The 135,559-nt window shown below is 39.0% G+C and overlaps 1 protein-coding gene and 1 pseudogene across 1 annotated transcript; both read left to right on the forward strand.

The window, feature by feature from the left end:
• Positions 1 to 20,660: 20,660 nt before the first annotated feature.
• On the forward strand, positions 20,661 to 120,008 carry LOC116470648 (AFG1-like ATPase). The gene is made up of 10 exons (XM_032156071.2): positions 20,661 to 20,734; positions 21,169 to 21,197; positions 42,821 to 42,903; positions 74,250 to 74,320; positions 74,577 to 74,677; positions 108,768 to 108,908; positions 112,677 to 112,790; positions 115,264 to 115,388; positions 119,065 to 119,203; positions 119,880 to 120,008. The coding sequence occupies exons 1-10, from the start codon at positions 20,731 to 20,733 to the stop codon at positions 119,928 to 119,930; spliced, it is 858 nt and encodes a 285-aa protein (XP_032011962.2). The 5' UTR covers positions 20,661 to 20,730; the 3' UTR covers positions 119,931 to 120,008.
• On the forward strand, positions 52,669 to 52,792 carry LOC116477942 (U2 spliceosomal RNA; annotated as a pseudogene).
• Positions 120,009 to 135,559: the final 15,551 nt, after the last annotated feature.

Consider the following 135,559-nt stretch of genomic DNA (forward strand, 5'->3'; position numbering starts at 1 on the left):
ACTAGCCAGGGCAACATGGCAAAACCTCTTCTCTAGATAGTAATAGTCAAAGACACTAAAGGAGAAAAGCATCTTTTGATATAGTATTCATCCATGTGTACACTGAAAAAATTACAAAATATAGTCTAAATTATTCTCTAACTGAAACATTGAGTAGTTTGCATTTTATAAATTTTAAATTGAGGTATGCTCATAAATATTATAGTGGAAGATTTAAACTTATACATTTATTTCTGAAAAAAATGTTTAATGTTCCCTGTTTCCTTCAGGTTAATGGCCATTATTAACATGTTTTCCCAGCTATTAAAGTTGCTATTCTAGAATAGCATTATTACAAAAATATTCTAATATATTTAAATGTGATTGCCATCAAGTTATGAAATTATGTCAAGTTGAGGCACATAAATAGTTTAAATATTTGTGTGTATCATCACTGCATAGAGTTTAAAATAGTCTTCATTACAATATGATTAAGAATAAAACAGCCTCCTTTTTTACTATTAATTTTAAGTAATATTTTACATGATTATTTAATGATTTCACATTCTGCCAATATTTATTGAGAACCTACTATGTACAATGTGTTGCATTAGGCATAATGGATAATAGAATTATGAACTAAGCTGTTTTTCTGGCACATTATTTATAATCTAGCTGAGGGTGTAAAATATATAAAAAATCCCTATAAGAGAAAGCAAAATTTGCCAAAATATAATTCCCACAATTTTAGATAAATACTTTCTTCCCATGCACATCAATGAATCTGAAGAAAGGATAAAGTATTTTTTAAAAATTGAAACCTTAAAAATTCTTACCCAAGAAGTGTTAAAATATTTTACCTTCAGACATTCTAAAGGCATAATCAGACAATCTTTTTGACGTGTACTTTGGTTGGAATTATTGTTGGTGCCAAACTTTATTCCCTATGCTATACTTAGGAGAATTCAAACATCTGTTTCCTTGACCAATTTTAGGTTCCCAAGGATTTTAATTTCTCGGAGATATTTATAGATGTAGGAAAAGTACTTTTGGAAGATTTATGCTGTTAGTAATTTTTTTCCCTTTATATTCACGCTTTGCATTTAGGGAGAACATAGACTTGCAACGTTTTCTCCATGCTAGGAATCCAAAGTAATATGGTATACACAGATACCAAAATATAAAGAGGAAGCTAGGAAAAATAGGTGCTAAAAATAGTGTCTTCATATAGCATAAAATACACAAAATATAAAAAGAGAAGTCTCAGAAAGAAACAAGTTAAGGGGTTCTGAGGGAGAAACTTTGTAGCTGTACTTTTTTTTTTTCCTCCAAATATTTTGTTGTTGTTTTCTTTGGCCAGTAATTTGTCATACTTCAATATATAATAGCAGTATTAATAGGCAAAATGAATAGTAACAATTTGAAAGTGAACATGAACTGAGAGGTATAATATACAATTTAAAGTTGAACATGGACTGAACTTCCCAGGAAACTAAATATCAGATTAGATGAGAAAAGGTCTAAAATGTCTAATTTATTCAAGAGACTTTTCATATATGACAAAACATCACTGAAATGAAAACTAGAGCTGGTTTCTCTGAAGCTTTTCTGTTTGGGCATATAAAGTTTCTTTTGTAAGGAAAGATAGTTTAATATTAACTTAAGTGACATTTTGCCTCTTCACAGATGCTAGTGTTACTTCTTCATTCTGGCCTAGCTGAGAGAAAGGTATAGCAAAAGTCAATCTTAAAACAAATTGAGAATCTTAGTTTAATAAAAAGAAATTATTATAAACAAGATAGAAATTTGTTGAGGAAAAAGTACATTGCAAAATTCATTTTAAAAAATGTTCTCTATAAACCAAATAGTTACAAGTTTGTAATTCACCACAGAAGCTTGTGGTTTGTTGCTTGGGATATTGAAAAATAAAAAAACTTGTATAAGCTCTTAGTAAAGCCTGCTTTATGGCCCAACATGTGGATAATTTTTGTAAATATTTTCTTTAAAATATTTCTTCAAAATAGTGAGTACTCTTCAGTTATTTTGTATTATTGTGTAGGTTTGTTAATTATGCTGTTCAAATCTTTATTCTCATATTTTTTTCCTGTCAATTACTGAGAGACTTATTGGAAACATCTCTCACTATAATTGTGAATTTGTCTTTTTTTCTTGTAATTCTGTCATTTGCCTTACATATTTGGAGGCTATGTTATAAGTTGCATACAGATTTATAATAATTATTTTATTTATTTTTTTATTTTGAGACAGAGTCTTGCTCTGTCACCCAGGCTAGAGTGCAGTGGTACAATATTGGCTCACTGCAACCTCTGCCTCCCAGGTTCAAGCGTTTTTCCTGCCTTAGCCTCCTGAGTAGCTGGGACTACAAGTGCACACCACCACACCAGGCTAATTTTTGTGTTTTTTGTAGAGATGGGGTTTCACTATGTTGGCCAGGCTGGTCCCAAACTCCTGACCTCAAGTGATCTGCCTGCCTTGGCCTCCCAAAGTGCTGGGAGTACAGGTATTAGCCACCATACCTGGCCAGATTTACAGTAGTTAAATACTGCTTGTGAATGGAACTTTTAAATATTATTGAGTAGTATTGCTCTTTCTTTTCAAGTGTATTTGTAACCATCTCTTGAAACATTGTTATCATGACTGCTTTAAAATCTTTATCAGATAATTCTAACGTCTCTGCCATCTTGATGTTGCCATTTCTTTACATTCAGTTTGAGATCTTCCTGATTTTTCGTATAAGTGATTTACAATGGAAACTGACATTTTCATAATTTGTCATGCGACTTTGAATCTTAATGTTTTAACCAAATTTTTTATTGTGGCAAAATATACATAACAAAAATTACTTTTTTAATGATTTAGTTATTTACATTTTGAGACAGGGTCTCACTCTGTTGCCCAGGCTGGAGTGCAGTGGCACAATCATAGCTTACTGCAGCCTCAACCTCCCCAGGCTCAGGTGATCCTCCTGCCCCAGCCTCCTGAGTAGCTGGGACTATAGGCATATGCCACCATGCCCAGCTAATTTTTGTATTTTTTGTAGAGACAGAGTTTCACTATGTTTCCCAGGCTGGTCTCAAACTCCTGGGCTCAAGTGATTTGCCTGCCTCCACCTCCCAAAGTGTTGGGATTACAGGCAAGAGTCACCACACCTGGCCTATTTGAATGATTTTTAAGTGTACAGTTCAGTGGCATTAAGTGCATTCACATTGTTGTACAAGCACCACCATGATTCATCTCCAGAATTTTTCATCTTATCAAACCGAAACTTTGTACTCACTAAATGATAACCACCCATTGTCCCCCTTTCCCAACCCTGCTTACCACCATTCTGCTGTCTGCCTCTGTGAATTTGTCTTTTCTAGATACTTCATGTAAGTGGAATTACCTAATATTTGTCTTTTTCTTTCTAGCTTATTTCACTTAGCACAGTGTCTCCAAGGTTTATGCATGTTGTAACGTGTCAGAATTCTAATCCTTTTTATGTCATAATAATATTCCATTGTAAGGATATGCCACATTTTGTTTATCCATTCACCTGTCAATAGAATTTGGGTTGTTTCTACCTTTTAGCTATTATGAATATTGCTGCTTCGAACATTTGTGTACAAATATCTATTTGAGTCCCTGCTTTCAATTCTTTTGTGTACATACCCAGAACTGAAATTGCTACATCTTATGGTGATGATATATTTAATTTCTTGAGGAACTGCCATACTGTTTTCCATAGCGGCTGTACCATGTTATGTTACCATCAGCAATACATAAGCATTCCAATTTCTCTGCATTTTCCCCAACACTTATTTTCTTTTTCCTTTTTTTTTTTTTTGATAATAACCATCCCAGTGGGTGTGAAGTGATGTCTCATTATGGTTTTGATTTGCATTTCCCAAATGATTAATGATATTGAGTATCTTTTCATGTGTTTATTTTATTGATTGACTGATTGATTGATTGAGATGGAGTCTTGCTCTGTCACCCAGACTGGAGTGCAGTGGCACGATCTTGGCTCACTGCAACATCTGCCTCCTGGGTTCAAGTGATTCTCATTCCTCAGCCTCCCGAGTAGCTGGGATTACAGGCATGTGCTACCACGCCAGCTAATTTTTGTATTTTTGGTAGAGATGGGGTTTCACCATGTTTCCCAGGCTGGTCTCAAACTCCTGACCTCAGGTGATCCGCCCACCTCAGCCTCCCAAAATGTGGAGATTACAGGTGTTAGCCACTGCGCCTGGCCTTATCTTCTCTTTTTTCAAATTGGGCAACATCTCATTCTACAAAATAGATTGTTATTCTGTTTGTGGATCTTATTTGAACTTTCTGTTTTAGTTAGCTCTTTTTAGACATTCTGTCAAGAGAAGGGGAGGCACTGCTTGCTTCCTTTACTACCAGATACAGCTAGAAATCCAGGTTCACTATTCAGCCTCCATTGATACCTGAGCTGTGGTTTGGGGTGTGCTCCTTGTTACCTGTTACTGCTGGAAAGAGGGTTCTGACTCCCATGTGATCTCCACTGATATCATTGTGGGAGGAGGATGCTCATTACTGGTTGGCTGGGATGAAAGTCCCAGTTCCTACTTGGCCTTCTGTGACATCACCCTGGCAGTGGTGTTGGGATTCCTCGTGACAGCCTTATGAGGGTGGAATTCTAGGCTTCCCTTAGCCTTTGCCTGCATATTTGGGGAGGTGGAGCTACAGTTTTTCTCTGTGGTATTTGCTTTAGTTAGAACAGTTATTGTCTAAAAGTTTTATGTTTTGTTAAGTTGCCCTTTTCCTGCTCCTTTGGCTAAAGAGAACAGACTTTTATGGGGGCCTCATTTGTATGTTTCCATCAGCATTTCTGGGTTGCTGGCTTCTTTAGCTCTAAGTCTGGGATATATAAGTCAAAGATAAACCCTGTGGCTCACACTTGTAATCCCAGTGCTTTGGCAGGCCAACATGGGAGAATTGCTTGAGGCCAAGAGTTTGAGACCAGCCTGAGCGACATAGTGAGCCCATCTTTACAAAAAAAATTTTTTTTTTTTTTAGCATAGCAGCCCATCTTTACAAAAAAAAATTTTTTTTAAAATTAGCCAGGCATTGTGGTGTGTACCTGTCCTCCAAGCTACTTGGGAAGCTGAGGCAGGAGGCTCACACAAGGCCAGGAGGTAGAGGCTGCAGTGAGCCATGATTGTGTCACTGTACTCCAGCCTGGGCAACAAAGCAATACCCTGTCTCTGAAAATTAAAAAAAAAAAAAAAATCAATCCCACAGGAGGGAACCTCACCATCCTGTTGTTCTTCAGGTCTTGAACAGGTCTAGCTGTTTTTCCTTCTTTCTACTTTTCAGGATCTCCTGATGTTTGTTTTATATATAATTTCCAGAGGTTTTAAATTGTACATATGAGGAGGGATAGGGAAAAGTACATCTCCATCTTCCCAGAAGCAGAAGTCAGCTTATTTAAGGTCCTTGTCTGCTAATTCCATCATTTCTGGTTTTATTTCTATGGTTTGATTTTTTTCCCCTGGTTGTGAGTCCTATTTTCCTGCTTCTTTGCAAGTCAAGTAAGTTATGATTGGATGCTGCACGTAGTGATTATTACATTGAGTCTCTGTTACTTCCTTTAAGGGTGTCAAATTTTATTTTGGCAAGTGGTTAAGTTTCTTGCAGATCGGGTTGATCTTTTTGAGGCTTTTTTTTTTTTTTCCTGTGCTGGAGTCTCACTCTGTTGCCCAGGCTGGAGTGCAGTGGCATGAGGCTTATTTTTAAGCTTTGATAGGGTGAATGTAGATTAGCCATTATTCAAGGTCTGTTTTAGCCCTTCTAGATGTTACGTTTTAGGACCTTTCTAAGCTCTTTACTGAATCCCCATGGTGTTCATTGAGATATTTCAGTTTTGACTATATCAGAATGCTTATATCTCCCAGATTATGTGTATTGTTCTTTGCCCAACTCTGCATATGCAATTTGTTATTCAGCCAAAGATTACATTCCCTATGCAGATATCTGGAGCTTTTCTTCTGCATAGCATTTTCCTGTGCTGAACTCTGCTATGCAAATTCCAACTGTTTCAGCATCCCAAAACTCTGAGGACTGTCTCTTCAACTCATTTAGATTGTTCTATTGCAGTCTAGAAATTGCCTCTAGATAGAAAGCCAGGGAATATGGCCAGTTTGCTTGCCTGATGTTTTTCCCTCATATCTCAGGGATTGCTGTCTTTTGCTACCTATTATGTAATGTCTGATATCAGCTGTTTCACATGTTTTGTCCAGTGTTTTAGTTATTTATTGCAGAAGGGCAAAATCCAGTTCCAATTACTCTGCCTTGGCTGAAGGCATAAATCTCTTTCTTAGTTTTTAGTTATAAAGGAAAAGAAGATCAGGTTTTTTTTCTTTTTTCTTTTTTTTTAGTAATTTAGGAACTTAGAGCCATGTTTTATCATAGAAACAAAAAAATAAATAGGATAACAATAAAGAGACAGTTGTGGGCACACGAATTTTGTTTCAGCTTTCTCTCACACATTTAGAGGAACAGTTAAGTAAATGATGATGCAGTCACATGAGGGGATATAACAGTTTCACGGAATATTTTTCAAAAACTTTTGATAATGTAGAATAATGCTTACAGATAACGTGAGTGGAAAAGTATGATGCAAGGGTACACCTATTCCTGTCTCAACTGTGGAAATAATACACATGCATGAAAAAATACTGGAAAGAAATATCCCAAAATGTTAATAGAACCTATTTCTGGATCTTAAGATTACGAGTGATTAAAATTTTCTCTTTTAGACTTTTCTAAGATTTCTGGAATGATCTTGTATTATTTTTATAATGAAAACCATTTTTGAAGAGGTGAATTTTGCTCACTCCTCTTTGGAAATCAGCAGACCTGACTAGGCGAACTTATAGTCAAAGTTGAGAAATCAGCAAATAGCAAAATGGATTGAACATGGGTCCTATCTGTAGAGATCATTATTACAAAAATAAATGGGAAGGCAGACACAGGGAGGAAGAATTTTCAACCCAGAATTTCATATCCAGCCAAACTAAGCTTCATAAGTGAAGGATAAATAAAATCCTTTACAGAAAAGCAAATGCTGACAGATTTTGTCACCATCAGGCCTACCTTACAAGAGCTCCTGAAGGAAGCACTAAACATGGAAAGGAACACCTGGTACCAGCCACTGCAAAAACATGCCAAATTATAAAGACCATTAATGCTAGGAAGAAACTGCATCAACTAACGAGCAAAATAACCAGCTAACATCATAATGACAGGATCAAATTCACACATAACAATATCAACCTTAAATGTAAATGGGCTAAATGCTCCAATTAAAAGACACAGACTGGCAAATTGGATAAAGAGTCAAGACCCATCAGTGTGCTGTATTCAGGAGAACCATCTCACGTGCAGAGACACACATAGGCTCAAAATAAAGGGATGGAGGAAGATCTACCAAGCAAATGGAAAACAAAAAAAGGCAGGGGTTGCAATCCTAGTCTCTGATAAAACAGACTTTAAACCAACAAAGATCAAAAGAGACGAAGAAGGCCATTTCACAGTGGTAAAGGGATCAATTCAACAAGAAGAGCTAACTATCTTAAATATATATGCACCCAATACAGGAGCACCCAGATTCATAAAGCAAGTCCTTAGAGACCCACAAAAAGACTTAGACTCCCACACAATAATAATGGGAGACTTTTACACCACACTATCAACATTAGACAGATCAATGACAGAGAAAGTTAACAAGGATATCCAGGAATTGAACTCAGCTCTGTGCCAAGCAGACCTGATAGACATCTACAGAACTCTCTACCCCCAATCAACAGAATATACATTCTTCTCAGCACCACATCACACTTATTCCAAAATTGACCACGTAGTTGGAAGTAAAGCACTCCTCAGCAAATGTAAAAGAACAGAAATTATAACAAACTGTCTGTCAGACCACAGTGCAATCAAACTAGAACTCAGGATTAAGAAACTCACTCAAAACCGCTCAACTACATGGAAACTGAACAACCTGCTCCTGAATGAACTACTGGGTACATAACGAAGTGAAGGCAGAAATAAAGATGTTCTTTGAAACCAATGGGAACAAAGACACCACATACCAGAATCTCTGGGGCACATTTAAAACAGTGTGTAGAGGGAAATTTATAGCACTAAATGCCCACAAGAGAAACCAGGAAAAATCTAAAATTGACACCCTAACATCACAATTAAAAGAACTAGAGAAGCAAGAGCAAACACATTCAAAAGCTAGCAGAAGGCAAGAAGTAACTAAGAACAGAGCAGAGCTGAAGGAGATAGAGACACAAAAAACCCTTCAAAAAAATCAATGAATCCAGGAGCTTATTTTTTGAAAAGATCAACAAAATTGATAGACCACTAGCAAGACTAATAAAGAAGAAAAGAGAGAAGAATCAAATAGACACAATAAAAAATGATAAAGGGGATATCACCACCGATCCCACAGAAATACAAACTACCATCAGAGAATACTATACACACCTCTATGCAAATAAACTAGAAAATCTAGAAGAAGTGGATAAATTCCTGGACACATACACCCTCCCAAGACTAAACTGGGAAGAAATTGAATCCCTGTATAGACCAATAACAGGTTCTGAAATTGAGGCAAAAATTAATAGCCTACCAACCAAAAGAAGTCCAGGACCAGATGGATTCATAGCCAAATTCTACCAGAGGTACAAAGAGGAGCTGGTACCATTCCTTCTGAAATTATTCCAATTAATAGAAAAAGAGGAAATCCTCCCTAATTTACTTTATGAGGCCAGCATCATCCTGATACCAAAGCCTGGCAGAGACACAACAAAAAAAGAGAATTTTAGACCAATATCCCTGATGAACATCGATGCAAAAATCCTCAATAAAATACTGGCAAACTGAATCCAGCAGCACATCAAAAAGCTTATCCACCATGATGAAGTTGGTTTCTTCCCTGGGATGCAAGGCTGGTTCAACATATGCAAATCAATAAAAGTAATCCATCATGTAAACAGAACCAAAGACAAAAACCACATGATTATCTCAATAGATGCAGAAAAGGCCTTTGACCAAATTCAACAGCCCTTCATGCCAAAAACTCTCAATAAACTAGGTATTGATGGGATGTATCTCAAAATAATAAGAGCTGTTTATGACAAACCCACAGCCAATATTGTACTGAATGAGCAAAACTGGAAGCATTCCCTTTGAAAACTGGCACAAGACAGGGATGCCTTCTCTCACCACTCCTATTCAACATAGTGTTGGAAGTTCTGGCCAGGGCAATCAGGCAAGAGAAAGAAATAAAGGGTATTCAGTTAGGAAAAGAGGAAGTCAAATTGTCCCTGTTTGCAGATGACATGATTGTATATTTAGAAAACCCCATCATCTCAGCCCAAAATCTCCTTAAGCTGATAAGCAACTTCAGCAAAGTCTCAGGATACAAAATCAATGTGCAAAAATCACAAGCATCACTTTGGGAGGCCGAGGCGGGCGGATCACGAGGTCAGGAGATCGAGACCATCCTGGCTAACATGGTGAAACCCCGTCTCTACTAAAAATACAAAAAAAAAAATTAGCCGGGCGTGGTGGCAGGCGCCTGTAGTCCCAGCTACTCGGAGAGGCTGAGGCAGGAGAATGGCGTGAACCCGGGAGACGGAGCTTGCAGTGAGCCGAGATTGCGCCACTGCACTCTAGCCTGGGTGACAGAGCGAGATTCCGTCTCACAAAAAAAAAAGAAAAAAAAAAAATCACAAGCATTCCTCTAACCAATAACAAACAGAGAGCCAAATCATGAGTGAACTCCCATTCACAATTGCTTCAAAGAGAATAAAATACCTAGGAATCCAGCTTACAAGGGATGTGAAGGACCTCTTCAAGGAGAACTACAAACCACTGCTCAATGAAATAAAAGAGGATACAACAAATGAAAGAACATTCCATGCTCATGGATAGGAAGAATCAATATTGTGAAAATGGCCATACTGCCCAAGGTAATTTATAGATTCAATGCTATCCCCATCAAGCTACCAGTGACTTTCTTCACAGAATTGGAAAAAACTACTTTAAAGTTCATATGGAATCTAAAACGAGCCCACATTGCCAAGACAATCCTAAACCAAAAGAATAAAGCTGGAAGCATCACACTACCTGACTTCAAACTGTACTACAAGGCTACAGTAACAAAAACAGCAGTATGGTACTGGTACCAAAACAGAGATAATAGACCGACAGAACAGAATAGAGCCCCCGGAAATAATACCACACATCTGCGACCATCTGATCTTTGAGAAACCTGACAAAAACAAGAAATGGGGAAAGGATTCCCTATTTAATAAATGGTGCTGGGAAAACTGGCTAGCCATAGGTAGAAAGCTGAAACTGGATCCCTTCCTTACACCTTATACAAAAATTAATTCAAGATGGATTAAAGACTTAAATGTTAGACCTAAAACCATTAAAACCCTAGAAGAAAACCTAGGCAATACCATTCAGGCTATAGGCATGGGCAAGGACTTCATGTCTAAAACACCAAAAGCAAGGGCAACAAAAGCCAAAATTGACAAATGGGATCTAATTAAACTAAAGAGCTTCTGCACAGCAAAAGAAACGACCATCAGAGTGAACAGGCAACCTACAGAGTGGGAGAAATTTTTTGCAATCTACCCATCTGACAAAGGGCTAATATCCAGCATCTACAGAGAACTCAAATTTACAAGAAAAAGTCAAACATCCCCATCAAAAAGTGGGTGAAGGATATGAACAGACACTTCTCAAAAGAAGACATTTATGCAGCCAACAGACACATGAAAAAATGCTCATCATCACTGGCCATGAGAGAAATGCAAATCCAAACCACAATGAGATACCATCTCACACCAGTTTTAGAATGGCCATCATTAAAAAGTCAGGAAACAACAGGTGCTGGAGAGGATGTGGAGACATAGGAATGCTTTTATAGTTGGTGGGACTGTAAACTAGTTCAACCATTGTGGAAGACAGTGTGGTGATTTCTCAAGGATCTAGAACTAGAAATACCATTTGACCCAGCCATCCCATTACTGGGCATATACCCAAAGGATTATAAATCATGCTGCTATAAAGACACGTGCACACATATGTTTATTGCAGCATTATTCACAATAGCAAAGACTTGGAACCAACCCAGATGTCCATCGATGATAGACTGGATTAAGAAAATGTGGCACATATACACCATGGAATACTATGCAGCCATAAAAAAGGATGAGTTCATGTCCTTTGTAGGGACATGGATGAAGCTGGTAACCATCATTCTCAGCAAACTATCGTAAGGACAGAAAACCAAACACCGCATGTTCTCACTCATAGGTGGGAACTGAACAATGCAAACACTCGGACACAGGGTAGGGAACATCACACACCGGGGCCTGTCATGCAGTTGCGGGAGGTGGGAGGGATAGCATTAGGAGATATACCTAATGTTAAATGACGAGTTAACGGGTGCAGCACACCAACTTGGCACATGTATAGATATGGTATTGATATGTAACAAACCTGCGTGTTGTGCACGTGTACCCTAGAATTTAAAGTATAATAATAATAAAAAATAAATAAATAAAGGGGCCTGGGCTGGGTGTGGTAGCTCAGGCCTATAATCCCCATGCTTTGGGAGACTGAGGTTGGAGGATTGCTTGAGGAGTTTGAGATCAGCCTGGGAAACATGGCAAGACCTCATCTCTACAAAAAAATTAAAAAATTAGTCAGGCATGGTGGTGCATGCCTGTGGTCCCAGGTACTCGGGGAGCTGAGGTGGGAGGATTGCTTGAGCCCAGGAGTTCCAGGCTGCAGTGAGCCACGATTGCACCACTGAATTCCAGCGTGGGCGACAGAGCAAGACATTGTCTTAAACACACACACACACACACACACACACACACACACACACACACACACACACACACACGAAAACGGGGAAAAAAAGAAAAAGAAAAGGGGCCCTGACCCACACTGGCAGTTTGAGTGGAGGAGGTAGCACATGTCAGGAGTATTTTTCCAAAGAGCCGATGATGCTTAAACTGAGACTTAAAAGACAAGTAAGTTACCAAGAAAAGTGGGAAAGGATGTTTACCATGCAGGGAAAAGACATTGAAGTATGAGAACTGTAATTAAAAATTTTATTTTCAGTAATCAGTTCATTGAGAAAAATAATTTTCATAAAATAACTGTCACTAGTCTGGTTACTTGAGGTTTGCAGATTTATGTAAAACTCAGATTTTTCTCCAAATAAAAGCAAGATATGTTTTGTATTGTATTTAAATAGAAAAATTTAGGTAATTCTTATTCTCTTGGTTGTAATTATAATAATTGTCCCTCCTTCAATGAGTCTGTACTTTAACTTGAAATTTCTTTCTGATCATATGACATAGTATCTTGATTTTACCAATATTAATAAAACTTAGGTAATTCTCCTAAAGTATAAGAACAAATATAATTGTTTTATTTTATTTATTTATTTTTGAGACGGAGTCTCACTCTGTCTCCCAGGCTGGAGTGCAGTGGTGCAATCTCGGCTCACTGCAAGCTCCACCTCCCAGGTTCACACCATTCTCCTGCCTCAGCCTCCCGAGTAGCTGGGACTACAGGTGCCTGCCACCACGCCCAGCTAATTTTTTGTATTTTTAGTAGAGACAGGGTTTCACCACGTTAGCCAGGATGGTCTCAATTTCCTGGACCTCATGATCCACCTGCCTCGGCCTCCCAAAGACAAATATAATTGTTAAAGCATTTGTTGGTATCTATATAGCATCATTTTATAAAGTTAAATGCATTCATTTTACCCTCTGCACTGAAAGTATTTTAAAGTAGCCTGTGATAGTTTATACCAGGGTGGACAAACTATAGCCAGTGGCCAAATCTGGCCTGCTGCCTGTTTTTATAAATCAAGTTTTATTGAAAAATTTTATGCTCATTTATTTCTGTATTACCTATGGCTCTTTTTGGAGTACAGTTGCAGAGTTGAGTAGCTGCAGTGGAGACTTACGGCTTTCAAAGCCTAACATATTTACTATCTGACCCTTTACAGGAAGTTTGCTGGCCCTGATCTATATAATATACAAAGGGCAAACAATTACTTAAAATCACATATGTCAATAGCACGGTTTTTTTTTTCTATGAAGTACGACTTGTTTTATGTGATGAAAATCCTGTGTCAGCATAGGTTTATTAGTAGGTCTTGGAGAAAGGGGCATTCCAAGAGCTTGCTGGATAAATGGTTGATCGAAGGGAGGAAGCTTGGTGAGTGAACCAAAAGCAAAGATAGTGGTTCAGTATCAATTTCAGATAATTTAGTAACTTGAGAAATATCAGCTTTGTTAGGATCGACTTTCTTAGAAATATCTTCAATTTTATACATTTAAAAGGAGTAATGTATCTTAAATGTACATTCATTGAATAATATTTATGGAGTATAATCTCACTGTATTTGTAAACATTATTTAAAATTAGTGTGGTTAAAAGGAAAAGAGAACCAGTTGATATTTTGAACAGAAGAATAGTTTATTAGGTTACTTTCAATTTACTATTACTAGCCTTCTTGAAGATTAGATTGCCTGGCAAGCATTGCTATTCTCATCTGATCAAGGTCTAGCAATTCATGATATTTTACACAAACTTTTCCATTTGGGTAAAAATCTGTCTGTTTACTCCATCACTTACACTTTCATAAACCATTTAGTTTGTTTCATTCCATAATGAACCCTAAAAGAGATAAATGCTTTTCATAAGTTTTAAGGTTAAAAAAATTCTCAATGTGAATTTCGTTAGCTTTCTTTTTATGATTTTCTTAATCAGTTTAACAGTGTGAAATAATCTAAAATAATCTCCCCAGGGGAAATGTTCCTGTGCAAGATTGTATGTAGTGTTTTTGCACACAATGATAGATTTTAATATCAGTAATTTAGCACTTTGATTCTCATTCACAATGACACGTTAGCATGCTATCTTTTTTCTTAACTTTTAAATTTCTTCTTAAAATTAAATGTTTGATGATTAGATTACTGAATGATAACTAAACTGGTGAAAAATAACCAACAAGGCATTCTACAATAGAATTTTCTCTTTGATGAATTTCAGATGATTCGGTTAGAGAAAAATAATTCCAGCATTAACTCTTATAAATATGAATTTTCCTTTTCCTAATAAAGAGTTGCCCACTTGGAAAGCATCACTATCTGATTTATTTGTTTGGTTTAAATATGTAACATAAAGAAGTGATACTTTATAATCTGAGGTAGTAACAATTTTGTTCTTATTATTACTACTTTTGTAATTTGTTTAATGTTCAGGTAATGACATCATATCTTCTACTTGGTTGTTAGTGTTTCTTCACTGTTGTGCATCCTTTATATAAAACTTAAAAAAATTAAGTGATATATTAGTTTTTATGTTTTTATTTCCTGAGAAAATTTTTCCGACGATAAGAAAATTTTTCCTGATAGTAAACTAGAATATTCCCATGGTGTGATTTCCAGTTACAAACTTTAGAAAACTTGTTTGATTATAACCCTTAGATAAAATGCTTCAGTGTTCAGCCTTTGTCCAGCCACCTGCATTAGGATTTATAGACTTGCTAAATAAATGTATATTTGCCATTTTTCCTGCCACAGTTTTCATTTCATTGGTGAAATTGATTTGTCAGTTTGTTCATTATAACTTTCAATACCAGAGCTTTCAGAGTGCTAAATAATCAGAATCAGCCTTTGAGGTCAGTGTCAGTCAGCCTCTATGACCTCTACTGTGTTGTCACCTGAGTCAGCCTTGCAGGGATTAACCCTTTGTTAGTGTAATAATGTCTTTACTTATGAGTTGGCTTTTTAATACTTAAGATTGAAAGAAACAAAAGACAGAACAAAAGTAGCAGACAACTCCTGAATTGGAAAGAGTTGTTGCTTTTCCCCACAAACTGTTTTAAGTGTGAAATTTGAATTCTAGTATTCAATATTTTACCATATAAAATGGTCATTTTATATGGTAAAATATTTCTAAAATTATCAAGTTTTAGTCTAACTAAGTCTAGGAGATCTACCCAAGATATTTTCTTAAATTAACCTATTCCATATATGTTTGAGAAAATTTGTTAAAGAAAATTGGCTGTAGTAACAGGCACTAAAGTTTTATTTGTAATCGTGTTTTTGTGCTGTGTCCTTGCAATTAATAAATATCTAGGACGAAATGGTTGTGATGTGGATTTAAAATACAATCCTTTTCTATCTTCATAACAGAATGTAGACTTTGTATTAGTCAGGTCCTATCTATAGAAAAGTAATTTTAGGTGTATGCCTTTTAAAATATTTTCTCTATCTCATATAAAATAAAAATAAAGATTTTTCATGAAATATATAAATTATATATTTGTAGTTATCTGGAAAAAAACAAGCTATTGCTTACATGTAAAATATATACTGTTTAGGACTTGAATTCTCTTCTCTTAGAATAATAAATAGTTATTTTTGGTTAAATCACAAGATATCAATTATTTGATGACAAAAATGGCTTAAAGGAAGTGTGTCTTAAATATGGATTAACTAGTTCTTTGAATGATGAGATAAATTAGTTTAATTACACGTGGCAATTTTCTTGGCTGGTGATGTAATGTGAAATAAAATTCTCCCTTTCCCCTCCCTGAAAACTCAAGCCAATTAATAGAACTTTTAAGCTCTTTGTCATAGGCCACCATGGAGGTCTGCAGAGAAGAACTTTAATCCAATAAACATTTCATTTAGATCATGAAAAGAAAACCTGAGGAGAAGCTCCTGTAAGAGAGGGTGTTACTATGATTCCAACCATGAAGAGATGTGAGGAATTTGCCAAATTAACCAAGAGGTCCTCATATTGAACGCATAAATGTGTCAAAACTAACAGAATCATTATTTAATTTGCTTGAACTCTATATTGAGGAAACTCTAAAAAGCCACAACTGTTTTCTTCAAAGCCTTCACTGTTGGACTGGATGGACAGGGCAAAGGGAGGTTGTGAGAAATCCAGATACCAAATAACACTGGCCGAAGCTGGTCAGAAAAGGGAATAGATAATTAGGCGTAATTAGCGTGTATGAATCGTTGTCTCTCTGCCCTTAGCTTGAATAAATTTTGAAGAAAAAACCCTAGTGGTGAAAATCCTTTGATGTAGGAAGAGTCATTGTGGCTTGGCAGCATAAAGGCAGTGTTTTATACTTTTTACATAATGGTTGTGATACAGACAGAGTGAATGGACCCTGCACCCCCCCGTCTGCTTTAGACCAAGGACTTTTGGATTCTCTTGAAACAAAATGCATCACAAGTTTTCAGTTGTTCGTAATGAGGTAGCGGACCTCATCAGGGCTCAGAGGAAGCCATCTTTAGCTTTTGTTTAAACCTTAATCACAGTTTTTTTTCTTTCTGGGAAATCTGTTTTCTTAAATCAACACTTCTTTTTTCTTCTTTGCTTGCACCTCCAATAGGAGATGGGAATCATGCTTAAGAAAGCTAAATAGAAAAGTTAAACAAAAATTATCACATAAAAGATGTATACATTTTTTAATCCCACATGAAAAAGATGCTTGCTATATTCCCTTTTGCCTTTAAATCAGTAACATTCTAGTAAAGTTGTTTTATAATAGAAAATATAAGAAAACATATAGGGAATAATTTTAGATTGTTTTTGGAAAGAACTTATTTTCAAATTGAAATTACACAAAGTAAAATGGTAAGTAGGTTACTGTTTCACAGAATTTAAGTTTTTAAGTGGAAATCAGTTTGGTTAAAAATATTAGTAGATTTACTGCAAACTTCGTTTATTCAAAAGTCATAGTTAAAACGTAGGTTTGAGAACCTGTGTCCAGAATAGTGAATTTGTCTGATGTCCACTACTGGGAAGTGAAGAAATTATTCTTGAGAAAGCATTGCATTTATTCTGAGGCAGGTGGATTACATGAGCTCAGGAGCTTGAAAAAGCATTGCATTTATTTTGAAATTTTCTGAAGCACTGAAACAATAAATCACCTAAAATGCAGTTATCAACTTTTCCAGGCAGTTGAATTGTGTTCACTTTGTCTATCCAAAATATTTTTTTAAAATTAGTCCTCAGCAAAAAAAAAAAAAAAAAGAAGAAGAAGAAATGGGCTATTTCAGAACTCTAGAGTAAATCAGGTATTTTGTTGGGGGAAGGAGGTGCTGAAATAATTTGTATATTATCCTCAGTATCAGAATTGCATCTCTAAGTAAGTTTTATAATTCTGATAAGTGTTCAATCTCTTTATTAGCTACTTTGAAACTACATTTAAAAAAATCTACCCTTCAAATACTTCAGTGCTCAGGTTTCCTTCTAATTAATATTATTCTTTTAATGTATTTTAATTACAGGACTTTCTGCAGTAGTCATCAGTGATCCATTTCTTAATGTGTAATCTGTGAAGCTATTTTTATAAGCATTGCTCTGCTTTAGAGTAGTTTTACTATGACGTTTTGATTCTAGATAGACTTCTTTCAAGCCACAATGCTCTGAGATGCTTTTGGCTACTTAACCCATTTTGCATATTGTACCATTTGTAGAATAAAGTAGCCTTTTATACTTGAAGTTGATTTGAACTCTGAAAGGCAACACCTGAACATCTCACAAAACTGGATAATTATGGCTGATTGTGTTTTTCAGGTATAGGTCACAGGAAATTCATTTGGGGTAAAGTATGCACAAAGCTAAGAAATATGCAGATTTTCTGTTGTAGGACTGTGTAAAAATTATTTACAGTTAATACTTGCATAAAGGTTAGAAAGGTTGATGAAGTGATATTTAGTTTTGCTTTACTATTCACTGCATGTCAGAATGTAATTATGACTGATTCATGAAACTGTCTTAGAAACGAACCATCTTTATTAAAATGCTGATCAAGATAAGAGCTGACAGTAATAAAGAATAGAACATTTTAGTCTTGTTGCTTTTGAATGATTGCTAATTACCCCAGAGGTCATGTATAGTGCTTGGTAGGATTCATTGACATTATTTCTTTTAAGTCTGCTGTTTCAACAACATCTGAGCATGAAGACACAAACTGTGTGCAGATTGAACAATAGTTTGGCTAAGTTTTCAGGGCTTCAAGATATCTAAGAAATCTTCTGCCACAGTGAATTTAGTTTTTCTCTATCAAAATTATAGTATATTAGGGGTGCTTGGTACAAAATACATTGTATATTTATTTACTATTGACTGTATGTACACCTCCCATTTTTAAGTTGCATTAAATAGTATATATAGGTTATTGGGACAGTGTCACCTCTAAATATACACACAAGCATATACAAGTAATAAGAACAAAATGAGTACTAACATTTAAGTTAGAATACATAAAAGGACTTTCTAATGTGTAATCAGAATATACTCTATCAGAATATACAATTTGAACACTAACTACTGATAGTTTGGTTTTTATTAAATGTGAACTTTGTAATTTGTCTCTCAATATATGTGGAAATCTTTATCATGTATTCCTTAGCCAATTATGATTGATAGGATTCATATATTATAAATACATAGTTGATTACATAGTTGATTAACTGAATAAACTCTGACATACTGTCTAAAATAACTTAAATCTTTATAATTATTAACTAAAAGTAGAAGAATGTGGAATATATATATGTAATATGCATGCATGTGTGTGTGTCAGTATATATATATATATACAAACTACACAATCACATCACACTTTTCTGTTTTTCTGGTTTCCATGATGTAACAGAAAAATCAATGGGATGAGAAGGCAATCTTTGTGGACCTGGCTCTGTCACTGGCTTTGCTCGTCACTGGCAATCCTCTTAAACCTGTTTGAGCTCATTTCCTCTGTAAATGATGGGATTGGACTACAGGGTTGCTAAGGCTGTCATGAAGCTATGGATTTTCAAAAAGATTAAGTTTCAGAAGTTTACTTATAAATTATTTCTTTTAAACTATGATAGATTTCTCCCTCAAATAGTGTTCTAAATGTGATAATAAAGTCTTAGGCTACCTAGTCTACAAAAGCCTAATTGCCCCAAATAGCTCATATTATTATACCCTTGTAAAATGAAGTAGAAGAAAGCAATAGATTTCAACATGCATTTTTGAAGGGCTTAGTCACTGGGGATACAATAATAAATGTGTTACTGAGTTGAACCCTGCCATCAGGGAAATTAGGATGTTCTAGTAGGGGAAGTAGACAAAAAATGATTATTAGATAGCATATAAAAATATTATAATGTTAGAGATATATTGTCATATATGTAATAGAGAATGAGTTAGAAGTGGTTAGCTGTGTGGTGGGAGGTTATAATACTAGCAGTTATGTAAATTGCAATATATTAAATTAAAAGCACAACTTTTAAATAAGTTTTCTACCTCTGTGATGCTGGTAATTGTGGAGGAGGAATGGATGAGATGGTAATGTTTGTGAATTCTGAAAGGACTCCTGTATGTGTTTACAAATTTCAGAGGTTGATGAAACTGGAGTTTTGTTTTGCCTTTTGTTTTCTTTATATAAATGTATCACTGCCATCACTCTTGGTTTAATAGTCATGCTTATGATACTGGAATGAGATGGAGATTTCCTAAGAAAACTGGACAAAGCTTAGAAGGGAGACAGAAAGAGCGGAGGAAGAAAGCTAAAAATGTTTCAGTGTATACAGAAGAAGTTACCTGACATAGAACTAAATAAGTTATGCATAGTGAGAGCTGAGAAATACAGAGCAAGGCATATGTAGAAACTCTTTTTGAGGGGGGCAGTGGGAAAGGGATGGCACTCTAGGTTGTAACCAGAGGTTAAGAGAGCCTTTTTAACTCCTGGAATGTCACTGTGTGTAGAAGGCAGAATACAAACAGAGGGTTACACATGGTAGACATTTTATAATTTAAGAATGCTTGTAAATAAGGATGATTGTTCATACTTTTGAAAAACTGGTATAGCATTGACAGACCAAACATAGCAGATGCTGGGTTGTAATCAGTTGCCCCATACTGGTGTATGCTAGTGAGTACCAGCCTTACCTGTAAATAGAAGTGTGTGTATGTGTGTGTGTGTGTATGTGTATACTCACAGAATTTGAAGGCACTTTAGAAACACTTATCCCACCACCTTATTATACAGTGGAGGCAACTGAAGCTCATGCCTGAGATCATCTTACCTAAGATTGCCCGGATAGCAGCAAAGCCAGGTCTACAATCCAGATTTCCTAGTTTTTATTGAGAGCTCTTTCCTCCAAACCATGTTGCACAATATGTGTGTGTGTGTGTGTGTGTGTGTGTATGTATGAAGACATATATACATACACATATACACATATATTCACTATATTTACATATTGCATACCTTATTGTCTTTAGGTGGAATTAATTATATTCCCAATTGCTCTTATTGATAAGGAACTCTTTATCTTTCTTTTATATAACTATCTTATTAATCTAGCTTTAGTCATACACAATGGTAAGTTAAATATAGTGATATCCAAATTTATTTTAGATAATAGCTTAAAATTTACTCTTCAGATCTTTTTTCAGCGATAACAATTGACTATTGTTAAGAGTGACTAAATTTGTCTCTTTTCATCTTCAGATAAAGGTGCTAATAAGCAGTGAAATGACAAAAAGTTGAGCAAATACAATGAAGAAAGAACAGAACCAAAGTTTAGAATATTTATAAATGCTATCCTGGATACTAAAACTCTAAATAATGAAGCCTCTCTGTAAATGGGTAGGGGTCATTTTTTAAGCTACATATTTTATTGAGATATTCTTTTTCTTGATTATTCCAGAGTGGTAATTGCAGTGTAAATGAATCATATGCCTTATGGGCTTTGTGTAATTATAGTGCACTTTTTTTTTTTAGTTAGAAAAGTTATTGCTTACCTATGATTATTTGTACAGAAGAAGAAAAAATCTTGTGGGTAAATTTACTGAATGTTGAAAAACTAATTTTGCAAAGCTGCATGTATAGTGGGAACTTCCTATTAGCTTAAAGCTGTATTGCATAGTTCCTTTCTGTGAGAGAAAATTAAAGCTTACAGGAGCTGCAGTTGTGTGTTTGGTAGCATAGTTATAAAAAAGATTCTCAAAAGGTGCACATTTCAACTTCTTTGCAGCGTGTGGTATGCCACTCTTCTACTTTTCTTTTCTTTTTCCCCCTAGGAATGAGGACTCTGGTTTTCTTGGATAAGGTAAACAGTGGGAGAAGAATGGAATATTAATTAAAATTCTGTTTGTTATGACAGAGTTGGAAATGTATAATGGTTGTGATTTCCATAAGACAGCTATCAGCTTTTTCCCAGCACCAGTCTTTGGGGACGATACTCAAAGATATTTCCTTTTGTAAATTTTCGTAAGAGATAAATGAATGCATGATAGGCTAACAAATGCCAACATCACATAAATATATAAACTAAATATTAAAACCCCCCCCTTCACCACTCTTCCCTCTTCCCATCCCTCCTCCACCTTCTACTCCACCTCATTCCTACTTCCCTCCCCAGGAGTAGCCACTATTAAAAATTTAGTTTGTATCTTTTCAAGCATTTTTCTTTACATTTATATGCATACATGTCTATATATATGTCCAAACCTATAGTTTTGTTTTGTTATAAGTTAATGAGGGTAATATATATACCTTAGTCTGAGTTATACTTTTATCCCTCAGAGATATCCTAAAGATCTTTTGATATTAGATATAACTCACTCATTTTTAGTTTTTTAATTTTTAATTTTTATTTATTTATCTTTTTGGAGACTTTGTCTTTCCCTATTGCCCAGACTAGAGTGCAGTGGTGTGATCATAGCTCACTGCAGACTCGATCTCCTGGGCTCAAGTGATCCTTCTGCCTCAGCCTTCTGAGTAGCTAGGACTACACACTTGGATAACTTTTTTATTTTCTGTAGAGATGGTATCTTGCTGTGTTGCCCAGGCTGGTCTCAAACCCGTGGCCTTATATAATTCTCTTACCTCCCACTCTCAGTTTTAAAAGGCTGCATTATTATTTTAAAACTAATTGCTATTTTTGTATACTTAGGTTTATTCTAGTTTAGTTTACCCTACTTTTAAAGTAATGCCTTAAAAATATGTTTGCAAATGTATTTTTGGTGCATACGAGCCAATATTTCTGTAGGTTAGATTTCTCAAAATGGATTTTTTTTTTTTTTTTTTGAGCTGGAGTCTTGCTCTGTCACCCAGGTTGGAGTGCAGTGGCATAATCTTGGCTCACTGCAAACTCTGCCTCCCAGACTCAAGCAATCCCTTGCCTCAGCCTCCTGAGTAGCTGGGACTACAGGCGAACGCCACCACACCCGGCTAATTTTTATACTTTTAGTAGAGACAAGGTTTCACCATGTTGGTAAGGCTGATCTTGAACTCTTGACCTCAAGTGATTCACCATGTTGGTAAGGCTGATCTTGAACTCTTGACCTCAAGTGATCCGCCTACCTTGGCCTCCCAAAATGCTGGGATTATAGGCGTGAGCCACCACCCCTGGCCTCAGAATGGAATTTCTAGGTCAAAGGCTCTTGTAATTAAAACTTTGCTGGATTTTGTCATATTGCTCTTTACTTGTGTATTAGCTAACATTAAAAATTAAATTATAAAATTAAATTTCTAAAAAGTTACTATATATTTGTATTTCAATAGCTTCTGGGGTACAAGTGATTTTTGGTTACATGAATGAATTGTATAGCGGTGAAGTTTGAGGTTTTAGCATACCCATCATCTGAGTAGTGTACATTGTACCCAATATGTAGTTTTTTATACTCACCCCTCTATAACCACTCCATCTTCTGAGTCTCTGATGTCCATTATATCACTGTCTATGCTTTGCATACTGATAGCTTAGCTCCCACTTGTAAGTGGGAACATGTGGTATTTGGTTTTCTATTCCTGAGTTACTTCACTTGGAATAATGGCCTTTACCTCCATCCAAGTTGCTGCAAAAGACATTATTTAATTCTTTTTAATGGCTGAGTAGCATTCCATGGTGTATATATACCATGGTGTATATATACCACATTTTCTTTATCCACTCAGTGGGATTAGTTCTCCATGTTTGCAATTGTGAATTGTGCTGCGATAAACATATGCATGGAGGCGTCTTTTCGATGTAATGGTTTCTTTTCCTTTGGCTAGATACCCAATAGTGGGATTGCTGGATAGAACGGTAGATCTACTTTTAGTTCTCTGAAATTTGTATGTTATTTTCCATAGATGTTGTAGTAATTTACATTCCCACCAACAGTGTATAAGAGTTTCCTTTTTACCACATTTACACTGACATCTATTGTTTTTTGACTTTTTAGTAATGGCCATTCTGGCTGGGGTAAGGTGGTACCTCATTGTGGTTTTAATTTGCATATCCTTGGCAGTTAGTGATATTGAGCATTTTTCCATATGTTTGTTGTCCATTTGTGTATCTTCTTTTGAGAAGTATCTATTCATGTTATTTTTCAACTTTTGATGAGATTATTTGTTTTTTTCTTTCTGATTTGCTTGTCTTCCTTGTATATTCTGGATATCAGTCTTTGTCAGACACAATAGTTTATGGGTTGTCTGTTTACTCTGATGATTATTTCCTTTGCGGTGTTTCGAAGCTTTTTAGTTTAGGTCCCATTTATTTATTTTTGTTTTTGCTGTACTTGCTTTTGGGGTCTTAGTCATAAATTCTCTACCTACACCAATGTCCAGAAGAGTTTTTTCTAGGCTTTCTTCTAGAATGTTTGTGGTTTAAGTTTTCAAGCCATCTTGAGTTGACTTTTGTATAAGATAAGAGATAGGGATCCAGTTTTATTCTTCCACCTGTAGCTATCCAGTTTTCCCAGCACCATTTATTCAATAGTGTGTCCTTTCCCTAACTTACATTTTTGTATGTGTATTAGTCTGTTCTCATGCTGCTAATAAAGACACACCTGAGACTGGGTAATTTATAAAGGAAAGAGGTTTGACTCACAGTTCCACATGACTGGGGAGGCTTCACAATCATGGCTGAAGGCAAATGATGAGCAAAGTCATATTTTACATGGTGCCAGGCAAGAAGAACTTGTGTAGGGGAACTCCCCTTTATAAAACCATCAGATCTTGTGGAGACTTATTCACTACCACAAGAAGAACACGGGAAAGACCCATCCCCATGATTCAGTTTCCTCCCACCAGGTCCTTTCCACACGTGGGAATTACGGGAGCTACAATTCAAGATGAGATTTGGGTGGGGACACAGCCAAACCATATCAGTATACTTTGTCAAAGATCAGCCAGATGTAAGTATTTGGCTTTATTTTTGGGTTCTCTGTTCTGTTCCATTGGTCTGTGTATCTACTTTTATACCAGTACCTTGCTGTTTTGGTTACTATAGCCTTGCAGTATAATTTGAATCTGAGTAATGTAATACCCCCAGATTTGTTCTTTTTGGCTAGGATTGCTTTGGCTATTAGGGCTCTTTCTTTTTTTTTTTCTTTTTTTCTTTTTATTATTATACTTTAAGTTTTAGGGTACATGTGCACAATGTGCAGGTTTGTTACGTATGTATACATGTGCCATGTTGGTGTGCTGTACCCATTAACTCATCATTTAACATTAGATATATCTCCTAATGCTATCCCTCCCCACTCCCGCAACTGCTTGACAGGCCCTGGTGTGTGATGTTCCCCACCCTGTGTCTGAGTGTTTGCATTGTTCAGTTCCCACCTATGAGTGAGAACATGCGGTGTTTGGTTTTTTGTCCTTACGATAGTTTGCTGAGAATGATGGTTACCAGTTTCATCCATGTCCCTGCAAAGGACATGAACTCATCCTTTTTTATGGCTGCATAGTATTCCATGGTGTATATGTGCCACATTTTCTTAATCCAGTCTATCGTTGTTGGACATTTGGGTTGGTTCCAAGTCTTTGCTATCGTGAATAGTGCCGCAACAAACATACGTGTGCCTGTGTCTTTATAGCAGCATGATTTATAGTCCTTTGGGTATATACCCAGTAATGGGATGGCTGGGTCAAATGGTATTTCTAGTTCTAGATCCCTGAGGAATTGCCACACTGTCTTCCACAATGGTTGAACTAGTTTACAGTCCCACCAACAGTGTAAAAGTGTTCCTGTTTCTCCACATCCTCTCCAGCACCTGTTGTTTCCTGACTTTTTAATGATGGCCATTCTAACTGGTGTGAGATGGTATCTCATTGTAGTTTTGATTTGCATTTCTCTGATGGCCAGTGATGATGAGCATTTTTTCATGTGTTTTTTGGCTGCATAATTGATTCTATATGAATTTAGGATTTTTTTTTCTAATTCTGTGGAAAATTGCTTTGCTGCCCAAAGCAATTCCTATCAAAATACTGTAGTTTTTTTGGGCAGTATGGACATTTTCACAATATAGATTCTTCCAATCAGTGAGCATGGGAGGTAGTTTCATTTGTTTGCATCATGTTATTTTTTCTTTATTTTATTTTTTTTTTTGAGATGGAGTCTTGCTGTGTTGCCCAGGCTGGAATGCAGTGGCACGATCTCAGCTCACTGCAACCTCCACCTCCTGGGTTCAAGCAATTCTCCTGCCTCAGCCTCCCGAGTAGCTGAGATTACAGGTACCTGCCACAACGCCTGGCTAATTTTTGTGGTTTTAGTAGAGATGGGGTTTCACCATGTTGGCCAGGCTGATCTCAAACTCCTGACCTCAAGTGTTCCGCCCGCCTCGGCCTCCTAAAGTGCTAAATACAGGTGTGAGCCACTGTGCCCAGTCATAAGATGGTATTTTTTAAGAAGCCACATTAACCTTTCTAGAATACAGTAGGGCATATAAATAAATGACAAGAAATCATCTAAGTTGAGGTATCATACTCTGGAAATTTTATTGGGTATTGCTTACACATATTGAATTAACAACAAGGTATTGCAAAATCATCATTACCAAAATATTTAAGGGTGGTGGAAGTTTTGAACTTTTATTCTGCGCCTTGTTCTGGACATGGGAGGTGTGTGTAGTGGTTAAGAGCACATAGTCTGCAAACACGATTTCAGCTACTGCTTCCCACACCCATGAAGAGGCTTAATAACTCTAGACAGATAGAGATCAAAATACTTGATCCTTTTGAACCTCAGGTAATGCATTGATAAATTGGAGCCAATGAGCCTGTCTTTAAAGAATCTTACCTTTAAAGCTGTAAAATTAACTGCACAATAAATGATTGCTCTTGTTTTTTTTTATTTTTCTGTAACAGTGTTATAAAGATAACTATGACTTAACATTTATCCTCTGGTTTAAAAGGCAGTGGGGCAGTTTCTGTCTAACAGATAAAAACACATAAGCACTATATAGTGCCCCTTACCTCAAATTTTACCATTTTGTAAATTGTTTGGATGAACAGAAGTAACTCTTCATATTAACATTAGGATTTTTTGTTTCGTTTTCCACTCCCATGCCAAATAATTTGAATAGTATAAGGACAAGACTTCATCAATTCTTACTTGCTTGGCATCCTGGCACATAGCTATTAGAATGCAAACTAGTACCTTAGATCATTCACATCAGTTTCCTGATATGCTAATAGACCCAAGGTCTTGACCAAGTTGACAAAGTTGGTACAGATTTTTATTCTTTATAATTTCTTTTTTTTTTTTTTTTTTTTTGAGACGAAGTCTTGCTCTTGTCACCCAGGCTGGAGTGCAGTGGCGTGATCTTGGCTCACTGCAACCTCCGCCCCCCAGGTTCAAGCGCTTCTCCTGCCTCAGCCTCCTGAGTAGCTGGGATTAGAGGCGCCTGCCACCATGCCCGGCTAATTTTTGTATTTTTAGTAGAGACAGAGTTTCACCATGCTGGCCATGCTGGTCTCTAACTGCTGACCTCAGGCGATTCACCTGCCTCAGCCTCCCAAAGTTCTGGGATTACAGATGTGAGCCACCGTGCCTGGCTATTCTTTATAATTTATTACTGATATTCTAAAGATGACAAATACTATATTTTATAAGATTCTGAATGATTTGTAGAAATTATTATGTCTAAGATAGAGAGTATGGAAGAAAAAGTAAGTCACTGGCATTCTGAACAAGACCTCTGGTTACACAGTAGCAGTTGCCACAGTCAGATGTTTCACCTTTCTTTGTTGCTTTTTTTTGAGACTGAGTTTTGCTGTTGTAACCCAGGCTGGAGTGCAATAGCACAATCTCAACTAACTGCAACCTCCTCTTCCCAGGTTCAAGTGATTCTCCTGCCTCAGCCTCCTGAGTAGCTGGGATTATAGGTGCTTGCCACCACGCCTGGCTAATTTTTTGTATTTTTAGTAGAGATGGGGTTTCACCATGTTGTCCAGGCTGGTCTCGAACTCCTGACCTCAAGTGATCCACCCGCCTTGGCCTCCCAAAAGTGCTGAGATTACAGGCATGAGCCATTGCGCTCGGCCAGCCCTCACCTTTCTTTTTATAATTAGAGTGATGGTGTCTTTGAAGCACCATGGTCCTCCGCAGAGTTCCAGACACTGACAGAGAGACCCTACAACTCTCTGTGCTGGTCTTCAGTGATATACTTGTAGTTCGATCTGGTATGCCATCAAGTGCCGGTGCTTTGCCTGGTTATTATTATTTTTGGTTCTAAGTACTTTGAAAATATTTTTAGTGACATATCCAGAAAGTCTTTGTTTCAGAGGGAGATTGGTGTGTTCCAAATCACAGTGGTCCTCAAAAAGATAAAAATATCACCTTATTTACAATATGAGTTGGAAACCCAACTGTATAACTTAGGGTCATCTGGTTTGAGATGTTGAAATGTCTAACTGAATAATCTGTAGTATCTCACCACCCAGGACTTCTTCTACCCCTTCTGTACATTCTTATGTGTTTTCTCAAGCCCTCTTTAAACTACTTCAGCTTTGGAACACTTCCTTAGCTTTACCAGTCCTTTGTTTCCACAGTACCCTATTCTTCTCAGTTTATTCAAGTAGTTCTGGACTACTCATATACTTTTATATCCTTTACCCCCATTGCGGAGTAATGGTGGTTTTCTTTTCATTTTATTTTATCCAAATATAAACCAGAAGGAAGTTATTACCACCAATCTCTGTCTCTGTTGTTCTAAGATCACAAACACCAGCCCTTGATGATCCTATGGCTTTAGTTGCCACCCATGGTGGACACTGTGGTTGTCTCCCCAAAATTCATTTCACTCTCTGCTACTGTGTAGTAACCATGTAGTTTGGATGGAACTGACCAGAGATGGGGCCTGATTAGGCTAAGCCAGTGGTTCTCAACCCTGGCCCATTGGGATTACCTAAGGAGCTTAAAACAAAACAGAAAAAATCAGCCAACCAAGTCCTCCTCCCTGAAATTTCTGGGAGTGGGGCCTGGAGGTTGGCACTTTCTAGATACTTCCCAGGTGAGGCTAATGGGCAGCCAGTGTTGAGAACCACTGGTCTGCCATCTTCCCTGCCACTGGCATTGGTTCAGGAGATTCACACCTATGCCAGTTAGCTTTTGCCATTCCCTAAGCTACAGGAACTGGTTGTCATGGTTATAGTCAACATAATCAGGGTAGCTCAGGACTTTCGTTTTATAGACATAGAAAAGTTCTCAGTCTCCTCTTTTTGTTATGAGGAAATCCTGCCGTGGGATGAAATTGTTACTTGGAAGACGGCAGAAATGACAGATGTGAAGAGAATAGAACCAGGGCCCTGATTAAACTGTTTTATACTCCTGGACTTTTCAGTTATGTGAACCAATAAATCTGCTTTATTATTTAATTGGTCTTCTGATACATGTGACTAAGTTAACCACAAACGTTAACTTTATCATTGTTATTATTATTATTTTTTTGAGAGACAGAGTCTTGCTGTGTCGCCCAGGCTGGAGTGCAGTGGCGCGACCTCAGCTCATTGCAACCTCCGCCTCCCGGGTTCAGCTGATTCTCCTGCCTCAGCTTCCCAAGTAGCTGGTACTACAGGCATGCACCACCACACCCAGCTAATTTTTGTATTTTTTTTTTGGTAGAGACAGGGTCTCACTATGTGTTGGCCAGGCTGGTCTCGAACTCCTGACCTTAGGTAATCCACCTACCTCGGCCTCCCAAAGTGCTGGGATTACATATGTAAGCCACAACGCCTGTCCTTATTATTTTATTATTTTATTTTTTGAGTGGATCTCACTCTGTTGCCCAGGCTGGAGTGCAGTGGTGCAATCTCAGCTCACTGCAACCTCTGCCTCCCTGGTTCAAGCGATTCTCCTGTCTCGGCTTTCTGAGTAGCTGGGATTACAGGCACAAGGCGCCATGTCCGGCTAATTTTTGTATTTTTAGTAGAGATGGGGTGTCACCATGTTGGCCAGGCTGGTCTTGAACTCCTGACCTCAGGTGATCTGCCTGCCTCGGCCTCCCAAAGTGCTGAGATTACAGGCGTGAGCTACCGTGCCCAGCTACATACATTAACTTTAAAAATCACAGAATTATAACTTTAGAAAAAGACTATTTCTTTAAAGTGTTACAGCCTGCAACATGGCCATCCCGCAGGCTGGGAAGCATAGCCTTTGACAAAGACCAAGACAGGCACTTCAAGGGAACAGGAATTGGAATAGGAGCTTTATGCTGAATGGGTTGGCTAAATATACATATTGAACAGGTTATGGGAGGAGCTATGAATATTTAGGAATGTGGTTCTGACACATGTGTATTGAACAAACATGCATGTAACATAGTACCCGTGTTCAGCTTGGGGTGGAGACTTAACATTTAAATTTATTACAGCTCTGTGCTGATGGCTCCTAACTCAGAATTTTTGTCTTGGCTCCATCTCCTAGAGTGCCCAGCCTAGTATCTAGGCTGGACATCTGCACCTAGAGAAGTCCCAAGATCCTCAAATTCACCATGCCACCGAACTGAATGATCCTTTTCCCCACTTGCTGTTACTCCAGTTCTTTGTTGAATGGCATAGCTATGTGGTTACCTAAGCCAGAGACCCAACAGTCTTCTTGACTCTTTCTTCCTCATTCTTTACCTTTAAAGCAATCAAGCTCTGTTGATCTATCCACTTCTCTCTTTCCTTACTCTATTGCTTTTCTAGGCCACTTTCGCATCTTTCCTAGATTTTTCTGACACCTGCTAACTCAGCAACGTTGATGCAGTTTTTTCCCCCCTCCATTGTTTTCCCAACTCTGGAGCAGTGATCTGAGCCTGTCACCCCCCTTCCTAAATCTTTACATTACTTCCATTTTATGGACTTAGGATATTTAACTTGCAAAGCCCTTTATGACATGAGCTCTTGCCAGCTTCTATAGCTCCATTTTGGGCCACTCTTAGAATACATGCAACTGAAAGCATCCTAATGGTTGAACTCTGCATTCTTGCTATGCCAAACTAATTTTAGATCCCCAATTCGCTAAGCTGTCTTTTGCATCTATATATGTATAGGTGTTATTTCTTGAGTTTGAAACATTCTTTCCTACATCTTCTCCCTCAACTGCTAAATGAGGCTACTTGCCACTTTTTTGGAGTTAGTTGTTACTGTTCAGTGTTCCAGAGCACCCTGTTCTGATTCTTAACCATCCGTCTTCCTTGCTAGACAGATGTTCTGATCACCTCCTATTTACCCTGTCAGTAAAGGAGGGATCCCCAACCAAATAGTGATTAAGATGGTCAAGCACAAGATGCCCGACATTGGGCAGACGAGATTGGCAGCAGTGTATTAGTCACATGAACTCACAGCCTGAGGGATAGGGACACTATACACATAACAATTATAAACCAGAAGGGGCTGTGGGAGGCAGGCTTTGTAGTAAGATGAAGGTGGGATACAGCTGGTCTGGCTGATAGGGATACCGACCAGGTAGGGACACTTTACCTCTGGGCATGGGAACCACTGGGTGTATCTGACAAGAGCAAGGAATGGCTCTGTGAGGCTCAAAAATGTCAAGGTAGCACTTGAGTGTTTAGGTCTTACAATAGGGCTGGGCACAGTGGCTCACGCCTGTAATCCAGCACTTTGGGAGGCTGAGATGGAAGGATCGCTTGAGGCCAGGAGTTTGAGACCAACCTGGGCAGCAAAGCCACACTCTGTCTCAACAAAAATTATAAAAATTAGCTGGGCATGATGACACATGCCTGTAGTCCCAGCTACTCAGGAGGCTGAGGTGGAAGAATCGCTTGAGCCCAGGAGAGAAGATATTTCCTCATATAGACTCGAGTGTGTAGCACTCAGGGTGTGGGTAGTGAGACCTGATGATGACTAGGTAGAGATGGGCTGTGAGCTCCAGGGTGCAGTCTTTTCGAAATCCTGCCATTTTCTCAGTTGCTGACCTTATAACTGGCAGAACGTAGCTGGAAGAATGCTTCATTTTGTCATAAGAGCTCCTTGAGAAAGGAACTGCACTGGTTGGCTTCTTCCTGTAGTTCCTAACATACTAACTTGCAGTAGAGCTTTACACATACGTGTCTGTTAATGGTTTGTTCAGTTGATAAATATTTACTGAGCATTTACTGTGTACTATGTGCTAGATAGTAACTGCTGAAGAGACAATGATGACAAAACAGACATGATCCTGGTCACATAGAACTTACAGGCTTGAAACCCAAATCTGTCTCTACAATCTCATTCAGTATAGAAAAATGACCCATTTTGTTATGTTGCAATGTAATATGTAGCAGCTACACAAAGTTTCTTGAAAGCTGCCCCATATCATTTTTGTATGAGTAGGTTTTTTTTTTAGACAGAGTCTCGCTGTGTTGCCAGGCTGGAGTGCAGTGTCACGATCTCGGCTCACTGCAACCTCTGCCTGCCAGGTTCAAGTGGTTCTTCTGTCTCAGCCTCCTGAGTAGCTGGGACTACAGGTGCACACCACCACGGTCAGCTAATTTTTGTATTTTTAGTAGAGACGGGGTTTCACTATATTGGCCAGGATGATCTCGATCTCTTGGCCTTGTGATCTGCCTGCCTTGGCCTCTCAAAGTGCTGGGATTACAGGCATGAGCCACTGCACCCGGCCGAGATTAGGTTTTAAACAAATAAACCAATCTGTTTATTGCAACATGCTATTTCTTAGGAAAGCAAGCAAGTTTGGGCCTTACTCAGTGAGCACAGGAGCAGAGGGCAACAGATGTAGGATTTTGCGAGGCAAGCTGACAGTACTGTGAAAACCTCCCAACAAGCCCTTGTGACTTTACCATTGCCTTGTGTATCCAAGCAAGAACCATAGTTGCCTGAGCATATCATGGGCTATGATGAAACACCAGAGCCAAAATGCCTGCACTTGAATCCTGGTTCTGTCACTTTTGGGCTGTTTGACAATAGATAAGTTACTTAGCCTCTCTGTGCTTTAGTTTCTTTATCCATTTGTAAAATAGAATAATAATAATTTCTACCTCATAGAGTGGTTGAAAGAATTAAATGAATACATTTAAGGATCTTAGAATAGTCCCTGGCCCATGGTAAGCCCTTATACCTGTGTTTGCTATTGCCATGGCATCTTAGTCCAGGCTGAGAAGTCTAAGATGAGGGCACCAGCAGATTTGGTATTGGATGAGGACTCCCTTTCTGATTCCAAGATGTTACCTTCTAGCTGTGTCCTCACATCATGGAAGGAAGGGACAAACAAGCTCCCTCAGCCCTTTTTTTATAAAGGCAGTAATCCCATTCATGAGGGATCTGCCCTCAGGACTTAATCACCTCCGAAAGGCCCTACCTCCTAATATCACTCTGGAGATTAGGTTTCAACATATGAATTCTGGGGGGACACAAATATTTAGACCATAGCAGATGATGCTGATGATAATGATGGACTCATTTATTTACACCTCAAATTCCTTACCAAGTTTATGCCAGGTCTTATTACGGGACCTATTAAAATGTGAGAGGAATTATCATGTGTATTTTGTGGAAGACAGTAATTGTCCAAGATTACTTTGTACTTTTCATTTTGGCATCTCTGAGAGAGAGAGGGGAAATCATCATCCTGTTAGACTCTCTTCTGCTTTGAAGGGTCTTTGAGTATATGGTGCTGTGTAGGATTAAGAGGCAGTCCCGCTGTCTTGGAGTTTCCTTTCCAAGACTGACGTCCTTGGTTTACATGATCAACTGAAAGCCATAGGAACAGTGGACTATGAGTTGAGCAGACATTTTAGATAAACATAGAAAATGTCCTATGTAACTGAAATTTACTGTAATATAACCCATTATAGTATAGAATTTAGTCTGGGGTAAATTTATTTCATACATGATTTTGGACTAAATACCTAAAGGAAATCATATAGAATCATATTGTATGGCCCCCAGAAGAGTAATTAGCATATTTACACTGTGCAGAGGTAATTAATTTGAGATGGGAGGGAGAGGTGGAGGAGCAAAAATGAATTATGTAAGTTGTGTAAGACTAAAGAAAAATGATCCTGTGGTCACTGTTGAATAAATCAGTGTGACATGGTGGGAGGACCATGGATTTGGTGGAGGCAAGATTGTCCTGGTCAAATCACAGCTCAGCCACCTACAAACTATGTGGCCTCTTTTTGGATGCACTGTGAATTGTGAATGTACTGTGATGTTTTCTTCTGGCTGTGGCTGCAGAAAGAGTCAGATTGTGACTCACCTCACAAGCAAGTGTATGGAGATGTGTTTTTAGCTTCTGTCCTGGCTTGCTTGCTTGCTTTTTTGAATCTTGCAATTATTCTTTCTTTTTTTACTCTTTTATAAAATGCCTTTCTGTATGCTTATTACTGGAGCAAGGTAGCATATTGGTGATTGTACTGGTTTATTAGGACTGCTAAAACAAAATTCAACAGACTGGATGACTTAAACCATGGAAATTCATTTTCTCACGGTTCTGGTGGTTAGAAGGACAAAGGCGTCAGCAGGTTTGGTCTCTCCTGAGGCCTCTCTCCGTGACTTGCAGGTGGCCACCTTCTTGCTGTGTTTTCACACGGCCTTTCTATGGGGTACACACATAACTGTATCCACATGTCCACATTTCCTCTTCTCATAAGGATACCAGTCAGACTTCATTTTAACTGAATTAAAGGCTCTGTCTCCAAATACAGTCACATTATGAGGTATTGAGAGTTAAGAGTTTCAACATGAATTTTGGGAAGATGCAGTTAAGTCCATAATATTACTTTTTTTTTAAGTTACCTCTCTGATCCTATGTTTCCTCAACTGTAAAATGGGGATTTAAAAAAGTATTGCCTTGCCCTGGGGATGGATATTATGAGGAAGATAAGAGATAAAGCCAAGTCAGTTGCCTAGCACATCTGAAGCACATAATAAGCACTTTATGATGCTTAAATATCCCCCTTCCTGCTTTTTGGAAGGAGAAAGAAATTCTGAAATTGCTTGATAAAAAGAAGGGATACAGACCTTACCTAATAAGTTAATCAGGTATGGGTATTTGAAGTGTGAGACAAGTAGGGTAGCTAGGGAAAGAGGAGTGGGGAGATATGGAAAAAGATGTTTTTGATTTACTTTGGTATATGAGATGATCAACAAAGCAAAGGAGGCTGATATAGCTTGAGGTAGACTCAGGCCGTGCGGTCTGCTCTAAAGTGAGGTAAGCCCAAGGAAGAACTCAGCCCTGAAGAGCCCTGAAGTGACAGAACTTCACAATAATGTTGAGAATTTAGAGCTTAAAGGGATCATAATCAATTCCTTTATTTTGTAGAGGAGAAAACTGACATCTGGAGAGGTTACATAAGAGGCTAAAACCACACAGCGTGACAATTGGCAGAGGACTTCTCAATTTATCAACTTGAAAAATTACGTCTATGATTGAGAGAAGAAAATGATAACTTGAACAAATATCTGATTACTACCAGACTGTCAGAGCAAAAGCTATATCTTATTCATCATTATATTTCTAGTAACCAGGGAAGTGCCCAACCTGTAGTATTCAATTATGTTTGTTAGGTTGATCCAAAATAAATATTAAATTTGGAGGGGACTTGTTAAACCATAAGTGCACATTTTTATGATTTAAAACAGTGTGGCATATTTTATTAAATATATGAAACACCTTTAGTATCATCCTGATCTTCCATGTAGATGGAAGAATCTCACAGACATAAAAGAGCCCTATCACGAAAGAATACATACTGTATGATTTCACTTATAAAAAGCTCCAGAAACAGGCAAAATTCTATGGTGCTAGAATCAGAATAGTAGTTACCTCTGGGGAGTAGAAGGTGATATTAGTGGGGCTTCAGAGATGCTGGTGATATTCTGTTTCATGACTGAGCTGGACACTTATAATTTGTATACTTTCCTGTATTAAGTTATACTTAAATTATAAAAACCTTAAAATATGGAGCAGCTTATGTATTGAATTTTCTTATATATCATTGTTTAAGCTTAGAAGTAGTAGTACATGATTACTTTAAATATGACTCAAACAGCTGTCTTAGAGTGTATAACTGCCTCAAAATAAAATAAGATACCCTCCACTCAGTCTCCCACCCTTAATTGTATTCTTAGCAAAAAAATTAGTACAGTATGCAATTAAGCTTTTCTGTATTTAAGTGTTTATTTTCTCTCATAGAACTTTTAAGATATCAAAAGAATTAAGCATAGAACTATGTATATAATCTGATAGATGTCTACCTCTGTAAGCTCCATATGTATAGGAAAAACTTAAATCATATAAGCTATAAACAAACTTTTTTCTGAGAAAGGGATATTCATTTCTGTTATGCTTTTAATATCATTTGAATGTTTTATAATAAGCATGGATCACTTTTTCAGTTCAAAAAAGATACATTTTTATTTTATTTTTTGAGACGGAGTCTCATTCTGTTGCCCAGGCTGGAGCAGTCTTGGTTCATTGCAACCTCCACCTCCCAGGTTCAAGCAATTCTCCTGCCTCAGCCTCCTGAGTAGCTGGGATTACAGGTGTATGCCACCACACCCAGCTACTTTTTGTATTTTTAGTAGAGATGAGGTTTCGCCATGTTGGGCAGGCTGGTCTCAAACTCCTGACCTCAGGTAATCTGCCTGCCTCAGCCTCCCAAAGTGCTGGGATTACAGGCGTGAGCCACTGCACCCGGCCTAAAAAGGATACGTTTCTTAAATAATCAAGTAAAATGATATATCTTAGTTATTTAAAATTTTATTTCCTGGAATAAGAAAAAGTCTCGACTGGGTGCAGTGGCTCACACCTGTAATCCCAGCAATTTGGGAGGCTGAGGCAGGCATTCAAGACCATCCTGGCCAACACGGTGAAACCCTATCTCTACTAAAAAATACAAAAATTAGCCGGGCATGGTGGCATGCACCTGTAATCCCAGCTACTTGGGAGGCTGAGGCAGGGAGAATTGCTTGAACCCAGGAGGCAGAGGTTGCAGTGAGCTGAGATCATGCCACTGCACTCCAGCCTGCACAACAGAGTGAGACTCCATCTCAAAAAAAAAAAAAAAAGAAAAAAGAAAAAGTCTCAACCATTTTTTCTTTTTATTGATTACTCATTAAAAATTTATAAAATAAATTAGTTGACTGTTATCAAGAAAAACACTGATAATTTTGATTCTTTAAATGCCTATTTAATATAGTCACTTAGATAAGGGATAGACGTTTGATTTATGTAGTTGGGATTTTTTCCTCATATTCCAAATTTCTATGATAAGTGAAATTGCTTTTATAATAAAAAATGCTAAGGTGGGCAAATCTGTGTTTATTATTTCAATCTTTGCTTAAGAGGTTAGTGTGTTATAGTTTTAAAAGATTTTCTCCACAATGTCTTTATTCTTTCTTCCAACTGGGATGGAGTAGAAGCTATATAAAGTTATTTTGTGCGATGGCTGTTTTTCTAATGGTATTATTCAGGATTGCTAAAAATACACACAATAGATTTTGAGGACAATATAAACTGCTTTAATACAGTTCTTTTAGTCATACATTTTTCTTTCCAAACTCAAAGGCCTTTGACATGAGTATGCTCAGAAGGCTGTGTTAACCTCCCTCCTTTTCCTCCCCAAATTTTCTAATTGCATTTTTTTAGATTGTGTAATTGTATTTGTCCTTTGTATATATAAATATGCAAACTATTTTAAAATAAATTTTGCTTGCTGGCTGATTAGTGTTATGTATTAGAATCGGATGGTGGTAAGAGGTCACAGGCCTTGTAAATATCACTGGAAATTAGGAAATTACTTAGAGATCATGCTCTTTTGACTAGATTCACTGTCAACTTCTCCCCCTCCTCCACCCTTCTGCAAAGAGCTTTGAAGAATCTAGTGTAAGTGAATGAAATCTGAAAAGTTGAGGTTTATTTAAAAAAAAAAAAAATATATATATATATATATATAGACTGAGTGTTAGTATTTTTCAGACAATTAAGTGCTAACATCTAAGGGCTTTGGTAGTAGTTCTTTTGCTGCTGATTAGGTATTCCTCAGTGGTGATTAGTGAATGTACAAATGCAATCATTTGGTAGGTCTTAATCACTCATATGATCGAGAAGTTAGTTACCCGGAAAGAGAAACTGAAGCTGTATAACTTTCATTAGCCTTATTTTTTAATAGCAAAAAATAAGAAAACTTTTTGACTAAATTAGGAATACTGAGTCATAAAAGATAAATTGTAGTTTAAAAGAAATAGAGAACCTGGCAAATATATTTATATGACTATATTGTGACACTGTATTTTATGTCTGTAGTAAAGATAGCTTATGAAAAATTGACCATTGCTTACCATAGTAGGGCAGGTTTTTCTCAGGGAGATTGAGTAAGATATGTTCCCTACATAAGGACATTTTTCCTTCTTTTTTTTTTTTTTTTACTGGGTGACTGAGCTCTCACAATTATAGCAGGAACAAGGGAAAGAAAGTATTTTTTCACATTTATGACATCAAGAAAAACACAGAACATCTTGAGGCAAGGGGAGAGATATATATTCATATATCTCTCTTCTTCTCAAGAAGTAATGTAGTATATATATAAAACACAGGACATCTTGAGGCAAGGAGAGAGTGGAATGCATGTATTTGGGCAATGCTGTATTCTCCTCTGGTGGGACTGGTTATAGGGCCCAGGTCCTGAAGGAGAGGCCTGGGGAGTTGGGTTTGGACAACTTGGAATGATGAGCTAGGGATATCTGTATGGAGACGCCAACAGGTTGCTCATGCCAGCATTGCAGGGAGCCATGACTTTTGCTAGTTTTTCAGAGCTGTTCTTCAAATGTTAGTTCAAAAGCCTAGGTTTGTAGGCCTCCCTAGAGGACCAGCTTCTTGGGTGTTATTTTATGCTAATCAAATTCAGAATTGCTGATATATAATCAAAATGCTATACCTACACTAGCCACAACCCAGTCTTCTGGGTCTTCACTCAGGGTAACCAACCATCCCAGATTGTCTAGGATTGTCCTAGTGTTAGCACTGAAAGTTCTATATCCAAAAACCACCCATAGTCTTGGGGAAACCCCTCATTTCCAGGGGATTGTTGGTCACCTATTTTACTCTCCTGAGCCCCTTAGCAGCTGCAGCATGGGAGGAGGGGAAATGCAATCTATTCCCTGGATGCAGATGATAAACAGCCCTCAGCCCTTGCGTAACAGTACAACCCAGGATGCACTTTCAGGGAGCAAGAACATTGCTACTTCTCAAGTGTGCCCAGATATTGCTGTTCTGATTATCTCTTGCTGCATAATAAATTACTGTAAAATGACTGTAAAAGAGGCTTAAAAAACATTACTTTATTCTCTCCTGGTTTCTGTGGGTCAGGGATTTGGTAAAGGCTCAGCTGGCAATTCTGGCTCCCTCAGTAAGATAGTGGCTACAGCTAGAACAGCTGGGGACTGTCAACACCTCTGTCTTCGTGTCATCTCAGTGCCTCTCCAGGGCCTCCTCTCTCTGTATGGGGTAGTTTAAGCTTTCTCACAGCATAGTAGCCTCCAGGCAATTAAATGCCCAGTTGGCACTTCAGAGTTCCGGAGCAAGCATTCCAACCGATAAGAAGCTGCCTCAAGTGTCACCTAGGATATTATTGCATAGACCATCTCCATCATAGTCACAACATTCAAGGAGTGGGACATAGACTTCACTTCTTGATAACTGGAATATCAACATCACCTTGTAAGAAGAACATGTTGGGATGGAGAGATTATTTTGCAATGTACAAGTCTTAAAACCCACCACAATTACGTTGGTTCCAAAGGTTTGAAAAATGCAGTTTTTGGGCATGGTAGCTCATGCCTGTAATCCCAGTACTTTGGGAGGCTGAGGGGAGCAGATCACTTGAGGCCAAGAGTTTGAGACCAGCTTGGCCAACAGGGAGAAACCCCATCTCCACTAAAAATACAAAAATTACCCGGGCATGGTGACACATGCCTGTAGTCCCAGCTACTTGGGAGGCTGAGGCACGAAAATTGTTTGAACCTAAGAGGAGAAGGTTGCAGTGAGCCAAGATCATGCCACTGCCCTCCACCCTGGGCAACAGAGTAAGATTCTGTCTAAAAAAAAAATAATAATAAATAAATAAATTGCATTTTTTTCATTAATGAAAGTAGTGATGTTAAAATATATTTTTCCCATGAATTGTCATTAAGACAATTTTCATTTTGAATGCAAACAAAATGTGTCAGGCTATAATTGTTTCTTGACTTGTCCTGAAATCCCTTGGTCGCCATTCTTCTTCTGAAGTGAATATCTCCCCTGTCTGTCTGTCTGTCTATCTATCTATCTATCTATCTATCTATCTATCTATCTATCTATCTATCTATCTATCTATCTATCTATCTATCTATCTATCTATCTATCTATCTATCTATCTATATCTGCATAGGCATACCTTAGAGATATCGAGGGTTTGGTTCTAGGCTACTGCAATACAACAGTATTGCAATAAAATGAGTTGCAGGAAGCTTTTGTTTTCCCAGTGCATATAAAGGTTATATTTATACAATACTATAGTCTATTAAGTGTGCAGTAGTATTATGTCTAAAAAAATACCTTAATTTAAAAAATACTTTATTGCTAAAAATGCCAATAATCATCTGAACCTTCAGTGAGTGGTCATCTTTTTGCTGGTCTTGCCTCAATGTTGATGGCTGCTGACTAATCAGGATGGTGACTGCTAAAGGTTGGGGTGGCTGTGGCAGTTTCTTAAGATAATGTTGAAGGTTGCTATATAGATTGACTCTTCCTTTCACAAAAGATATTTGTGGCAGATATAGCCTTACAAAATGTACTTCTTAAATAATAAAACTTATAAGTTGAAATTACTTCTTGATTCATGGGCTGCAGAATGGATGCTATGTTAGCAGGCAGGGAAACAACATTTATCTCCTTGTGCACTGCCATCAGAGCTCTTTGATGACCAAGTGGATTGTCATGAGCAGTCATCTTTTGAAAACAATCTTTCTTCTAAGCAGTAGCTCTGAATAGTAGGCTTAAAATATTTAGTAAACCGTACTGTAAACAGATGTGCTGCCATCCAAGGGCTTTGTTATTTCATTTATAAAGCACAGGCAGAGTAGATGTAGCATAATTGTTAAGGGCCCTGGGATTTTCAGATTGGTAAATGAACATTTGCTTCAACATCAAGTCACCAGTTGCATTAGCCTCTAACAAGAGAGTCAGCCTGTCCTTTGAAGCTTTGAAGCCAGGCATTGACTTCTCCTCTCTAACTATGAAAGTCCTAGTTGGTATCTTCTTCCAGTAGAAGGCTGTTTCACCTCCAAAGAAAATCTGTTGTTTAGTGTAGTCACCTTCATCAATGATCTTAACCAAGTCTTCTGGATAACTTGTTGCACCTTCTGCATCAGCACTTGCTGCTTTACCTTGTACTTTGATGTTTTAGAGATGGCTTATTTATTGAAACCTCATGAACCAACCTCTGCTAGCTTCCAGCTTTTCTTCTGTAGCTTCCTCACCTCTCTCAACCATCATAGAATTGAAGGGGGTTAGGGCCTTTCTCTGGATTAGGCTTTGGCTTACGAGAATGCTGTGGCTGTTTTGATCTTCTATCCAGATCACTCAAACTTTTATCCATATCAATGATAAGGCTGTTTCGCTTTCTTATGGTTCATGTGTTCACTGGAGTATCATTTTTCATTTCCTTCAAGAACTTTTCCTTTGCAATCACAACTTAGCTAACTTTTTGGTGCAAGAGGCCTAGGTTTTTTTCTGTTGTGGCTTTTGTCATACCTTCCTCAATGAGCTTAATCATTTCTAGCTTTTGATTGAGAGTGAGAGATGTGTGACTCTTCCTTTGACCTGAACACTTAGAGGTCATTGTAGGGCTATTAATCGACATAATTTCAATATTCTTGTGTTTCAGAGAATAGGGACACCTAAGGAGAGAGAGAGAGAGAGAGAGAGAGAAACAGCCAGTTGGTATGGCAGTCAGAATACAAACAGCATGTATAAATTAAGTTCACCCTCTTCTATGGGTGCAGTTTGTGGTGCCCTAAAACAATTACAATAATAGCATCAAAGATCACTGATCACATAATTAATATGTGATCACTGATCATATAATTAATGACAGATATAATTTTTAAAAGTTTGAAATATTGCAAGAATTACCAAAATGTGATACGGAGACACAAAGTGAGCACATGCTGTTGGAAAATTGAGGCCAGTAGACTTGCTTCATGCAGGGTTGCCACAAACCTTCACTTTGTAAAAAATGCAATATTTGAGAAGCACAATAAAAGGAAACACAATAAAATGAAGTATGCCTCTATCTATGTAGAGATACACACACACACACACACACACACACACACACACACACACACACACACCCCTACATATATATTCCTCTCATGGCCCCCAAAATCCAGCTGACCAAGAAGATAGGTGTTGCAAAAGTACATTTGCCCTCAAAGTTAGAATTTGGGATGTGTGTGTGTGTGTGTGTGTGTATGTGTGTGGTGTATGTGCTTGTGTGCACATATGCACCCTGGGGGAATGGAAAGAAAGGAGCACTTGGGAGAAGAGAAGGACATTAGTGGCACAGGGTGACTCGGGTTGAAAGGAAGCATCCACAGCAGGAAAGTGCACTGAAATGTTGGTGGCCAGAGAGGAAACTAAAAGGGAGACAAGGGCAGTGGCGGCCATTTAGAAGCGAAGGATGGGCATACCTACAACATCATTCTAGTTTGGTCATTTGGTTTAAAATGTGGACACTAATGTTCTGGCCCAACTCTCTCTCTCTCTCGTTTTTTTTTTTTTGTTTGTGAGACAAGGTCTTGCTCTGTTGCCCAGGCTGGAGTGCAGTGGCACAGTCATAGCTCATTGCAACCTCCACCTCCCAGGCTCAAGCAATCCTCGCACCTCAGCAGGCCAAGTAGCTGAGACCACAGGCGTGTGCCACCACGCCCAGCTAATTTTTGTATTTTTTGTAGAGATGGGTTTTGCTATGTTGCCCAGGCTGGTCTCAAACTCCTGGACAAACACAATCTGCCCATCTCAGCCTCTCAAAGTGCTGGAATTACAGGCGTGAGCCACCATGTCCAGTCCCAGCTGTCTTATGCTGCCTCTCCCCTCCTGTGGTGCTTAAGACCCATGAGTTTTTCTTTCTGGTAGCCTCTGGTTTCTCACTCCAGGGTATTAGAAATTGGGCTATTAAAAAAAAACCCAAATGAAGTTATTTGGGGAATTTGCTGACAGCACTTTTTGGGCAATGTTTCAGAAAACATGATGCAAATTTTAATTTTTTTAAACTGTTATTTCAGTGGCTTGATATATTTAATATTGCAACTTTAGTTTTATGAATCTTGCATGAGTTCTATTGTTTTCTTGTCATCTTATTATATTATTTTTTGAGCAAACATTTGAAAAATTTTTAAAATGTATAGTATAAGGGAAGGATTGTAATTCTGAGCCACTACTTGTTTAAAAAGACACTTTATTTGTTTGGATTGTAGGAATATTGTAATACAGTCCAGCTAGATTCTGGGATAGATTACCGGAAAAGGGAACTTCCTGCTGCAGGAAAACTCTACTACCTGTAAGTGTTTTTAATTTTTAAAGTTTAATATCTAATCGTTAATCAGAAAAAGAAGATAAAAATAAGCAGTGTAATTATTGGAACGTGAAAGGCTGGTTCTGAAGCCCATGATTTTTAAATTGCAAATGTTCTCATGTAAACTTCTTCAACCCGTGTCTTTACCATCCATATTTGCATCATTTATAATGTGTGATTGGACAAAATCCTAATTAGTTTTTTGGGGTCGAATGATGACAGATGGTTAGGATGTAATGAATATCCTTTTATAAGAGACTCTACTATTACGAGAATATCTTTAATGTGTGAAGTAATTAATTATTTGTGGATATCATCTGACAAGTGTGCCATTTCCATTCCCCCAAAAATTGTTGTTTTATTTGTCAATCTGTTTGTATTTATCATTGTTGATTGACTTCCATATATAACTGATATACAATATATATACACAAATACAACTGGATATATTTTTGTCTTTTAAAAGCTAAGATGCTCCTGAGTGGGAGCAATTTATAATAATAGATGTATTCAGCACGTGCAGCTAATACTGAAAAACAAATATAGTTTGTTTTAAAATGTCCTTTGTGAGAACCTGAAAAGGAAAAAGTGCTTTATAAAAGCAAACTTGTTTAGTATATGCCAACAGTGTTGGTCACATAGCAAATTCTCAGTAAATAGATCTGTCTAAGGACTAATTGTAATTTAACTAAAAGGCATGTTTCTGGTAATTTAAATTTTGATGACAACGTGCATTTGAGAGGTTGAGAAAAGTTCTTGTCTCTGCCACCTTGTAAGCAGAAGTACTTTACTGTTTTTGAAGCAGAAATTAGCTAGAAAAATCACATAATTAAAATTGCATACTTTACAGTGTACCAAGGGGACTATCTTAGTTTATTATTCAGATCCTGATGATTATTATAGGAGATTCTTCATTTATCCTCAAGTACTTTGTCTTTAAAGTACTTTATAATTTAAAAAAATTCATATAGCACATTTTTCTGCTTTAACTTGGACTTTTTCTTCCCACTTTCTTTTATGTTGGTGTTTACTGGATATTTTATTTTTCTGATATTCACAGCCTTTCCCTGATTTTTTGCCAACTGTGTCTTGATATTCCAGATATATGGTACCAATGCATTAATTAATTATTATTCTCTTTATTCTTTTTTTAAGGGAGGTAATTCTTGTTCTCTGTTTTTTTTCAAAAAGTGTATCCTCAAGTGGAAAAATAAAAATATTTTCCTGATGGGAAGTTCCTTAAATAAAGATGGTAGTCTGAGTCTAAATTATGAAATTTGTTTCATAGTGCCGACGAGGTTTTGGAAGTTACTGGAGATGAAAAGGCTACTTTTGCTTGGAGCATAGCCATTTTTTGTCTCTGACTTAACCTGTGTTACCCCTTCCTTTTCCTGATAAAAGTAATAACATTCTAACCCAGTGAAGTTCAGTTTTGATCTTTAAAAATATGCTAGAGGAAAACCAACACTAATAATGTCCAGAGTCCAGAAAAGCAGACCTACAAAGGACACCAGGAAACTCTGGACCAGCTTTCCTGAGAAGTATATAAATTCAAAGGCCAGGCACAATGGCTCATGCCTATAATCCAAGCACTTTGGGAGGCCGAGGTTGGGGGATCACTTGAGCCCAGGAGTTTAAAACCAGCCTGGGCAACACAGGGAGACCCTGTCTCTACAAAAAATTTAAAAAATAGAGGGTGTGGTGGCACCTGCCTGTAGTCCCAGCTACTTGGGAGGCTGAGATGGGAGGATCGCTTGAGCCTGGGAGGTGGAGGCTGCAGTGAGCTGTGATCACACCACTGTACTTCAGCCTGGGCGAAAGAGCAAGATGCTGTTTCAAAAAATATATATATATATACACTTATATAGATACATATAGATAGATAGATGTCTATTATCTATCATCTATCTATCTATCTATCTATCTATCTATCTATCTATCTATCTATCTATCATCTATCTATAAATTCATTTAATCCTCAAGGAAGATAAATTTGTTCGTGAATTTAACATCCAAAGGGCTTGACCATAGTCAAGAATAGAAAGCCTGGGGGTACCCCTCAGTCAGAGGAGAAGGCAGATATGTAAGTATCCCTGAGGAGAATTAGCAATTAAAATCATCTCAGAAGTGGGAAACTAATATGAGTTACTAAGACAGGATGCTAGAGATGTGTATTGTATTGTTTCACATGAGGACTTGGGTAGAACTTCTTTCATGAAGATTTTCTGAGGTTATGTTAACATTTGATTTAATTAGGTTTCTTTTTATATTGTTCTTGTAGAAAAACTTTTTTTTTATTATTATACTTTAACTTTTAGGGTACATGTGCACAACGTGCAGGTTTGTTACATATGTATACATGTGTCATGTTGGTGACCCATTAACTCGTCATTTAACATTAGGTATATCTCCTAATGCTATCCCCCCCACTCCACCCCACAACAGGCCCTGGTGTGTGATGTTCCCCTTCCTCTGTCCATGTGTTCTCATTGTTCAGTTCCCACCTATGAGTGAGAACATGCGGTGTTTGGTTTTTTGTCCTTGTGATAGTTTGCTGAGAATGATGGTTTCCAGCTTCATCCATGTCCCTATAAAGGACATGAACTCATCATTTTTTGTGGCTGCATAGTATTCCATGGTGTATATGTGCCACATTTTCTTAATCCAGTCTATCGTTGGACATTTGGGTTGGTTCCAAGTCTTTGTTATTGTGAATAGTGCCGCAATAAACATATGTGTGCATGTGTCTTTATAGCAGCATGATTTATAATCCTGTGGGTATATACCCAGTAATGGGATGGCTGGGTCAAATGGTATTTCTAGTTCTAGATCCCTGAGGAGTCGCCACACTGACTTCCACAATGGTTGAACTAGTTTACAGTCCCACCAACAGTGTAAAAGTGTTCCTATTTCTCCACATCCTCTCCAGCACCTGTTGTTTCCTAACTTTTTAATGATGGCCATTCTAACTGGTGTGAGATGGTATCTCATTGTGGTTTTGATTTGCATTTCTCTGATGGCCAGTGATGATGAGCATTTTTTCACGTGTCTGTTGGCTGCATAAATGTCTTCTTTTGAGAAGTGTCTGTTCATATACTTTGCCCACTTTTTGATGGGGTTGTTTGTTTTTTTCTTGTAAATTTGTTTGAGTTCATTGTAGATTCTGGGTATTAGCCCTTTGTCAGATGTGTAGATTGCAAAAATTTTCTCCCATTCTGTAGGTTGCCTGTTCACTCTGATGGTAGTTTCCTTTGCTGTGCAGAAGCTCTTTAGTTTAATGAGATCCCATTTGTCAATTTTGGCTTTTGTTGCCATTGCTTTTGGTGTTTTAGACATGAAGTCCTTGTCCACGCCTATAGCCTGAATGGTATTGCCTAGGTTTTCTTCTAGGGTTTTTATGGTTTTAGGTCTAACATTTAAGTCTTTAATCCATCTTGAATTAATTTTTGTGTAAGGTGTAAGGAAGGGATCCAGTTTCAGCTTTCTACATATGGCTAGCCAGTTTTCCCAGCACCATTTATTAAATAGGGAATCCTTTCCCCATTTCTTGTTTTTGTCAGGTTTGTCAAAGATCAGATAGTTGTAGATATGTGGCATTATTTCTGAGGGCTCTGTTCTGTTCCATTGGTTAAAAAAAAAAAAAAAGAAAAACTTATTAACTTTACCCTGTAACAGACTTTAATGTGCTATGCTATATATTGCCCTATTAAAGCATGTGTTTCTCTTTATTACCATCTGGCCAGACATCTGGCCCCAACTGCCTGAAAACAAACAAACAAACAAACAAACAAACAAAAACATAAAAAACCAAATTTTAGCTTCCTTCTAGGGGAACAACAAGCGCTATCTCAGAATTTCATATGAGTAGAATCCCACATAAGATCTTTAATGAAATAGAAGTATTAATATTCATCAACTCAGTATTTTATTAGTCTAATTTCCCAAAGCCAATTAAAAATATCCAAAATACAATCCAAATAATATCAAGAATTACCACAGATTTCTAAAACTACCCAAAAAGTTGGCATGGAGCAATTTCTGTAGTTCATAATATTGCCTGAGTCCCACAAGAACTAATTCACATAAGACATTGCATGTTTGTATGTAGTCTATATCACATTAAATTTAGGAATCCTAGAGTACCTTCGTAAGTAAGTTTCAGATGTTTTTGGCCCTGTAACAACCTCATATACAGCAAACTCAGAGAATTTAAATTTAGCAAGCTACAAAACAGAGACCTTGATTGCAAATATCCAAACTTCTGCGTAGATTAAAACACCCCATGCTTGTCCAGTTTTTTATTCTGTACTAAATGCATGATCACTCCAGAGATGAGCACAGTTTGTTTCTTTTCTTTTCTTTTTTTTTTCATTTTTTTTTTTTGTGGGGGACACGGAGTCTTGCTCTGTCACTGGAGGGCTGGAGTGCAGTGGCGTGATCTTGGCTCACTGCAACCTCTGCCTCCCAGATTCAAGCAATTCTCCTGCCTCAGCCTCCTGAGTAGCTGGAATTACAGGCACACGCCACCACACCTGGCTAATTTTTGTATTTTTAGTAGAAATGGAGTTTTGCCATGTTTGCCCAGCTGGTCTTGAACTCCTGACCTTAGGTGATCCACCCGCCTCGGCCTCTCCAAGTGCTGGGATTACAGGCGTGAGCCACCATGCCCGGCCAGTTTGTTTCTTTTCTAGTTGCTTGGTGAATAGCACTCAATAAGGTCCCCATGCTGAAGTCCAAACAGATCAGTCAAGCACTGGGCTTCTATTTGCATCTGGATGGAGGCTTGGACAGTAATCTATTTTGAATCATCTGGTACTGATCAAGGGTGACCCCATCTCATGCTTACAGAGAATTTAACTGCTTCAGATTAGCTCTCTGGGGGCTGGTAATACTAGAGATTATTACTTTATATATGTATATCTTTTTAAACAAGAAGCACCGTTGCTGAAGGATCCATGGTATGCTGCTCCAGGCCATTTTGCTGTCCCTATTGTGAAGCGTTACTGGTTTCCTGGGGAGAGGAATTCACATCACCTTGGACTCACCCTTGCTGTCTCTTTTTTATTCCAAGGCTGAGTCCTATAGGTTCTTTTCTCTACTAAGTCTGTTGAAGGGGGGATTCTGTTCAAGCACCATATCTTTCCATACTCACATACAAACACTCTGCCCTCCACACAGATGCCATAACCTCAAGAGAAGTTTTAAACTGAACCAAAAGGGGTGGGGGCAGGCATTGGTCCTGGGATTTTATTTTACCCCACTTACAAGCCTAAACTTAAAATAGGTTTGCCTTTTATTATTTCGTATGTGCTGGCAGAAGACAACAGAGACCTGGGTTAGAGACACAGGATCTTATTAGCCTTGGCACAGACAGCAGCATGAGCATTAGCATGTTGTGTCAGTTCCCTCTTTGCTCCTTAGTCCCATGGAGTGGAGGGGAGGGTGTTTTGCTGAGGGCCTAGATAATTCCTGCAACAGGCAGTGAATTGTGTTACAGTAAAAGAGCTCTGAGCTTGTGGAATCTGCCATTTTATAGCCAGACATAAGCAAGTCTGCTTTTTGTCTCGAGGGAGACATTGTCTCATCTTTCAAGGTTGCTCACTACACACACAACCTTGAGAAATGGTTAGGTCCTCGCATTCTTGGCATACTCAGCAAGATGTGAAGCAGAGACCCATGGAGGGGCTTGTCTCTCCCAACAGGGGGCATTTAGCAGACATTAGACCTTAAAGAACTGGGCTTCCTCCCTTTGTTTCAGTTGGCTTCTGTCCACTGAAGTCATCTACCACTTCAACAAAACTACATCTGAAGCATATTGTTCAGTTGCTTAAAACTTAAATTGTCTCAAGACCATTTCAATTTCATGTATATGGGGATTTTGGATCATCCTGAAAAATCTAATTTATGGCTTTTTAGATACAGCCCAAATATTCACATATTTATACTTGGCTAATATAATGTATTTACCCATCTTTTTAACAGATTTCAAAAAAAAAAGTTTTTTCTTAAATACTTTTACTAGTGGAAGTTTTATGTCTCAAGCACTCTTGGTTTTCCACTTGGGAAATATCTATTCCAAATAGAAAATAATTTTGGAGAATATAACTTTGAACACCATTTTTAAAAAGAATAACAATTAGCTGACAAAAAGACACACAGCTTCAAGGTTATAGCTCTGTTTCAGAAGAAAGGTCTGTGAAAACTAAGACTGAAGCTTGTATGTGTTAAAACATACTTCCCTATAATTAAAAACTTCATGTTTCTTGCCTGTGATATTACTTACAAACACTCCTCTGCTCTCAACTGTGAGAATCAGATTAATGAAACTTAAAAACATTTCTTAGCTTGATTGTTGCATCTTCCCATACCTAAACTTTGGCTGAGACCCAGCTTCTGCCTCTAAGGTTGCCACCTTCTGGTTTAGTGGAGTGTCTAGGACAGCTTGGTACCTTCTCTCCATCACCCATCATTACCATTACAATTCTGTCCCAGACATTGGAATCTGCAGTTTCAGTCTCAGTTTTTCTTACCAGTTAGACAGCTAGCCCAGTCATTTCCCATTTCAGTTCCCACGGAAGAACCTCTGAAACATTCACCAGTGCAAGCAACTTGCAAATGGTTAAGTCCGGCCCCCTTCCTTTTAGGCTGTCATTTGTTGTGCTAGACTGCCCAGAGTCCTGTAGCAGGCAATATGCACATCCCATTGAAATATTTATCTCATCCTCTACAACAAAATTTTTATGGTCTTATGCCAAATATGAGCCGGCTATACTCCTCCTCCAGTTCCTTAAATTCTCTCATGTGTCTTTTAGACTCCATTATATTCACATCATTTCTACTTCTCACACTAGTTTGCATGGTGTCACAATGGAATAGTGATGGTATCAATGGAAAAATACCACACAGTTTAAGACTATAAAATTTATTTAGCAGTCAGGGTTGCAGAAATGTATTCACATGGAGACACTTGCACAAAACAGAAGATAATAGAGCATATTCCCAGTTGAAGCTGTAAGTTTTTATGGCCTTTGAGGGCCCATTAGGTGACAAAGATAGCACCTGATCAAGATAAGGGTCCCATTAGATCACCTTTGTCATTCTTAGGTGAGTAGGTTTATACCCTCCTGGTAAGTCTTGATTGCTGTGGAGACTCTGACTGTATGCCTGCCTGCTTGCCGGGTACAATTACCAGGTGCAAACCCTAAGCCATGACTGAATGTTTATTGTCAGTGTAAATCAAAGGTCAGTTTCCCATCCTTCAGCAGCACCAGTCACTAGGCCTTCCTGAAGTCTGTTCTTTTATTATTATTATTATTGAGACAGAATCTCACTCTCTTGTGCAGACTGGAGTGCAGTAGTGCGATCTCAGCTCACTGTAACCTCCGCCTCCTAGGTTCGAACAATTCTCGTGCCTCAGCCTCCCAAGTAGCTGGGATTACAGGCGCATGCCACCACGCCCAGCTAATTTTTGTATTTTTAGTAAAGCTGGGGTTTCACCATGTTGGCCAGGCTGGTTTCAAGCAGTCCGCCTGCCTCAGCCTCCCAAAGTGCTGGGATTACAGGAATGAGCCACCGCGCCTGGCCCTGAAGTCTGTTCCTCAGAGAACAAGAGATAGAATTTCTGTCTCTGGCAATCAAAGAAACTGTCTGCTTTCTTGAGGTTCTGACTGTTGTCTGGCTAATTCCTCAGTCTGGGGAAGGGATGAAGATATTTGGGATATTTTTGATGTTTACAGATTATGTTTTACTTCTTCTTAGCGTCATGGCACAGAAGAACATTTAAGTTTTTCTATGTAAGAAATAATCAGAAATGAAAATATTTACAGATGATATAATACAGTGTCTAGGATTTGCTTCAAAATAATCCAGTGTAGGGGAATTGAGGGGAGGTATAGAGGAAACAAGATTGACCATGCCATGTATTGAGTGGGTGATTATTACACTGGGGTTTTAATAGTACTATTCTTGTCACATGTGTTTATGTGTAATATTTTTCATAATCAAAAGATTTTTAAAAAGATAGCCTTCTCTGTTTTTTTCTGATCATGCTTACTGCAGTTTTAAGTCTATTGATCTTCCCAACGAAACTGCTTTTGTTGTGTTGATTTTCTCTATTATTACTTTCTGTTTTCTATATCCTTAATTTCTGAACTTTCATTATTTCCTTTCTTCTGCTTAGTTTGGATTTAATTTGTTCTTCTTTTTCTAGTTTTTTAAGGTAGAAGGTTAAGTCCTTGATTTTAAACCTTTCTGCTCTTATATAAGCATTTTAAAACTATAAATTTTTCTTTACTACTTTAGCTGCATCTCACACGTTTTATTATGTCATGTTTTCTCTCGTGATTTATTTTTTGGCCCATGGGTTATTAAAAGTGTGTTATTTACTTTCCAAACGTTTGTTGATTTTTTTATACATCTTTCTGTTAATGATTCCCAGATTTAACTAATTATGGTTACAGAATCTATGTTGTATGATTTGAATCCTTTTGAATTTATTGAGGCTTGCTTTATGGCCCAGAATATGATGCATCTTGGAACAGGTTTCTCATGCACTTGATTATGTATTCTGCTATTGTTAGTAGTGTGTACTTTAAATGCCACTGGGTCAAGTTGGTTGACAGGGTTGTTCAAGTCTCCTATATTCTTACTGATTTTTTGTCTACTTTTTCTATTAAGTATTGAGAAAGAGGTGCTGAAATTTCCAAGTATAATTATGGATTTTTCTGTTTCCTCTTACAGTTCTGTCTGGTTTTGCTTCATGTATTTTGAAGCTCTATTATTAGGTATATAAATGTTTAGGATTGATGTGTTCTCTTGATGAATTGACCTCTTCATCATTATGAAATGAACCTCATTATTCCTGGTAATATTCCTTCTACTATGCTTAATATTAATGTAGCCACTTCAGCTTTTTTAAAATTAGTGTTTGCATGATATATCTTTTCTCATCTTTTTACTTTCAGCCTATCTGTGTCTTTATATTAAAATGGGTTTCTTGTTGGCAACATGTATTTGAGTATTTATTTTTTGTGCAATCTTACAATCTTTTTCTTTTAATTGGGGATATTTAAACCATTTACACTTGATCTGATTGTTGATATGGCTGGGTTTAAATATACTATCTTGCTACTTTTTTTTGTACTTTTTAGAAAAAAATTATTGAGATACAATTCACCCTTTTAAAGTCTATAACTCAGTGGTTTGTTAGTATATTTAGAGTTGTACTACCATCACCACTATCTAATTTCAGAACATTTTTATCACCCCAGAAAGAAACCCATAACCATTAGCAGTCATACCTCTCACCCCTCTACCCTCTGCCAATCTACCTTCTCTCTCTATGGAATTTGCCTATTTTATATATTTCATATAAATGGAATCACATAAGATGTAATATAGTCATACACTGCATAGTAATATTTTAGCCAATGATGGACCATAGCATAGATATGATGGTGGTCCCATAAGATTATAATACTGTATTTTTATTGTATCTTTTCTATGTTTAGATACACAAATACTTGCCATTATATTACAGTTGCTTACAATATTCAGTACAGTAAAATGCTGTATAGGTTTATAGCCTAGGAGCATTAGGCTATACTGTACAGCACAAGTGTGTAGCAGGCTATGCCATCACGGTTTGTGTCAGTATACTCTATCATGTCTGCATGATGACAAAATCACCTAACAACACTCTTAAAACGTATCACCATTGTTAAGTAATGTACCACTGTATGTATGATGTATATTACTTCTCAGTCTTTTGGTTAAGATCAAGTGTAGTATCTGTTCTTACCAGTTTAATACAATAAGATGTGGTCTTTGTGCCTGGCTTCTTTCACTTAGCGTAATGTTTTCAAAGTTAATCCATGTTGTTTGCTGTTTGTTTTCTATTGTCCCATCTGTTCTTTTTTCCAATTTCCCTCTTTTTCTGACTTCATATTAGTTATTTTTTTAAGATTCCCTTTTACCTCTTATTAGCTGTACCTCCTTGATTTTTTTCTTTTAATAGTCACTTTAGGGCTTAGCATAAGCACCTTTAACTTATCATAGTTTGCCTTCAAGTAAGAGTATAACACTTGATGTATAACATAAAAACCTATAGTATACTTCCATTTTTACTATCCTCGGCTTTGTGCTTTTATTGTCTTTTTTGTTATTTTATTATGTAATTGTGTATTTTATTATATAATATTATTATATACAGTACTTATTATCTTTTTAGGTTATAAACTCCATAATACATTGTCATTACTTTTGCTTAAACAGTCAATAATCCTTTAAAGAGATTTTTATTTTTTTTTTTGTTTTTATTTTTATTATTATACTTTAGGTTTTAGGGTACATGTGTACAATGTGCAGGTTTGTTACATATGTATCCACGTGCTGTGTTGGTTTGCTGCACCCATTAACTCGTCATTTAGCGTTAGGTATATCTCCTAATGCTGTCCCTTCCCCCTCCCCCCAACCCACAACAGTCCCAGAGTATGATGTTCCCCTTCCTGTGTCCATGAGTTCTCATTGTTCAATTCCCACCGATGAGTGAGAACATGCGGTGTTTGGTTTTTTGTCCTTGCGATAGTTTGCTGAGAATGATGGTTTCCAGCTTCATCCATGTCCCTACAAAGGACATGAACTCATCATTTTTTATGGCTGCATAGTATTCCATGGTGTATATGTGCCACATTTTCTTAATCCAGTCTATCATTGTTGGACATTTGGGTTGGTTTCAAGTCTTTGCTATAACTTTTTAATGATGGCCATTCTAACTGGTGTGAGATGGTATCTCATTGTGGTTTTGATTTGCATTTCTGTGATGGCCAGTGATGATGAGCATTTTTTCATGTGTTTTTTGGCTGCATAAATGTCTTCTTTTGAGAAGTGTCTGTTCATGTCCTTCGCCCACTTTTTGATGGGGTTGTTTGTTTTTTTCTTGTAAATTTGTTTGAGTTCATTGTAGCTTCTGGATATTAGCCCTTTGTCAGATGAGTAGGTTGCAAAAATTTTCTCCCATTCTGTAGGTTGCCTGTTCACTCTGATGGTAGTTTCTTTTGCTGTGCAGAAGCTCTTTAGTTTAATGAGATCCCATTTGTCAATTTTGGCTTTTGTTGCCATTGCTTTTGGTGTTTTAGACATGAAGTCCTTGCCCACGCCTATGTCCTGAATGGTATTGCCTAGGTTTTCTTCTAGGGTTTTTATGGTTTTAGGTCTAACATGTAAGTCTTTAATCCATCTTGAATTAATTTTTGTGTAAGGTGTAAGGAAGGGATCCAGTTTCAGCTTTCTACATATGGCTAGCCAGTTTTCCCAGCACCATTTATTAAATAGGGAATCCTTTCCCCATTTCTTGTTTTTGTCAGGTTTGTCAAAGATCAGATAGTTGTAGATATGTGGCATTATTTCTGAGGGCTCTGTTCTGTTCCATTGATCTATGTCTCTGTTGTGGTATCAGTACCATGCTGTTTTGGTTACTGTAGCCTTGTAGTATAGTTTGAAGTCAGGTAGTGTGATGCCTCCAGCTTTGTTCTTTTGACTTAGGATTGACTTGGCAATGCGGGCTCTTTTTTGGTTCCATATGAACTTTACAGTAGTTTTTTCCAATTCTGTGAAGAAAGTCATTGGTAGCTTGATGGGGATGGCATTGAATCTATAAATTACCTTGGGCAGTATGGCCATTTTCACGATATTGATTCTTCCAACCCATGAGCATGGAATATTCTTCCATTTGTTTGTATCCTCTTTTATTTCATAGTGCAGTGGTTTGTAGTTCTCCTTGAAGAGGTCCTTCATATCCCTTGTAAGTTGGATTCCTAGGTATTTTATTCTCTTTGAAGCAATTGTGAATGGGAGTTCACTCATGATTTGGCTCTCTGTTTGTCTGTGATTGGTGTACAAGAATGCTTGTGATTTTTGTACATTGATTTTGTATCCTGAGACTTTGCTGAAGTTGCTAATCAGCTTAAGGAGATTTTGGGCTGAGACGATGGGGTTTTCTAGATATACAGTCATGTCATCTGCAAACAGGGACAATTTGACTTCCTCTTTTCCTAATTGAATACCCTTTATTTCCTTCTCCTGCCTGATTGCCCTGGCCAGAACTTCCAGCACTATGTTGAATAGGAGTGGTGAGAGAGTTAAGAAAAAAGTCTATTAATTTACCTGTGTATTTACTATTTCTTGTACTCTTCATTCTGTTATATAGATTGAAATTTCCCCCTGATATAATTTCTCTTTTTCCTAAAGGACTCTGTTTAACATTTCTTACAGTAGTGGTCTGCTGGTGATGAATTTTCTCATATTAAAGTTTTTGTTTTGCTTTTATTTTTGAAAGATTTTTGCTGGCTAGAGAATTCTAGGCTGACAGGCTGGCTGGCCTTCCTTTCTTCCTTCCCCCTTTCCTTCCTTCCTTCCTCTCGCTTTCTTCCTTCCTTCACTTTTTCTCTTATAGTACTTTAGTGATGTTGCTTTCTCCTCTTCTGGCTTGCATTGTTTCTCATGAAAAATCTACTGGCATTCTTTGTCCTTCTCTACATAAGGACATAAGTCTTATCACTGGCTGCTTCTACAATTTTATTTTTATCTTGGTTTCAAACAGTTTTATTATGATATGCATTGGTGTGGTTTTTAGCATGTTTCTTTTGCCTGGATTTGGTTGTGCTTCTTGGATGTGTGGGTTTATAGTTTTCAGTTAATTTGGAGAATTTTCTCTTATTTCTTTACAATTTCTCCCCATCCCTTCCCCTCCTCTTCAATTTCTGGGACTCCAGTTACACTTATATTAGGCCTCTTTATATTATCCCACAGCTCACTGATGCTCTGTTCACTTTTTTCATTCTTTTTTTCTTCCTGTGTTTGTGTTTCATTTTGGGTAGTTTCTTTTGCAATGTCTAATATGCTATTAATTATAATCTAGTGTATTTGTCCATGTTAGAGGTGGTGTTTTTCCTTTTTAAAAGCTAAACTTGGGTTTCTTTCCCTTTTTTTTTCTTTTCTTTTTTAAAAGGCAAGGTCTTGCTATGTTGCCCAGGCTGGTCTTGAACTCATGGACTCAAGACATTCTCTCACCTTAGCCTCTCAATAGTTGGGACTACAGACACACACCACCATGCCGGGGAGGTTTCTTTTTTTATATCTTCTTTGTTTGTTCTTATACTCATGCCTTCCTCTACCTTATTGAGCATATGCAGCATATTTATAATTGCAGTTTTAATGTCTTTGTCTACTAATACTATCATCTGTGTCATTTCTGGGTCTGTTTCTATTGATCAATTTTTGTCCTTTTTATGAGTTGATTTTCCTGCTTTTCATGCTTTTTTTATTGGGTTTCAGATATTGTGAATTTTATATTGTTGGGTACTAGAGTTTTTTGTATTCCTTTTAGTATTTTAAGACTTTGTTCTGGGACACCGTTAAGTTACTTGGAAACAATTTTATCCTCTTGAGGCTAGGCTTTGTAAAGTAGAACCAGAGTGCCTTTATTCTAGGGCTAATTATTCCTGAAGCAATACCCTTCTGAGAATTCCACCTGATACCCTATGCTTTAGTAGGACTTTCCTCTGACCAGAGGGAACATGAACTATTCCTGGCCATTTATGAGCTCCAGGGGTAATGCTTTGTGATTCCAGTGGGTCCCCTCCAACCTGCCCATTTGAAGTAGTTGCTTCTTATGCATACACAGTTTAGTACTCAGCTAAAGACTCAGGGAAGCCCTCTGCAGATCACTGGACTTCTGTTTCTATATCTTTTTTTCCAGTATTATACCTTGCAAATTCTAGCTGCCCTAGCCTCCCCAAATGCTGAATTCCATTTTCTCAACCTCCCAAATGCTGAGCTGTGTTTGTGTCCCTATTCCTGAAGTCTGGAAACTCACCAGGCAGTAAGTTGAGGCTAAACTGATTTGTTTCCCTTCCCTGGGGATCGCTGTACTGTGCTTTTTGTTATCCAGTGTCTGCAAACCATTGTTTCATATATTTTAGATTGTTTCTAGTTGTTTAAGGCAGATAGGTAACTCTGGGCCCTGTTATTCCCATCATAGCCAGAAGTGGAAGTGTCTAGACCATTATTCTGAAAAATTGGTAAATAAAAGGAAATAATCAAGTATTTTTTCCTGCCTGTTTTAAAATAACTGATCCATAGTATAACAAAATAGTTGATGAGGGAGGGGAAGCTTCTCTTTATAAAAGTTTTCTAGGTAGCAATTGAAAAAATGTTGAGAGAATTAGAATAGAATTAGAATATCACCATTTTGTAAAACATTCATAATTTAATGGATCTAGTTAATGATCACAAATTCTATAATAATTGCTACAAAATGAAACCTGAATTTTATCCATTTACAGGAAATATAGGGGCAATGGAGTATGTTCAATAACATCACAGGAATACATCCAACAAAATGTAGACTGTAGATTTTTTAAATGACATAAATCAATTGCTTCTTCAACAAATAAATAAGAAAAAGAGAGAGAGATGGATAGGGAACCTTTAGTTTAAAGGAGATGTAGAAATATATCAACCAATTATAGTACATGGGCCTTATGTGGATCCTGAAACACACAAACTGTAAGAATGAAAACAAAGACAAAACAAACAAAAAAAGCTACAGCACAATAAAAAATGCAAATACTACAGGATGTTTCATGACATTGAGGATTATTGTTAACTTTGTTAGGTGTGATAGGGTATTATACTTATTTAAAAAAAATTTTTTATAGCTTTATCAAGATGCAATTTTAAATGACATAAATCAATTGCTTCTTCGATAAATAAATAAGAAAAAGAGAGAGAGATGGATAGGGAACCCTTAGTTTAAAGGAGACGTAGATAATACAGATTAGTAGAAATGAATGAAATAGAGAATAGAAAAACATCAGGAACCTATTTGTATCTCTGACTCTAAAACCTGTCTCCTATAGACAGCATATACTTGGGTCTTTTTTTATCCAGTATGACAATCTCTGCTTTTTGATTGAATTGTTTAATACATTTGCAAATTATGTTATTATAGATGGAATTAAATTTACATTTGCTTTTTACTTTTTGTTTTCTTTATGTTTCCTGTTCATTTCCACTCGTCTATTCTTCCTTTACTGCTTTCTTTTACATTAAGTGTTTTCTGTTTTTTGATTTTTTGAGACAAGGTCTCACTCTGTTGCCAAGGCTAGTCTCAAACTCCTGGGCTCAAGAAGTCCTGGCCAGGCGCGGTGGCTCACACCTGTAATCCCAGCACTTTGGGAGGTCAAGGCAGGAGGATCATGAGGTCAGGAGATCGAGACCATCCTGGCTAACATGGTGAAACCCCATCTCTACTAAAAATACAAAAAAAAAAAAAAAATTAGCCAGTCATAGTGGTGGGCGCCTGTAGTCCCAGCTGCTTGGGAGGATGAGGCAGGAGAATTGCGTGAACCCGGGAGGTGGAGCTTGCAGTGAGCTGAGATCGCGCCACTGCACTCCAGCCTGGGCGACAGAGCGAGACTCCGTCTCAACAATGACAACAACAACAACAACAACAACAACAACAACAACAACAGAAGTCCTCCTGTCTCAGCCCCTCTCATGTGGCTGGGGCTAAATCTGACTTTTTAATAACATTTTAATTTTTTCAATAATTTTTTTCGTTGTATTTTTGTTACTTTCTTAGTGAAGAACTATTTATTTCTATGAGAAATGCAAAGTATTCAAACCGAAATGTCTCAGATTCAAATCAAAGCATTGTGTGTTGCTATATGTTTTTGATAAGTAGCTGATCAGTAATGGTAATGAATCTGTGCTCAAAGAACACCTGGGAGGGGAAAGGGCTCTGTGGTGGGGAAATATAGTTGGTTCTCAAAAGTAGATGCACAGTAGTATCTTTGTCATAAGAACTCCTGTTGATATTTTATGAATGAGTAAAGCCCTGTTGTACACTTATAGCTGTATATTATAAACAACAACAAAACAACAACTTTTTGTTTTGTATTTTATAGGACATGATCCAGTAGGCTGTTTCTTGTTTGTTTGTTTGTTTGTTTGTTTGTTTTTGAGACCAGGTCTGGCTCAGTAGTAGCCCAGGCTGGAGTGCAGTGGTGCCATCTCAGCTCACTTCAGCCTCCTTCTCCTAGACTGAAGCCATTTTCCCACCTCAGCCTACTGAGTATCTGGGACTACAGGCACGTGCCACCATGCCTGGCTAATTTTTGTATTTATTTTGGCCGAGATTGGTTTTTACTGTGTTGCCCAGGCTGGTCTCAAATTCTTGGCCTCAAGCAATCCACCTGCCTCAGCCTCCCAAATTGCTGGGATTACAGGCATGAGTCACTGTGCCCAGCCCAAGTAGACTGTTTAAAAAAATTTTTTTATGTCTATTGAAAATCACGGAAGTCTGGCAGTGCACAGTGGCTCACACCTGTAATCCCAGCACTTTGGGAGGCCAAGGTGGGCGGATCACAAGGGCAGGAGATCAAGACCATCCTGGCTAACATGGTGAAATTCTGTCTCTACTAAAAGTACAGAAAAATTAGCCGGGCATGGTGGCAGGCGCCTGTAATCCCAGCTACTCGGGAGGCTGAGGCAGGAGAATGATGTGAACCTGGGAGGTGGAGCTTCCTGTGAGCCGAGATTGTGTCACTGCACTCTAGCCTGGGCAACAGAGCGAGACTCTGTCTCAAAAAAAGGGAAAAAAAAAAATCATAAAAGGCTGGGTGCAGTGGTTCATGCCTATAATTCCAGCACTTTGAGAGGCTGAGATGGGTGGATTGCTTGAGCCCAGGAATTTGAGACCAACCTGGGCAACATGTAGAGACCTCATGTCTACAAAGGTTAAAAAAAACTAACTGGGCTTGGTGTTGTGTGTCTGTGGTCCCAGCTACTTGAGAGGCTGAGGTGGGAGAATTGCTTGAACCCAGGAGGTCGAGGATGCTGTGAGCCATGATTGTGCCACTGCACTCCAGCCTGGTTGACAGAGTGAGACCTTGTCTCAAAAAACAAACAAACAAACAAACAAACAAACAAACCAACCAACCACCCCCATATCACAAAATTGTACATTTGATATAATTTAGATGTCCTTCTAAATCTTTATTAATTAATCTTGCATTAACTCAAAAACTACTGAATTAGAAATTAATTTCACTATTTGAAACAGCACCTATAAAGTGGTACAGCAACAAAAGAAGTCCATCTAATATAGACTTCAGTATCAGGTTCTACCAGTCAGTTTAGTATGCCTTTTATCTCCTATTCCTTTATTGAATAATGTTTGTTTTCCAGCAGGAGAACCTGAATAGAGCTGGCCCACTATATCCAGCTAAACACATTGACAAAATATTCAATTGTATGGCCACAGTCATCTAGTAGAGTGTAAATAATAATTGTGTATATATATAATGTGTATATTAGTAGATAATATGTATTCTTATACACATAAAAATACAGAAGAGGGTTTTTAGATTTCCTTAGAATTTTCATTGCATTATTTCATCTCCAAATAGATCACAGTTATAACTGAAGATCACTCTGCTGCATAAGAAAAGCTGATCTGGCAAAAACCCTAGGTCTTTAGTTATTTGCTATGTTCATTTTTAGCTATTAAAACTCCCTGGCCTCAGCCGGGTGCGGTGACTCATGCCTGTAATCCCAGCACTGTGGGAGGCTGAGACTGGTGGATCACTTGAGGTCAGGAGTTCAAGATAGCTTGGCCAACATGGTGAAACCCCATCTCTACTAAAAATACAAAAATTAGCCAGGTATGGTGGTGCATGCCTGTAATCTCAGCTACTCAGGAGGCTGAGGCAGGGGAATTGCCTGAACCTGCGAGGCAGAGGTTACAGTGAACTGAGATCATGCCACTGCACTCCAGCCTGGGTGACAGAATGAGACTCTGTCAGAAAAAAAAAAAAAAAAAAAATTCCCTGGCCTCTGGCCTCTCTTTCCCAAGTGGATGTGACCATCTTTTTCTCCTGAAGAGGAGTTAGAGCTTTTTACTCTCCAACTTCTTCTCCCTCTTTTTTTTTTTTTTTTTAAATCTTCAGTCATTATAGCCTTCCTGAAATTCCATTTTAAAAAGAAGTATTTTTATATCTACCAAGTTGCAATTCTAGATGTTATGGCACTGATTTATTTGAGGAAAAATACAATATATAGATTTGATAGAAATGTTATATGGGAGTTTGTGGCTGAGAAGAGGAGGTGAAGGTCCGGAATTTGAGAGCTAAAGGTGCTAGATACCACTTTCTGCATAATGTACAGGTCAAGATTAATGGAACCAGGTAAGTTACTCTCCAGGTGATTGAGAAGGGTGGGAAATTTAGAGACTGAAATGGATCTCTGAACAGTCAGTTAAGCCTTTGAGTGATTGAGAAGATAAATACTCAGACAAAATCCATTCTAACAACTGATTTCGTTATGTAAAACAAACCTACAGGATTTGAAATGCAACCAAGTCTGTTTTATATTAAGGCGAGTATAAACCAACTTAATTTTAGACCTGCCTCCAGCCCCAGATTATGTTTGGTATGAGGACAAAGAGCTGTACAGCATGAATGCGCAGGCAATCAGTAGAGTGAGAAGGCTCACTGCCAGGGAAGTTTGGCAAAGAACTCTAAGAGGAAGGGGAAATTTCTGCGTCGAATCAACTTTGGCTCTCTGGAATAGAGAACATGGAGAGAGAGGGACTAAGGAAAGCCAACCCTATTCTACTTGTTGATACCTTAACAAGCTGTTGATTTTTGAAAAGGGATAAAGAAGCAAAGTGTGGGTAGCATTCTGTTCCCTTGAGTCAATCCTAATGAAGTAGGAGGTTCTTGAAGAAATTAATTTCCATTTAAATTCATGCGTGACCCTCTTCCAGAAACCCCTAAGTGTTTTGGAATTTTTGTTGAGAATTTCAAATGATCCAGCAATAATAAGGTCTTTTTTGACATGTTCTGTTTCTTTGAGTCTAAGTTTTATGTTGAATGCCTGATTTTAGCTGTAGAAATTTTCTCAAAATGGAAATGACTTGATTACTTTCCTCTCTGTTCACTAATTTAATATGGAAAAATAAATCATGATTCTCATACTCCCAAAGCACTCAGGCTTTTCATCCAGGGTACTGTACTCACAGGATTCCTGTAGGAGTTGATGCCAAATTTCCTGGCAACTGAACAGTGGTCGATTCCAGGGTTTTTCTGACTTAAAGACACAGTGGTACTACTCAATAGAAAATAGAAACCTGCCCCTCCGCTGCAGTTTCTGAGTTTAACAAAAGGTGACAGAAGCAATGAAATGGATGGGTTTTATCAGGGCATGCACAACAAAAGAAAAAAGAGCCCATCTTCTGTTGAGCTTTGCTCCTCAACCCTACCTCCCAACCCCCTCCCCTCAAAAAACAAAAAACAAAAAAATGCTTGAAAAGAGTGACTCTGCTTCTTCATCAGAAATGACTTCAGTTTCTTTACTGTGATCAACTTTTGATTATCTGTGGGTAGACTTTCTTGTTTACATTATCTGCACAAAGGCCTACTTTATAGTAGCATCCCACTGATGGGGCAATTACTCAGAATGGAGCTGTTTCACAGGAATGAAAGGAAGTCACTTAAATTCTTTATCCTTACTCAGTGTCTGTCTCTCCTTAGGAGAAGAAAGGGGAGATGATTTATAGCATCTGAACTTTATTTATTTATTTCCACCTGATCATTTTTGTGCTACCCAGGTCACTATTACTCAAGATACTCTTCTTTGTGGTTAAAATGGAATTATACAAAGCTGAACGGGATATTTTCTTCTATGCTATGTGACATTATATTCTTGTAGCCCCAAAAGAAAACTCTAAATTTAGCTCCTTATTTACACTGAAAAAAAAAATCATGTTAAATTTAGTGCCGTCTTCATGCTGTGGTCTTTCCATACAACTACTGTTGACTACCAGATGTCTCTACTTCCTCAAATTTTACTGGTTAGGCTGGAATATTTTTCAATTATGTTTACAGTTTGAGTTTAATTTTAATCACTGTTTGTATTTTTATATAATCTAGATCCTTGCGTATTTTTTTGTACATTTGTTTTTCATATAGGCTTGTTGCTGACCTTAGGTCTTATGTCCCAAATACCAGATTTTTAAAAATGAGATAATCCTGGTCCTTCTTTAGAGCCTCACAAGCATGGATATATTTCTGAATAGAGATTTTTAGTGTAAGCTAATGTTACTATCTTTTTAAATGGTTTCACTACAGAACTAACAAGAGGGCCCTAGAGTCATAGAGTCACTGCTGCTGCTGCTGCTGCTAAAGTTTTTACAATAAAGTTGTGTTCTTAAATTTTCCTACTTTAAAAAGTGAAGATATCTTGAAGCACGGGTTTTAAAATTTTATGTGTATCATGACAATTGAGAAAATGTTTCTAGATTAACTCTTTTGTTTATTTTTAATTTTTAATTAATTAGTTCTTTAATTTAACTTTTTTAAAGAGTTATGTTTAACACTTTAAAACATAGTGACACTTTTTTAAAGTGTCACTATGTTGCCCAGGCTGGCCTCAAACTCCTGGGCTCAAGTGATCCTCTTGCCTCAGCCTCCCTAGTAGCTGAGACTATAGGCATGAGTCACTACACTATGGATTAAGTCTTTTGTTAATTAAATTATATTTGTGTTTTTATGCCCCATCCTTGTTAAAAAATAAACTTGAGACAACTTATATTGAAGTCATTTATAATTTATCCACCATAATCACTAAAATGGAAGAGATGGAAAATGCCAATATTGGCAAGGACGTGGAGAAAATGGAACTTTTTTTGTATTGCTGGTGGGAGTATAAATTGCTACAACCAATTGGAAAACTGGCAACATCTCCTACACTGAACATAGGTATACCCCATAAGCAGCAATTCTAGCCATATGCCCAACAGATATGTATATATGAGTTTACCAAAAGGAATGTACTAGAATGTTCATAGTAGCACTATTCACAGTATCCCCAAAATGTGGACTACACAGATGCTCATTGTTGTGGACTGAATTGTGTCCCCCAAAATTCACAGGTTGAAGCCCTTACCCCAGTGGAACTATATTTGGAGATAGGGCCTTTAAGGAGGTACCTAAGATTAACTGAAGTCATAAGGATAGGGCCTTAATCCAATAGGACTGGTGTTCTCATAAGAAAAGGCAGAGACCCCAGGAGTGCGTGCACACAGAGGAAAGAAAGGCCATGTGAGGACATAGTGAAGGCGGCCATCTGCAAGCCAGAAAGAGAGCCCTCACCAAAAATCGATCCTGGCAGCACCTTGATCTTGGCCTCTAGCCTCCAGAACTGTGAGAGAGAGAAAAAAAAAATATATATATATGTATATATTTAATATATATATTAAACAACATATATATTAAGCAACATATATATATAAAGCAACATATATATATATATATATATATATATATATATATATATATATATTTAAGCCATCCAGTCTGTGGTATTTTGTTATGGCAGCCCTAGCAGACAAATGCACCCATCACCAGTAAAATGATAATAAATTGTGGTATTTTTATGCAATACAATACAGTGACAAAAATAAACAAACTACTTCTACATACATCAATATAGATGAATCTCACAAACATAATATTGAGTGAGAGAAGTCACATACATGTGAATAACGGAAATGAGCTTATATGAAGCAATATGTACTTATACCCAACTTGAAATTGATTTAGGATGCACTCTTATTTAGAGATTTGACCAATGTCAATGCAAAATGAAAGAATTTTCCTATGTCTAGAATATTTGTCAACCAGCAAAGATCAGGACTGTCAGATAGGGTAATTATTGTGTTTCAGAAGTTTTTAATTTTAAAAATAATAACTTTTACATATTAAATATTTGATGTACTTACTTTTTTTTTTTTTTTTTTGAGGTGGAGTTTTGCGCTTGTTGCCCAAGCTGCAGTGCAATGGCATGATCTTGGCTCACTGCAACTTCCTGCTTTCCGGGTTCAAATGATTCTGCCTCAGCCTGCCGAGTAGCTGGGATTACAGGCCCCCGCCACCACACCCAGCTAGTTTTTTGTATTTTTAGTAGAATTGGAGTTTCGCCATATTGGCTAGGCTGGTCTCAAACTCCTGACCTCAGGTGATCCACCCACCTCAGCCTCCCAAAGTGCTGGGATTACAGGTGTGAGCTACTGGGTACTTAGATTTTAAAGTAATTTTTACTTAGCATTTATTTTGTGTTAATGGTCTTATGTTTTCCACTTTACATGTCTGTATCAGGTAGAGATCACTTTTACATGTTATTGCAACATATAATCTTGTCACAGTACATTGATTTATAATAGTGATAAGCCATGCATTTATTATTATACTGTTATTTTACAGAAAACTACTGAGTGTAACCCTATGGTAGAGAAATGATTCACTATTATTATGGGCATGCATTATTGTTTGAAAACACATAAAATGTAATAAATACAGAATAACTTAAATGGTTTCAGGATTTTTTTTAAGATTAATATCTATTGGGAATTTGGGAACATATTTTCTGGGATTCCCCAACTTTCAACTTTCCTCTGGTTATTCATGTCAAAAGGACTGCAGGTTTTCTACTGGAGTTTTAGTTGACCTGAGCAGTACTGAATGCACTGTCTTCAGTCTGAAAGCTGTAAGACTGGGTAACCCCATATTTATCCCTTCTCCCAAGTGTCAGCACCCCACCAGAATCTGTTCACTTTTGTCCACTGTCCCATGCCTTCAGATGCCTGTTTTTATATTTTTCCTTACATATAGTTGTTATCAACAGGGAGGGTTGGTTGAAGCAGAGCCAACTTGGTCCTATTAGAAGCAGAACTCCTCTCCCTTGTTCTAAATAGAACACACCCTCGAGTATCATCCTGAGAAGGGTACATGGGAAATATATATTTTGAAAACTCACATGTCCAAAAAATGTATTTATTTTACTTGATTAATAGTTTGACTAATCATGGTTATCACACGGTAATATTCTCTTAGAATATTTTAGACACTATACCATTATCTTCAAGCTTCCATTATTGCTGTTACAAAGTTGGATGTGAATCTGTTTCTTGACCTTTTATATTTGACCTGTTTTTTCCTCTTGAAGTTTTTAGAATAGTCTCTTTGTTCCTGGTTTCCTGAAATTGCATAAGGATATGCCTTGGAATGGAGCTTTTTTCCATTCTTTGTGCTGGGTATTCATTGAACCCTGTCAGCTTTAGAAAGTCATGTCCTGCAGTTCTAGGAAAGTCAATTTTATTCTGATTCTTTTTTCTCCCCGCCCCTCCACCCCACCTCATATTCTCCGGAACTCCTCCTGAACTTTGTGAATTGAACTGAACCTTGTGAATTGATCTTCTAATGTTCCTTTGTTTTCTCTTCTATTTTCCTTTTTTTTTTGGTCTTTTTGTTCTATTTTCTCATATGACCTCAACTTTTTCTTTCAGTCCTTTTCCTGCATTTTGGATCTAGCAGTCCTATTTAGAGATCTTCCTTATGCCTTTGTTGTTCTTTTGGTTTACAGCGTTCTTCTTTCTCTTATGGGTGCAATATCTTATTCTCTCCAAGCATATTATAGTGTGTTCTTCCCTTTCTGCTCTCTTATTTTTTTCTTTGCTTCCTCCAAGGTCCTTTTAAAAATGTCTTTATTTTGGTCTTTGTCTTTTACCTGCGGAAATACTTGGTTGTCCATTCACATGTAAGAATGAGGCATTAAAAAGCTGATCAGAAGTTCTGAGTGCATAAGCAAGGTTTTATTGATTGGTGGGCTTCACTGGAGGGTGATAAGGTGGCTGGTCATGTTTTTCACTGGAGAACTCCAAATGTGAATATCTGTAAGTCTTTCTTTGGCTGTTCAGTTTCCTCCAAAGGTAAATCTTTCTGTCTAATTCCTGGGATAGAAGTTTTGCTGGTAGGGTTCTGGTTGCTGAAAAGGTACAGGTTGTTAGTTACACTATTTAATATGTAGGATTTTATACAGCTCAAGGGACATTAAAAAAAAGAAAAGAAAATTTTAATGTAGGCTGTCAGTATGGTATCTCTCCCTTTTTCTTCATTGTTAAATCTACCCCAGCTGCTAAACTTACTGTTGTGGGTAATGACTGTCTGGCTGGTGGTGTGAGTGATAAGAAGAGAAGACAGTTGTGGGTAAAGAAAGGCAAATGTATTACAGAAAGTATGAAAATATGTTGTAAGGGTGCAACAGGCAGGTCAGCAAGAAAGGAGGTAGCTGCAAGGAGACAGAGGCTTGCTGGGGATTTTATAGGATGATACTTGTGCTGTGTGCTGAAGAGGGCTTTGTGCAGTGATAATGCCAAGGTTGCAGTGAACTAACTTGCATTTTTCTATCAACCGAGTGTCTGGCGATAGCTGGGCACAGGAAGATTGTGAGTTATTTGCACAGGAGGAGTATGTGTCCTGGACCATCAAGAAAGGCAGACTTACCTGCTTTCTCTTTTTGCTTTCCCCTGGTCCTGCCAGCCTGACTTTTTCCCCCTAATTAGAATTCCAGACTTGCCGGTTTCTGCTGGTGTGGAGGAGGGCAGGAATCTGGCTATCCAAGTAGAGGGAGAGAATCTAAGGAACTGTCTTTATCTTATTTTCAAACAAATACCCCTGTTTGCAGCCTAACTCCTCACCTGTATATTCGATTGTATCTGCTAGTGCCAAGCCTTTGGAGAGTTCTTTGGTGAGAACTGGTCTGCTTCATTTTGGCTCTATACTCCACCTCTCACCTTCTGATTTCCCATCAATTAAGGTTCTGCTCATCCAAGTAAGGAAAGCAATGCCAGGTTCCTTCTTCTAGGCTCCCTAATATTTCCAAGTTATTCTCTCAGAGAACACTTCCCCCATCACTTGCCTTTGGGGAGGATAAGTCATCGTCCTCTTCTTTCCCAAGGGGAAGGGAGGGAAAGGCTCTTATCACACATACTATACCCAAAAGCTAGTGACTGTTGTTCCATTTCCCCCTCCTTATAAAGATACTGTGTTGTGGGGTATAACAGGAGATGGTGGAGGAGGAGTGGCAATAGAAGTGGCACTGCTTATATAACCATGAGGGCAGAAGTCTAGACCTAGTGGCTGTTGGCACTAGGTGGCTCACTGGCAGTTCTGTTTAGAAAGTAGCGGGATACTTAACACTCCACCATCAACTTTGTGCCTTAATTGTAATTCTAGGACAAGAGGGAAATATTGCACTTACAGAACTGCTTACTGTTCCATTGTATAAGTGTATCCAAATGTACTTAACCAAATTCCCCATTGTGGGACATTTCTTTTTCACTTTTGTGGTGCTAGGAACAGTATTACAGTGATCACCCTTGTAGTAGTTAACCATTATTATGTCCATAGGTAAAATTCCTATGAGTTTCACATTTCATAAAAACATAAACGTTTTTAGTACTTTCATTAAATATCATCTGTTTGCCTGAAATCTCGTACTATTTTTATACTCCTCCCAGCTGTACATAAGAGTGTTGTTTGAGATAACTGAACAGGAGGAGACTGACAGGAGCATGAATAAGAACTCATTCACATGTTAGGAGGGTGGCACAGCCCAACTCCAAGGGGACAGATACTCCTGTGCTAAGGACCCTTGCAGAGCTCATTGTATGTGTCTCTTCATCTGGCTGTGTATTTATTTCCTTTAAGATATCCTTTGTAATAAACTATTAAACAAGAATCTTGGTCGACCACGAGGAGGGAGAAATGGTGAGGACATGCTGACAGAATCATTTCAACTCTTCTCAATTGATCATCTTCCTAAAAGGTGACTAAGTGGAATGTAGTGAATGTGAGTGAATCTTTCTTGAGGGCGAGATTTGAAACCTCTGGAAATAATTAATGAGAACACAAATTCTCAACCTTCAGAACTATGATGAAGGCAGAGACACTGTAAAAGACTGAACTTAAATACCACTGGCCCCAGGACTGGAGCTGATCGTTTTTCTTGGACTAAACCTCTGATGCAAATATGTTTTTATCAATACTCTTGGATCTCCCATCGCTCCTAAGATAGTATTGGGCCATAGAAATGAAATTCAGAATGTTTCATTTAAATTGATGTTCTATCATGTTCTTCTTCTTCTTTTTTTTTTTTTTGACACTGTCGCCCAGGCTGGAGTGCAGTGGCACGATCTTGGCTCACTACAACCTCCCCCTCCTGGGTTCAAGTGATTCTCCTGCCTCAGCCTTCCAAGTAGCTGGGATTACAGGTGCCCGCCACCATGCCCGGTTAAGTTTTTGTATTTTTAGTAGAGATGGGGTTTCACTGTGTTGGCCAGGCTGGTCTTGAACTCCTGACCTGGTGATCTGCCCACCTCGGCCTCCCAAATCCATCATGTTCTCATTAAAAATTTGAAAACATGTTGCCTCCTATTTACACCAGAGGATACTTCGACAAGAAATATAATTATGGGACCATGTTTTCCTCTTGCCTTCTTGCTTCATTCCGAAACTTGCTTACTCTTCTCTTTTCGTATTCCCAAGTTCCTCTGGAGTCATTATACGGAACAAAGCATACTGGGAAAGAATTATGTTTAAAAGTCTGTAAGGAACGCAGTGTCCATTGATGGATGAATGGATAAATTGTGGTCTGTATACACAATGGAATATTATTCAACCTTAAAAAAGGAGCTCCTGCAATTTGCAACAACATGGATGAAACTGGAGGACATTATATTAAGTAAAATAAGCTAGATGCAGACAGAAAGATACTATAAGATCTCACTTGTATATGGGATCTTCTAAAAAAGTTACATACATAGAAACAGAGAAATCAAGTATAGAATAGAGTAGTTGTTACCAGAGATGGGGGGTTGAGTGAGGAGAAGGGGAAGGGATGAGGAGAGGTAGGTCAAAAGGTAGCAAATTGCAATTACAAAGGATGACTAAGTCTAAAGATCAAATATACAGCATGAGGACTATAGTTGAAAATAGTGTATTGTATACTGGAAATTTGCTAAAAGAATAGATTTTAGGTGCTCTTACCACCCCCAACTCCTCACACACAAAAGGTAACTGTGAGATGACAGATGTATCAATTTGATTGGCTGTAGTGGTAATTTCACTATGTATATCAAAACATCATGTAGTACACCTTAATATATACAACAAAAAAGTTTAAAATATCTTTTTAAACGAATGTCCATTTTCTTTGCTTAGGATAGTTTATCTTTTTCCTTCTCTCTGCTAATTTGGATAGAAGAATAGCATCTTATTATTTTACTTTGCATTTGTTCTTACTAGTAAAAAAAAGAATGATTTTACATATGCTTTCTTTCTTCTTCTTCTTTTTTTTTTTTTTTGAGTCATGGTCTCCCTCTGTAGCCCAGGCTGGAGTCCAGTGGCATGATCTTGGCTCACTGCAACCTCCACCTCCCAGGTTCAAGGATTCTCGTGCCTCAGCCTCCTGAGTAGCTGGGATCACAGGCACGCACCACCATGCCGGCTAATTTTTGTATTTTTTGTAGAGATAAAGTTTTGTCATGTTGGCCAGGCTGGTCTCCAACTCCTGGCCTCAAGCAATCTGACCACCTCGGCTTCCCAAAGTGCCAGGATTATAGGCATGTGTCACCACGCCTGGATTACACCAATAACATTTTTTATTTTGCATTTTGTAACTTCTGAGTGACTATAATAGAATTCTTATAAGACACTGTTATAATAAAATAATTTTGTGATATTTCACGTGTAATTTCACTATATAGAAAATCAAGTATTGTAATTTCACAGGTGACTTAGGAGAGGTGACCTGATTGAAGTTTAGTGAGTCACATTTTGATAATATAGTATATATGAGACCATAGAGTAATAAAGAAATCACCACTGAGGAAGATTGTAAGGAATTATTTATTCACCAAATATGCTTTTGGAGGCCTGTCTTCTTTCTTGGTTGTTTTCAGAATTCAGTTTTCCCCCTATGTTGAGTAATGTGCCTGTCCTAAGGAAAGATTAACTTTCTAAATGACAGCAGACCATACTGAGTGGGTGGTGTTGCTCTCTTTTCGCTATGTTCCTTAAAAAGCAGCTCACTTTTTTTTTTTTTTTTTTTGAGACAGAGTTTTGCTCTTGTTGCCCAAGCTGGAGTGCAATGGCGCAATCTTGGCTCACTGCAACTTCCGCCTCACGGGTTCAAGCGATTCTCCTGCCTCAGCCTTCCGAGTAGCTGGGATTGCATGCCACCACGCCCAGCTAATTTTTTGTATTTTTAGTAGAGACAGGGTTTCACCATGTTAGCCAGGCTGATCTCAAACTCCTGACCTCAGATGATTCGCCCAACTCAGCCTTCCAAAGTGCCAGGATTACAGGCGTGAGCCACCACGCCCAGCCAGCTCACTTTTTAAAAATATATATTTTATTTTAAGTTTGGGGATACATGTGTAGGATGTGCAAATTTGTTACATAGGTAAATGTGTGCCATGGTGTTTGCTGCACCGATCAAGCCGTCACCTAGATATTAAGCCCCACATGCATTAGCTATTTATCCTGATGCTCTTCCTCCCCTCCCCCTGGCTCCTGACACGCTCTGGTGTGTGTTGTTCCCCTCCATGTGTCCATGTGTTCTCATTGTTTAGCTTCCACTTAGAAGCGAGAACATGTGGTGTTTGGTTTTCTGTTCCTGTGTTAGTTTGCTGAGGATAATGGCTTCGGCATTATCCTCCATCCATGTCCCTGCCAAGGACGTGATCTCATTCCTTTTATGGCTGCATAGTATTCCATAGTGTATATGTACCACATTTCCTTTATCCAGTCCATCATTGATGGGCATTTGGGTTGATTCCCTGTCTTTGCTGTTGTGAATAGTGCTGCAATACATATATATGTGCATTTATCTTTATAATAGAATGATTTATATTCCTTTGGGTATATATCCAGTAATGGGATTGCTGGGTCAAATGGTATTTCTGGTTCTAGATCCTTGAGGAATCACCATACTGTCTTCCACAATGGTCGAGCTAATTTACATTCCCACCAACAATGTAAAAGCATTCTTATTTCTCCACAGCCTCGCCAGCATCTGTTGCTTCTTGACGTTTTAATAATCGCCATTCTAACTGGCATGAGACGTTATCTCATTGTGGTTTTGATTTGCATTTCCCTAATGACCAGTGGTGTTGAGCTTTCTTTCATATGTCTGTTGGCTGCATGAATGTCTTCTTTCGAGAAGTGTCTGTTCATGTCCTTTGCTCACTTTTTGATGGGGTTGTTTGTTTTCTTTTTTCTTGTAAATTTGTTTAAGTTCCTTGTAGATTCTGGATATTAAACCTTTGTCAGATGGGTAGATTACAAAATTTTCTCCCATTCTGTAGGTTGTTTGTTCACTCTGATGATAGTTTCTTTTGCTGTGCAGAAGCTCTTTAGTTTAGTCAGATCCCATTTGTCAATTTTTGCTTTCATTGCAATTGCTTTTGGTGATTTCGTCATAAAATCTTTGCCCATGCCTATGTCCTGAATGATATTGCCTAGATTTTCTTCTAGGGTTTTTATGGTTTTGGGTTTTACATTTAAGCCTTTAATTCATCTTGAGTTAATTTTTATATAAGGCGTAAGGAAGGCGTCCAGTTTTGGTTTTCTGCGTATGGCTAGCCAGTTTTCCCAGCAGGAAATCCTTTCCCCATTTATTTATTTATTCATTTATTAAACAGGAAATCCTTTCCCCATTGCTTGTTTTTGTCAGGTTTGTTGAAGATCAGATGGTTGTAGATGAGTGGTCTTATTTCTGAGATCTCTATTCTGTTCCATTGGTCTATGTGTCTGTATTGGTACCAGTACCATGCTGTTTTGGTTACTGTAGCCTTGTGGTATAGTTTGAAGTTCACTAGCATGATGCCTCCAGCTTTGTTCTTTTTGCTTAAGATTGTCTTGGCCATATGGGCTCAAAAAGTAGCTCACTTTTAAGCTTTTTGTTTGTTTGTTTTTTTGCTTGTATACACCAAAGGTGATGTTGGTTCCAAATGCATTCTAAAGAATAATGTCTAAACAGACATGTGCTTGGCATGAGCATTGACATTTACATTGGTTTGTGTGATTTCTTTTACCTTTAAGATTGTTTCTGTCTCTAAAATTACTTTCTATAGTGTCATTTCATTATTTTAATACCGCTCTATTTGAATATGATACCAGACCTCATGGAAGTCAAATAGCATTTCTCTTGCAAAGTTGGCCATTGCAAATGATGTTTTTAACATCCTTTGAGGTGGAGTGGTTATTACTTGGAATGTGACAGTTTCATACTTTTCATAATAACTATGTGCTTTGTTGCATTTTAAAGACATTTGCTCTAGAACAGTTGAAGAATTGGGTGCTTGTGTGTTAAATGCCTACCACCTGATAATTATCTCAAGGGAGAATTTGTTTAGTTTAAGCTTAATCTAAATAAAAGATAACCTGTCATACTAATTTTCAATAAGACTTTAGTAAGATGGATGTCCAGAATTTAGTTTAATTGCTTCCACTACTACGTAAGAGTGATTTGTGTGTCAAAATTAAGCGTATTGGCAGGTCATCCTGTAAAAGTTTGTATGTGGAGTTGAAGTAAACTTACATTTTTACTTGAAGCTCTTTTTAACAGTTTATTTCTTCTGCCAGTTATTTTATTGACTGTTAATTTACCACCTCTCTTAAAAAAAAAAAGGTGAGAGGAAAAAGGCCATAGCATCATCACATTTATATATGAGTTCCCTAAACCATATGGTGATTTCTAATTAGAATACAAAAGATTCTGTGATGAGACTAACTTCGTAGTAGCTGTAACAGTGGGCATCACAGAAGGAGAGAGTTTTCTTCAATTTCCAACACGGAGACTTTTGAGAGAAACTGTGTGGTCTATAATTGTCCTTATACTAGAAGTCTGACAAAGTTATTGATGTGCAGATCAAGTTGGTATTTCGAAGGTAGTAATTTAATTCTAGAGGTTTGATCCTCTCAGTCAGTGGTTTGACTTGATTTTTTTTAAATGCAGCTTCAATATTGAATTTCACATGTACCCTCTCAGTAGAGATTTCAAAGGATACTTTGCTGGATGCTTGACTGCCTTGTCTATTTGCTCTTGTTTTGCATGCAAGAGAGAGCCAGAAGCTTTCTTCTCATTGTGTACACATGGTATTAATGGATTTACTCTGCCTGTATCGTCTCATTACTGGAAACAGCTAGAAGCACAGAAGTCTTTCAGTGTATGCAAATAAGGCAGAATCATCTACCTGAGAGTTAATATTCTCTGCTTTTAAGTGTATTCTAAATCTAATGTTTGTATTTAGAGCATAACATCCTGTTCTTTTTTTTATGGGCAAAAAGCTAAGCAGGCTCAGGCAGCTGTTTGATGTTGGCTTCAAGTGTTATTAATTTCATATTCTATTATTCTTTTCACTGTAGCACAAGTGAAGCTGATGTGGAGGCTGTCATGGATAAGTTGTTTGATGAGCTGGCTCAGAAACAAAATGATTGTACGTAAGTTAATTTCTCTTGAAAGAGAATACATTTAGAACACAATGCCCAATCTCCACTGACCAATTAATAAGTTCCATTGCTGTATATGGGTTGATGCCACGCTCAAGTGGCAGTCATTGTATCAGCATTTTGTCTAATTTATGTGTTGAATCATGTGCTATTATTCATCAAGCTATGCATTTCCTATCTGTAAGAGATGAATTTTATAGTAATTATCCAGACAAGATTGAGTCTTTGTTCATGTTCCCATAGTAACTAGACCAAGGATTCTAAAAGTGCAAGGCAGAGAGCTGTGCCTGAATAAAGCCTGTGGAACCGTTGCCGACTGCACATTTGAAGAGCTGTGTGAGAGAGTAAGTATCCAGGCACGTCCAGACTCACTGGCCTTTTCACATGTTAAAATACTTCATGTTTTCCTCTCTGCCCATTTCAGATTTTAAAATACCATTCACAGAGTCAGAACCGATTTAAAAGTCTCATTAAGGGAAATACTCATCTGTATTTGCCATGTGCTTTTTATAGATATTGGCACAAAATTTGCACTTAGAGGGGCTCTAATGCAAAATTAGAAATGCAGAGAGAACTGTCAACTGTTGCTAGAAGCAAAAATAAAATCAGTTTTGGGGCTGTTTTGTAAAAGTCAAACATAAGAGATTTTGGAAAAATATTTGAGGTGAGAGTTAGGAAAAAGGAAGATGAAATAATGCTATCATGATCCAAGGAAGTATCACATAAAAGAATTTCCACTCCTGTACTCATTGCCCATTTGATATTGCCATAACATCGGACCTATTAGGGCCAGGGTCAAAGAAGGTGAATTTCTATAACTGTGACATCTATATTATATATTAAATAATATGTTAAACAGAGAAAAAATGTTTAGCTGTATATGCACACATTCATATAACTGAGAAAGATCTTGACTGAAGATTCATTATAGATATGAATTGTCTTTTAAAAAATCTGGAATTAAAAAAAAATCTGGAATTCTCAGTACTCAGTGGATATTCAATGTATTTATTGATTGCAAATATTGAGGAAAGCAAATCCAAATTAGATATAATTTTAAGCATAATTTTTCGATTGACATGCTTAATTTATCATTCTAGCTGGTCTCTGATTTATCTTGACTTTTAGGTAACTAAAGAACAGTTGCTTTTCAGTAAGGGAAAAGACAAAATACTTATACCTGCAGCCATTTTATGAGTGCTTTTCTTAAAAGCTAGTGACGGCCGGGCGCGGTGGCTCGCGCCTGTAATCCCAGCACTTTGGGAGGTCGAGGCGGGTGGATCATGAGGTCAGGAGATTGAGACCATCCTGGCTAACATGGTGAAACCCCGTCTCTACTAAAAATACAAAAAATTAGCCGGGCATGGTGGCGGGCGCGTGTAGTCCCAGTTGCTGGGGAGGCTGAGGCAGGAGAATGGTGTGAACCCGGGAGGCGGAGCTTGCAGTGAGCCGAGATCGCGCCACTGCACTCCAGTCTGGGTGACAGTGCGAGACTCCATCTCAAAAAAGCAATTATTTAGCACTTCAGAACCAGTAAAGTTTAGGATCAATGAGGATCCTCCAACTGGGTGGTAATGTTGATCTCTGTTAGTGAAAGTCATTCTGGGTGATATGGACCTTTCAGACCTCTCCTGGATCAGTCTTTAAGGTCCTGATAACCTAACATCTCCTGACAAAATTCTATTAAGGATCCCACTTAGGTTTGACTTATTTTGCAAGAAAAATAAACTTGAGAAGAATCTTGTATATCCAAAAGATGAAGCTCCTCCACTTTCTGCAGAAGAGGACCCAGTGGGGAACGGGAAAAGACAGGCCTGTTGAATCTTGGGGGAGGAAGGCAAAGATGGTCTCTTTTGGAGCAGACACTGAGTTTTATCTACATTTTAAAAATATGCTCATTGTTTTAGGAGTCTTAGTAACAGGAAAAGGCCACTTATCAGGAACCAAAATCTTCAGTTTATTTACTATCTGGGAGTGATGGGGAAGATTGATAGAGACGTTATCTTGAAAAATGAAATAATGCTTATAAAAATAAATTGTCTTATTTGACAAAAATGTGGATTATAATAGCAACTACAAACTAAACTCTTAGATTAAACAATGAGAAAGTGCAGTGGCATGATCATGGCTCACTACAGCCTCGACCTCCTGGGCTCAGGCAATCCTCCAATCTCAGCCTCCCCGGTAGGTGGGACTGCAGGCACACCACGCCATGCCTGGCTAGTTTTTTTAAAAAGTTTTTGTAGAGATGGAGGTCTTACCATGTTGTCCAGGCTGTTCTCAAATTCCTGGCCTCAAGAGATCCACCCACCTCAGCCTTCCAAAGTGCTGGGATTACTACCATGACCAGCCTTGTCAATTATTTTCTTTCGAAGTTTTTGTGATGTTATTATTTGTTAATTTTTTTTCTTCTCCAAGTTGGCCAGATCTTCATTTGTCAGTGAGTTTGCATGGACAGGTTTGCCCTTTATCTAGACTGTAATTGTGGGGTGTTTACTACATTACACAAGCACTGAATGACCTGCAAAAGGCATTGACGAGATAAGTGGGGTTAGGTCCCAGTGTTAAGCTATGAGGGATGTTTGAGGAAGGGCTAAGTTTTTAAGTAGCTAGTTTGTTTGTGATATTTTCTTGTTATGATGATTTTGCATGGCTTTGCAACTTTGTAACTGCAATTCAGATATTGATTTCTTGCATGAAGAGGACAATTGAAATCCCTCAACTTCAGAAGTAGCCTAAAACTCTTAATGAGTTATAATGATCTTATGAGCCAGGCTAAATAATTGCCAAAAACCATTAAGTAAAGATAAAAACACATACAACCTAAGGTAAAGAAGCAGGCATCTATCTGGTGTGTCTGGGACAGTCCCAGCTTCGGATCATCTATCCTAATTTTCTAGAAGGCTCTTGAAGCCCAAGACCTGCCCAATCACCTGATACCATCATGAAAAAGTCTTTGGCAAGGAGTAGATTGGTTAACAGTCCATAATGATTATTTTTGAGCCATGGCCCCTTCCAGGGAAAAAAATAATACAGAAACTTACCTGTGTCTTGATAAGGTAAAAGAAGATTTAGATTGGAAGCCCTTGACGTATGCCATAAGTAAAATGAAAAAGCCTGGCACATTCTGCTGTTTACACACCTCTTCCCTCGCTGTTCCAAGCACAGTTCCTCAGATTTGGAATCCTACAGGTTAACATCTAGCCTCTTGGTATCTCCTGGATTCTCTTTCTTTGTAAATTTGTAATTCAGTACGTCATGTTCAGCAGTCTGAGTTAGGAGACCCTGCAACACACACATAATAATAATAACGAATATAGCCACACATCAGGTATCATTCTAAGCGCTTTTATATATTAACTCATTTGATACTTATAATAGGTAGGCACTAATATTGTCCCCATTTTATAGGTAGAGAATTTGAGACACCAAGATGTTAAGTTACCTTCCCAAGGTCACACAGCTAATAAGTGGTGTAGCCAGAGCTCGGACTTCTTGGTAGTTTGGGAGTCAGATTCTGTGCTTTTAATCACTACATTGTATCTGAAGATGTTATGGACAAGTTCTTCCTCAATCTTTAATATACTTTGGACTCTATCTTAAAGTGTAATCATTTGGGAGGCCGAGGCAGACGGATCACATGAGGTCAGGAGTTCAAGACCAGTCTGGACAACATGGCAAAACCCCGTCTCTACTAAAAATATAGAAATTAGCTGGGCATGGTGGCATGCACCTGTAATCCCAGCTACTCAGGAGGCTGAGACATGAGAATCGTTTGAACCCAGGAGGTGGAGGTTGCAGTAAGCCAAGATCGCGCCACTGCATTCCAGCCTGGGTGACAGAGACTCTGTCTCAATAAATAAATAAATAAATAAATAACAACAACAAAAATAAAGTGTAATCAGATAATTCGTGAATTCTCACATCTGAGCTAAGCTTTAAGAATTTTATGGAGCATGAAGCTGAATGGGGAACAGACATCCTCCAGTCCTGAGAGCTTCCCTCTGTGTTGAAAACCTTAGTACAGACCTGCCGAACTCATGTGTGTTGGCATACCCACTGAGAAGTCCAGCTGGGAGCCCCTCTGCTCTTCTAAAGGCCGTACCTCCAGGGTTTGTGGCTCCAGGCAAGGGGCCCCAAGCCTTAGGCAGCCTCATCCCTTTGCCTATTAATAAAAATACTTTCTCTTCCTGCCATGACAAAGGTTGAGAAGTGCTGCCTTAGAGAAGTGTGGGAGGGTGGAGGAGAATATGTTTGGGCAGTCTTTGTTCCCTGCCGTTCCCTTCATATCAGAGCTGTGGCCAAGGAACATGAAGCAGATCCATCTCTGTGGACATGACGAGGTTTCAAGTTTCCTTTCCTTACCTTGATACAGCTACTTGGTTTAATCCAAGGGTAGTGGAGAAGTCAGAAATATGGTTATTGAAGGCAGTGGTTCTCAAACTGTGGTTTATAGACCTCTAGGGGTCCCCGAGACCCTTTCAGGGGTCCTGGGAATCTAAACTCTCTGTAACACTTCTTGCCTTTTTCACTCTGGTAGTATTTACGGTAATGATGCAGAAGCACTGATAGGTGAAACTGCTGGCACCTTAGCAGGAATCAAGGCAATAGCACAAAAAATACTATATTTTTCACTGACCATATACTCACAGTAAAAATAAATAAATAAATAAATAAATAAACAACCCAGTTCCATTTAAGAATATCCTTAAAGAAGCAGTAACAATTATTTTGTTAAATCTCAACTTTGAGAATATGTCTTTTGAATATTCTTTGTGATGAAGTGAAGGTACACGTAATAAAACACTTCTGCTGTATATCAAATATGAAGGCTGTCCTGGGGAAAAGCACTTGTACGATTGTTTGAGTTGCAAGCTGAACTAGCCACTATTTTCAGAGAATACCATTTTTACTTGGAAGACTGAGTGACAGACAAACTATGGTTATTCAGATTTGGCAGACATTTTCTCACAATGTTTGACAGACATTTTCTTGAAAATGAATGAAATAAGACTGTCATTTCAAGGAAAACAACTGACAATATTTGTTGCCAGTGATAAAATTTGAGCAAACAAGTGAAAATTAGAATTTTGGAAAACTTGTTTCTGCCATCATGAGCTTGACAGCTTCCCAATTCTTAAACATCTTTCAGATGAGATTGATGGTGATATTAACACATGCAATGTTTTGATAATTGTTTAATTAAATGTGTCAACATTTGGAAGATCTACATAACTCAATGAACCAATACTTTCCAATAACCAATGCGTGCTCTTACAAAATCATACATGACAAAAGATCCGCTTAAAGTGCAGGAAAGACTAATGGATTTTAATATAACAGAATTCAAAAAGTATACTGATACTATTTCAGTTTCTACATTGCAACTAACAGTTTAAAAATTACCTCCTTTCAAGTTCAAATTTTTTGATAGATTCTATTTTTTAGAACAGTTTTGGGCTTATAGAAAATCAAGACTCTAGTACAGAGAGTTTCCATATACCTCCTAATCTAGTTTCCCCTATTAACATCTTACATTCATGTGGTATATCTGTTACAATTAATGAACCAATATTAATACATTATTATTAACTAAAGTCCATATTTTATTCGGATTTCCCTAGTTTTTACCTAATGTCCTTTTTCTGTTCCACAATACCACATTACCTTTAGCTATGTCTCCTTAGGCTTCTCTTGGCTATGGCAGTTTCTCACAGACTTTTCGTTTTTGATGATCTTGACAGTTTTGAGGAGTACTAGTTAGGTATTTGTAAAATGTCTCCCAACTGTGATTTGTCTGATGTTTTCCTTATGATTAGACTGGAATGATGGTCTTTGGGGAATAGACCACAGAGATCAAGTACTACTTTCATCACATCATGTCAAGGATTCATACTGTCAACATGGCTTATAACTGTTGATGCTAACGTTCATCATACTTGTTTGAGATAATGTTTGTCAGGTTTTTTTCTTGCCCTAAAGTTATTCTTTCTCCCCCTTTCCACAGTGTACTCGGCAGTAGCTTCTTGTTGAGTTTTCATGTAGCATCAAAGAATATCCACAATTATCTGATAAGGCTATTAAAATACATTTCCCTCTTTAAACTACATATCCATGTAAGGCTAGATTTTCTTATATACTTCAACCCAAATAACTGAGTTGCAATAGATTGGATGTAAAAGTGGATATGAGAATCCAGCTATTTTCTGTTAATCCAGATATTAAAGAGATTTACAAAAATGTAAGACAATGCCATTCTTCTTACTTTCATTTCAAAAAACAGAAGTATTTTTCATAAAAATGTGATTTGTGTTAATTTGATGGGCTTAATGTAATGGCTTTATAATTGTTACTTTAAATGAATTAATACATATTTTAATTTTTCTGGGTTTTAATTTCTATTGCAGTAAACACTGGGAGAAATAACCCATATAAGCAAACATTCCTTGGGTTCCTCAATAATTTTTAAAAGTATAAAGGAGTCCTGGAGCCAAAAAGTTTGAGAACTCCTTGCTTTAGGGTTAAACTTTCATGGACCAAAAATGAAAGAATCCTACTGAAAGAAAATAAGCCAAAGCTGAATTCTAAAGGCTTAATGAGTAAACTGACTAGACCCGAATTTTCCTTATTGAGAAATACAATTTTTACACCTGCAGAAAATTGTTTCCTTAACCGATAACTGTGCTCACAAGTAACTGTTTGCAAGAGCAGTTTGTTATTTGTGTCTTAAAAATAATGACAGGTGGCCAGGTGTGTTTGCAAAAAGTCTAGGCAGAAAAATGTACCAGTTGATGCATATGCATGGCTGTACGCATTGCTCACTACCAACTTCTTGTTTATTACCTTTCTTCTTTGGTTTTTAGTACTCAAGAAATGAAAGTCTATCAGATAAGTGTATTGGCCTCCATTTTTCTATTAATCTTGATTATATCATATTAGTGTATATATCCTTAGACTTATAAGTGTACCACATAGTATCCCTTAGGGAGTTGTTAAGTGACATTTTCCTTCTCTTGCTCTTTTTATGCTTCATTTAGCTTTATTCCAAGCGAAACCACTGATTGGGAGCTACTTCTGGTTTATGTCCTGTGCTTCGTTCACTCTCAGTAAATATCATACTAAAGGATGAATAGCTTTTATCTCTACTACTTGGCCAAGAGTCAAGGCTGATGGTGTTGGGATGCCAACAGTGGTAATTAGCATCAAGGAATAAGGGCATTAATCACCAGAGCTGAGGCAGCCCAGGAATCTCCTTGGCCTTTTACCTTCCCAGCAGCAAAACCATTTTTATAGCATTGCTGATCTGTGTATGCTCATTTCCCACATTTCCTGATTTCTGGCCTTGCCGTGTCCAAATAAGGCAGCCTGGCCACAGCATAGTGACAGGGAGGACAGAAGTGAGATTGCAAAGAGCTTAATAGAGAATGGGTCAGATTCTTGTAGGGAGGAATATGAATCCATTGTCACAAATGAGCCGTAAGTATTTTGTCTATCTTTCCCCATCCACATTCCTAGTCAGTCCTTAAACTAAAGAGTCATAGTCTTGGTGTTGCAAAGCACCTCAAGGGTCACCTTATCTAACCGTTCAACCAACACTGAATCCTACATGACCCCAGGCCTCCACTTGCCTTGCAGTGCCAAATTGGGGATTGCAGTTAAACATATGAGAAGAAATATAGGACATGCTAAGATAGGTGCAAAATTTTAGCATACACACCTAGACCTAGCCTATTTCACGAGTCCTCAGAATTATAAAGAAGGTTTTTGGAATAAAATCCCATAATTGACTTATAATTTGATTTTAAAAAGTAAGATGTACACAACTTCTTATATGAATTTATTTTGTTCTGATATTTTGTACATAAAAGAAAAAGTGAACTCTCTGTAAGACTGGAGATTGGACTGAGGGATCCATTTTTACTAATTGTTGATTGATTATATCTTCCAAAGAAATCACTATATATCAGGTTAAAAGTTACTGATTTTTTTAATATTTTACTATTTTAAAGGAAAAAAGAAATGTCTGAAAAATAGGGTCTGGATTAGAAATTTGAAAACTGTAGCCTCTTAGAATAATTGTGAACGTTTCCATGATGAAAAGGGAGTAAAGAAGGATTAAAGGAATAAAGAGAACACGTTCCTCCTTTCTTCACTGGCAAATTTTCTGTAATAGGACACATAGTGAGGCTGGACAATCCTGCCCAGCTTCTGTTCCCAAACTGAGGCAAGAGCAGCTTCTTAGATGATGCTGCTCAGGGCTTCAGGTTTTAAGCTCTGCAAGCCACGGACTTCTCAGACTCAGCAGCCTGAAGCTCCTCTGCGGGAGAAAACGTGCTTTCATTTTCTGTGAATATATTTATGTCATGTTGTTAGCTGAAATGGTTCAAAAATATTGTCTCTCCTGTAATGGGGAGAAAATGCCCAAGGATTCCCAGAGGGTCTCAATGGAAGAGTAAGTGTGCCAAAAACTGTATACTTTCAATATGTTCTCCATAATATTATTTTGAGGATTGGATCTAGTAGTAGACACAAGTCCTCATGTTTGTTTTAAGGTCATTTCTACTCTAGGAAAGTATGAGAAACTGATATTTAATATTTGCCTCAGTCTTTGAGAGGAATATGTCATTCATTTGCTGAGACAATAATTAAGAAGTACAAGGATTAAGAAATATGAATTTAAAAATATTTATATATATATTTTTTGAGACAGGGTCTTGTTCTTTTGCCCAGACTGGAGTTCAGTGGTGTGATCACTGCTCACTGCATCCTCAGCCTCCCAGGCTCAAGCAATCCTTCCCACCTCAGCCTCCCAAGTAACTGGGACTACAGGCGTGCACCACCATGCCCAGATAATTTTAGTATTTTTTGTAGAGACAGGGTTTCGCCATGTTGCCCAGGCTGGTCTCGAACTCCTGGGCTCAAGCAATCCACCCTGCCTCAACCTCCCAAAGTACTGGGATTACAGGCATGAGCCACCATGCCCATGGTCATTAATTTTTAAAAATAGAATTTGTTTTTAATTTAAAGATAAATTATCTCATTTGGCTTTTAATAATAAATATATCAGAGCTCTAAATAATAATTAAGAATAGCTCTCTAAACAGAAGACCTGTATGAAGAGATTGGTAAAGTGCTGAGAGAAAACAAGTCTAATTCAACCAATTAATATGAATATAAAACACTTTAAAAGTACTTGTTTGATTTTTTTAAAAAGCTTTAACACTGATGGTTTTCCTATTGCTTACCTATCAACTGGCCTGGTTTTTCTTAAACATAAATTTTTTTTTAATCAAGTAATCCTTAAGTGTTTGTCTCCTATCATAGAGTATGATTTGCTATTTTCCATAGTACGTTCCCCCAGATTAGATCAGTTGACCCCAAATTAGTAATTACTTATTACATTGCCAATTAGAATATTTAATAAGATATATTCCATTTTATCGCTTTGAAATATATTTTATGGAAAAAAGTTTAGAAATTGTTAGAATATGCTATTTTTGTTTTTTAAAATGGCTTGGTGAAGATATTATTGAGTCAGGCAAAAGATTTTGAGAAAAAACTAGAAAAGAGCAAATAAGCCATAATATCTTAAGAATTATAAGATTTTCACATATTTTAGGGTCAAATATTACTTCATTCTTTTCTCTTTTATTGTTAATCAAGAAATATATGCTATGTAAGATCCAACCCTCCAAGATTACTACATTGACTTAATGGTCAGCAACTATTTCTTTTTCTTTTTCTTTTCTTTCTTTCTTTCTTTTTTTTTTTTTTTTTTTGAGACAGAGTCTTGCTCTGTCACCCAGACATGATCTTGGCTCACTGCAACCTCCGCCTCCTGGATTCAAGCAATTCCTGTGCCTCAGCCTTCCAAATAGCAGGGATTACAGGCAAACCTCACCATGCCCAGCTAATTTTAGTATTTTTAGTAGAGATGGGGTTTCACCATGTTGGTCAGGCTGGTCTCGAACTCCTGACCCCAGGTGACCCACCTGCCTCAGCCTCCCAAAGTGTTGGGATTATGGGCATAAGCCACCATGCCCAGCCAGTCAGCAACTATTTCTTAAGGACTTCTATATCTGTATGCCTATGTTATGAGGAATATAAAAGAAGTGTGTAAGAAGTTTCTTTCAAAGAGTTTACAGTTTAGTAAAGGAAATAACATAAGCCAAATATTATACAGCGAAGCAGAGTAGAAAGAGGCCCAACTGAGTCAGGAGATATCAATTCCATTCATTAACTCCAATACTGTTTAGCTGACACTGGGCACTGTGGCACACACTTGTAGTCTCAGCTACTTGGGAGGCTGGGGCAGGAGGATCACTTGAGTACAGGAGTTCTTGGCTGTCCTGTGCTATGATCATGTCTGAGGATAGTCAAGGCACTCCAGCCTGGGCAACATAGCCAGACTCTGACTACTCCTACCAAAAACAGATACTATTTAGCTGAGTTGCCTTAGGCAGATCCCTTAACCACTTCACCATAATGGGTCTAAGTTCCTCACTTATGAAATGCATGATGTGATCAGCACATTTCTGTCATTCCTTTTATTTTATTTCATTTTATTTTTATACCATCAGTTTTGATGAATACTGATCTGTCATTCCTTTTAGCTGTAACAGTCTCCTTTAAATAGCAGTGTTCACTAGTTAACTACATAATATGAATGTATCAGGAGTTCAAAGTAAGGATGCTAAGGGTTGGAAAGGCTCTGACAAGATACGAGATTTAAAGAGGAAATTGACCTTGACCTGGAAAGGCGAGCAGAATGTAGATGAGTGGAGTAAAAGTATTTCAACCATAATCAGAAACCAAGCATCCCATGTTTCAGGAGGACAGACTGATGCCTAATGAGAGCAGAGTGCATATTGGGGAGGAAAAGGAAATAAAGATGAAACAGATCTCAGACAGATTCTACCATCAAAATCAGGCAGAGAAATAGTCTTCTTACTATAATCCAGAGGGAGTCATTTTAGGTTTTGAGCAGGAATGTGGTACCTAGAATAATATTTTAGGAAGATTAATGGGTCAGTATACTCTGGGAGAGGTTGTAACTTTCACCAACATGTCCAGTGGACCAGCAAATAGTATCTCCTCTTGGGAAGATTCTTCTTTCCAGTAGGAAACTTGGTTAAATAAACTAACATGCTAGATATTTGTTTGTTCACTTATGCAGGGTAACAGTGTACACAGTCCTACCCTTTTAATATTTTACTCGCACTTCTGCCTAATCATCCACCAGATATTTACAGAGTACTTAATAGAAGGCTGGCATATTTCTAGGAACTGTAGTGGGTACCAAGATGTGAGTAAAATCTCCACTTTTATGGAGTCTTAATTTAGAAGAGAAAATGAGATCAGTACGTAGATCGCTAGAATGTGAGGCAGATTATAATTAGTACTACAGGATCAGTATGACCAGAACGCTATGGATGATCGAAGTGGAACTGGGCCTTGAAGGCTGGAGGGTTGGAGATTCTGTTGGTGCAAAGACTGGGGGGAGTATGAGGTGGTAGCTGTTTGGTTTTTCCTAAGCAAAGGAGATCATGAGGGGCATCTTTATGATCTCTTCCTTCTCTGAAGTTTTATGTTTCTGGGAAAAACACAAGAGTTGGGGCTGGGCGCAGTGGCCCACGCCTGTAATCCTAGCACTTTGGGAGGCCAAGGCGGGCAGATTGCCTGAGCTCAGGAGTTCAAGACCAGCCTGGCCAACATGGTGAAACCCCATCTCTACTGAAATACCAAAAAAAAAAAAAAAAAAGAAAAATTAGCTGGGTGTGATGGCACACATCTATAATCTCAGCTATTTGGGAGGCTGAGGCATGAGAATCACTTGTACCCAGGAAGCCAAGATTGCGCCATTGCACTCCAGCCTGGGTGACAGAGCGAGACTCTGTCTCCAGAAACAAACAAACAAGCAAACAAAAAACCAGAGTTGGAGATTACAGAGTATATTCAGAGAACTACAGACTCAGGAAGGTTCTACTTCCATTTGTGGCAGAGTAGCTCCTATTTGATCAAATTACCTGTTGATCACCTCTGAAAACTCTGGACAAAATCTGAAAAATAACTATCCAGAAGGCACTGCTTATCAAAAGCAGGGAGAAAGTAGAGCACAGTCAACACTTGGAAGAAAGGATTGATACTGGTGAGTTTCTCATTTTTATAGTTTTTCTCCTGAGGGCAGATCACAGTTGGTCTTACACGGATGTCTAAAACTCAGTAGAAACCTGCTGTTTTTAGCTCGAAGAACCAGAGAAGAGCAAATCAGTGACCATAACAGCTGGAAAGTGTAAGGAGAAATCTGGGAAAGGAGAGAATCACAGAGGAATAGCCTGAAATTTTTCCTATAAACTCTGCCCAAATCTTGGGCTGACCTATGAAATACACATACACAGCAAATGCTAAAAAAAACTGAACGGAGATTTTCGCTGCTATGCATCACAGAGGAGACAGAGTTTGGAACTTGAGGCTAACCAAGTTAATAACCTGCTAACATAGCAACAACAACAAAAAATCAATATACTTAAGAATCCCAAGTCTCCACGACATACCATATACAATGTCTAGAATACAGTCCCAAATTACCATGCCCCTCATCAGGGTACATGGCTGGACAGAGTATGGACTGGATTTCAGCTCCTAATTGCCCCCCTCGAGGAGGGGCACAAACCAGGTATACTTGAGAGATTGCACGAAACAAGATAAATAGAAGAGAAATCAGAGGATTGGGCATGGAGGAGGTCAGAGATGAGGACAAGCCACCTAGGGCTCCAACGGTTTCAGTGTGAATAACCAGAGAAATGGCAGGACCCTTAACAGACAAACCAAAATGCTAGGGGTAGGAGAACGGGGCTTACAAATAGTTGGAAATTTAGGACTGAAGATAAAGATCTAGAAGTCATTTATAAAGGTATGTTAGTTTGGAGCCTAAAGGAGTCAATGACATCATCTGAACTGACATAGAAAAAGGAAGAGATGAGGGGGTGGGTGGGGTTGAAAAGTATGTTTTCACTAGAGTCAATGGAAGGAAACAGAGCCAGAGGACTAGTATAGTTTAATCAAAGGCACAGGAGAAACTCTACACATTCCTCACCATTTTACTGAAGACTCTTAAAACATAGAAGTAATTTACTAGGCTAGGCGCGGTGGCTTACGCCTGTAATCCCAGCACTTTGGGAGGCCGAGGTGGGCGGATCACAAGGTAAAGAAATGGAGACCATCCTAGTCAACATGGTGAAACCCCATCTCTACTAAAAATACAAAAATTAGCTGGGCTTGGTGGCGCATGCCTGTAGTCCCAGCTACTCCGGAGGCTGAAGCAGGAGAATCACTTGAACCCAGGAGGCAGAGGTTGCAGTGAGCCGAAATCACGCCACTACACTCCAGCCTGGCGACAGAGTGAGACTTCATCTCAAAAGCAAACAAACAAACAAAAAAACAGGAGTAATTTACTAGATCAGTAATATCTTAGGGTTTGGATGTTACTTTGTAGAAAATCTTAATATAATAAGCCACTGTCATAAGTTTATTAATAACCTAATCTTACTGCTTTTCAGCCTTAGCATATGTGAAAAACTGTAAGTTGTAAATCATTATACACATTTACATGGGAATATAAAAATCATCTTGCATACATGTTTGTATTGTCAATTTTTTTCCTGAACTTTCTGCATTGTCTCTCTATCATGTCCTATATAAATCCAAATAGTTACATAGTCACATCATCCGAACTGCAGCCTTTGCAATGCACTTCTTAATCTCCCCCTTCACTGCTTTACTAAAGCCAAGGATGCTTTGTCTTTCTCAGGCTACTTCTTTATGCCAAATTCCATTCGATTTCATGTTCATGAAATAGATCTCTACTTCTCTACACTGGGCTATTTCCCTCTGTTGAAAACCCACCTTCTCTAAGAATATCTCTCTCTACTGACGGATGCTCAGTACATACTTGGTAACTAACAAAATCAAAAGAGGCACTGCTATTTATTATCTGAAGTTCTTACTGACGTTTTATTTCCCTAATTCTCTTTTGCCTCCTGTTTAACTGAAAGCAGACGAAATAAGCTTTAAACAGAAATAGAATAATTTTAGCATGGATTTATGTATGTCTTATCTGATTCCAAAAAGTATTTTATATGTGTGTACAGATACACACACACAACCATATACACACAGAACTAAATGTTTTAAAAATCAGGACAAAGGGAAAATAATGAATACTTAAGCTGAAAGACAGAAAAGTTAATATACATAAATCCATGTCATAAACTTCTACATAGTTCTTAAAATCAAACAATTAAGTCAAAACTCAGCCTTCTCTCAGCCAAAGAGGGGAAAAGATATTCAGTAAGTTAGAAGATATGAACAAACCAGTTACTCAGAAGAAGTGATGATTTTTGCTGGCACTTGGACCTTTCGTAAATGGACTTCTGAAAGATGCCAGGAGACATTTCTTCAGCACCATTCCTGCTGCCGACATATGCTTATATCTGACAGATTCTTATATCCAAGCTGGGAACATAATGACAAAGTAAAGTTTAATGAAACTGTGCTATAAGGGCAAAAATAGTGCTTTACAGCTGAGCTTTTCTCTTTATTTATCTGGCTTGATCCAGAAAAAATAGTTCTAAATGTTTAGAGATTGAATAGATGCATGTTGTTCCGGCCTTTCATGGATGTTTTTATCTTTTAATAAAATTTGGGCAGCAGATAATTCAAGGTTGTCTTTTGGCAAGAAGATGAAGTGAATAATTCTGTTGGTCTTACTCACAGTTTGAAGGGCTTGGCCCTTTATTCCAGCAGCACAGGGAGGTATTCAGTCTTGCCCTGATTCACTTTTTAATATCTTTTGAATATGAATTAGAATTTTTAACTGAGTATTTCCATGATTTGGAAAGCAGAAGAGTGGGAGGAAGAAAGCAACTCTTCAATATCCATTTCTTTTCCATCGCTGATTAGGCTTTTCAAATATCCAAGCCCGAGAGAGTTCCATTTCTTTCCAATGGACTCTCACAAAGAAAGCAAAACAAACAAAAACAACGGCAAAAAGCAAAACAAAAGTAACAAAACCTCTGCATTTATAAGACTTTAACGTGTTCAGAAGTTACAGTTCTCAAATTTAAAATAACTTCTTAGCTATTCTAAAGCCTTTTCTCCTTTTTCATTTGGGGATCCTAAATATCTCTTTTCGTGCCACTTAGCTCTGATTTCCAAAGGAAAAAGTTAACATTGGTTCACCTTTCATGTCACATGCACATGCAAGACTGGTGTCAGAGAGTCTAGAACCTGACCTTGCACTATGCAGCTCATCTTTCCCATTTCTTCTGGGTGGATCTCAAAGCCAGACAAATGTACAAGTCTTTCCTCCCACGGAGATGTAGCAAATACTGCCCTCTACCGAGGGTACAATCAGGATGGCTTGATTATGTTAATGATTAAGTACTGATTTCAATGGTTATGGTAAACTAATGCTGGCACTAATTACTTCATCATTATTATATACTTTCTTATTAAAATCATTATATTCAGAAAGAGAATACAAAAGCGGTGGAAACATATTTTAGCCTTGGCCACATTCACTTACTATGTTCTGTAGTCTGGACAATCAGATATCACAGCACTGTGTCTGAGGCATTCATGATAGTGTTTAAACTTCCTTTTGTTTTGAACTAGCTAAGAAAATACCTTTTCCAGTGGGAAATTAGAAGGAGTTGTTACAGCATTATTTTAATAAAGGAGCTTGTGAAATAATTCTAGCAACAGTTGGGCTATTTTTCTTCCCCTTGCCTGTCTACTGGATTGCTAATATTCAGAGTAATTTCACAGGACTAGCTGTTAGTGAAGTTACAATGAATTTTTTCTTTGTTCTTTATGACTTTAAAGGGTGAATTGTACATGTTTAACAGTATAGGATCATGTTAAAGTAAATGCCTTTTAACAAAAAGCTTCTTAAAAATATTAAACTAACCAAATAATTATACACAGAGAGAGAGAGAGAGACATACATTTGTAATGGCATGTTTTTAAAAAATGTTATATTATCTATGTTCCTGGATCTGGAGAGTATGGGTTCTTTTATTAGGCTAAATGCTCACTGTAATGTACTATCCAGCTCACTTGTGCTGTTCCTGTTTTTCTAGAACAGGGTTTGCTTAGGATTGGCCTGAAGCTAAACAAATTTTAGCAAGGGAGCCATGAGAATCAAAACCTAGTGATCTGAAGTGTTCCCACAGCATCGGATAAACTCCAAAGCTTAAACCTCTGGTTTCTTTAATTCAGAAACCTTAGATACTGTGAGATCTAGGAGGAGAGTCGAGCCAGGCTAAATCACCTGGTGGTGAAGATAGCTTCCAGAACATGGTGAGCCAAGGTGTGTGAAGGCCCATTTCCTCCAGCCTCACAAACCAAAGCAGCAGCCTTGTTCTTCACAGGCTCCCTCTGCCTTCTGAGTGCCCCTCACACTACAGTTAAGCTGAAAACTTAAGCTGAATAAAGTAGCTAGGCAAGACTTTCTTACTCTAGAAATATGGAGAGTCTTTCTGACTGGGGGCTCTGAGCTACACTAGCTCATTTGCTGTTGTTAATTCTCTTGTATGGTCGAACCCAGTTTATCCCGTTTCCAAAAGGAGCAACTTGACTTCTCCTGGATTTTAGATGCCTACCAAACAACAGATGCCAGGTAATTAGCAAGGTATAGTCTGGTTCATTCAATCCCAGGTGGTTAGTACAACCCATTCCACTAATTTTTACCATGTCGTGGATATGCTTTTGCAGTTGTTATGTATTGTCTTGGAGTTGTATTGATGCTTACATTTAGCGATGCTCATTAATGATGATGATGCTAATTAGGACGATTTCCTACTTCTTCATCTTCTTTTTCTTTTTCTTTTCTTCTGTTTTTGAGACAGAGTCTCACTGTCACTCAGGCTGGAGTGCAGTGGCATGATCTCACTCACTGCAACCTCCGCCCTTCAGGTTCAAGCGATTCTTATGCGTTGGCCTCCCGAGTAGCTACAGGCCTGTGCCACCATGACTGGCTAATTTTTGTATTTTAGTAGAGATGGGGTTTTGTCATGTTGGCCAGGCCAGTCTCGAGCTCAAGCAATCCGCCCGCCTCAGCCTCCCAAACTGCTGGGATTACAGGTGTGAGTCACCACACCCGGCCTCACATTTTCATTTTGGTTTTCTGTTTTTATGCCAATTGTTTTGATCCCCACTCCCCCTGCTCCCCCGCCCCAGTGAGTCCAGCACGGTGCTTTTCACATGGTAGATCTGATTTGATAGACCTGACTTGATGTGGCTTGTGTCTTGAGAAAATTGTCAGTTCCAGGATCCCCAGAATTAGACATCTCCAGAATTTGGAGATCTCTTTATTACATACACAAAGCTGGTCAAGTAGAGTAGAGGCGTGTACCCTCCTCTAGTTTGTCACATTGATTTTTTTGTTAAGTCATTGTTTCTACAAGAAAAATATGCCCCCCCTGCAAAAAAAAAGTACTGTATTAACCATTAAAAGGGGATAGAGAATTTAGCAAAAATCTGGCAGATTTAGGTAGAACCAGCCTCCTGCCATTGAGACTGCATAAATCAAACGGCAAAACTTTCCCTCAGCACTCCAAAGAACACCCTGAGAAGTAGAATGTGTTAAGAATTGGTGATATTTTCTAGAATGGTGAGATATTTCCCAGCTGGGTGTTTGGACTTCATATTCCTGAGATTTCTTATATTGAGGTGCCATATGAATCTTGGGAAATTATTTACTATGCAAATACACACAATTTCAGTGCTCTGCTTTTCTTTATTTTTTTCTTTTCTTTTTTCTTTTTCTTTTTTTTTTTTTTCAGACATAGTCTTGCTCTGTCGCGTAGGTTGGAGTGCAGTGGTCCTATCTCAGCTCATTGCAACCTCTGCCTCCCAAGTTCCAGTGATTCTCCTGCCTCAGCCTCCTGAGTAGCTAGGATTACAGGCATGTACCACCCTGCCAAGCTAAATTTTTTTTGTATTTTTAGTACAGACGGGGTTTCACCATGTTGGCCAGGCTGGTCTCCAACTCCTGACCTCAAGTGATCCGCCCACCTCGGCCTCCCAAAGTGCTGGGATTACAAGCGTGAGCCACCATGCCCAGCCTTGTTTTTCTAATTATTATATTTATTATTTTGGAATCTGGCACATAAAAGTAGTCTTAACATCAATTCATATGGTATTTTCAGTTTGTTTTGAAAAGGGTACATTCATCCTAATACCATTCAAGCATTTTTCAATTAAAAGGTACTTCTCTTTAAGATATGAAGTATTGTCATTGCCATGTAAATAAAGTAAGATGCCACGAATGTTTGTTTAATGAAGAGCTATCAGTGTATTCCTACAAAGGGTTTATAAGGAGGAGTCTATACAGATAAAGAGTAACCCTTAGGACCATATAATCTAGATAGAGCTTGAAATCATAATCGTCCTACTTCAGCTGAAATAATGGTAGCAGAGCAAGCATTAGTGAGGCAGAGAAAAAAGAAACTCCAGCTGACACCTCATTTGGGTATACTGAAGTGGATCATTGTAGGGCAGAAGGTGGTCTGATGGTAATGCTTGTACATTTCACATTGGTGTGGCATTGAGAAAATTCCCACTTCTGGCACCAGGGTCAATACCAAAGCAGACAACTGGGCCATTTCACATATGGGAGAAAAAAGACAGCAAGCAAGCTCTTTATTTTTAAGTTTGTTAGAGAAACTGGGCTACATATGATCCAGCTGTATACTCTTGGTAATTAAGGAAAACAAATACTCTTTGCAAAGTCATTGTAGATTTAAAGTTCTTTAAGTTTTCATCAGGTTTCCACAGAAACAAAGAGTTTGAAACAATAGTGGAGAATGCACAAACCGTCGAGTAAGTGGATTTTAATTGTTCCTGTTAAGAAAATTATTCAGATAACCAGCCACATCAAAGGCTATTAAACTTTTTAATTGCTCAGGTGGAAAGATGGAGCATGTCATCATTATCTATCATAAGAAGAATCAGCCTTAGATAATCCTACTTGAATTTCGAGTTAGAATAACATACTCAAGGATGCTACTAACTGAAGTGCCATTTAGTACTCAAAAGTAATCATATGCTTTAATTATTCATAGGGTACAATGCATGAATTCACAATACTAATTATGGTTTCAAAAAGTGTATTATGCTATGGTTTAGTTACATAGGAGGATCAACTAATGCAAAACAAAAGTATAAATATTTGCAACTGCCGTAGATATACTGTGCCTGTAATTTAGTTACATGTTAGTGTGGTCAAAGGAGTAGAGAAATGTCTTTTCCCTGTGTTTTGCCAAGTACTTGTAGGATTTAATACAATGCCTCATATTTATTAAGCATTCAGTAGTTATAATTGATTTTGAAGACTTGGTGATAGTGTCTTTATTTATTCATTAATTATGTATTATGCAAAACTCTGTTCCCTAGTCTGTGCTAGGTGCTGGGGACACTGAGGTGAATAGAACTCCCTGTCTTGTACAGTGACGTAAATGAGTGTGGCAATAGCAAATGTAAATGGCGTTGTAGCTCCTCAAGGTCTTTAATATATGCTTTGTGTTGAATATTTTACATATTCATGATGTATTATAATATTAGGGAAGATGCAGGGGACTAAATAGCTGAAAAATAAAAACACACAGTGAATACACTTTGGAATTAATAAAGACCTTTAGTGTTGTTTTTCTACATCATTATTTTGGTTTTACTCTTTTTTGTCATTATTTTGCTTCTTTCTTCTTTGGAAAATACTGACAAATCTTAAAAAATGAAGATTATTAAACATAACTCTAAGTCTTTCACTCCAACCATTTAGAAATAACAACTAACATTTTTTTAAAGAATAAACAAGACACATTTTATTAGCCTCGTTTTCATTTAAAAATAATATTGTACTTAATTGAAATATAAATGAGCTCTGAGCTTTCTTTTTAAAAAAAAAAAAAAAAAGATGAGCGACTCAGAGCTAACCACTCTGGCCAGAGCTTCTGAATGATGTCTTAAAAGTTCTCCAATGAAACTGACAAGAACAAGGCTGACAAATTTGTAGTTTCATCAGAAACTGAGCAAAAGGAAATTTATGGTAAAGGTAAATACTTATCCACTGTAGACCATTGGATAGCCACAGCTCTCAGAGCCTGCCTTGCTGAAATATATTCAGTGTGTATATACATACAAAATATTCAGCCTTTGCTTTAAAAGGCAAATAGAACACTATTCCTTTGTATAATCCTTAAAGCTTCACTTTCTGGTTTGTGTTTTATGCCTTTATTTGAACATTAAAACAATATTTGTTTATATGTATTTCCCCTTGTTCTATATGAAAGATGATCTGGTAAATCTGTTAAATCCTTTACAAAAACGTCACCACTCAAACTTACTCTGAAATATTTGTAACTCCTGAATAATTATGTTGAGTAGCATTTCACTATAGCTTAACCAACAGTGGTTTCATTCCCTGTACAGCCATCAGATCATGTACCAAAAGAATTTTATGTTATTTCATGTATTACTCATGACTCATTGTTTCTGTATTTCACCGAAAATAGACTAATAGTCCTTTTCTCCTCTTCTCCTTTGTGGATTTTATTGTAAGAGAAGATAGGCTTAAAACAGAATAATTTTCAGGAGCAAAATTACGTGGGTTTTTCCATCTGGGTAATCCATTTTGGCTTTTATTATTGTGGAGGAGAATAAAGCTCATACAGTAGATGGTTTGTTGTTATCTTTTTCCTGCTTCTATTCTTTTTTTAAGAAATAATTTCTAGGCGGGGTGCGGTGGTTCACGCTTGTAATCCCAGCACTTTGGCAGGCCGAGGCGGGCGGATCACGAGGTCAGGAGATCAAGACCACGGTGAAACCCTGCCTCTACTAAAAATACAAAAAATTAGCCAGGCGTGGTGGCGGGCGCCTATAGTCCCAGCTACTCGGAGAGGCTGAGGCAGGAGAATGGCGTGAACCCAGGAGGCGGAGCTTGCAGTGAGCTGAGATTGCGCCACTGCACTCCAGCCTGGGCGACAGAGCGAGACTCCATCTCAAAAAAAAAAAAAAAGAAAAAAAGAAATAATTTCTTCACAAAATCAGCAACAATTCTCCTTGAATTCTTCTGGTATTTCTTCATCCAGTTGGCTCTCATTAAAAAAAGCATAAGTAAATATATTTAAAATGTTAGTGAAAATGAAAATGACAACTAATATTTTAAATATATTATGCTTTTTTCTGGATATATATTTTGAGCAAAACAAATATATAATTTTGCATTATGCTTTTTCACTTAGTTTTTTTTTTTAATCATGGCATGTTTCCATATCATAAAATATTTTTCATGGACACCATTATTTGTTGGCAACATGTTATTTTATTATATCAATGTGCTGTAATTTATTGAACCATTCTTCTGTTATTAGATATTAAAGTTGCTTTTTGGTGACATAGTTATAAATAATCTTATGTATAACCTTTGGTTGAATTTCTGATCACTTTCTCCTGATTGATTTCTAGAAGTGAAATGACTGGTGTAAGTTTATAACTTTTTTTTAGGGCTCTTACTACAACCCAACAAACTGTTTTCAGGAACAACTAAACTAATTTGCCCTTCCAGCAGCAATGGATGCTGCATTACATGTTTGCCAGCATCAAATTGCATAAATTATTTTTCTTTGCCAAATTGCTATTTGAAAAATGATATAACATTCTTATTTCTTTGAAATAAGAATTTCTTTATTAATACTGAGCTTGACTATTTTTTTCATTTGTTTATTAGCCTCTTTTACTTGACTGTATTCTTTGCTTCATGAATTGTCTATTCAAATTCTATATTCATTTTTTTTCTGTTGGAATGCTCTTACAATTTTAGTTTTATTGTAGTCAATCCTTGTCTCACTTAATTCCTTTTTCGTATCAGTTTGCTCTCTCCCTGCATTTCTCTGCTTGTATTTGATTGGGTCCATGTCTTGTATCCTAAAATGATACCACAAAATTTTCCAACTTTTTCCTTCTAGTTCTTGTATACAGTAAATCATAAGTTTTATTTCTGGAAATAAGTTTTATATTACACCATAAAAATTCCAAAATTGATTATAAAAATAAATGAACATAAAATAAATGATGATATATGTGTTTAAATATACTTATCAATTATGCAAAACTAATTCTTAACTATAAAAGCTGGATCATATTTTTCTACAGGGGCTGGACTTGTTAATGACTTAAAAGCTTTCACTAGTAAATCTCTATAGCAAGTATGGTGTTTTCGTTAGCTCTTGATGCATAATAAATCACCCCAAAATTCAAAGACATAAACTGTGTAACAATAAACATTTGTTATTACCCTCTAGTCTACAGGCTATGGGGGAGTTCTTTAGATCTCTGCTGGGTTCATATGTGCATCTGCAGTCAGTTTGCTGCTCTGGGCTAGGCTCTTCTCATCTGTGTGGGGCCAGCTGGCTGTATGCAGCCTAGGATGCTATCTTGGCTTTTGTCCTTCTTGTGTTCTCTCCTCCTCCAGCAGGCTAGCCGAGGTATTGCAAAAGAGTGAACAGAAGCATGCAAAGCCTCTTGAGACCTAAGTTCAGAACTTGAAAACCGTGACTTTTGCTTCATTCTGTTGGCCATGGTAAAGAGTTGAACCATGGTAAAGAATAGACTCCATGTCACAATACAAGAGCTGGAAAATTGCAATCCAAAGGATATGGACAAGGAGGCAAGAACAATTGCAGCCATTACTATAATCAGATGACCCCCTGCCCCACATAGGCCTTCTTCAATTGTCCAGTGGATTTTAAATTATCATAATTTAGTTCTAGAGAATTTTTTAGTTAATCCAAGTAAACATCTTTAAATAACCCAAACAGTTTTAAATAATGAATGCTTGGGAACAAAAGGGTGAGTGGCAACATTGTATTTAAATCAGTATTGGTCACATTGATCAAAATGTCACACATCAAAAATTATATCCTTTATGTGATACACAGGTTTATATAAGATGATTTGGCAGCATCGATATGTAGTTTGGTGAAAACATTCATTATATTTCTGTATATTATATAATCATGAGAAGAAAAATAAACTTACAAATATATTTTGAAATATATTGGCTGGGCACGGTGGTTGATGCCTGTAGTCCCAGCACTTTGGGAGGCTGAGGCAGGCAGATCACCTGAGATCAGGAGTTCAAGACCAGCCTGACCAACATGGTGAAACCCTGTCTCTACTAAAAATACAAAAATTAGCCAGGCGTGTGGCATGCACCTGTAATCCCAGCTACTTGGAAGGCTGGGGCAGGAGAATCGCTTGAACCCAGGAGGCGGAGACTGCAGTGAGCCAAGATTGCGCCACTGCACTCCAGCCTGGGTGACAGAGTGAGACTCTATTTAAAAAAAAAAAAAAAAATATATATATATATATATATATATGAAATATTGAATTTGAATAAAACTATCAAATAAAATGTTTTCAAATTTGTAATGAGAAACTTCCCTCCATAAATATAACTTTTTTTTTTTTTGAGACAGGTTCTTGCTCTGTCACCCAGGCTGGAGTGCAGTGGCACCATCTTGGTTCACTGCAACCTCTGCCTCCTGGATTCAAGCCATCCTCTCACCTCAGCCTCCCAAGTAGCTGGGACTACAGGCACATGCCACTACATGTGGCTAAGTTTTGTATTATTTGTAGAGATGAGGTTTTGCCATGTTACCCAGGCTAGTCTCAAACTCCTGAGCTCAAGCAATCCACCAACCTCAGCCTCCCAAAGTGCTGGGATTACAGGTATTAGCCACCATGCCCAGCCCATACACATAACTTTCTAAAAGTCAGTTTTCATACTTGAAATGGGATAAATGCAATTCCTGATTAAGACTTTTAAAATTTTAATCCAGGCCAGGCGTGGTTGCTTATGCCTGTAATCCCAGTTCTTTGGGAGGCCAAGGTGTTTGGGATTGCTTGAGCCCAGCATTTTGAGACCAGCCTTGGCAGCATAGCAAGACCTCATCAAGACAAACAAACAAAAAGCTGGGCTCCATTGGTAGGTGGAACACACCTGTAGTTCCAGCTACTCAGAAGCTAAGGTGGGAGGATCACTTGAGCCCAGGAGGTCAAGGCTGCAGTGAGCTGAGATCACGCCACTGCACTCCAGTCTGGGCAAAAGAGCTAGAGCTAGATCCTGTCCCCGTCACCCCAAAAAAAAATCTGAAGAAAATTTGAAGAGGAATTTTTTAAAAAAAATAATAGATTCAGGGGTACATGCACAGGTTTGTTACATGGATGTATTGTATAATGCTGGGATTTGGGCTGCTAGGGTGTCATCTGAATAGTCATCTGCTAGGGTGTCATCTGAATAGTGAACATAGTAACCAATAGGTAATCTTTCCAACCCTTGCCCCCCTTCTCTTACTCCCTGCTTTTGGGGTCCCTAATGTCTATTTTTTCCATCTTTCTGTCCATGTGTACCCATTGTTTAGCTCTCATTTATAAGTGAGAACTTGCAGTATTTGGTTTTCTGTTTCTTTGTTAATTTGCTTAGGATAATGGCCTCCAGCTGCATCCATGTTGCTGCAAAGAACGTGATTTCATTCTTTTTATGGCTGTGTAGTATTCCATGGTGTGTGTGTGTGTGTGTGTGTACATGGTGCGTGTGTGTGTGTGTGTGTACATATATGTACACCTGATCTCGGGTGATCTGCCTGCCTCGGCCTCCCAAAGTGCTGGGACTATAGGCATGAACCACCGTGCCCGGCCAATATATTTCAAAATATATTTGTAAGTTTATTTTTCTTCTTGTAATTATATAATATACAGAAATATAATGAATGTTTTCACCAAACTACCTATTGATGCTGCCAAATCATCTTATATAACCCTGTGTATCACACAAAGGATATCATTTTTGATGTGTGACATCTTGATCAATGTGACCAATACTGATATATATACATATATATTTACACACACACACACATACATTTTCTTTATCCAGTTCCACCATTGATGGACACTTAGATTGCTTCCATGCCTTTGTTGTTGTGAATAGTGCTGTTATAAACATGAATGCAGGTGTCTTTTTGATAAACATGAGTGCAGGTGTCTTTTGCACTATCCTTTGGGTAGATACCCAGTAGTGGGATTGCTGGGTTGAATGGTAGTTCTATTTTTAGTTCTTTGAGAAATCTCCATACTGTTTTCCATGGGGGTTGAACTAATTTGCATTTCCACCAACAGTGTATAAGCATTCCCATTTCTCCACATTCCTCACCAACATCTGCTATTTTTTGGCTTTTTAGTAATAGTCATTCTGACTTGTGTGAGATGATAGCTCATTGTGTTTTAATTTGCATTTCTCTGATGATTAATGATGTTGGGCATTTTTTCCTATCTTTGTTGACCACTTCTATTTCTTGTTTTAAGAGGTGTCTGTTCATGTTTTTTGCCCACTTTGCAGATAATTTTTTTTTTTGAGACGGAGCCTTGCAGTGTCACCCAGGCTGGAGTGCAACGGTGTGATCTCCGCTCACCGCAACTTCTGCCTCCTGGGTTCAAGCAATTCTCCTGCCTCAGCCTCCCAAGTAGCTGAAATTACAGGCACGCACCACCACGCCTGGCTGATTTTTTGTATTTTTAGTAGAGATGGGGTTTCACCATGTTGGCCAGGCTGGTCTCGAACTCCTGGCCCCGTGATCCGCCTGCCTCGGCCTCCCAAAGTGCTGGGATTACAGGCGTGAGCCACTTGCCCGGCCGACGAGAAATTTTTGATAGTTACTATCTGCGTGAACAAGAATCCTCATTCATACAAGGAAACATTAAGAAGTTTTGTATTTTCAGTAATGGTCGACTCTCTGTAATTTGCACCACCTTTTTTGTTAGGGCAATGAAGGAAGCTAGATGAAATTAGTAGTAGGATAGGCTAACTGCTGCAACAAATAACCCCCAAATTAGAGGATTAATAAATAAACATGTATTTCTTGATCATATTACTGTCCAATGCAGGCTGACAAGGAAATGTAGCTCCATGCAGTCCTTCATGGACTCAGACTTCATCTCTCCTTTAAGTCCTTAGAGTCCTCTCTATTCAGCTGCAGATGAGGAAAAGAAGGAAGATTCTGTGTAGAATGTTTTTATGGGCTAGACCTTGAAGTGATCATATTACTGTCTCTCTCACTCCCTGGTCTTAACTTGATCACACAGCCACACTTAAATCCAAGGGAGGCTGGGCAATAATACAGACATACCTTGGAGATAATTGCTGGCTTGGTTCCAGACCATTGGAGCCGATGAGTCGCAGGAATTTTTTGGTTTCCTGGTACATATAAAAGTTATGTTTATACTGTAGTCTATTAAGTGTGCAATAGCATTATGTCAAAAAAATACATACCTTAATTTAAAAATGCTTTATTACTAAAAAATGCTAACAACCATTTGAGCCTTCAGTGAGTTGTAATGTTTTTACTGGTGTAGGATTTTCTTCCCTCAATGTTTTGTTTCTTTTCACCCAGACAGAGTCTCACTCTGTTGCCCAGGCTGGAGTGCAATGGCGTGATCTTGGCTCACTGCAACCTCTGCCTCCCAGGTTCAAGCGATTCTCTTGCCTCAGCCTCCTGAGTAGCTGAGATTACAGGTGCAGCCACCATGCCTGGTTTTGCTTTTTGTTTGTTTGTTTGTTTTTTGAGATGGAGTTTTGCTCTTGTTGCCCAGGCTGGGGTGCAATGGCGTGATCTCGGCTCACCATAAGCTCTCCCTCCTGGGTTTAAGTGATTCTGCTGCCTCAGCCTCCTGAGTAGCTGGGATTACAGACATGTGCCAGCACACCCAGCTAATTTTGTATTTTTAGTAGAGACGGGGTTTCTCCATGTTGGTCAGGCTGGTCTCGAACTCCCTGCCACAGGTGATCCGCTCACCTCGGCCTCCCAAAGTGCTGGGATTACAGGCATGAGCCACCATGCCTGGCCTGGTTTTGTATTTTTAGTACAGACAGCGTTTCCCCATGTGGGCCAGGCTGGTCTCGAACTCCTGACCTCAAGTGATCCGCCCACCTCGGCCTCCCAAAGTGCTGGGATTATAGGCATGAACCACCATGCCCAACCTCTTGCCTCAATGTTGATGACTGTTGACTGATCAGGGTGGTGATTGCTGAAGGTTAGGATGACTGACAATTTCTTAAAATAAGACAATGAACTTTGCTGTACAATGGACTCTTGCTTTCACAAAAGGTTTCTTTGTAGCAAGTGATGCTGTTTGATAGCATTTACTCCAGCAGAACTTCTTTTGAAATTGGAGTCAGTCCTCTCAACCTCTGCCATTGCTTTAACAACTAAGTTTATGTAATACTCTAACTCCTTTGTTGTCATTTCAACAGTGTTCACACCATCTTCACCAGGAGTAGATCCCATCTCAAGAAACCACTTTCTTTCTCATCCGTAAGAAGCAGCTCCTTATCAGTTCAAGTTTGATCATGAGATTGCAGCAATTCAGCCGTATCTTCAGGCTCCACTTCTAATTCTAGTTCTCTTGCCACATCTCTCTACCACATCTGCAGTTACTTCCTCCTGAACCTCTCCGTCATCCATGAGGGTTGGAATCCTCTTCTTCCAAACTCCTGTTAATGTTGATATTTTGACCTCCTCCCCATGAAGCACTAATGTTCTTCATGGTATCTAGAATGATGAATCCTTTCCGGAAAGTTTTCAGTTAACTTAGCCCAGATCCATCAGAGGAATCACTATATGTGGCAGCTATGGCCTTCCAAAATGTATTTCTTAAATAATTAGACTTGAAAGTCAAAATTACTTCTCGATCCATGGGCTGCAGAATGGATGTTGTGTTAACAGTCATGAAAACAACATTCATCTCTTTGTACAGTTCCACCAGAGCTCTTGGGTGACCAAGTGCATTGTCAATGAGCAGTAATCTTTTGAAAGAAGTCTTTGTTTCTGAGCAGTAGCTCTTAAAGGGGGCTTAAAATACATAGTAAACCATGCTATAAAAAGATGTGCTGTCATCCAGGCTTTGTTGTTCCATTTTTAGGGCACAGGCAGAGTAGATTTAGCATCATTCTTAGGGGATCTAGGATTTTCAGAATGGTAAATGAGCACTGGCTTCAACTTAAAGTCACCAGCTGCATTAGCCCCTAGCAAGAGAGTCAGTCTATCCTTTTGAAGCTTTGAAGCCAGGCATTGACTTCCCTCTAGCTATGAAAGTCACAGAGGGCATCTTCTTTTGATTCATCTGCATTGCAAATCTGTAGTGTAGCCACCTTCATAAATGATCTTAACTAGATCTTGCTGCAGCTTCTACATCAGCACTTGCTGTTTCACCTTGAACTTTCGTTATGGAGATGGCTTGTTTCCTTAAACCTCATGAACCAACCTCTGCTAGTTTCCGATTTTTCTTCTGCAGCTTCCTCACCTCTTTCAATCTTCATGTAATTGAAAAGAGTTAGGGCCTTGCTCTGTGTTAGGCTTTGGCTTAAGGAAGCATTGTGGCTGGTCTGATCTTCTATCTAGACCACTCAGACTTTCTCCAAATCAACAGTAATGCTTTTTTACGTTCTTATAGTTTGTGTGTTCCCTGGAGTAGCACTTTTTATTTCCTTCAAGACATTTTCCTTTTCATTCACAACTTGGCTAACTGTTTGGCTCAAGAGGCTTAGCTTTTGGCCTCTCTTGACTTTTGACATGCCTTCCCCACTAAGCATAATCATTTCTAACTTTAGCTTTTATATGAGAGATGTACGACTCTTCCTTTCACTTGAACACAGAGGCCACCGTAATGTTATTAGTTGACCTAATTTTAATATTGTTGTATCTCAGGGAATAGGGAGGCCTGAGGAGAGGGAGAAAGATGGGGGAACAGCCAGTGGTGAAGCAGTCAGAACACACAAAATATATCAATTAAGTCCACCATCTTATAAGGGTGTGGTTCTTGGCACCCCAAAGCAATTACAACAGTAACATGGAAGATCACTGATCCCAGATCACCATACCAGATGTAATAGTAATGAAAAAGTGTGACATATTGTGGCAATTACCAAAATGTGACACAGAGACATGAAGTGAGCACATGCTGTTGGAAAAATGTCACCAACAGACTTGCTTGATGCAGAGTTGCCACAAATCTTCAATTTGTAAACAAAACAAAAGTATCTTCAGAAGGCAGTAAAATGAAGCACAATAAAATGAAGTGTGCCTGTAGTCTCTGTGCCCAGAAAGAAGAGAAAAACATGGATATTGGTATGCACTAAGCAATCTTGTTTTCAAAATGAGGTGAGCTGAGCTTACTTTGGCAGCCTTATTGGGTTAGTGGGACAAAAGTCAGAGACTAGGTTCCAAGGATGGGAACCTATGTAACTGCCTGTCTCCCCCACTTTGGATAAAGTCCTGAGTGGATTTCATCCTGAAGTCCTGAAGGACTGCACTTAGGAATTAGCGTAAAGCAGAAATAAGCCAGCCCTCTCATGGACTTCAGCCAGATTTTCAGCTGAATACTTAGAAAACCTCAAGCCCTGAGCTTGGATTTTTTTTTTTTTTTTTGAGATTGAGTCTCACTCTGTCACCCAGGCTGGAGTGCAATGGCGTCATCTCTGCTCCCTGCACCCTCTGCCCCCTAGGTTCAAGGAATTCTCTTGCCTCAGCTTCCCAAGTAGCTGGGATTGCAAGCACCTGCCACCGTGCCCAGCTAATTTTTGTATTTTTAGTAGAGATGGGGTTTCACCGTCTTGGCCCCGCTGGTCTTGATGTGAGCCACTGCGCCCAGCCAGCTTTTTTTCTATATGTATTTTTTTTCAAAGGTAAAATCCAGGATGTACAAAGATAACCAGGCATATGAGGAGACAAGACACTGTGAATGAGAACAAACAAAAACAACAGACAATAAAATTAGGAACTCCAGATATTGGAAGTATGAGTCTATATTTTAAACAGCTAGACTTACTGATTCAAAGAACTTTTTCTAAAAAAAAAGTGGGCTTGGAACTACACTTCAGAAGGGATCTAGAGATAATAAAAAGAGACATCTCAACCTTGAAAAAGAATCAGTGGAAATTCTAGAGCTACAAAGTGCAGTAACCAAAATTAAGGGCTCAAGGGATGAGCTTAAGAGCAGATTAAACACAGCTAAGGAGAAGCATAGTGGATCAGAAAAACTACCCAAAATGAATCATGTAGAAGTAATAAAGAAATATACAAAATAAAGGATAAAAGGAGAGTATGACGTTTAACCTAGGTTCATTTAAAGTATCAGAAGGAGAAGAGAAAGGGAATGGAGCAGAGGCAATATACATATGTAGATGTACTTTATATTGTCTGACATTTATGGAGAAAAACACTGACAACACACTAGTCATCATGCTTACATGGGGAAAAATTGCTAAAATTAAGACATGCTATAAATGGGAGCATATTGACCTGGGCTGTGTCATGGGTTTTGACTGGTTTACTTTAAGGTACAATCACCCCTCTGTATCCATGGGTAATTGGTTCCAGGACCTTCCACAGACACCAAATCTGCAGATCCTGAAGTCCCTGATATAAAATGAAGTAGTATTTGCATATAACCCATGCACATCCTCCCATATTTTTTGTTTGTTTGTTTTTGAGACAAGATCTCTGTCAACCAGGCTCGAGTGCAATGGTGGTGATCTCAGCTCACTGCAAACTCAGACTCACAGGCTCAAATGATCCTCCCACCTCAGCCTCCAGAGTAGCTGCAACCACAGGCACATGCCACCACACCGGCTAACTTTGTGTATCTTTTGTAGAGATGGGGTTTCACTATGTTGCCCAAGCTGGTCTCCAACTCCTGAGCTCAAGTGATCCACCCACCTCAGCTTCCCAAAGTGCTGGGATTACAGGCGTGAGCCACTGGTTCTGGCTTCCTCCCGTATTCTTTAATTATCTCCAGATTATTTATAATACCTAGTGCAATGTAAATGTTATGTAAATAGTTGTTATAATATATCGCTTTTTAATTTGTATTGGTTTTCATGTTGTATTTTTTTCCAAATATTTTGATTGGCAGTTGGTTGGATCTGCAGATGTGGAACCCACGGATATGGAGAGCCAACTGAATTGTTTTTCTTGTTTATCTTTCCTATTTATTATTCTCTTTTTTATTTTTGACTTTTTTGAACTTTTCTTTTTAGAAATATGCTTACCCATGAATTTATTAAAAACCAAAATGTCCTTATTTTAAATTAGTCCTATTCTTACTGGATCTGATTTTTTTTTGGGAAAAAACTTCCTTCTTTGATTTATACATTTCATTCTTCTTTCTCATGTTTTTAAAGAAAAAAGTAATATTGCTATCTCTTCATGGCCTAAATTGAGAGAGATCTCTTTGGCAATGAATAACCTCTCCTTGTTTGAATGACTTTTTTTTATCGTAGTAAAATACTATATAACATAAAATTGACCATTTTAACTAATTTTAAGTGTACAGTTCAGTGGCATTAAGTACATTCATATTGTTATGCAGTGATCAACACTGTCTACCTCTAGAACTTTTTCCTCATCCTAGACTGAATGTATTAAACAACAATTCCACATTCCCCCAATGACTGTTGTCTTGTAAGGAGATAGATAACTCTATTGAGCTTTGTTTTCTTTATGTGAATGAGCATGTAATTGTTTTAGGGATATGAGAGGAAGGAATAGTTGCTAATATAATGGCAAATGAGAACCTACTGACAAAGGTATGTAATTTGTAAAATAGCTGAATGGGCAAAATTCTGATTTTTCAGTTGCCCTAGGCACTTCAGTCCACTTCTGATAATGATTTTCCTTGGGCATATAGTTATTCTGATAGAAATCACATCCATGCATAACGAGTGAGCTTAATTATACATAACTACATACCTAATATGAGGTTTTAAATTTTTTTACATATACTTTCTGGTTTACAAAAGATGAGACACTAAGTCCTAACAGCTCAAAAAAAGTAGTGTACCCTCAGAGCATGAGAGTCTTAATGTATGAGTTTTCCTTTTTACAAAAAGACACTATATTTTGCCCTCCCCTCTTTCCCTTTTGGGGATTGTTTTCACTATTTGGTGATTCCACAGTCTCATCTGGTGCCTGCTGTGACTCCCAAGACAGACAAGTGCACAAAGGCTGATTTAGGGTCTTGTATTCCTCTTGAGAATGACATACTCAATTCATTTGTACTGAGCCCAATCATTTGAGCTCAAAATAATAAAAATAAAAGTAGCCAAGATGGTTTGAATACTAATGTATGCCCCAGGCACTGTGCTAAATGCTTTGCCTATATTATTTTGTTTAATCCTCACAATTCTGTCAGATAGGAATCAAATCTCCATTTTACAAATGAGAAAACTAAGGAACAGGAAGATGATGTAACTTGCCAGTGGCACCCAGTTGATAACTAGTAACTGAGGAGTCAGATCCAGGCCTTCCAGAGCCCTCACTCCCACCTTCTCTATTAACACGTGCTCTTGGTCTGTATTGGGCTCAACAGCAGGATTCTCTTGGAAGAGAAGCAGGTTTAAACCAACCCCACCCCACTCCCAGAAAAACCCACAGCATGCTGGAACCCTCCATGGCTGAGGTGAGTGGCTTGTCTCAGCTAAGGCCAGGCACGAGGTCTGGAGGTAGAGGCCCTCCAGCCAGGGAAGGAAAATGGGAAGGGCGGAGGTTGTCTCCTCCTGGCTGCCATTTGTTATCTGGTTGGTGAGAAGAGATGGGAGGAAGGGGTACTCTCAGCCCATTTCCAAAGGACCCGGGTCATTCTTGGTGCTCTTTGTCTCTGGTTTTGTGCCCATTGCGTAGGTCCCATAATTGCTGCATCCTTCTTAGAACTGCTTACTATTTAGGGAACCACTTCTCCAGAACCTAACTCTCTGGATTTACTTGTACCTCCCACTTGTACCTCCCCACACCTCCATGCGAATTCTTCTTTCCTGAGCATAACTGATTTCAGCTGGTTGGTAGGACAGTGGTAGGCTTAAGTGAATGGACAAAGAATGACTCTCCTCCTCCTCACGGTTTCCTAATTCTCCCAGGAATATCGCCATATCAACATTTCTGAAAGAAGTTTCATGCAAAAGACTTCCCAAATGAGATAGACATTTCTGGACAGGGAAGAGTATTGATGGATTCTGCCAAAAACTGAGGAGGCTCAGCCACCTGTGTCCTAGAGGTCGGTTAGGGTGACCCAGGAGCTTCCAGAGGGACTTCAGAGCAGCTCCTGGGCCACTCAGTCTCTGCCTTCTCCCGACTCCAGCAGGGCCAGAAACACTCTCCCAACGTTTGCTCATGGTTTGCTGCTCACAGAGTACAGTCATCCACAGGCAGCTTAAAATGAGCAGAGGTAACATTTCCTGGGAGTGTTCCTAACCCCAAAGAATGTGTTTGCAGATCGTGTTCCTAATGTTCAGGAGTTAAATTCATGTTTCAGAAACAAGCGCTTTACATCTGTAGGTGGCACTTTTATGAATAATATTGTGGACCTTGAGTCCCATACTCTCCTCGTATCAAGAGGCAGTGCACTGCCTCCAGTTATTCTGGAGCTCTCATCTGCTCCTGCTTATTTAAGCCCTTCAGTATTTCCTACAGAGGTTAGCAATGTTGCACTTGAATAATTGTACCTTAAATTAAACTAAAAATAATTTCTGATGATTTTCATACTGAAGCACAGTCTTTATTTCAAAATGGTGGCATAGTCTTCAGCATGCCATTATCAAATAGCTCCATTGACCAATAGTGGCAGTTTGCAGTTGAGTCACAGGAAGGATTTATTAGGACATGTTTAAAGTGATGTCATAGAAATAAAAATATGGACAGGGACCTAAAACTACCAACTAAGGCTGTGGCTAGAGATATTCTTTAACTCCCCACCACACTCTTTTCTTCTCTCTTGCCCCTTTTTTACATCACTATTAAGGCAACACAGTGTACGTTGTCTGTGTCCTTAGCCTACTCTGAAAACACTGCCCTTGGTTTCACCAAATAGTGAAAACAATCCCCAAAAGGGAGAGAGGGGAGGGCAAAATATAGTGTCTTTTTGTAAAAAGGAAAATTCATGCATTAAGACTCATGCTCTGAGGGTACACTACTTTTTTTGAGATCAGTTAGGATTTAGTGTCTCATCTTTTGTAAACCAGAAAGTATGTGTAAAAAAATGTAAAACCTCATATTAGGTATGTAGTTATGTATAACTAAGCTCACTCGTTATGCATGGATGTGATTTCTGTCACAACAACTACATGCCCAAAGAAAATCATTATCAGAAATGCACTGAAGTGCCTAGGGCAACTGCCTTTGGGTAACTTGGTCAAGTTACCCAAAGCTACCACCTAGATCACACCATGACAAGAAAGAGGTGTTTTCACACTAAACTAATCCAAAGGCAACCAGAATTGGTTTGTTTTTTAATTTTCTTTTCTTTATTTCATTTTAATCATAGCCACTTGGAGCCAGTGACTATTTGGAACTATCAAAGAATTTTGATACAATATTTTTACGAAACATTCCGCAATTTACTCTGGCAAACAGGACTCAAGGTCGAAGATTCATAACTCTCATTGATAACTTTTATGATCTCAAGGTAAGGATGTAGTACATTTTCTTAAAACTAAACACTTTGTATTGTGGAGCCAGATTGCCTGGGCTGGAAATCCTGACTTAACATACTTCTATCACTTACTTCACCTCTTTGTGCCTCCATTCCCTCATGTGTGAATTGGGAATGATAATATTATTTACTTCTGAGAGTTGTTGCGAGGACTAAAAAGGCACATCCATGTAAAGCATTTAAAACATTTGGCACAAGCTGAATGCTGTATAAGCACTATCAGTAGAAGCAGCAGTAATACTATAGTAAAACTCCCATCACAAGATGCTCTGCTATATGAATGATTGCATCATTCTACCAGACAGCTTATGTGCTTCATCTGTCACATTCTAAAACACAATGTCTTGCATAAACTGAATGCTCAGTATTTGTTGCATGAATAAATGAATGCACTGATAGAATAATGCATGAGCAAGCCAGGTGTGATGGCTCATGCCTATCATCCCAGCACTTTGGGAGGCCAAGGGAGGATCGCTTGAGGCCAGGAGTTCAAGACCAGCCTGGACAACATAGCAAAATCCTAGCTCTACAAAAAATAAGAAAATTAGCTGGGTGTGGTGGTGAGGGCCTGTCATCCTGCTTACTTGGGAGGCTGAGGTGGGAGGATTGCTTAAGCCCAGGAGTTCAAGGTTACAGTAGTGAGTCACAATCACGCCACTGCACTCCAGCCCTCCAGCCTGGGTGACAGAGTGAGGCCCTATCTCTCAAAAAAAAAAAAAAAAAAGGAGAAGAAGGAGGAGGGAAGAAGGAGGAAGGAAGAAGGAAGAAAAGGAGGAGGAGGAGAAGGAGAAGGAGAAGAAAACAAATGAGTGAATGACTAGAGGACCCTTCTGAATATTGAAGCTCTCTCTCTCCCTATGACCCAGAAACCCCAGTAGCTAGTGTTATACCATCTTGTTGTCTCTTTGTTTTTAATCCATATGTTTTAGTGTGAATTGCCAAGCCATTGCCCATTCATCAAAGACAGCATAGCCTACTGGTTCAAGAGTGGGCCCTGGGGTCAGGCTGTCTATCCTAAAGACGATCTTAATCTCTCTGAGCTTCAACTGCCTTTTCTAGAAAAAGCAGATAATAATGGTACTTATAAAGTTGTTGTGAGTATTAAACGAGCATGTAAAGCACAAAGAATGTTGTTTGGCATATGGTACGCTCTCAATAAAGGTGAGCTATTAATAGAATGTATCTGTAAATCTAGATTCATATCAAAAGTACAATTTGAAATTAGAGTTAATTTAAATATTTTACCATTAGATACACTTTTTTCTCCCTATTCTTTGCACAGAATTAGATAGAGCAGTGATTCTAAATTGAAGGGGCTTTGTGGGAAGAAGATAAGCAACAGAATCTGCTGGGAGGGAGAGGTGACAATTTAATGTTTCATTTGCTCATTCATTCTGTAAACTTCATCATGCCAAGCACTAGAAATTCAGTGGCAAGTGAAACTAGATGGTGCCTGCCTTCAAAGAGCTTAGGTAGCCTGATGTCAGAGAAACGTGAATCAGATGTCCACAGAACTCAATGTAAAATCACCACTGTGGGATGACCTCTTAGAGAAGGAGGCATATGGTGCTGTGAGAGTCTAGCAGGGGAGAGTGCACTGATCTATGGGGTGGGAAATCCTCTGAGGGCCACCTGTGGCAGAACCATCTGGCCTACTTAAAAATCCAGATTCCAGAGCTCACCCATCCCCACCCCAGCAAATGAGTACCAGGCATGGGGCCAGGAACTGCATGTTCTCATGTTTCTCAGGTGCTTCTTATAAACGCTGAGAAGAGTGAGGGCTGAACTCTATGCACAGAATGAAAAGGGGTAACCAGCATGGGGAGTTTGCAGCAACGGCTCCAGGATGGGCTGAGTGTGAAAGGCAGCAAGTGTGGCTCTGACGCAGAAGCTGAGGGAAGCCCACCTAAGGGAGTGCTATCAAAAGCTGCTGTGCATCCCCGCGGAGCCCACACACGTGTGATCGGGGAATCTGGAGAGGCAGAAGGCTGAGGACACAGAGCTGGGGGATGGAGGCCCATCAGCTGTGAGTGGTGGCCTTCCACAGACTCGACTCTACAGTATTGGTGGGGAGGGCAGGGGTGGAATGAAGGACGGGGCCTGGAGGCTGCTGTTTTTATAGGACTAGGCTTCAAGAAGAAGACAAAGGAGGGGCATGAATAGGATGGCTCATAGTGGAGGATTGAGAGACTCGTTATTTTGGTATTTCAGCTACGAATGCCTTAGAGAAAGCTTATGGCCCCCATCCCTCAGTCCCACCCCCCAACCCTACCTCACCCCCACCTTTTCACTTCTTAATTGAAGGTAAAAAGAATTTATCTGGCAATATGATGGAATACTCAAACTACCCTCCTAATGTTCCCTTTAACTAAATCACACATTTAGAGATTACACTCTTTATTAAAGTGTTGTCAAAACCATTTTATTTCAGAAATTGGGAGCATTAAACACATTATTCTAGAATGTATTTGTGGAGATTTGTGAAAGAAGGATATTCCCATGTAAATAATGAAAAAGTGTCTTTGATTAAAATAACTTATAAGAGGAGGTAGAAGGCCATTTGGATATGGAAAATCTAGTGTCAAATGTCAATACATGATTTTTAAGTACTGGTGTATTATTATTTAAATAATGATTTTAAAAGATAGCTATGAATCCTGAAGACAAATTCAGGACTTTTAAAACATCAAGAAGAATATGTTTTGTATTTAAACTAGTGGATATAAAAAATATAAAAGCTGTTTCCAATATATGATCACATATGAACACTCACTCAAATACTTATGTAATCAAGAGATATTAATGTAAATCTTAGTCTTTTTGAAGAAGGTCCTAGCAGGATGCTAATATAAATGTAGGTTCTGGACACTCGCTGGCCTAATTAGAATAGCAATGCACTGAATTTAGCAGTCTGCTGTGCAGCAAAAGGGTAACTAACCTCTTTACAGTGTCTCTGGGGAGCATCTTAGGTGCACAGACCAGCTCCAAACAGCCAGGTATAAATGTCAACGTCACAGTGTAATCATCTTAGTCAGTATGTGGGGCTATCACAAAATACCACGGACTGGGTAATTTATAAATAATAGGAATTTATTTCTTCCAGTTCTGGGACGTCTGAGAGCAAGGTGCCAGCAGGTTTGGGTGTTTGGTGAGGGCTACTCTCTGCTTCAGGATGATGCCTTGTTGCCACCAGAGGGCACAAATGTTGTGTTCTCGCATGGTGGAAGGAATGGAAGGCAAAAAGTGGTAAACTCCCTCCATCAAATCCTGTATAAGGGCACCGAATCCCATGTGTGAAGGCAGAGCCTCATGACTCAATCATATCCTAGAGGTCACACCTCTTAATCTTGTTGCATCGTGGAGTAAGTTTCAGCATGAATTTTGGATGGGACAAAAACATTCAAACCAGAGCAGTAATGGAAAAAGCACTGGACTAAGAACTGAAGATCTGGGCTGACATCTTGAGCTGAGTCCTCTCCAGCCCTGAAGTCTCCCAATAAACCTTTGTGCCCTACTTCACAGGGTGGTATGAGTTGTGTGGAAATATTCTGAAAAGTACTATGCAGTTTTAAAACACTGCTTTAAAGAGATAAACAATTAGGAAAAAAAATATGGACGTCTTAAAAGCAAAGATCCAAGCTCCTGTATGTGAAAAACAGACTTTCATTTTGTGAGATTCTTCTTACCTTCAACTTGTGAAATGTAAAGAGTAACAGATTTACTCATTTTCTTCTATTTCAGGTGCGTATAATTTGCTCTGCGTCGACTCCTATATCAAGCTTATTTTTGCATCAACATCATGACAGTGAGTTGGAGCAAAGCAGAATACTGATGGATGATTTGGGGCTGAGCCAGGTAGGTGATATTAACATAATCTCTTTTTATTATAAAACAGCTTAATTGTTTTTGGTTTGATGCATGGCTACATTTTGAAGAAGAAATGCAGTGTATAGTTAACCATTGATTTGCTGCTGCTTCTATAAGCCCGTGTAGCAAATTTATCATTCTCAATATCACTAAATGTAGAAAATTACAAACTTACAGTGGAAGGAACCTTAGTGGTCATGTAGTTCAGTGCTCCATTTTGCATGTGATAAAAATGAAGCCCATGGAGGTGGACTAAGGTGCCCACAGTCACACTGCTGAATAATGGCAGGCCAGAGCTGGATGCCAAGCCACCTGTGCCTGGTTCTGGGCTTGCTCTGCTATACCATGCTGCCCTTTCTGGATATCTTTCTAAATGATTGCTGGATTTGTAGAGTGCATGATGCAGTATCCAAGCATCCAAGCATGTAGGCTGGCTAGTTCAGGACCATGGAGTGCCTAGCAAGGCCCCGGGCTTGAAAAGAAATCCCTGACTAATCTCCCAACCTCCATTCTGCAAACATTTATGGAGTACCTGTGGGTGCCAGGCTCTGGGGACACTCTCTAGGGAAGAAACAGATGCTAGCCCAGTTCTCCTGGAGCTTGGAGTCTGGTGATTCACCCCAGGCCGACCAGAAGTGACTTTGCGTTTTCTTCTTCTATAAGAACGTTACAGGATGTGTTTCTCAACTATCGACAATTGAAATATTAGTCAAAAGTTTACAACTATCAACACTAACCCCATTAGGGGAGCCCAATTCTTCCAGCCCCAAAGGTGAAAGACCGTCTGGAACAAGGAAACAATTCCTTATCAACCTGAGTAGAAATGAGGCATTTTCGGGAGTTTGGGAGAACAAGGCCAATTTAAATAGTGAACTTTCCAATATGATGACTTAAACCTATGTGTATGTCTTAGTCTGCTATAACAAAACACCATGAACTGGGTAGCTTACAGACAACAGAAATTTATTTCTAACAGTTCTGGAGGCTGGGAAGTCCAAGATCAGGGTGCCAGATTTGGCATCTGATGAAGGCCCACTTCCTAGTTCATAAGCCTCTGTCTTTTCTGTGTAAACCTCACATGGTGGAAGGGGTGAGGGATCTCTCTGGGGCATCTTTTATAAAGGCATTAATCCCGTTCATGAGGGATTAATCAAGACCTAATCAACTCCCAAAGGCTCCGCCTCCAATACCATTACCTTATGGGTTAGGATTTCAGCATATGAATTTTGGATGTACACAAACATTCAGATCTAAGGTAGAACAGTTTCATCCCGAAACCATCCCCCTGCCCCCGGTCCATGGAAAAAATTATCTCTCACGAAACTAGACCCTGGTGCCAAAAGGTTGGTAAAGTTTACATCATTGGCTCTTAAAATTTTTTTCCCCTAGGCTGGTGCAATGGGTCGTTCCTATAATCCTAGCACTTTGGGAAGCCGAGGTGGGCAGACTGCTTTGAGCTCAGGAGTTCAAGACCAGCCTGGGCAACATGGTGAAACCCCATTTCTACAAAAAAATAAAAAATAAAATAAAATAATTAGCTGGGTGTGGTGGCACACACCTGTAATCCTAGCTACTGGGGAGACACAGGAAGATCACTTGAACCCAAAAGGCAGAGGTTGCAGTGAGCCAAGATGGCACCACTGCACTCCAGCCTGGGTGACACAGTGAGACCATGTCTCAAATTGCCCTAGGATCAAGAAAAAGTAAGCTCAGCAGATGGAGCCAATCATATATGAAGAAATCAGGGAATGTGATCTCAGGGTCATGAAGGTTCACAATGGATCAGTGGAGAAGATGGACTTAGGAATCTAGAATTTTTCTCTGAAAAAGCATAGTAGCAAACCCCAAGGAAAGAGAAAAATTCCAAGCCCACTTAGTGGCCATGAGTCTGTGTTGGTATCACCAGTCTGGGGTTACCAACCTCACAGAGACAGGGCTTCCCAACTTGGTCCTAGATGGTAGGATCAATTGTCCCAGCAGCTGAAAGCTAAAAACAGCGCTGGCTTTCAGCCCTGGCTTTTAGATCCCAGGCACATTCTCCAGAACCAAGACCCACTGTTCATTTGCATTTGCTCTCTTTTAGTCATTGGTTGGATTGGAAAAAGCTCTCCAGAGGTTTGTCCTTAGGGCCTCCGCCTTAGGCACTGGGACCCTGTCTGGAGGCCTACACCAGCCTCTTTCTAGCTTCTCAGAACTACTATTGCCATTACTTATTTCTGGTGTACACTTTTGGAGAAAGTTTTCCCTTTTTTCTCTCTGATAATTTGATGTGTTTACTGCCTATCAGTTTAAATTGGTTGACTCTCTAGTCTCATTTAAGGGATTGTATATGAAAAAACAAGTTATAAAAAAAGGCATAATCTAAACTGGTAAGCCTAAAAAGCTTTTTTAAACCTATACTTAGGTTCTATAAATTTTCATTTGTGATAGCTTTAATTTAATTTCTTTGTTTTATAACCAGGATTCAGCAGAAGGACTTTCCATGTTTACCGGAGAAGAGGAAATCTTTGCATTTCAGCGCACGATTTCCCGACTCACGGAAATGCAGACTGAACAGTATTGGAACGAAGGAGACAGAACCAAGAAGTAACTGTCACTTTTGCATAAATAAAACTCTAGACAAATGGCTAACGCAGGCAGAACTCCTTATTGTGGGACTTGAAGGAATCATTTTCTCATCTTTAATTATGCACTTTGTCCTCTGGACCATTTTAATCTAAAATTGCTGTCAAGGATCTAGTGGATTAGTAAGTTAAACACTTAACATTTTTTAGGTCCACTTTTTCTTATTTGGCCTTATTTCTGCACCATGAAATAAAAATCATCATTCCTGAAGATGAATGTAGGACCAGACATTTTAGCTTCACATTAAACCAACTGAATGAACCTTGAATGCACAAGTAAATGCAAGACGTCTGGATACCTTCAAGCTTTGGCTGCATGGTGGTGGCATGTTAGAAATACATCTTTTATAACAGGGGAAGAATGCCCTATGTTTCAATTCAAAACAAAGACAGTTTTCCAATCTGATATAAACTAAAAAGGATAATATTTTAGAAGATGGGCTTATATGTGGTTTTTTTTTGGTTATGAATTACAGTAAATCGCCCAGGCCTTCAGATTTCTACATAATGGAAGAATATGTTTTTAACCCTGAGATCAAGCTTAGTAGGCAGGACTTGATCTCAAGTGGTCACAGAGTTTTCTAAAAAAAAAAAGAGAATTATGATGGGATCAAATAAGGAGCAAGTGTCAAATTCCAGCCAAAAGGCAGATCTGCAGGCAGAGCTACCAACTCTGCAGCCAGGAATGGGGACCAGTGAGAGAGTGTGGGTGGGGGGGTGGGTGTCAGAGTTGTAGGCACTCCATCAGCAGAGGAGACTCCCGCTCACATGAGGCCAGCTGTACCCCAGTGGACAGCAGGCTCCTTCCCACTGTCGTAGACACTTGCTGTCCTTGCAGCATGCTGCCCCTGCCCTTGCCGCCAACTCTGCCGTGAGATGGACCTAACAGGAAATAGGAAAGAACTCCTGACAAGCCTGCTTCACAGGAAATCTGATTTGTCCTTCACTGAGCTCGTTTTTTGCTTCTTTGAGTAAAACCTGGCTTTACTAACTATTGTTACAAAGTGGATCTTCGGCTGTGGATGAGTGTGAAAAAAAAGAAAAATATAAAATCCACAAAATCTTGTGAAAATTAAGCATTTGGGGGAAGGTAAGGCATAGGTGAGTTAGTTCAGTGGTTACAATGGTCAACATAAGTAAGCTCTTTGAACCTATTTATTTTTTATTTATTATTATTTTTATTTTTTTATATCTTGGCCACTCCAGCCGTCTCCTGGCAGGGGTAATGTGGCACAGCATGGCCCTATTTAATTTCTTAGTCAATAATCCATCACAGTAGTCTCTTTTAGACATTAACCTAATTAAGGCAAGCAGATAGATGGATGAGTACCCAAGCCAAGAGAAGAGTTTAAATCAAGCCTTCTATAAACGAAATGTGATTTAAAGATATTTTTATTGAAGTGAAACACAGTAATTTCAAAGAGGTTACATAATAGGGAGAAAGGATGGGAAATAACCACTTTGTGCCGGATTTAATGCTACATATTTACATTAGCTCAGTTAAAAAAAATAGTCTTAGAAAGTGAATATTATAATCCCTGTTTAAAGATAAGAAAACTGAGGCTTGGGAAAGTTAAGTAGCTTGACCTGAGATTCACAGTTTACAACTACAAAACTCATATACTATATTTTATACCACACTGTCTCTTACTATTTAAAAAAAGAGATTGTTTTAAAAATTGATTCATTTAACTCAGGGAATGAAGTTGAAGATAAATATACAACAGAACCATTGATTTGAACTCAGTAAATATAAAATGTTTAACTTTATTCTTTAGATCTTAGCTTTTTACTTTTCACATTCCTTTGGTAATTATTCTGTACCTTAATTTTTTAAAAAATCATGTGAATGGATGGACAGATAGATGGACAGTATGACCGATAGAACTGTCCCTGAGTGTCAGTGTATGTAGAAGAGTCCCCCGTCAAGTTATGTTATAAAAGTTCATTTGAGGTCAAATATTGGGAATAAAGTTTCATTTTTCCATTGAAACAATCATGTAATGTTAGTTGGGGTGCTGGTCAAACGCATAGGAGCCTATGTAATTCCCAGTGTAGCTTCCTTATAATGTCATTTTGGTATGAAAGAACTTAAACCCTGAGAAAAAAACTGTAGCTCAGGCTCCACCTAAGTAACTGGAGCATGTGCCCACTTCTGTGCCCCCAGTCTGTAATCTCATTCCCCAGCTCCAAGGGCCTGATGGGATTGGCTGCAGTGGAAGAGGCTCTTTGAGCTGGGAGAAGGGTTTATGCAGAAAGTGGGGCTAGAAGGCTTTGGCTGGATCTCTGGAGGGGAGGGAGTTCCATCTCCAAAGTTTGTTTCATAAAATAACATGCAAGAAAAAAACCCAAGTCTTCAAGAATAGCCATCACTAGGTAACAGTATGGTAGCTCTACTAAAAGAAAAGTAACGCCAACATGAAAAACAACCCCTAGATTGGAGAGCAACATTTCACTTTGTATGTCTTTCTTCCGAGCCCTGCCCCTGTTACATTCTCAGCATTCCAGTCTTTCTCCCTAGAAGTCTCTCAGCAAATGCTCTTTTTTTTTTTTTTTTTTTTTGAGACGGAGTCTCGCTCTGTCGCCCAGGCTGGAGTGCAGTGGCGCAATCTCGGCTCACTGCAAGCTCCGCCTCCCGGGTTCACGCCATTCTCCTGCCTCAGCCTCTCCGAGTAGCTGGGACTACAGGCGCCCGCCACCACGCCCGGCTAATTTTTTGTATTTTTAGTAGAGACGGGGTTTCACCGTGGTCTCGATCTCCTGACCTCGTGATCCGCCCGCCTCGGCCTCCCAAAGTGCTGGGATTACAAGCGTGAGCCACCGCGCCCGGCCCAAATGCTCTTTTTTTGAAATGCTTTAAATGTATACTTTGAGACGGAGGTTTGAGCTGAGTGCTGCTGTGGAAAGCTCCCGCTCAATTCAAAACACAGACGGGGGGATGTCTTTAGAGTCAGGAGAAAACATCATGTGCCAAGGGTGCTCTCCAAACTGATGACTAGTTCCCAGACTTAACAGAGGTCAAGCGGAGAAAAAGGAAAACTTTCTTTAGAGAAGAAAAAGAAAAATCTTATCACTTCTCATATTTCTTTAGCCAGTGTATGAGCTTATTTGCTGATATCACCAATCCTGAGATGAAAAACAGGATGGACTTAAGTAATTTTTAACCTATTTCTGAGTCCAAAAAGACTGTAGTATTATTTTAATCAAATTTATGCATTTTCAGCAGGACTTCAGATTTTAATAATAAGGCAATACTTTTATCTTCTTAAAGTATATTTCCTGTACTTACAAGTGTGCAAATGACATAATTTTAAAATTAGTTGGAATATTGAAAAAAATTGAAATTTCACTTGCAAAATAAGTGGATGTGCTTATATCCATTTATTTATTTAAGAAACACACGATGTTTTCTGTGTTCTGGGCATGGTTCTATGTGCTTTATAAATAAACTCTTTTGATCCATATAACAGTCTTATGAGATAGGTGCCACTATAATCATTTTATAGACAGAGAAGCTGAGACACAGAAAAGAGCTAAAACAGAATACTGAATTGCTAAGATATACACTGAAGTCAATAAAATTAGCAAAGTGCTAACATATTAAATTTTCCATTTCATTGCCTCTGTCCTGAAAACAGTATTGCTGGTCCATGTAACTTGAACCTACACTTGATGGCTGCTTTATCTGAGATTAAAAACATGCAGAAGGATTGGGCGCCTGGGTCCCTGACATTTGGGTTCCTGATCAGTTATGGGAATCTGTCTTGCAGCAAGTCTGTAAGTTACCTTTATTAGATTTACTAATCTCAAAAGAAGTCACTTGCTGATAGGAAAGGATTTTCTTTGGAAATGAGTTTATAACTTCTTATACAGTCAGAATTAAGATGAATGTTCCCTATTGGCATATAGCAGTTCATTTTTCTGGAACAGAAAATTACAAATGTTAAAATCTGCCCTCTTGTCGAGTGTCTACTGACTCAGTCCAGCAGTTCACTAGGACGCTCACATCTGTTGCCCCAGCTGGTCACTCGGTCCAGTCAAACATGCCTGTCCACTGGCCTTTCGTCTGTGCTGCGTGGAGCCATCAGTCTGTCTTACCTGCTTGCCTAGGCGGCTTTCCAGATGTTGTCCCGAGAATTTTCCTGTCTCAGGGCTGTACTTTCTGGGTTCCCGGTGGTTGATTGCTGGTCTCTAATGATGCAGTGGGAAGGGCTTGAGATCTGGCATTGGAAAATTCAGTTCTGCTAATTATTGTTTTGTGACCTCGGCCAAGATAGTGCTCTGAGCCTCAGTTGTATCATCTTATAAATGAGAATCATAATGCCCATTTCATAGAGTTACTATGAGGATTATTGGTGAAAAGCGCTTTGCAAATGGCAAAGGATTAAACGAACATCAGTTGTTATTGATACTAATGATTATGATCATAAATCCTACTTTCTTTGTGTTATAGCCTTTTGAGGAATGCAAAACAGAAGACACATTCCAACCCACTGGTTTCTAACAGAAGGGAAAAGATACGCATTAAATGGCTAGACACCAAGAGCACACAGGTCTGGCTTAATGAGATGCTGGAGAAGGTTGTTAAATTCAAATCCATGTTTTCAGGATTAATACAGAAAATGAATTGTTGCTTCTTGTTTGGTGAACATCAGAGATTTCCCAGAAAGAGGGCACCATCTTGTGGTCAGTAGGATGAACTGACAGGAAAAAAAAAAAAAAAGTCCAGTGGTTCTCAAGGCTACACATTCCTAGGCCTAGGTCCACCTCCAGCGTCAGGTATGGTGGGTCAGATGTGGGGCCCCAGCATCAGCACTTGTTAATGTTCCTTGTAAGATTCTAAGGTGCAGCAGGGTTGATCACCGCCAATCAGGCAGGCCGTGGAGCTCTTGCCTGTGACTACACAGCCAGTACACACAGAGAGCCCTGCCTGCAGCTGGGTCTTGACTCTGGGCGCCTGATGCAGAGACCACGGCACTTTCCAGGGAGCAGAGGCTGTTGCTATGATTCCTGAAGCCCAGGTCATCAGCACACTGGCACATAAAAAGGCACCTCCCAGAGCCCATCCCTCTCCTCCCTGGAGACCTGGGCTCCTCTGCCTTTCTTCTCCACCCACACTAACAACGTCAAAATAGGTAGCCACGCAGCACTTCCTAGTTTACAAAGCACTTTAGGAGGCCAAGGCGAAAGGATCGTTTGCTCGTACCATACCCGTCGTCCACAGCAAATTCTGCAAGGGAGATGCGATTATCCTACTACCCATGAGGAAACCGGAGCACTCGGAGGGTAATTGGTTTCACAAGCATATCGAGTAAGCACATGTCTTCTGGATCCCAACCCTGTGCTCTGCAGCCCTTCTGGTAGTAGTAATAATAGTAGCTCCTATTTTAAAGTAATCGTGGGTCTTGAGGCTAGAACAGGAAAGATGTGGGTGTAGGGGTATGTACAAGGGTGTTGTTTTGCACAGCCCCATATGTGATGGCAAAGAACTGGAATCAGTGGTTGGCAAACTTTGAAATATTTAATCTTCACAATAATTGAGACAGTGTCCTACTCTGTCACCCAGGCACAATCATGGCTCACTGCAGCCTTGACCTCCCAGGCTCAAGTGATCCTTCCACCTCAGCCTCCCAAGTAGCTGGGACTACAGGTGTGCACCACCATGCTCAGCTAATTAAAAAAATTTTTTTAAAAACACAGATGGGCTCTGGCTATGTTGCCAGGGCTGGTCTTGAACTCCTGGGCTCAAGTGATCCTCCCACGTTGGCCTCCCAAAGTGCTGGAATTATAAGCGTGAGCCACCACGTCTGGCCCCACTTTCCACTTTCAAAATGCTTGCAGACCCCAAAGAGCTTTTATGTGGGTGGGATATATAATCACCAGTATTAGAAATCAAACAGAAATTGTTAGATATTTAATTCATTTAAAAATAACAATAAGCACATGAAATATTACCTAAATAGCATTATGAAAAGTAACAGCATTTCCAAAACAAAAAACAAGTTAGTGAGAAAAGTGGCATGGTTTAAAATTTTTGCCAATGTCTGGTTTAGTAAAATACAGCCAGATTCTCATACCTGCCTCTGCATTCAATCTGTTGGAATATCACACATCATGTAGCTCTTGAAAAAATCAACTGTGTGCATGTGGGAGAATGAGTGAGAAAGGTAAATAATGTCTTAGTGGTTGGTTTTATGGAAAATGACTTTGACCTCATGGACTCACTAAGAGTCACAGGTCCCTCAAGGGTCCCTGGACCACACTTGGACAAGGCTGAGTTTATTGCTAATGGGATGAAGGATTCCCATGTGCCCACTGGAGCCCACTGGTAAGAGCTGGTATTGGCAACTGGAGTGGAGAGAGGGTGCTAAGCATGGGAAGGGTGGGGCCAAGCTGGATGGGAATTTGAATACAGGAGAAGATGGTAGCCAGTCTACCCATTGAGACCCCCTAGCCACTGCCTTGTGTCATCCTCGTTGCTGCCTGCTGCTCTGAGCCCTAAGCACTTTGCCAGCCCAGCCCCAACCTTGCAACTCTCTTCTCTAGCTTCTCCTGATGTGTCTCGGCTCTTCCTTCTCTGAAACCTTCTGGTTCCTTTTCCTTTTCTCACCATCTAAGTTCTTTGTTGGATCCACATAAAAATGGTAATTATAAAAAACAACACCCAATATTATACAAAGTACTTTCACACATAACGTCTTTTTCACACTCTTTTCTTGATGTCCATAGCAACAAATACCAGCTGATGCCAGTTATTCTCAAGTGTGTCTTCCCATCCCTGACTCCACCAGTCTCCTGTTCTGTACTTCCAATTGCCTACTGGATCTCTCCTCTTGAATGTTGCTTAAACTCAGTGTGTCTCATATAGTTACTCAACCCAATCCTCCACACTGAAATACCTTCTTGCAGTGGTATACTTTTTGCAATGATACTGTCTCAGGCACTCACACAGCTGCAGTACTCTAATACTTTGCCACTGGCCCCTTGGCAGTCGACAAGAGCCAGTGATGTTGGGAACAGAAAAGAAGGGATAGATATTAGAACCATGTTACATGACGGAGAAAGGGTTCAAGATAAGTATCAGTGCAGGACAGGACTTGGAGAGTGGTTAGTTATTGGAATGAATGGCAAATCCAACAATCTGAAGACAGGAGCAGTTTGAGCAAAGGTGATCCCAGGACTTTCAGCCTGTCCTGCATGTTTCTACAGTTTCTTCTACAGTGACTGGATCAGTTCTGGAGTCTCCCAGTTCTCATTATCCACCTGGGGGCTGGGGATAAGACTCCAGAGAGTCTTAGGACAAGCTGGCCTTTGGGAATGCAGCAGGTAGTTCTCATTTCTCTGATTCACTCTTTAATTTATTGAATAAACACTGTCAAGTGCTTCTTATGACAAGGCACTCTGCTAGATGCTATGTGGGACATAATGAAGTTTAAAGCTTAAAAAAAAAAAAAAAGTCATTATTTTGGCCAGGCACAGTGGCTCACGTCTATAATCCCAACACTTTGGGAGGCCAAGGTGAGGGGATCACTTGAAGCCAGGAGTGAAAAGAAAGAAAAAAGAAAAAGAAAAAGAGTGATTATTTTAATAGGAGAATCTATAGGTTGGTTATATTGCTCCTTAAGGAAAAGTCAGCAATTTAAATCAAAATTAAAGCTTGAATCTCTAAAACTGGCTAACCTCATCTGGAACATGTGGCTCCCCCTTGCCCCTAAGATCACCTTCTCCCTTGTCTACCAGGCTAGCGTGAGCCACACCTGTTCAGTTTTCCAACTCTCAGCTAAGAGAAAGACTTCATTAATATTTGGGGGATACAGGCCGGGCACAGTGTCTCATACCTGTAATCCCAGCACTTTGGGAGGCTGAGGCGGGTGGATTGCTTGAGGCCAGGGGTTCAAGACCAGCCTGGCCAACATGGTGAAACCCCATATCCACAAAAAATATGAAAATTAGCCAGGCATGGTGGTTTGTGCCTGTAATCCCATCTTCTCGGGAGGCTGAGGTAGGAGAATCACTTAAACCCAGGAGGCGGAGGTTGTAGTGAGCTGAGACTCCACCTTTGCACTCCAGCCTGGGCAACAGAGTGAAACTCTCAAAAAAATATATATATTTTGGGGATACAGATAATAAATTCAGAAAATACTTGGAATCTAGATGATATGGCTAATAAAATTTAATGTGATCATCTTCAGCATGAATCTCCACTTTGTTCTAGCTCCCCCTCCAGATGCCAGATACCTCCTCTATCCCCTCCACAAGATGATACTCATAGACACACATACACCTCTGAGTGCTTCCCGGAAAGGGCAGAGTTCAAAAAGAAGCCTCTTCTCCATGACAGTCATTGCTAGAACTTGCCCATAACCAGTTCTCTCTTTCCAAGCACACAGGCGGGTCACACTTTCTGGCCCCTTGGCAGTTAGGCAAGGCCACGTGACTATTTCTGAGCAGTTAGTTGGCAGTGAGTGGAAGTGATGTGACATGTGTCATTTCCAAGGTAAAGCTCTTACTAGCTGGCTTGAGAGATTTTAGATCTCTTTTCTTTTGCATGGAAAACCTGGAAATACCATATTGAGGCAGAGACACCCAAGATAAAATAGCCTGGAAGGCTGAGCCACCACATGGAAATGCCAAACCACCCATGGCAAATGCTGTGTGAGCAAGAAATAAAATTACATTCTGTTTTTTCTTGGAGAAATAAGGGAAAAAATAAAAATAAATTACATTCTAATAAATCATGGAGACTTTTGGCATTATTTGTTATGGTAGCATAATCCAGCTTGTCTTGACTATACACCAGCTGGCCCGCAGGCCAGCCCCTTCAGGGTCTGTTTCTTGTCTGAGGACCTGACCCTTCTTTGGGAATTGACACTAACAATGGCTGCTCTCCTTGGCTTCATCTCCAGACCCATGTGGCTTGTCTCTGGAGGGCTTAGCAATAGCAACACATCTCTCTATTGCCCCAAACCTCAACATTCACACATATGCTATAACTGCCCCAAGAATCCCCCTGCATCCCTTAACTTTAAATACTGTCTTACTTGGGTTTTGTGCTTTTTGGGTCACAGTGAAAATATTAGGTGGACAGGTTTAAATGTATCCGACGACTTTAAACCTGACTTTGATACTCAAGTGGCCAAGAAAGCTGCTTCCAATTCTTTAGGGCTTGGACTTGAGCCGTCAGTTGTTTAAAACGCTAAGCAGAAACCATTTGTTCACATATGAAGTCTGCATCCATAGAAAACCATTTTCAGAGTTGAAATCAATCTAACCAAAGAAGAATAGGCAGGGCATAAAATCAAGCAGTGCCAAGGCACATGCTTACCCTGACCCATAAGGAATACAGCCTTTCATTCCTCCAGCAGGTGGGGATCCAGAGGCATCCTGAGAGAAGGGGCAGGTGGGAAGAACAGAGCACCATTAGGAGTCAGGAGTGTATCTGAGATCCTGTACTACTACTAACCATATATAACCTCATGCACATAACTTTAGGTAAGTCACTTAATGTTACTCTTTGGGCCTCATCTATGACCTTTATTTCTGTGAAGCTCTGATGATTTATAATTTGATCAAACGGTGTATACAGATGGCGTAAACACACGAAAAGATGCTTAGTATCATGACTCATTAGGGAAATGCAAATCAAAATCACTGTGAGACACTACACTACTAGGATGGTTAGAATCAAAGGGATGGAGAATAAAAAAGGCTGGCAAAGATGTGAAGAAATTGGAACTCATACACTGCTGATGAAAATGTAAAATGGTGTAGCTTTGGAAAACAGTTTGTCAGCTCCTCAAAATATTAAGCATCTAGCAATTCTACTCCTAGATACCTAACAGAAATAAAAATATATATCCGCACAAGAACTTGTACATGAATGTTTGCAAAAGATTATTATATTAGCCCCAAAGTGAAAAGCCAAATGTCCACTACCTGATGAATGGATAAACATGATGTGGCATTACATACAAAGTAGTAGTATCCAGCAATGAAAATGAAGTCCTGATACGTGCTACTACAAGGATGGACCTTGAAAACATTATTCTCAGTGAAAGAAGCCAATCATGAAGGGCACACATATGTATGGCTCCATGTGTATGATATGTCAAGTAGGCAAATCTGTAGTGATAAAGAGTAGGGCCTGGGGGTGAGGACAGGAATGAGGAATAATTGCTAATGGGTACAAGATTTCTTTTAGGGTTAATGATAGTGGTGATCACACAACTCTGTGACTAGACTAAAAATCGCTGAACTCTGTGCCTTACATGGTTGGATTTTATGGTATGTGAATTATACCTCAATCAAGCTATTAAAAATAGTGTACAGGGCTGGGCGCGATGGCTCACGCCTGTAATCCCAGCACTTTGGGAGGCCGAGGCGGGTGGATCGCTTGAGGCCAGGAGTTCAAGACCAGCCTCGCCGACATGGCAAAACCCTGTCTCTACTCAAAATACAAAAATTAGCTGGGCATGGTGGCGCACATCTGTAATCTCAGCTACTCAGGAGGCTGAGGCACTAGAATTGCTTGAACCCAGGAGGTGGAGGCTGCAGTGAGCCGAGATCATGTCACTGCACTCCAGTCTGGGTGATAGAGTGAGACTCTGGCCAAAAAAAAAAAAAAAAAGTGTACAGATATTCACTAGTCATTCATTCATTCATCATTTACTTGCTGTCTACTCTGTGCCAGGAGCCGGGCACACTGAGAATAATGAGACAAACTCCCTCACCATGACAGGCTTGTAATCTTTTAGGGACAACACACACAGACATAATGTGGTAAGTGTCAAGGAAGAGCCTTGCCCAGGTATCCTGGGAAGACCAGGACACTCAAGTCAGCCAGGAAATGCAGTAAAAGGCATAGAAAGGACCGAGGGACAAACACTGTGCTGGGGAGGAGAGATGCAGAATGACAAAACCCATCCCTAGTCTCCAGGAGATGAAAAGAGTTGAGAGAGCACCAGTGCAGGGCCGAGTGTCATCCATATAAGGAGAAATTACAAAGTGCTCTGGCAATTCAGAAGAGGGAGATATAATGGATGTTATTCTTCTGAATGTTCAGAGAGAAATTAGACATAATTTGGTCCTTCAAGACATAACAATTCCCCTTTAGAACCCAAAATTCAGGGTGCACAGTGTAAAAACTGCTGCTATCATCAAAATGTGTCCCTCATTTTGCACTAATAACCCATCCTATTTTAACCAAACTTTGAAAAGACAGAATATTAAATTCAATTGCTAAAGAAGTATCAGTTGATTTCTATTGATTAGAGCAACATTGTTTGTAGAATTAAAAATAATTGCTTATGCTTTTGTGGTACTGACATAATTAGATTTAACAGCACAAAAATAATGCTCAAGCCATGACAAAGCAACTTCAAGTTTGGGGCAAAATAAACAGTTGATGTATGGATGAGCTAAACTCCCACTTTACGCTCACCACTTTGCAGCCCATAGTTACACGTGGGGAATAAGGAAGAGAAGGGGCCAGGTGCAGTGGCTCACGCCTGTAATCCCAGCACTTGGGGAGGCCAAGGCGGGCGGATCACCTGAGTTCAAGAGTCCAGCCTGGGCAACACGGTAAAACCCCGTCTCTACAAAAAATACAAAAATTAGCCGAGCGTGCTAGTGCACGCCTGTAATCCCAGCTACTCAGGAGGCTGAGGCAGGAGAATCGCTTGAGCCTGGGAAGCAGAAGTTGCAGTGAGCTGAGATGGCACCACTGCACTCCAGCCTGGGTGACAGAGCGAGACTCTTTATCAATGATAGAAAGGAAAAGAGAGAGAGAGAGAGAGGAAGGAAGGGGAAGGGGAAGGGAGAAAGAGAAAAAGAAAGAAAGAGAAAGGAAGGAAAGATGGAAGGAAGGAAGGGAGGGAAAGAAGGAGGAAGGAAGGAAAAGGGAGGAAGGAAAGAAAGAGAAAGAAGGAAAGAAAAAGAAAGAGAAAGAAAGAAAGAGGAAGGAAGAGAGGATCTGCTGTGGTGGTTGGGAGGGACTCCTTCATGGAGATGGAGAAGGAGCGGGCAGAATAATGGCACTCAGAGCTCTTGTCATAGCATAAGTTAGAGGGCCCCACGGCAACCTGATGACAGATAAAGGCAGGTCCCTCTTCTTGCTGTGACCGAGGGCACCATCCTTATTCAGACTGAACTGGATCTGCAGCCTGTGTGTGCTCTCTAGACCCACCTTGACGCTTGGTTTGGGGAAGGCTTTCTCCTCCAAGGCTCTGGTTTGTCCCCAGTTTCTGCCACTGAGTTTCAGTCCCCTTCAACTGTGCCTCAAGGCTAGAATTTATGCCCCAGGGGGCAGGGGCCGGGGAGGGTGTCCTCAGCCTGCTCTTTACTTGACAGCTTGCATCTGCCCCTATTTACATCCTCTGCAGAGCCTAACCTGCTTTCTGTGTTCATTCTTTCCAAGCTCCACATGTGGCAGAAGGGTCTGGACTGGGATCAAGAGAGGCTGGGTAGGTTCTCAGCTCCATGATGGGCAAAGCCCAGTTAGTATGGAGCTCGGCTTCCTCACTCACTCAGCTTCGTTTGGATTCAGACCCAGGTTAATTACCTGCTGTGTGACCTGGCGTGCTAGCCAAAGTTGCTCAACCTTCATCTCCCCATTCGTAAAATGGGGGAAAGAATACCAACCTTGCAGGGTGCTGTGGGCATCAGCGATCATTACTCACAGTGCCCAGCACCGCACAGACATTCATTAGCCAGCAATTGTTATCTACGATTGTCCTCAAACCCCCTTCCTGTTCTGAGAGAGATGCTGGGTCACAGGCTCCCATTCTTCAGGCTGGCATTTCAGTTCCATCTGGAAGATGAGTAGAGGCAGCCCTGAGGAAACTGCTAGGGGCTCAGAGGCATGGTTGATGGCCAGATGTCACTCCTCCACTCCTATTCTTGGACCCCGGCCTGGGGTAGCTTGGCCTTCACCTTCTGGCTTCTCTGCGCAGCACTCATAGCCCTTCATGTTTGCATGTGTGCCTTCCACTCCCTCTGCCTACATGAAGCCGAATGGAGGGTGGGCTTTGGGTCCTCCTCCCAGTGCAAACCTTCACCTGTGAGACAGACTGCAAAGGGCCGAGGATAATCTGTGCTTAGTGATGTGAACTCATTCTCTAAGCTGAGGCCCTAACCTTTTGTTGTCATGGGCTCCACCAAGAAGCTGAGGATGAATGCTCAGAAATCTCCACTGTAACCAAGTTCTGCACAAAAATCTGCTGAGGTTTTGCATAGATTCTCCAGGGGCTCATGGCCACAAGTTCAGATGCCTGAGCTCTGGTCCCTCCTCGTGTGTGTGCAGCAGTCTCTCCCAGGGGCTTGGTGCTCGCCCGCTCTCTGGAAGATTAACAAAGTCAGGGTGTTGGTTTTTCCAAGGGCTGAGTTGCTGTGGTTGGAAGTACTGAGGGTGACCTGTACGACCCTCCTCTAAGGTAGAGAGGACTGGGGGTCCTTGGCCACCCAAGAGGCTCCTGAAGAGGGCACCCCAAGGTGCTGGCATGTTCTGGACATCATCATTCATTGGGAGAATCTGACCAAATATGTCATTATATTACATATCAGAACATTATAATCAGCACATTCTCAGCAAAAATGTTCACTTCTTTAACACTATTTTCTTCACACTATTAAGCTCTCAAGCAAGTAGCGTTCGCCATTGATACTGTTTGCTGGATGATAATTAAGGATGACTTCCTACATTGTTCCCCGAACCTAGTGAACCATCAGAACCACCTGGGAAGCTAATACAGACTATTCAGCCCCATGCCAAACTTATTGAACTTGGATCTTCTTTGGAGAGGCCCAAAAAACTGTACTTTTAAAATAAGTGTCATCAGTGAACTTAATGATTAACTAAGATTAGGAAACAAGGACTTAATGTTGAGTAACATTTAACCTTCCTAAAGAAGGCTTTTTTTTTTTTTTTTTTGAGACAGGGTCTCACTCTGTCACCCAGGCTGGAGTACAGTGGCATGATCATGACTCGTTGCAAGCTCAAGCCCAACCTCCTGGGCTCAAGTGATCCTCCAACCTCAGCCTCTCAAGCAGCTGGGACTACAGGCGCACACCACCATGCCTGGCTAATTTTTTTTTTTTTTTTTGAGATGGAGTTTTGCTCTTGTTGCCCAAGCTGGAGTGCAATGGCGCCATCTTGGCTCACTGCAACCTCTACCTCCCAGGTCCAAGCCATTCTCTTGTCTCAGCCTCCCAATTAGCTCGGATTATAGGCATGCGCCACCACACCCAGCTAATTTTTTTGTATTTAGTAGAGACGGGGTTTCACCATGTTAGGCTGGTCGTGAACTCCTGACTTCAGGTGATCCACCCGCCTCAGCCTCCCAAAGTGCTGGGATTACAGGCAGGCAGGGCTGGCTACTTTTTTTTATTTTTATTTTGTAGAGACAGGGTCTCCTTATGTTGCCCAGGCTGGTATCAAACTCCTGGGCTCAAGTGATCCTCCAGCCTTGGCCTCCCAAAGTGTGGGGATGAGAGGCATGAGCCACCGAGTCTGGCCTAATAAAATTGTTTGAGAAATCAAATAATTGATGTTATATCCCCAAAGTATTTTAAATATATTTATTAGTTTGATCACTGTTCTCTGACAATTTAAGGCAGCTTTGAGAGATACATGAAGCATAGTAAGTTTTTGTTTGTTTGTTTGTTTGTTTGTTTTTTAACTGAAGCTAGAGAAATGAGGCAAAGTAGATTGAAACAGGCATTAAACTAAAACTGCATGGTAACCTCACACATCAAATTTCACTGGAGCAATCCAACTCTTTTATATTTCTGTCTCACTCTCCCGCTCTCTTTTTCCATTAAGTGGTTTTGAGGTCATCTCAAGTGAGGCCATTTCATCAAACTAGCCTTTATAACAAGTACTTTAAGAGGACCAGGGTGAAGCCACTCACTCCATTTTTATGGTCAGTGATCACAGCATCCCTGACCCTTATAGTCTAGTGTGGAGGTGGTGGGTGGAGTGGGGGAGACAGGTAGTAAACAAATCACCATAAAAATAAATGAGACAACATCAGGGTATGTTTAGGACTGAGACAAAAATGAAGACAGGTGCTGTGCTGGACAGTGCCTGGGGTGCCCTGGGATCAGAAGGTCAGAGAAGGCCTCTGAGGAGATAGCTTCTGTGTGGAGCCCTGCAGGGCATAGGGCCCAGCTGGGTGACCCTTGGGGCAGAGCATTCTAGTCAGAGGGAAGCTGGCGCAAGGGCCCAAAGGCAGGGCTGTGTTTGGGGTATGGGAGGAACCGGAAGAACATCTGTGAGTGGGCAACTAATGGCTTTTTTCCCCAGCTGGGTAAAAAATATTATTAAAAACCCAATGTATCTGGAATACTGTAGCAGGTGCTACTGCCACATCCCAGGCCACCACCTGTGGATTTTTGTTTGTCCTTGAGAGCAACCTGGTGAGGCCTTTGCCCTTCCTCCTCCCTCTGTACTTTCCCCTGATGGGTGTCCCTCTTTGATGGCATCTCCAAAACTTCGCCTTATCACCTTTTCTTGGTCCTTTTCCTCTTGCTGCTATAGTACAAAAGCCTGTACCACTGAGCAGAATGCCACCTCCTCCAGGAAGCCTTTCTCAGTCCTAGTCAGCATGAACCAGCAGTAAGCGTCTTTGACTCCAGTCTCCCACAGCACTCTGTGAGTATTTCTCTAGCAGCTCTTGCTTCTCTCTACCCTGGACTGTATGGCATGTCTTGCAAACACTTCCCTCATCCCAGTACCTCAGGCAGCCTCAGGAATGGGATCTGGGCTTTATTCTTCACTGTGTCCCACCTATGCTGGGTCGAATGGATATCTGCAAATTATAGAGCTTATTGGCTGTTCACAGGCAGTTCATGAAGCCAGTGTCATGGAGCAGCTGAGCTTTGCTCACCCTGGGTCAGGCGCTTGGGAGGGATAAGAAGGACAAGGCACAGCTGTTGCTCTTAAGAAGCTTAGAAATCTCTGGTGGTGGGGGCGGGCAGGCAGGCAAGGCTAGCACACTGACGGTACCAGTGTGGGGCAGTGGTCGCCAAACTGAGCAGGAGGGGCACACCACAGAGCACTTGATGACCACGGGTACCCGGCAGGAAGAAAGCACAAGAAATTCTATTTTGTTGTATTAGTGATCTGAAAAATTAGAAATCAAAATTTTTTTACTCATTTTTGCCATCTGGATGGTCCTTAGCACCTCTCTGTGTCCATTGTGAGCCAGCCATGGTCTAGCACCTTTCATCCCCAAGGAGGCGTGACATTTGTAATGCTGAGGCCTTGAGGATGGCATCCTCACTTGTGCACTCACCCACAGTGAGTCACCTCACACTACAGTTTATGTGCTACAGGATGTTATGGACATAAGTAATTTTATAAAGACAAGACTATAATAAATTTTTTTAAACTTTTTTCTTTCCCATTAACTTTTACAGAAGGCACAAGATCTTTATAGCAGAATCTTTACAGTATTTTGTAAATGAAATGGTGGGGGTAGGGGTGGCCATGACAATCTTTTGCACCACATAAAGGTTTTTGGATTGCTCATGGCATTTGGATTGCTCATGGCATTTATAATGAATTGTTGGACTTAAAGATGAATTATGCACTTTCTTTGAAAAACAATTTTTAAAATCCTTGATTGTCCTAAATTTGCCGACCTTTCCTATAGGAAGTGGTTCACTAGTATGCTACTACAAGTATTTTAAAAATTAGTACTTTCAAGGTATGGGTGATGTTATTTATTTATTTATTTATTTTTGAGACAGAGTTGTGCTCTTGTTGCTCAGGCTGGAAGTGCAACGGCACGATCTTGGCTCACAGCAACCTCCACCTTCCAGGTTCAAGTGATTCTCCTGCCTCAGCCTCCTGAGTAGCTGGGATTACAGGCATGCGCCACAACACCCAGCTAATTTTGTATTTTTAGTAGAGATGGAGTTGCTTCATGTTGGTCAGGCTGGTCTTGAACTCCTGACTTCAAGTGATCTGCCCACCTTGGCTTCCCAAAGTGGTGGGATTACAGGCATGAGCCACCACGCCTGGCCGGGTGATGTTTTTTAACAAGAGTGAGAAAGAAGGGCCCTTATAACATCTGTGACTGCTGCTAGAAAGAGAACATCTGAGCATCTCTGGAAATGCTGCATCATGATGTGATTTGTAGCCAAAAATTATATTAGGTATTATTTATTTTAAAACTCCCACATCTGCACACAAAACGATAATAAAAAAAGACTGAACAACTGTACACACATAAATTTCACAACTTAAATGAAATGGATTTATTCCTCGAAAAGTACAAACCATTGAAACTCACCAAATATGAAATAGATAATTTGAATAGCCCTATAACTATTAGGGAAATTAAATTACTAACTAAAAACCTTCCAAAAAAAGAAGTCTCCAATCCCAGATGATCTCACTGGAGAATTCTATCAAATGTTCAAAAAAGAAGTAACACCAAGTTCTACTCAATGTCTTTCAGAAAATCTCAGTCTCTTCCAGAGGTAACACTTCTCAATTCATTTTATGAAGCTAGAATTACTATGATACACAAACCAAAGACAGTATGAAAAAATAAAGCCAAAGATCAATATCCCTCATTAGTGTAGATACAAAAATCCTCAGCAAAATATTAGCAAATATAATTTAGCAATATATAAAAAGAATTATACACCATAATCAAGAACAGTGTATTTCAGGATGCAGGGCTGGTCCAATCTAAGACCCAGATGAAGGCAAGGATGTCTATTCTCTTAACTCTTATTCAGTATAATAGAGTTGAGGTTCTAGCTTGTGCAATAAGGCAAGAAAAGGCAAACAGATCAGAAAGAAAGAAAGAACAAAAATAAAAAACCTATCCCTATTTGCAAGTGCTATGATTGTCTATGTAGGAAATTGAAAAAAATCTACAAAAAGTTTCTAAAACTAATAAGTTCAGCAAAGTCATAGTATACAAGATAGACATACAAAAGTCAAGTGTGTTTCTATATATTGGCAATGAATACATGGATACTGAACTTAAAAATATGATACCATTTACAATTGCCAAAAAAAGAAAAAGAAAAAGTACTTTGGTCCAAATCTAACAAAACATGTACATGATTTGTATGCTGAAAACTGTAAAATACTAATGATGAAAGAATGATGAATGGGAAGACATACCATATTTATAGATTAGAAGACTTGGCTGGGCATCTGTAATCCTGTAATCTCAGTACTTTGGGGGGCTGAGGCAGGAGGATCACTTGAGCCCAGGAGTTCAAGACCAGCCTGGACAACATACAGAGACCTCCATTTCTACAAAAAAAAAAATTTTTTTTTAATTAGCTGGGCATGGTGGCATGTGCCTGTATTTCCAGCTGCTCTGGTGGCTGAGGTAGGAGGATTCCTTGAGGCTGGGAGGTCAAGGCTGTAGTGAGCTGTGATTGTGCCACTGCACTCCAACCTGGGCAACAGAACAAGTCCTTGCCTCAAAAAATAAAATGAAATAATTTAAAAAATAGAATAGAAGACTCAACATAGCAGAGATGACAATTCCAAAATTGATAGATACAATTAATGCAGTTTCTATCAAAATCCCAGCAAGATTGTTTATATATCTAGACAAGATTATTACAAAACTTACATAGTTGGGAGGCCAAGGTGGGAGGATCATGTGAAGCCCGGAGTTTGAGACTAGCTTGGACAACTTAGTAAGACCCCCATCTCTACAAAAATTGTTTTAAAAATTAGTCTACCATATTGGCACATGCCTGCAGTCCCAGCTCCTCGGGAGGCTGAGGGAGGAGGATCACTTGAGCCTGGGTGTTTGAGGCTGCACTGAGCTATGATCATGAAGCTGTACTCCAGCCTGAGTAACAGAGCAAGATGCCGTCTTAAAAGAAAAAGAAAAATTACATGGAAAAGCAAACAAAAAGCTAAAAAAGGTAAAACGATTGAAAAATAAAAATAAAGTGAGAGTAATCACTCTACCCAATTTTAAGACTTATAACTATAGTAATCAAGACTGTGTGGTTTTGGTGAAGGGATGGTCACAGAGATTAATGGAGCAGAATAGAGAACCGAAAAATAGACCTACACAGATATGTCCAACTGATTTTTAGAAAGGTGTAAAAGCAGTTCAATAGGAGAAGGATAGGCTTTTCAACAAGTGGTGCTGGGACAACTGGATAAACATAGCTATCAACAAAAAGTAAACAAATCTCTACCTGGAACTCATATCTCATACAAAATTTAACTTAAAAATCAATCACATACTTAAATGTAAAGTGTAATTGTTTAGGAAAAAATAGAAGACTATATTCAGGATCTATGACTAGGCAAAGAGTTCTTAGACTTGACATTTAAAACACAACCCATGCAAGGAAAAACTGATTAATTGGACTTGTATCAAAATGAAAAAGTGCACTGTGAAAGACTGCTGTGTATTGAAACAGTACCTTGCTTTTCAGGATAATAAAATACTGTCTAAAATGAATGTTGATAAACTACTCTAGAGCAGTGGATCTTTTAAGTACCCATTTTGCAGACCAACCCTTAGCGTAGTGTCCAACGCCCAGTAGGCACTCCAAAAAATGTCAGTGGAACTGAATGGCTTGTCTCCACCATGCACTGACGGTTCTCTGTAGCTGAATGCAGGGTGAGGGGACCTAAGGAAGAACATACAATGAAAGCCGCAGGTACATGCCTTTTACATTTTCTCTCCTCCTTTTCCTCCTCTTTCTCCTCCCTCTCCCTCCTTCTCTCCCTTTTCCTTTTCCTCTCTCCCCTCTCCCTTTATCTTCACCTTTCTCCCTTTCCTCCTTCCCTCATCAAACCTCAGAAGATCACGGAGCATGGGAGTTTGAAGTAAGGAATACAGGAAATGAAGATTGAAATTTGCAGGCCGGGCGCGGTGGCTCACGCTTGTAATCCCAGCACTTCGGGAGGCCGAGGCGGGCGGATCACGAGGTCAGGAGATCGAGACCACGGTGAAACCCCGTCTCTACCAAAAATACAAAAAAATTAGCCGGGCGTGGTGGCGGGCGCCTGTAGTCCCAGCTACTCGGAGAGGCTGAGGCAGGAGAATGGCGTGAGCCTGGGAGGCGGAGGTTGCAGTGAGCCGAGATCGCGCCACTGCACTCCAGCCTGGGCGACGGAGTCTTGCTCTGTCG

The sequence above is a fragment of the Hylobates moloch genome, unplaced genomic scaffold (assembly GCF_009828535.3).
Source record: "Hylobates moloch isolate HMO894 unplaced genomic scaffold, HMol_V3 SCAFFOLD_2, whole genome shotgun sequence".
In the NCBI taxonomy this organism is placed as follows: Eukaryota; Metazoa; Chordata; class Mammalia; order Primates; family Hylobatidae; genus Hylobates; species Hylobates moloch.

Bases quoted from the DNA above. Each gene is read 5' to 3' on its own strand.
- LOC116470648 (XM_032156071.2), top strand. The intron at 74,678-108,767 runs GTAAGTATCCAG...TTTTAATCATAG, and splicing joins TTGAAGAGCTGTGTGAGAGA to CCACTTGGAGCCAGTGACTA. The intron at 112,791-115,263 runs GTAGGTGATATT...TTTTATAACCAG, and splicing joins ATGATTTGGGGCTGAGCCAG to GATTCAGCAGAAGGACTTTC.